Source organism: Hydractinia symbiolongicarpus, chromosome 5, assembly GCF_029227915.1.
Source record: "Hydractinia symbiolongicarpus strain clone_291-10 chromosome 5, HSymV2.1, whole genome shotgun sequence".
Taxonomy (NCBI): Eukaryota; Metazoa; Cnidaria; class Hydrozoa; order Anthoathecata; family Hydractiniidae; genus Hydractinia; species Hydractinia symbiolongicarpus.
In genome coordinates, this window is record NC_079879.1 from 26,722,902 (window position 1) to 26,867,080 (window position 144,179).

The window sequence follows — 144,179 nt, forward strand, 5'->3', positions numbered from 1 at the left end:
AGGTTTAAAGGTTTTTTGATGACGTCATCAAACCGTCCATTCCGAAACGGATTCGGGGACCCAGGTTTGAAAAACTTACCCAAATTGGTCCCAGGTTGTCCCTAGTTACCCACGCGGTGAAAAAACATTGACGTCACCACCTCGTTTCCAAGTTATTTGGCCTCAAAGTTTTAAGTGCACTGTAACGGCTTCATTAATTTAATATAGGATATTGACGTTAAAGTGGTGTTATTGACGTCGCGCCGTGCCGTCAGAAAATTTAGCATATTAGACATGCATTTTTCGGTTACTTCAAAGAAAATGTCGGTAAGATTAAAGGAAAATGAACATATCCACTTTGCCTGTTACAGACACACGGAACTGGCGTATTATTATAGAGACTAGTCAATAAGGCCCGTGGAAAAATCCACTAAGGCGCAGAAGAACAATGGAAAATTAGGTTGCTTTAGATTTTTTGCTGACGTCAGCAGTGCATATACAAAAAGAAAATTGGTGAAATTTAATCATTTGTTGTCTGTAATGTGCAGAGGTTAAAACGCTGATCAAAATAATGTATAGTATCGTATGTTTTTGAAAAGAGCCTAAGGAGATATAGGGTATAAAAAATTTTGCTGACGTCGGCAAAGTTCCTACCAAAAGTTCCAAAGAAAAATTTCTTCACAAATTCGTACACCCGTTGCATTCATCATATAGATCTTGAAATGCTGATCAAGAAAATGTATAGGAACATGAACTTTTGACAAACGGTTGCAGAGATATTGGGGTTTGTAGGTTTTGTGATGACGCCATCAACCCGTCCATTCCGAAACGGATTCAAGGACCCAGGTTTGGGAAACTTACCCAAATTGGTCCCAGGTGGTCCCTAGTTACCCACGCGGTGAAAAATCATTGACGTCACCACCTCGTTTCCAAGTTATTTGGCCTCAAAGTTTTAAGTGCACTGTAACGGCTTCAATAATTTAATATAGGATATTGACGTTAAAGTAATATTATTGACGTCGCGCCGTAACGTCAGAAAATTTAACATATTGGATATGCATTTTTCGGCAACATCAAAGGAAAATGACGATATCCACTTTGCCTGTTACAGACACACGGAACTGGCGTATTATTATATAGACTAGTCGATAAAGCCCGTGGAAAAATCCACTGCGGCAGGATAAAAATGGAAAAATAGGTTGCTTTAGATTTTTTGCTGACGTCAGCAGTGCATATACAAAAAGAAGATTGGTGAAATTTAGTCATTCGTTGTCTGTAATGTGTAAAGGTTGAAACGCTGATAAAAATAATGTATAGTATCGTATGTTTTTGACAAACGCCTAAGGAGATATAAGGGTTTAAAAATTTTGCTGACGTCATCAAAGTCCCTACTAAAAAATCCAAAAAAATTTCTTCATAAATTCGTACACCCGTTTCATCCATCGTAAAGATCTTGAAATGCTGATCAAGAAAATGTATAGGAACATGAACTTTTGACAAACGGTTGCAGAGATATTGGGGTTTGAAGGTTTTGTGATGACGTCAACAACCCGTCCATTCCGAAACGGATTCAAGGACCCAGGTTTGGGAAACTTACCCAAATTGGTCCCAGGTGGTCCCTAGTTACCCACGCGGTGAAAAATCATTGACGTCAGCACCTCGTTTCCAAGTTATTTGGCCTCAAAATTTTAATTGCACTGTAACGGCTTCATTAATTTAATATAGGATATTGACGTTAAAGTAGTGTTATTGACCTCGCGCCGTAACGTCAGAAATTTAACATATTAGACATGCATTTTTCGGTTGCTTCAAAGAAAATTTCGGTAAGATCAAAGAAAAATGAACATATCCACTTTGCCTGTTACAGACACACGGAACTGGCGTATTATTATATAGATATATATATATATATATATATATATATATATATATATATATATTTCTATAAAAGATGAGAGGTGAACGACAAAATCAAAGTTTGCAGAATTTAATTATTTTGGTATATATATGTCTATTGATATATGCCCTTTATAACAATATTTCAATCCAAAATTTGTAAAAGAAAAACAGTTTGCAACAAAATCAGTTATTCTGATGATATTGCATACACTTTTTCTCCACAAAAGTGTAAAAAAAGAATGGTTGTAGGAAATACTTCTGATTCAACAAAAATCAGTATTTGCATCTTGTACTCATTAAATATTACCCAAAATTTCAAAAAACTGTGATTTGGACCGCATCAAATTTATAAATAGAGAGGGATCAGTCATTTCGGTATGTTGTACAGAGTCCTGCCTGGTAAGAATTTAAACAAAATATAAAAAAAACACAAGTTTTTTCGGTGTTGTACTCCCTCAAAAAAGTTGAAACTTTTCTTAATTGAGACAAAATGCCATAAACAAAAACATTTTAGTCAGAACATCTAGAACAACAAAAATCACTACACTTAAGGTACCAGAATTACTACACGTTAAATAAAAATCGTTTCGTCATATTGCATGTAACCGATGTATATAAGTTTAGTTACACAAAATGTGAAAAATACATTATTTGCATACACAAATTGTGAAAAATACATTATTTGCTTAAAAACAGTCCTTAAACTCTTCTTAAATATTATGTAATACTTTTTTAAAAGTTGTTGTGGCTTGTTAATTTAAGCTTAAAATGTCAATTAAAATAAGTTACAGTCACATTCTTAGCAAAGACCACTAAGATTAGCTTACATGTAAAAAGCAAATAAAACTAAAGCTAACATAAGGTAGCTACAGCAGCTAATAGCTGGTCACTTAAATATAAACTGGAGACTTAGCTAGGTATAAAGAACATGGCTACATATTTATAAATTCCTAGCTACCTAGCTAGTTGTTGTTGGTGTGGTTGATGCTAGCTAACAAACATGTCTCGCATCAATAATATCATCAAAACTTTAAAAAACATAAACAAACCTTACAGAAACCTTTCTATACTTCATTTATATACCATGCCCCTTTTTAAATGCTTTTGTAAAGATTTATTTTGAAGGCAAGAGAAGACAAATGCTTAAAAAGGACAGCCATCTTTTTTGCAAACGTTTCCGTTACTTTGTGCTAGAACTTCATTTAACAAACCACACAAAACTCGCGGCTTTTCTCGACAAAGAAGACATATTTTTTTCGGCAACATCAAAGATTTTTTTCGGCGACATCAAAGGAAAATGACGATATCAACTTTGCCTGTTACAGACACACGGAACTGGCTTATTAATATATAGATTATACTTTCTGATATGAAAACAGGAAACTAAGATTTCCGTTCACGCCAAACTTAGCTTCCGTAAGTTTCATCTTGTTTCATCAACTAGGAAAAATAATTCTTTGAAACCGCAAGTATCAAGCGCTTTAAAGGATGATAAAATAGAACACAAAGCATAAACATGAGCAATAAATCATACGAACCGATCAATTCAAAGAGATATCATGTTTAAAAATCACGCAGATCAACCATTTCGTTAGATACAAAAAATATAAAAACACCAGGTACATAATATATGAAAACTGTCAGATATTAATAAATCTTAACTTTCTGGTCAATTGGGAAAACATTTGGTCCAATAATGCTCAACCTGACTAGGATTATAGAAACCTTTATCCAGCAAACAGTTCATTTCACTGGTAGATTGATAAAACAGTCGACCATAATTCTTCACTTGCAAGGATAGTGTGACTTCGTACACATACCTCCTGCCACTGGTGCACGAAACTGGAATTCTTCCTTGAACATGTGTTTCGTTGAATCGATATCGCTTCACAAGACCCAAGATTGAAGCACCTCCTGGGGTATCATAGGTCACAGTAATTCCAGAGTTTTTAGCGCTGGTTACTCTTGACTCGCTCATTTTATATAACAATGTCTCGCTGCTTTTACTGCTTTGAAAGATAGTCAAAAATGGAGGATTGTCGAACCTACCAAGAATGCTTGCATCGTCTTTCAATTGAACTTGACTTTTTAATGACAATTCGCTACCATATGGCACGCGTATTTGCATTTTAACTTCAACATCGACGTTCTCTGTTGATTTTAAACTAATTTTATGGTTAGTACCAACCGAACAACTTGTAGCTGTTTCAATGCCAACAACTTTAAAACCATCAAAACGTATGGAATGGTTTGAATTGATTTGAATTTCTTCTCCCAGGCAAGAATCTTTTTTTATCCAAAAAGTATCCGTAATGGTTTTATTACATTTAAATATAACGCCATCTTTAAAGAACAGGGGACATCCCTGGTAACCCAGTGCAAAGAAACCATCACTTTGAAGACGTATCCAAAATTTATCACGCCGAGAATAGCCTAACTGTACATATGATTTCCCCATACTTCTGACAGATTTGGTGAGATATGAAGATCCAATTTTTAACTGGTACATTCCATCGTTTGTTTTAAGAATCTGTAGCTTCCTACCCTCACCTTTCGCGAAATATGGTACTTTCTCATGTCTGTAATTACTTCTCACCATCAGCATATTGTCATGGCCATACCCAATGTATACATTTTTGCCAAGGAATTCTTCTAAAGGATCTTTCGCCTCCAGATTTGCAGTGTAGAGCGCAAAAAATATAAAACATATGAGACGTGACATCATGAATTAACTAAAGATAAATAAGAACGGAATTTTAAAGAAAGTTTTGTGAGAAGAATAAAAAAGTAAGTCATAGAATTTGTAATTTATTATTTGGAGATAACTTATATTTTCTTGTTGTTTACTTAGGATAGCCTCTTCAGTTCCTAATAGTACTGTTATCAATGAGGGCACTGCAAAAAGGGTTGTTTCCGCTGCATTTAAAACACCCAGTTAAGCGACGAAAGCTGTGCAAGCACAACAAAACTGTATTCCCGTACTGGAAGCAAACGCTCTACCACAAGCCTGCCAATCGGTTAATGTTTAGGACCGTACAATTATTACTGTTGCTACTAAACAATATATTTATCTGTATTCTTACTTTTTTATAGGGACAAATAAATAAAACTCACTTTTGATACTCGTGTCACCTTTTCGCCCCACTTAAACGAATCCACAAAATGGAACTTGTTATAGTATATTTATAAGTTTACAGTGTTATTATAGAAAACACATGTCTCCCTCGTTTTTTTATGATAGAAATCACATTTTTCTTGGTCTGCAGTAAACGACTTTGCTACGAATATATGCAGAAGGTTTTTCTCAACATACGTGGGTGGAAAGATTAAATTAGTATAAAAAAAATATACGTACAAAATAAAAAGGTGGATCATGAATTTTAAAATTGTGGAGAAGTTTCAAACTTGTTTTTATTTTAATTGATGTCATATATTGATAAGTTTTTGCTTACCGTGTTAAAAAAAAATCAGCATTTTACGCTCGAGAGAAAGCAGAGATAATATTTTTGTAACAACTGATAGTGATTCCAATAAACAACTAATACTGTGAAAAGTTGTTTAATATTTTCTTTGTGTTTCTTCTTTACGTCTGATGTTTAAGACCGAAGCCAGTTCGATAAACATTAATTGCCCTGGCCGACCAAGATCACAATTTTCTTATCTGCCCCTTCTATATATCACAGTCGCTTGTAATCGGCAAAGAAATACACTAATAAAGAAAACTTTCGGACGGAGAAACTTTCGGATTGTTTTTGTTCGAAATATTTTTTGTCTGAAATGTTTGCTAAAAAAATTTGGTTTTTTTTAATTTTTTTTTAAAAAAGATTCAGTGCATAGAAATTATATATAGGGTAATCAGAAAGTCAATAAAAACTGCAGTTTTTGAACTTATTTTTTTCGTTATTTTCACATTTGGCTGAGGCTCTATCTATAAAGTTGGATCCTAAAGATCCTTTTTAAGATGTTGAAAGACTTACCCATACATTTTTTGACTTTATAAAACTTGTCCAAAAATTTTTCCGTTAAAATAAAAAAATTTTTCCGAAAGTTTTTTCGCTAAAAATTTTAGTACTTAATGTAGGTGTCGATTTACGAAACGGCCTGAAATGAGCCACGATTTTAACGAAACCACTCGGAACTACGTGAAAGCAACACAATGCCTTTAAAACAATCCGAATCAACTGCTTTTATATAAAATCGGTTGAAGATCAACTTAGTTAAGAAACTAAACATTACTCAAGGACTTAAAAGTGAAGTTAAAAAAGGGCGAAAATAATTTACCCGAAAATCATCCGTACCCTTCAAGCAAGTAGGTTTTACATTCCCAAAGTATAGGTTTTGGTCGCAGCTCCTAGGCGTTTGGTAAATAGGCATGCGTATTAGAAATCTTTCTGGCCACAGCGACAGGATTTTGGCAGCTTTGAAAGTTAACACGAGTCAACTACAAAGCGTTTACTGACACACAGTTTTCATCAACCTATTTATCTATTTTTAATGTAACACAGATTAAGATAAGGAGAACCAACATTAAAACGCTGAGAGCTGCCACCATAAAAGGCTTTAATCAAAAGTCCTTCATTAATCTGGCAAAATCAAAGACGTAAACACAAAAAATTAAAAAAATACAACTGAATAAAGTTATCGTGTATTTATTGATTTTAAGAATATGTCTGAGGTCATTCAATTTATAACAACCTCTATACCAGTCTTTTATAGCGATCAATTTGTAATCAGCTGTTTTGAATATCAATATGTACAATATTTAAAATATGCAATAAACTGTGCAGGTAAAAAGACGTTAAAATAATTTTTTAAAACAACAACAAAACAGAAATAAAAATAATCCTTAAACGTCAACACATTACTTTAAGAAATTGCTATCAGCAACTTGATTTTCTTAACGTTTCACTGGATTTAAATTTCAAAAAAATTGCAGTCAATTTAGAAATACGCTTCTTATAATCGTGAATTCAATTCTTTCAAACCATGAACAAAAAGCTGATGAACTCAAAAATAAATGACTCATAAAAAAAACGCAAACTTTTCTACAACGAAAATGTATAATTAGAACATCCTGCGTTTGCATTAAAATCTCCAGAAAATTTTTTTGGAAACACATGATCGTTTTTTGATCTATTAATTGACTCTCATAAAAGAGTCTATTAATTGACTCTTATAAAAGATGAACGTTTCTAAAATTAATATTAAATCATCTGGGCACCTCAAGTTAAAACAAGCAGCGTATTGGTCAACGCGTTTTACCCTTGTCACAGCCAGAGTATAAAAACTCAGGAAGCCTTTACATTTGATTTCGGTCTCTTGTCTAATCTTCAAAACGTTTACATGCATTCGCGAATTTGGTTTACATAATTGCGCATGTGCACAAAGTTACAGCGCATGTGCAGTATGCACAACGGTGATATGAAAAACGTCATGTAAACACGATGGAATTTCATTGCGGTTTGAAATTTTATTTCGGATCCATGTAAAGGCTACCTTAAACGAACAGAGCAAATGCGAACATAATTAATCGAACTACTTAAACATTACTCAACCCTACCAAGTGAACGCGAGTGCTAAGTGATAATTTGTCAGCGCATATCCCTTCCAGTCTGACAGTTAACTTCTTCACATAATTTTTCATGTCATTTAAAATTTCGTGCTCTATTTTCAACAAACTCAAATCAATCTTCCTTCTTGTCACATAAAGTTCGGTTAAATTGCGCATAACGTTAACAAAATGATACACTTCCTCGCTAGAAAATATTCTCTCTTTGCTGCTCTCCATCTTAGTGTAGGTAAACCGAGGTGGTAGTCTTTGAAAATCTTGCTCAACCAAACGACATAAATTTAATTTTGTACGGTCAGACTGCACTGTATTTTCAAAGTGTTGCTGTACAATCGAGTTAAGTACGTTAAACTTCAACTCAACATCTGGTATAGTTGACAAGAAAATTTCTTTCTGAGTTAAATCAAATAAATCTGAGTATAAATCACTATACAAAACACAAACACTCTCAAGAAAACATGAAGAACAACATTTAACGTACAGGTCCAACATCGTCTGCAACAATACAATTAAATCTCTGTATTCGACAACAATTTCTGTTTCAGTGCCAACATTAGCCACAAATCTCACATCATTAGACCATAACAATATCAAATCATTCAAATAAGAAAACAATCCTTTGAAAAAATTGTATTGATTGCTTGGAGAGCAAAGAAATTTTGTCACTAAACACAAACGTTTGTTATTTTGATATCTGCGAAAGTCCCTTGAAAATAATTCTGTTAAAAATTTAAATAAAAAATACCGACTTGCAAATATTTGCGGTTCCTGCTCCCTTTTATTTCTGCACAACAGCTCCAGCGTTTTTATGACATCATCAGCTATTAATGGATAATTTTTGTATGTTATTTGACCACGTACTCTCAAAATATGTAAACAATTATAAACAGCCAGTATTTCTTCAATAGATTCGCTCTGCAGCAAAATATTTCTGATCATATAGTCTAGACTCTCCTTTGGAGGCATTTTGTGACCGTCAGCTGTTTGCACCAATACTTTAACATACGTTAAATGAAAATCTTTATTTTGATGAGCCTCCAAAGCATTTTTGTCATTACTATAAAACCGTTTCCTAACATACTTGAAAGAAACGTTATTCAATGTGATATGATATGGATTAACCAGCTGCGGAGTCATGACAACTACTTGGTTTCCTTTATTTATGTGTTTTGAACGTGCGGCGCTGTTTTGACCATCACATACATCAGTATACATTGCATCACTTTCATCACTACTACTTACAATGATTTGATTGGGAAAATTAGGAGCAGTATCAATTGCCAGCGATGAAACAGGATCAAATTGTATTGGACTATCAATTACATTTACATCATCATTGAGAGTACATATACCTTTCAATTTATCTTCTTGTTTATCGTCAGTACCTTGAGAATCTTCTTTGAAATAAGATGAAGAAGGTCCACAATTAATGTTTTCATCAAGTGATAAAACAGGATCCAATTTTATTGGACTTTCAATTACATTAATAGAATCATTTAAAGTACTTGTAGCACCGAATTTATCTTCATTCTTAATGTCGGCATTTTGAAGAGCATCTTTGGAATAAGATAGGAAAGAAGGATGTCCACTTTTAATCTTTTTATCATCTTTATATTCACATTCATCATTGTGATCTTTCTTTTCAATATCAAATACACAGGGTAATTTCCCTGTGAATAATTCTACTTTTTCTTCATCCGTGTTGCAATCATCACCCATAAAACTCCAATTAGTTATTTCGAATATGCTATGTCTTATGGTGCTTTTTGATATATTTATAAAACTGCTTGCGTCTTTAGAAACTTTTTTCTGTTTTATTCGACAATGTGAACAAGGATCTTGTACAGTTTGTCGTACAATGTTGTCATTTTTGCTTGTCTTGACTTTCTGCCTCTCTGATAATCGTTGCTTTAATTTGGACACTTTCCCGCTATCCAATTTTATTTCAATCTTGTTTTCTTTCAGAATGGCATTTAATGGAAGGTCCTAAGAATTTCAATAAAATTTAATAATCAAAATTAATGGTAGTAATTGTATTGGACATAAGAAAGTCTTAAAAATGACAAGGCATAGATAAACTTAACCATGTATGCAACCTGCTACTCCCGCTACACTTATGTAGAGTGCCATTTAGTTAAATATCATATGAATCAACGAAGACGAATCAGTTCTTTCAACCTGAACACAATCAATATCAAAACCAAGGAAAAAATATTTATTTATTTTTCATTATTTTGCTATTTTTATTCGTTTTTATGTTTATAATGACTACATTATGTCCCATGCAATAATATTACAGGGGCAGATACAAAGATTTAAGCAAGTTAGTCAATATGTTTATAAAGTCACTAAGAATTGGACGTGAAATGGACGTGAAAACTACGCAAGGCATTAAGGGGCTTTTTTCTAATTAGGCGCATAAAATTGCGTTTTTAAAATGCATAAAAAACAAGATTAAAAAACCAAGTAGAGACATGTCTTATATTAAACTTTTATATTGAGATTTAGACGCGGGTTTACTTAAAATTACACGTTTCATAAAGTGACCGGTTAACACACTCTGTGTTGAGGTGAAATTTTCACCTCGACACAGAGTGTGTGCACCCTTTAAAAAAAATCTCCAGAAGGATTAAAAATTTTGTATACCACATTTAACTTTGCGCTGGAGAACATATTTCAATATATTTCTGGTGCCCAGCCGAATAAGGGTACTGCATTATGAAAGCGTGTGTGAGAAGGAAAGCAGAATGAAATTCAGCAAAAAACAAAATGAAATTGCATCATAAAATATAAATTACATTAAGTTTCCGTTTTTATATAACTAACAAACATTTCATAGTATAGTGATATCTTAGTACGAAAGTTCACCTGCACAATTAATCTACATTCTAACTAACTAAAAAACAAACTACGAACACCAAAGTTTTATATTCAGTTCAGCATGGAAATCTCTTCACAAGTCAGTCGCAATAAATTTATCAGGGGGTAGTTGTACAATTTTTTGTCAAGCTCTTGTTCTGATAGGTGTTCATGATTTTAATAATAAATCTTTAAAAGTAAATATGTTGTTTATTATTTAATTTTTGTTGTGAAATATTATGGTACGATAAAATAAAGCATCATTTGTTTTTTAGCGTTTTTTAACGGTTTGGGGCACTGGGCACAACCCCTTAATGAAAAATTTTCAACGTACTTATGTAAGAATTACGGGGGTTGTCTTATGCTTTTTACGGTCAGATGCTACCTTTATTTATGTTTTTTACCCCCTAATGCAACAGAAAGTATGTCGCGAATAAATTAGGGGGTATATCCTACTATGTTACGGTAAATTAAAGCAAATAACTGAATTTTGAAGTTGCAGGATAACTAGGCAGTTTCTTAAGTTCAATCCGGCGTAGTGTAAGAAAGCCAGTCTGAAAGATTTTTGTGTGTAAGGGAAAAACCATTTTGAAATTGTAACAACAAAGCTTTTGGCGAAAAATTAAGTACGTCCACCCGACTAGCTTGCCATACCCTAAATCCGCCACTTATTCCCAGTAGTTTCACTGAATTAATTGGTGCACTAACAAGTTAAGCAGATTCACCTTAACTAAATCCTTTTCAGACCATCAGCATTGACTGTGGCTGGGTAACCAGAATAAAATGTGTCTACCTTATTTTTCGGTGACATTGCAATAAAATTTCGCAGAAGCGTTTAGAATTTACAGCAAATCTGTGAAGCATATCATGTTGTCCATAAATGTTGCCCATAGTTTGTAACACGTCTAGCTTAAACGTTGTTTAGTGAACTTACAAAGCCTGCTGTGTTGAAATTTGTTTTATCAAACAAACAGTATGAAAACCTTCTATTTGCTAGGGTAATGTCTAGATCTAGGAATAATGGCTTATTAGCACCATGCTTCTGTTTTAACTCAAGTTCAGGAGGATAAATCTCATAAAAATATCTCTTAAACGAAGAGTCATTATTATAGCAATTACGTCATCAATAAATCTAAAGGTGCTGTCACATCTTTTTTTGCTGAGATCTGATCCATTTTCATAGAAACAGGTTTGCCATAAAAGGTGCAGGATCAGATCTACCTTATAGTATTTTCACATGTGAAAGGCAATTATTCATAAGATATTTTAGAATTGTTTTAATTTTAGCTTTGTCAAAGATGATATAGAACGAAATTTGTGGAATTTTTTAAGAAAAAAAAATTGCTGGAAATTTCAAAAATATAAAACACTTGATCATAGTTTTTTATAACCAACCGCCTACTTGGGGAATAAAAGGGAAAGCATCAAGTATGTGCTGTACCATTTAAAATTTCTTGTTGATCAATAAAACATGATACTTTCTTAGAATTGTAGTCATTCTGTTCTAAAATAAACACCAAAATGATGGGGAAAACTTTAAGATGAATTGACAATGAAAAAAGGTTTGTGATAATGTTTTAAGAATTTTGGTCATTCGGGCTCTAGCGATGCGAGTGGACAAGCAACTATTAAATCTCCAAATGCCATTGGGAATAAAGATGAGCGATAAAAGTTTAACTTAAAAACATGGATTTTATTTTTATTCTTCTACAGAAAAGTATTTTAGCACATTTTTTTGAGCATAATGTTTATAATTTTGATTTTGATTGGCTCACAAATATTTTTGACGTTAAAAATCGCCAACGATCGCTAAAAAAATTAAAAAAAATTAAAAAATACGTAAAGAAACCTTATGTGCATACTCACATTCCAATCGCTAGAGCTCGAGCAGCCAAAATTTGCCTAATGGAGAACAGCCTTTACAGAACAATTGAATTTTAAAAACCTTCTATTTAAAGTGAGTTTCATATTTTAAAATAATAATGACATTCAAAGTAATAAGTTAAGTCGTAGTTACGTGTCTGCAATATTAATTAGGGGCTTTATTTTATTACACTTTTACATATTGAAGAATAACTACTTTGTTAATCACTAACATAATAGGATTCTTTCCACAGTCCCTAAAACTGGGAGCCGCAGAGGAACCAACTACACGTGTGGCAATATGTTAATAATGAACTCAAATAGCTTATCTGGATGGTGTGTATACATATAGACACCTTTACATGTCCTTAAATTACAGCAATGTGTCACTTTCTCCTTTACTTTAGCTTTGCTGATGATTTTTTTGTTGATATTAATATGTTGTCTCCATAATATAGACTATAAACAATAGTGAATGTTCTTGGTGGGGCCTCAAGTGGTTGTGTTGATATCCAGTTGTGTTGTTGTGTTACGGATCAAGTTGTGTTGTTGTGTTCCTGCTGGTTGTGTTTGTGATACCGCTGAGTAATCAAGTGAGACAATCAAAGTAAGTCATTATTGTTACTTAACAAATGGTAGCAGAGGAATAATAGCTTCAAGAAAAGATTACAAGGCCCCGCCAACGTTAAGTGAGGACATTTCATATGAAAACTGGAAAAAGGAGATAAAAATTTGGCAAATTTTTACAAATGTTGATAAAAAGAAACAGGCTGCTGCTATTTTTCTTACACTTGAAGGTAAAGCTAGAGATGCAGTGCTTGAAATGAACATGAGACTCTTAATGCAGATAATGGTGTTGATAAAGTAATAGAAACTCTTGACAGCTTATTTAAAAAAGACACGTTACAATTAGCCTTTACTAACTATAATAATTTTGAAAAATTTTGCAAGACTGAAGAAATGACAATGAAACAATGTGTAATTGAGTTTGAACGCTTACACAACAAAGCTAAACAATATGGCATGGAATTACCGGATGGAATTTTAGCATATAAACGTTTGGTAAACGCAAGACTACCTGAGCAACAAGAACGACTGGTGAAAGCAACTATTACTGAACTCACATTTTCTGGAATGAAAAATCAACTGAAGAGGATCTTTGGAGATATAGCTCAACAAGATAGATTCAATGTAAATGATATTAAGTTAGAACCGACTTATCATGGCGTCATCAGTATTTTAGAGGAAGAGGAAGATACTTTAGAGGTGCGACCAACTACACAAAACCTACTGCTGACAGAAATAGTAAAGATAATCGTCAAAAAATCCTGTGCATATGAATGGAGAAGTATCGAGTACTTTTGTGTTGTAACATTTGTGGATCTGTGTTTCATTGGCAAAGAGATTGCCCAGACTCATACGAAAATAGAAAGAAAAAGAAAGAGGAAGTGAATGTAACATTGTATACAGAGGAAATGAATGTATTTATGGGTGAAACATTGAGCGCTGTTGTTCTGGATTCAGGCTGTTCAAAAACTGTTTGTGGAGAAAGTTGGCTAGAAGAATATTTAGAGACATTGAGTGATAATGAATTAATCATGTCACAGAGTCACAAAGTAATACAATATTTAAGTTTGGAGATGGAAATGAAATGAGATCAATTAAACAAATGAAATTACCAGCCAGAATCGGAGATACTAATAACAATATTGTAACAGATGTTGTGAAAGGAGATTTGCCACTACTTTTTAGTAAAGATGCCATGAAGAAAGCAGACACAAAAATTGATTTTTCAAAGGACACGATAGAAATTCTGGGAATGAAGCTAAAGGTGTTTTTAACATCCTCAGGACACTATTGTATCCCTTTAGGCAAAAGAAAATTTGAATTTGATGATATTTCAAGTGTGGATGCAGAAGAAATAGTTCTGTATTCAAAGAGTTTCGCCATAAAAAATGAAACCGAAAGATTAAAAGACATTGTTAAACTTCATAAACAATTTAGTCATCCGCCACCAGAACGTTTAAAGAAGTTACTTCAGGATGCAGGTGTTGAGGATAAGAAGTTACATACATTGATTGACCATATATTACAGAAATGCGAGACATGTTTCAAGTACAAGAAACTATCCCCGAGACCTGTGGTGGGTTTGCGTATGTCCAATGACTTTAATGACTGTGTAGCAATGGACATAAAAGAGTGGACAGATGGCAATACAAAAACATGGTTCTTACATTTAATTGATACTTTTACGAAGTATAGTGCTGCTACTGTCATACATAGCAAACGAAAAGAACTGATTGTCAAGAAGACATTTAAAATCTGGATAGAAACATTTGGCTGTGTAGGAAGGTTCATGGTTGACAATGGGGGGAAGTTCGATAACAGTGAATTCATTGATTTCTGTGAAAAATTTAACATTAGGGTTGTAACCACTGCTGCAGAGAGTCCAGGGAATAACGGAATAGTTGAAAGGCATAATGAAAGGTTATCATTGGAGAGACTGTTCGAAAAATTATGAATGATCAAAACTGTAAGTTAGAAGTGGCTTTAAGTTGGGCAATTAGTGCAAAGAACTCACTGGCGAATTACAATGGCTACAGTCCAAACCAATTACTTTTTGGCAAGAACCCCAATATACCATGCATATTGACAAATAAGCCACCTGCAATGGAAAGTAAAACTGCTAGTCAAGTAGTAGCGAAAAATTTAAATTCTATGCATGCAGCAAGACGGGCATATATCGAAAACGAGTCATCAGAAAAGATACGACGAGCTTTGAGACATCAAATTAGACCTTCTGGAAATTTGAAATACATAAATGGCAATAAAGTCTATTATCGGAGAAAAGACGACAAACATTGGCATGGCCCAGGTACAGTTATAGGTTTTCAAAGTTGGTAAAACATGGAAGTCAATACATTCGTGTGCATCCATGTAATTTAATGCATGAGAAAGGTCAAGAGAGAATAGCTTCTGATGACACATCGAAACCTGAAACAAACACAGAACAGTTTATGAAACATCTTGCACTAGAAGATGATCTATACAGTGAAAATGATGAAGATGATGTAGATGCTTACACTAGAAGAGGACAATGTATACTTTGAAGATACTGAAAATACTATTAAAGAAGAAGAAATGAGGAGAAATGATGATCACTTTGATAGTATAAATCCTATCGATGAAGGAAGCAAATTAGAAAATGTGGAAAACAATAAAGATGTAAGCGAACAGCGGAATGTTAATGCTAACAATAAAAATGATGATGCTGAAATGATGTTGTTAAGTTAAAACCAAAGATGAAAATACGTATTGCAACAAATGAAGATTTGCAATTAAAAGAAGTTGAAGTAATTTCGAGAGCTGGAAAAGTTGGGAAGGCTCAAGGAGGAAAATATAAAGATTTTTGGAATGTTCGCCATAAAGATGGCTCTACAGAATGTATTGATATGAAAAAGGGAATATCAAAAATAGAAAGAATAAATGAAGAAATTAGTCCATCAAATAGTGAAGAGATACTGTTAGTTGACAGCACAGAGATTGAATTAATTAAGCAAGCAAAAACGAAGAAGCTGGAAAATTGGATCAAAAACAATGTTTATGAAGAGGTTCCAATGTCTAAGAAATCATTGATATTGACAAGACGGGTGATTACCAAGAAATGTGACCAGTCTGGTTTGGTCAAATTTAAAACAAGGTTAGTAGCAAGAGGATTTGAAGATAAAGCAGATGTACAAACAGATTCTCCGACCTGCTGTAAAGAGTCACTTAGGATTATGTTTGCTATTATGTCTGTCATGAATTGGACATGCCATTCCATCGACATTAAAGCAGCATTTCTTCAAGGAAAGCTTATTGACAGAGAATTATATATACGTCCACCCAAGGAAGCCTACAAAGAAGGAACAGTATGGAAATTAAGGACATGTGTTTATGGATTAAACGATGCTTCAATGACTTAATATGTTAAGGTTTATGAAGAACTTACCAAATTGAATGCTAAAGTGTGTAAATATGACCCTGGTTTATTTTATTGGCACCACAATGGTAAACTAGCAGGTAATATTTCTACACATGTTGATGATTTTTGTTGGGGAGGGAGCGAATATTTTGAGAGAGAGGTTATTGAAGAGATAAGAAAAATTCTTTCAAGTTGGTGTAGAAAAATCAGTTGCGTTCAAATACCTTGGTATAAACCTCAGTTTTAAAGATAACGAGATAATGTTAGATCAGATATCATACGTAAATAGTATCCAATAAATTTACCTACTTAAAAAGAGATTATTGTCCAAATCAGACAGTTTAAGTGATGAGGAAACCACAAAGATGAGGCAATTAATTGGTCAATTAAATTGCGTAGCTACTCAGACAAGACCAGAAATATTGTTTGATTGTTGTCAGCTGATGGGAATTGTAAGCAAAGCTACTGTTGGTGACCTGACATATTTAAACAAAGATTTAAGGTGAAGAAAAATGATGTTGCACTCCACTTTCCAAGCGTAGGCAATATTGAAGAAGCCAAACTTATTTTTTATAGTGATGCTTTGTATGGGAATTTGAGTGATGGAGGTTCACAAGGAGGTTATGTTAACTTCCTAAGTAACAAAGATAAGTCCATTACCATCGCCTTAGCTTGGCAGACAAAAAGAGTTAGACGAGTTGTCAAAAGTACACTATCAGCAGAAATGTTAGCTCTTATAGAAGCTGCAGAATCGTCATACTGGTTATCGAGTATTATTCAATGTGCTGTCTTTGATGGCAAAGGACTCCAGATTGCAATGGAATGTTATACGGATTGCAAGTCTTTGGTAGATGCTGCACATTCCAGTAAAGGTATTTTGGACAGAAGATTAAGAGTCAATAGAGCCATCTTGAAAGAAATTATAGAAAAAAAAAAGAAATTTCAAAACTTAGTTGGATAGCAACAAAAGACCAAATGGCAGATCGAATGACAGAGAATGGAGCTTCTTCAAGTCGACTTTTGCAAGCAATTGCAATTGCTGGAATGTGCAGCATCTACCAAAGACTTGCAATCCGTATAACATTCCATTGCAATCTGGAGTCCTTTGCCATCAAAGACAACATCTCGAATAATACTCGATAACCAGTATGACGATTCTGCAGCTTCTATAAGAGCTAACATTTCTGCTGATAGTGTACTTTTGTAAGCTGTAAGCTGAGAAAGTGAAGAAGTTTGTAAATACTGTACATATGATTGAGTTGATTTACAGAAAATGAAAAAGACTAATAAAAATGAGAAGACACAGATTCTCACCAACATTCACTAATTGAAGAAAGAGAAGGGAGATTGTTAATACTAATATGTTGTCTCCATAATATAGACTATAAACAATAGTGAATGTTCTTGGTGGGCCTTCAAGTGGTTGTGCAGTTGTGTTGATATCCAGTTGTGTTGCTGTGTTACGGATCAAGTTGTGTTCCTGCTGGTTGTGTTTGTGATACCACTGAGTAATCAAGTGAGACAATCAAAGTAAGCCATTATTGTTACTTAACATTTTTTATTTCCATTTTTTCTTTAATTAAGGTGCCAAACTCCAATATCAACAATCATATAACTCATATACCATGGATCAGGATTTAAATCACATATCAGGATTTGCAATCAATTCAAGCAAACCCGTAATATTTAAATGCCTTAATATATACAAAATTACAAAATTACAATCGAATTACATTAAATTTCAAATTATGTGCTCATTCTTGAATAAAAACAAGCGGAACTTCAATGGACCTACCCGGATTTAATACAACAAAAAAAACAACCAATTCCCAGAAAAATCCGAAAATCCATTTGTTTTTTTAATCGTTTTGACTCATTTCGCCCATGTATCTGCCATTATAGGGTCGGAAATTTTTTTTTTATCACATTCAAAAATAGAGAAGAATTGTGTTCTCCATCTTTGCACAAAAAATCAGAATAAACTAATGATCTAATCCTGAGAAATGTCTAGAAAAAATAAATCCATCAACATCATTAAGATTCAGAGTCAGAAATCTGACTTCTTCACATTTGAGTGTTTATTGTTCCCTGTCATTGTGCAAAACATTAGAAAAAAATATATGAATTCAACAAATCAAATTCGATAAAAGGATTATAAGGAATCATTAAAAGTGTTTTTGGACTAATGTTTTATTGACAAGAAAGTAAAGGAAAAAGTCCTACATCGCCATTTTTCGCATCCTTGCCCAGCTGTTAGCATGACGTAATGAAATTGGCTGGGACAATGTTATCACTATAATTATAGGTGCAAAACTTCGTAGCAACACAAGATTGCAAAGTATTTTCATAAAAATTACGACACGTTTTATTTTTAACATGTTTCGACTTTACCAAAGTCATCTTCAGAATATTATACAAAAGTTGATACATACACTCTTTATACAAAAATTTTTTCGAAAGTTATTTAAATATTTCCCAAAAGTACAATTTTATATGAATTATACAAGCTAATCCATATTGACAAAATAATATTAGATAAACTAACAAAAGTTAGTTAAATAAAAGGAGGACAGGACAGTTACAACGTTTTCTTAGGAATTTAAAGAAAAAAGGTTTTTTTAGTGACAAAGTGTACAACGATATATATCCCAGTGGTTCTCAACCAGCCAGAATATACGGCCTTCCTAAAATGCATAAATCTTTTGAAAATTTACCTAAATTTAGGCCTATTATATCTTCTATAGGCACATGTAACTATCAACTTGCCAAGTTTTTAGGTGGTTTATTATCTGCTGTAATTCCCAAGGATTACTGTACTGCAGATACTTTCACTTTCGTTGAGGAATTAAAAAAGGTGAGTAAATTCGACAAGTTTATGGTTTCTTTTGATGTTTGTAGTCTTTTCACGAACATACCATTGAATGAAACATTAGATCTTGCAGTTCAACTTGTAATTGCCGGAAATCGTAAACTCAAAATCACAAAATCTGAACTAAAACAATTATTCGTTTTTGCAACGTCATCCTCGATTTTTTTGTTCAATAATGAAATGTATGAACAGGTCGATGGTGTTGCCATGGGCTCGCCGCTAGCACCTATTTTAGCGAATCTTTTCATGGGCGTTAAAGAAAAGGAATGGATAAAAAATTACTGGGGTTGTGGCCCAACATACTACCGTAGATATGTGGATGACATCTTTGCTTTATTTAATGATGAAAGTGAAGCGTTGGCCTTTTTTGAATACTTGAATCAGAGACACCCTAATATAAAATTTACCTTAAAAAAACAAGTTGATGGTAAACTTCCTTTTCTTGACATTTTAATTGAGAACACCAGTGACAAATTTTATACTTCTGTGTTCCATAAGTCAACCTATACTGGCCTTTTAACTAATTATTTTAGTTTCACTCCCAAAATCTATAAAATAGCTCTCACTAAAACACTAATTGACAGGACTTTCAAAATTAACAACAGTTGGAAACACTTTGACATTAATATTAACGCTCTGACTGAAATTTTGAGAAAAAACTTTTTTCCTACAAAACTGGTAAACCGCCATATTTCAAATTACCTTGATAAGAATTTTTCTACAGCTGTCAGTACAGAGACAACTAATGTATTAGAAAAGAGGTATTTTAAATTGCCTTTTATTGGCAAGTACTCTAATACTGCCAAAGAAAAAGTCAATCAACTTGTCAATAAGATGTGTAAAGAAATCAATGTGTGCCTCGTTTTTAAGTCGTGTAAAATTAAAGATTATTTTTCTTGCAAGGACAGAGTTCCTGAATCTTTTAAATCTGGACTTGTGTATAAATTTGTTTGTGCTAGTTGTAATGCTAGCTATGTGGGTGAAACCACCAGGCACATTTCTAGTAGAGTTAAAGAACATTTGAAAACTGATAAAAACTCACAAATATTTAAGCATATGCAGTCAAATCTTAACTGTAAATTACTATGTAACGAAAAATTTTTTTCTATTTTGGATCATGCAGACACTGATTGGCAGAGGAAACTCAAAAAGGGTATGCATATTTCTTGGTTGAAACCAGACCTCAATAAACAAGTTAAGCATTGCATCATCAATTTATCCGTTTAATTTTATGTTTTGTATTAGCCGCTTGTTCAATATCGTTTTTGTTACTTAGATATTGATTTAGCATGTGTAAATTCATTTAATAAAATTAAAAAATTGTACTTTTGGGAAATATTTAATCGTCTTAAACAAATTGTGTATATAAATTTTATTTAACTAACTTTTGTTAGTTTATCTAATATTATTTTGCCAATATGGATTAGCTTGTATAATTCATATAAAATTGTACTTTTGGGAAATATTTAAATAACTTTCGAAAAAAATTTTGTATAAAGAGTGTATGTATCAACTTTTGTATAATATTCTGAAGATGACTTTGGTCAATTATAGGTGCAATTATACTGGCATTTTTGATAACAAAGCCCTGGCTTTTAAATCTGCTCACAGAAATACAGGGAGTATTATAATATTAGCTGGTGAAAAATCCACACCAGTAAAAAAATATGGTATTTATTATTCTCGATTAAGATTATCGATTAAGATAAGAAACATAGATTTATAAGGTACACAGATCGAAACACATTGGCCACTAATGAGTTATGTTTTTTGTACTTACAGAGGACAATATCTTTGTATCAGAAGCTTTTATCTCAGGTTTAGTGTGTTCTGTGTTTTTAGGTGTCAAGTGTAATGGCACTGAAGCTTTCATTCCCGATTTTAAAGTTAATTTGGATTCCAAATAATCACTGGGTTCAGCATTGCTGTCACAGTCCTTATTTTCAGACTTGATGTTCATAGATATGCTGCAAGTCGTAGGAATGTTCTTTCTCTGTGTGTGTTGTATGGTTTGGACAGACTTCTTATGATTAAAATTTTTACACAAATCATTCCAATCAACAAACTTGAAGTGGTTTTCTGTTAAAACTAAAATATAAAAGAAAATATATAATTAAGTAATTTATCTAATACAAACATAAATCCAATATTGCTTTGTCACAAAAAATGTTTACAGGTACTGCTAAACTGCATGGAACATTCAGCATTACTGGCGTCACTCGCACAGCAAACCACCACATGGCATGAAATAAAACAAGAAAACCGTCCGGTTTGATCACACATTCGTATTGTACACATCCTTTATACTTAAATATTGTATTGATTATCTTGTATCTATGGTAACGTTCTTGTTTATATAGACATGTTGTATAATTTTTATTTTACATGAAAATGGGTGTATGACACTTGGAAATGGATATATGACACCCGAAACGTCGTAAAATGTTGTTTTAATTTGAACACATGGATGTCCAAGTTTTAACATAAATATTGTCAATTGAATTTCTAATGTCTCATGTAAAAACAACAAGAACTGAAGCGATTTGAACACTCACACAACACTATGATGAAAAATAATTAAAATGTATTTATTAAAATATAAAGTATACAATGATAAAATTTGGTATAAAATATTAAACCACAGACTTAAAGAAAGAGATGATGATAAATTAAATCATATTAAAAGTTGTGACTATTTTTCGATAACTGAGATATGGCTGGAGAGCACACAACTCGAGTCAATTTCGAACATTATAACATTGTTAACATACAGTAAATCAAAAATCATTTCAAGATAATGAACACCCTTATTTGATGCGAGACTTCCCACTGGTTTCATTATTTTGGGTATACTATGTAAAGCTACACGATAATAAGAAAATAACAAAAAAATGCTGCTATACGAAAAAAAAAAAAAAATACATAAACAAAAACTTTTTTGGTCAATATAGCGCGCTATTTGTGGTGGCTTTGATTTTGATACTATTCGCGCCCCTTTCAACTTTTCGTTACCACCATGACAGACCGCACCCCATACCAAATCACACATTTCTACAAATGTGTGAAATTAGCAGCTGTAGTAGCTCTTAGCTGGCTAATCCAACTTTAAAATCGAAACAAGGAAGTTTAAATATATTGTGCAGCTATGCATGTTTACCTTTTATGTTATCTTGACCATCATCATCATCATCAGAACTTTCAGGAGAATCGCTGCTAATTACGATAACGTTTTTCATGGGCATTTCCTAATGTTTTCTTTTCAGCAATCTGAAAAAAAAAACATGGACATCGTTGTCGGTAAAAATTCGCAGAATTCCAATTCGCTCTCCACCAGTGATAAAAGTTTAAAAACTTTAGTAGGACAAAACGTAATTTGTTTAGTGATTCGTTCCAGAAACTTTATATAGAGTAATAAGGGTAGAGAAAATTTAATTGTGGTACTATAAGTGCACTAGCTAGTTAAAGATATGATTTTTAGATTATTTTTACAAGGAGGAGAACGCAAGTTTTTGAATTTGTGCATATTTTACATAAATACAAAGTTACAAAATTGAAAGTAATAATGGCGCGTGAATAAAGTAATGTCCGTTTTTTGTTTCGTGTAAAAATAAATGGGCATCCATAAAGTACGTACGCACCAAATTGCTCATTTTTGGACCCACCAACCCTTTCCTCTAGCCTAAAGCACGTGCATCCCAACAGTTTTTATCACTTTGATTTATAGACCTCAAGGGAGAAAGGATTGAAATGGAACTAGCTAGAAGAAGACTCCTGAAGATACACTGTATTTTATTTGCAATCTATGTTTTTTGTGGTAATCTTTCCTTTATTATTGAAAATACGTTTGGTTATGGAATCCTGGAAAAAATTACTTTTACTTTTTTATAAAAATTTTTTTTAAGGCAATTAGCTAGAAATGCAAAGGGGCTAAAAGCAGTTCTCAATATTTTTCCGTATCAAAAAAACTTGTGAATTTTCTATTTACTTAAATCTATTTAACTTAAATCGGTCACACCATCACTGATAATTTAGGTGGAGTTTAGGCCACAATCAAAAATATGTTATGTTCGCGTCCTGAAAACCCTGCAAAAGTGAGTCAGTTGGTTGGTTGGGTGTATTTTGCCAGGAACTTTCAGATTAGAACAAATAAATTCATTCCCAGGGCCAAAAAACAGTATAGTGCTACTCGACATCATTTGCAGACCCTTAGCCGCCCTGTAAACTGTCAGTAGACACAGGAGTACCCTAAGGTAAATAATTTTTAACGGGAATTAATTTTTGCGAGTTTTTGTCAATTTTGCGAAAATTAGCTCTCACTAATATTCCTTTTTCTTTTTAAATATCTTGCGAAAAAAATTTTAGGTTTTTTTCCGACTTACCAATGCGGGTTTTTATTACCCAAAGTGGTTCAGTCGGAGGACGCGAGCATAACATATTTTTGATGGCAGCCTTACAAGCCACCTGGAGGTGGTGATTTGCAGAATACTGTAAACTCATTTTAAAAATTGTTTCGATACACTTCCCTCCCTCCCGTTAAAATTATTATGTACATTTTTAAAATATGTTCTTTTCTCTATAATAAGAATTATGTTCCACTCATTTCCTAAAATAACTTATTATCTGTAAACTCTATATGGTTGAATTTTCTGGAAGATTAGGTTTGTGCATTTAAAGGGTTAACTTCATAAATAGCGTGTTTTTCTTATGGATATTGTACGGATGTGATGTATATATTTATTTTTTATCACTTTTTTTTAACTTTTGAGGAGAAATTAAAAATCTTAATTCTTGCTTTGCATTTTTGCTTTTTAATAAGCACGCTTTTTAATAACACGTTGCAGACGATTTGCAGGACTGCCTCTTTTTCTTTACCTATATAATCTTTACACAAATTCTTTTTTTTGATGTCTCTAAAACGATCAAACATATCCTTCACCTTTAACTTATATTAAAGACATTTTCAATTTCACTACTTTTTGTGCTCCTTGTTTCTTTGTATTTCCCCTTATGCTTCATTGTGTGGAAATATTCTTATTCCTATTTATAGAAAATAAACTTTTAATGCAAATGTTTTTAGTATCGAAATAAAAGTTTCAACACACATTGATGAGGAAGTCAAAACTGCAACAAAAAATTTTTCATGGGTCCAAAAGAAGGATGTTCATTTTTTAAGGTATTTTATGCTTAAAAAATATTGAACAGTTTGGATATTATACTATTAGAGCTTACCTCGAGGAAAAAGCAAGTAGATTTCATTTGAAAGAGCTCAAAAAGTATTCCGAGATGTAAATTTTGAACGTTTAGCCAATTATGTGGCATTATGACATCATCAATTAGTTGCTCAGAAACAATTGCTAATAATCAGGGTAACTAAGTATTATTATTCATGTAAATATTCGAAATGTCAAATTGGATAGGTGAAAATATATTTTGTCACCACATTCTCTGATAAACCCTTTAAGCAGCACCAATTATTTCAAATGTGTGACGTCATGCATTAATTATCATATCAAAACTAATAAGTCAAAAATCTTGAGAACCAATCAAGAAAGATTTATGGACAACTTTTTAAGCCCTTTCATTATGAAGCCAATTTGTTTTTCCGCAGAAGATAAGCTTTTAATAAAGATAACTAAAACAGAAACTCTCGAGCATGGTGACTACAGTCCTGGAAATTCCTGAAAAATCCTGGAAAAATTAACTTGTCCTGGAAATTCTTGAGAAATCCTGGAATTTTGACAAAAAGTTGAAGATGTCCTGGAATTGTCCTGGAAAGTTATCATGTTAAGAAAAATGTTTGCAATTCTAAATATTTGAATCTTTTCACAAACGTTACAGAAGAGATTTTTTCAAGTAGTAGTTAAAACTTTTTAGCTAGAGGTTTCTTAAACTTTAATTTTACATCATTAAGCATAATTTTTGATTAATTTTTCATTCGTTTCCAATAAGCAATAAATGCGATGCTGTTAAGATTCTAAGTGTTTAGAGACCGATACCTTTTAGGGAAGCTTCCCGAACATGCTTTTTTAGCTTTGCTTATGGAGAAAAAATACGAATTTTATTTTTCTATTGAATTCAATTTTTTTTTTTAGTCCTAAAATTTCTTAAAATTAACATACCGCTTTAAGTTTGTTAGCATTAATGAAAGGTATCAGAAATTAATACTTTCCAACATGGTCAGAAGTTTGTTTACAAGACCAAAATGATAGAAAAACTACTTTAGGTGCAAATGCTCTGCACCTAATTTACTAAATGAATTTTCTTCTAAAGATATAAATAAAGCGTTAATTCCTTAAAATTTAATACATGAAAACTAATCCTCCAAATGAAGAGTAAAATATTTTATTGAGTTTTACAAGTTCATCATATGGAGGTTTCTCCATAGATCTTATAGATCTTGGTGAGGTAAGGTTATATACTTTACTCACTATAACCTCGAGAATAAATTGGCTATATTCCCAGAACGAAAAATGATAATTTTTGACGTTGCTGCTTCAAGGTAACATAGCAAGAAAACTACTACACTATCTTTTGAAACGTGCTCCTTTGTGTCAAAAATCACTGATGATTTCAGTGTATATTTTTCAAAATGTCAGCCTCAAAATGTCACACACATGATCTTTTATGTTCCCCAATAACCGTTGTAAAATACTGCAACATATTTAACTTCCAGTGGTCCACAAATACTTCTATAGATTGCACTGCTTCAAGGTTTTATTGAGCTTGTGATTTTTAAAGTTAGCAATTTCTTACGGAATTGTCCTGGAATATTGAACCAAAATGTTTTGGGTCACCATGTAAAAGCTTGTACTGCAACATTAAAACCAGTCAGCATTCGTTTTATTACCTGACTGCATGTGGCCTGAAAAATAAACATAATTGTAGGTATATAAAAGCAAAAGAATTGGAAATATTTTCTGAAGGTCTTCAGTGTGCAAAAGAAAGAGATTTGTATTTTTGATAGTTTTTGAATTAGAAATTGTTTGACTTTTTAGGCTTTTTTAGCAAACTTTAGTGGAAAATCTTGTTTTATACATCGCTTTAAGCTGCATGTTTAAAAATAACTTTAAGAAATGATTGTATGGCACTACAGTTTGCTCAATGAAAACAAGTCAATCACATCATAATAACTTTTATTAGGGTAAAAACGTAATGTAATTATTTCAAATGTTGCAGATGTATAATTTTAGAGTCCAAGAAGAGTTCCGCAAAGAAAGCTACCTGCTTGGTTAAGTGATGTAAGTATTTTTTTCGAGATTTTAAATTATAATCAACCAACTCGAAACTTAAGTGTGTCACAAGACCTGCGGTATATTCTTAAGAACAGCTAAATATCAATCTTTAAAGTTAAAGTTTGACGTTTTTTAGGAGATAAAATATCACAGGGACTAAATATCGCAAATGTTGTAGTGTTTTTTTCTCTCTATATTTTGAGGAATTTATTTGTGAAATCCGCGAACTGATTTTAGCTTTACGCGCACACGACATTAATAATGATGCACAAAATTTGTCAAAATAAGCCTCGAAAAAGTTTATTCACTTAATAAATGAGTTGCTAAGAGTCAAATTTAGTAGCGTTTCTATAGACTTTTTTGAATAATGAAATCATAAAAATTTGGTCCAAAAATGTGGAACCATATTTTTCCGTGTCAACGTAGCTATGTAGGAAATAAAAAGAACGTTATGACGCTTCTTAAGAAATAGTCAATTCTAATTTTTATATTTTTAGTCTGCAAAAAAGAAGTCATCCCCAGGCCACCATAAAACACGGTTAAAGTAAGTACTTGAAATTTCCTAAAAATTATATTTTTAGCATTTTATACTCGTGTTTACACAGCACATCACATTCCTGTACCACATGTATTTATTTTGCAGAATTTTTTATTCCATTCTCAGTTGATTCTGGCCCAGATCTCAGTGTCATTATTTAGTAACGCGGTGACTCACAAAAACGTTTATAACACGGTAAAAGTATTTGACGGCACAATTTAGTGAAATTTTGTAGTTGTTTTTCAGGAAAAAAGATGTTCAAGATAATCCCATCAAGCGAACCATATATTGTATGTCACCTGAAGAATTTTTTGCGTATGCGAAAAAACTTGATAGTAGTGCGGTAGGTTTGATAAAAAATGTGTTTGGAAATAAAGTTGCATTTTTTTACAGAAGTTCACTTTATTTTTTGTATTAATATGTTTAGAATCAACAGTCACCTAATAAAATCAGTATGAATGAAAAAAATCATAACGAAAGGTAAGTTGATTAATTTTCGCTAATTTCTTGAATTTTGTTCAATATTTGCGAAAATTTGTCTGCGTAAACATCTCTGGAAAGATCAATTCGCAAAAAAATCTTCACAGAATCACTTATTCCCTGAAAAACACTGTTTCTAAATTAAAAATTGCTGGTCCCTGACATGAGGGAGCTCGAAAGTAACCTTACCTTAGACCTAAAATAAATAAAAGTTGCGGAATGCATTACTAGTGATTTTGCGAGTATAATTAAACCATAAGAAACCATTATTAAACCATGAACCATTCACGAAAATTAACCTTTTTAAATGTTTTTTTAACCTCGTAAAATGAAGTTTTCGCGCTGAAAATAATATGTTGCAGTCAGGCATTGTTAGTACAGACACTCTTATACTTTCAATACATTTATATTACTACATTAATAATTGTCGCCATCGACGGTCCCAAAACTTCTAAATTTGCAGTGCGAATTCGCAGAATAAATTTTAGCAATCGGCAAATTCGAAGTTTTTGTGGGAGGTAAACAAATGTCATTTTTTATCGTTTTCTTCCAGCATGCTAAAAATATTATAATTGCATGACTGTTGCCATAACAACCTACTTTCTTGAATTAAAAATTTCTCCGTTAAGATATATCTTTCACAAAAACGAATGCGACGAAAATTTTTTTGGCATTATAAAGTGGTAAGGAATTAAAAAAATTGAAAATAAGGAAAAATACTGGAGAAATAGGATATTCATAGGGACTGTGTCGAATGGAGGGGAAACCGTGGATTACAGAATCAAAAAAGTTTCTGCTGTGAAATCTACGAGCATTCGCGAAAAAAAAACATTTAGCTATAGATAGTTTTTTTTTATTATTATTCTTTATGTTTTAAGGTTTAACCCTTGATATTTTAAAGGTTAACTTTTGACGATTTGTAAAAGTTGTTGCTTGCGAAACTCTTGTAAAGAATCAAGTTTTTCTTGCCAAAATCTTATACTATGGCTCATTAGCGACAGTTCCTGCACTTAAATTATGTTTCATATTTTTCTCGTAGAACAACGCGTCCTTGTGAGGCAATTACACGAAGCACTGACAACAGAGAAATCAACGTTATCGCTGGCGAAACAGACGACGTGCCGTCATTATCATTAAACCACGCTGTCCAGTCGCGATCTATCGTGTCCGATATTGTCGTAGAAGAAACAAAATCTGTAATACCTGAAACACAGCCTGCAAACGATTTCAACTCAATTATTGATGATTTAATATAGAAAGTGAAAAACAATTATTTTGATTCTCACGATACCGAGACATTTAGTTGCGTACTGAAGTGTATGTTCTCTGGACTTGTTTGATGGACATAGAATTTTGGATTGTCATGTTGAACACTGGAGTAGAAAGAACAATTTTTCTGCTGTGAGCAATACTTTTTTGCTTTTATAGATTAAAAAGTACCAATGATATCTTAAGTATGAAAGTTATATTTTATAGCTGCTAAACATACACTTATAGTTTCTCGCAAAATGACATTTTTAATTTGATTTTTTTTTCTGTGATCATCCAAATCGAATTTCAATTAAGTATACGATTAATGACAAAATCAGAGCTAAAAAATGCTTAAAATAAATTATGCAAAAAAGCTCTAAGATTGCTTTCATTAAATTTTAACAACCCACGTGTCTGACGTCCCCCTGTTTTTTAGTTGAAACTTTAACATTATACACGTCATAATGATGCTTGTTAGGGGGTGTATGATGTTATAAATCAAGAAACAGTTAATGAACAGTCAAATGTCAATATAAAATACGCATGTATTGAAAGGGAGGGTTAGGATGTATTAATTTGAAATCTTGAATTATTCATCAGCTTCTTTTCATATCATCAAAAAGATAAATTTAAAGTTCATATGATTTTCATTTACGTATTCAAATTTTCTCACATAATCGATAGCTTTTTCACAGAGAAGTTAAAGTTACATTTTTTTTGACATCAGTTTTAATTGGCCAATCTATTGTTAACGTCAACAGACAGACAGCATAGTACTTTTTGGTGGTTGGGTTGTAATCTACTGAAATGAACAGTGCTAGGAAAGCCTCAAAAAAGAAGGGGTGAGTGTCAGTATTTTATAAATTCTGAGTTGTACCGTTCATTTTATGAAATGATAATTATTGATAGGTGACGCACGCGTTTTCAATAGAAGCTCCTATTTCTCTTAATATTTCCAGAGTACCTTATGTGAATTAATTTTCCCGAAAACTGAATTTTGCGAAAAGGAAATTTAATGATTTTTTTGCTTTAAATTTATACTTTTTTACAAGTGCGTTTACGTAGATGACATAAAAATTGCTGAAGTAAAGTTTTCATACCAGTTGTGTAGAGTGGTGGATAAATGTGGTAGATAAATGTGAAAAAAGAAGCATAAAATCGTTTCAAAGAAGGTATAAAAGATCTAAATAACGAATTACTTTATAATTTAACGGGGAGAAATTTTTGCGAAATTGACAAAAACTCTCGAAATGTGCGAAAATTAATTCGCTCAAGGTGTTATTTTTCTCAAATGAGTAAGTCAGCAAGAAAGATTGTAAAAGTAAATTTAGCTAGAGTATCGTAGAGTAGAGTATCGTAGAGGAGAGGAGAGCTAGATCGTACTTTCAACTTCCTAAAAGTGACCTAAATTGGTTTTAAAATCAAAAACGAAATTTACGCGGCAAGATATTGAATGAAACTATGCGAAAACCGAAAACATTGTGTTTTGAAAATCAGTTCCAGTTGAATGCATACAAGCAGTTTAGCATAGCAGCATCAAAAAAATTATGCTGCAAGAGCTAACATGATGCATGTTTCTGCAGCGAAAGTGGTGATGAGAGGTTTTGCAAACATTTTGTTCTGCTTCAGCTAAACGAAAAGATGCAAAATAGAAAGAATGCTTAGTAGAAAGAAAAATTTAACAGCGAAGACATCTGTCAGAAGAAGGTAGCTAGTTTATTCATATGTCTAGGCCATTCTGCTCAAAATGTGACCTGCATTTTCTGTGCCTTTTCCCAATACGTTAATATTAGTTTTGGCAGGACGTTGATATTTAAATCAACACCTGTCACCGATTTTATGCATGTGTACATTTTAACAGCGTTGCACGCCTATTACATTTTTCGAGTTCTTTTTGTATATCAAAACTGATTGATATTTTGAACAGGTACTGTTTAAAATATGTTGGAGAAAATTGAATAGCATTAGCGATTTCTCATTCACACAATTTGATCCCATAATATGTTAGTTTTGCGTCGATTTCATATTTTAATGTTAAATTCAAAATATTTGAATGGTTAATCAATCTCTTTTTGGCTAGGAAATTTTTGCATGCGAAAACAGGATTCCTAACCAAATCTTTTTTGCTCTCTTTAAAAGACAACGTGCATACCAACTGATTTAATCAAACAATGAATATTATGTGAAATGTTACTGCCATAACGTGGATGTCAGGACTACTTAATTAAAATATTTTGTGTTACATTGACCACGCAGTAACACGCAGCTTAATAACTCTTCCTGAGCTGAACTTGAAGAGTGTTATTTTTGCGACCTTCAACCAACATTTTATTGAAGTGAAGTTTTCAAGTAGATTCCAATTAGGACCTCCGTAAAAAGAACTTGAATTTTTTTAATCAGGAAATTTAAGGAAGTCTAATTTCGCCTTCACATTGGTTAATTAGTTAACCAGTCTGAAATCCACTGAAAGTATTTGCTACGTCTTCAATTTCTACTACAGCTATTAAGTGTATGGATAAGGAATTTTAGAAATATAAGATGATACAAATAAGTATCAAATCAGTCGCTTTAGTTTTAAATTAAGTGAGCAAGCTATCTGTCTTATACAAGTGGTGCCATAAATAGATGTATCGAATCCCTTAATTGACATTAAGTATTTATAATTTATTAAGTAATTAGGCTAATTAAAATTAATTTTTTAAATAAATGTAATTAGGAACACGTTATATCTATGGGAACAAGAGAATATGGTAATATATATAAAGTAACAAAACAAAACAAAATATTTGACATTTGGATCATATTTTTTATTCTGTTGACTGAATGCATCATAAGAGAGAAAGATCTATTTCAACTCAGCAATAGGGATTAAGGGAGAAAAAATCCTTTTATGTTTAATATATCAAAAAAATGGCAGCATCATACAAAAAGCCTACAAGCTTGTTACAATGGGAAAGTAATCGCTGTTCATAGAAATCAACATAAGGTTTGTAATAGATCAACTGGTCGTCCTTGTTCTGTTTTGTGAGTACATTTCAATGCATGTTTTACGAGTTGATAAAGATAGTACATGTGACCTTATAATGGCAAACACTAATATATTTAAGCTGAATGATTTCGATTTTTTGTCTGTATGTAAAATTTTAATGGTTAAAAATGTTTGGAGATGAAAGCTGGCTTGAAACTGAATGGTACAATACTTTAAACATTTGTGGATTATAATTATTACTATTATTATTAAAATTTTTACCCAAGATGACCTCTTTAGTTCCTATTGGTACTGCTATCAACGAGGGTCCTGCTTCTATTTGACCTACGAAAGTCGTGCAAGCACAACAATCGCTCAACTAGACAGCCGCCTAATATTAATCTTATCCTCATGCTAAGCGCTAAGCAGAAAAGATAGATGCAGACTTTTATAGTCTCTGGCATGACTTGGCTGTGGTTTGAACCCAAGAGACCGCTCTACCACAAGACTAACCTTAAACCAAAATGTTGTTTTGATTTTCTTATTTTTTGTCGCGTTAAATTGATACTTCAAATGTTTTGACCGACTGATAGCCTTGTGGTAGAGCGTTCGCTTTCAGTGCGGGAGGTCTTGGGTTCAAACCCTGGCCGAGTCATGCCAGAGACTATAAAAGTGTGAATCTATCCTTTCTGCTTAGCGTTCAGCATGAGAATAGGATTGATATCTTAGGCGGTTGTCTAGTTGAGCGATTGCTGTGCTTCCACGACTTTCGTAGCTTAAATGGGAGCTTTAAATGCGCTAGGACCCCCTTCGCAGGACCCTCGTTGATAGCAGTACCAATAGGAACTGAAGAGGCTATCCTGGGTAAATAATAGTAATAATAATAATAATAAATTGAATCAATACGAACAGAGCAAGAACTTGACTTCTAAGGATTAAAAAAGAGGGAACAGAAGTTTTTATCTGAAACATCGAACTGATATTAATATATAACATGTTTTAAGCACTCTTTTTTCGTTTATACTGCACCGAGTCAGTAAGAAATTGTTAACATTTTAAGGTGATACCAATTTGTTTATATATAGGGGCGTGACACCACGTGAGAAGAATGGAACGTCTAAAGATCTCAAAGTAGGAAAAGGTTAGAGACTTCATCTGTTTTTGATCTACTATTTTGTTTCGTGTTATAAAAACGTCTCAAATTCAAGAAGAGTTTCCGCCTATGCGTTTGCAACAATAGCCTTCTTAATTCAACGGATGTGAAGATTATGAGCAGTTAGTTACTTTTGAAGCTTTTTAGACTTTCCTAATTTTTTTATCGAATTGTTTTAGATTCAGGTCGTGTGAAAGTGTTTGTGAGAGTTCGCCCGTTCTCAAAGGAAGAAAAATCAAGAAAGGATGCTTATCCATACGAAATATCTGAGAACGAAGGCCAGGTACTGCTTTAATATGATCAAAAAATAAAAACGTAGAAAAATAATTAAAAATAAGAAGCGCGTCACACTACAACAATCCCATTTAAAGTAGATGCTACAAAGCTATGAAGAACACTTAAGAAACAATGACATGGAGTATCAAACAATAATGTCTTTGTGGATGTAACGGTGTAGGTAATAAGAATTTCCCGAACTATTGCCTTTATAGCCGTTATCCGATCTGGTCGAAAATCACATATTTTCAATTATTTGAAAAACAGTTCTATTCAATCACACATAAGACTTAACTTACGAGCCTAGAACACCTTTTATTCACACAAGAAACGCTATAGCGTGTCTTGTGGCGTTAGTACTTACGCCCTTTGTGGGTGTGTTACACACAATATGTATTTGAAATTGCTTAAGTTAAAGATACCACAAACTTCACGGAGGATTCATGATGGTGATGGCTTCGCCTTTTCCAGGAAAACTAAACAAGTGGCATAGCACACGGTCACCACCGCTAGATCCACCCGCATAACCGACCTTAACCCTATTCGGTCCGGGGTCTTTCAAACATATTATGACAGTTGCCCCCCCCCCCTCCCCCGTCCTTAATAACTTTTCATAGACTTGTCCAAACATAATCAAACTTTGCACACATATAGCACGCCACAAAAGGAACAAAGTAGTACCTTGTTTTTTTTTGCTTGTTTGTTTTCTGTAAGGTCATCAAAAGTTTGAAATTTGTTTAAATTACCACTATCCACTTAAAATTTAATTACTTTAGTTCTAGAGCGAATTTTTAAATTCTGTTTAAAGTTTCTGAAAGCTAAATAAAAGTTATTAAACATATATTCCGGTTTTTACATATTTCGCTTAACAAAGTCGCCAAAATTGTGGTTTTTCCCGATTTTTGGGTAAAATCCTAAAAAGTCGGGATATCCGATTATCCACGTGTCCAGAAAATATAGAACGATTCTACTTGAAGAAACAAAGTTGTGTTGCAAGTTTCAGGTTTTAGGGACAATCCTAACAAGAGTTATAATACTTCCCTGGTTATAAGGATTTCATAGAGATGTTTAGGTGTAGTTTCGAGTAATAGCCAATATCAAAGCCTCTAAGAGGCATTGGGCCAAAAAATTAAGCACGCAAATAAATATTGAAACTCAGTAAGAGTCATAGCCATACAGCATAGCATAAAGAAGTTATTCAAAAAAACCAGAAGGGGTGGGAGGGGCTATAATACAAATCTAAAAAACTGTAGAAATTACCAACGTAATGAAAGAGCAGCGTTCAATCTTTGCCCAAACACTAAGAAAACCAAGAAACCCTTTTTCGTTTGTTCTCTCGGTTCTCTTATGCCTTGTGCGAATTATTATCTGTTTCGTTAAGTATGATCTATGCAACAACCGTTTTTATCGCTGTTGATAAATATATTTTTGTTGTTGAAAAGCACCCTTTGCATAAGAATCCGTGATTTAACAATTAGACACCAAATTATGACTTCCATTATATTATGAATTTGTTCCCATTTGTATCTTGTGTGTTTGCACTGATTATACCCTGTTCGAAATTTCAGGTCTGAATTTATATTTGTTTTTATAGTTCAAAGTTCTATCTGACGAAAAAGGACATGCTGAAAAGACGTACGCATTCGATCACGTGTTTCCACCAGATAAAACGAATGCTGAGGTGAAACTTATTTGTTTCGTTTGTATAGTCGATCTAAAACAATTCGTAAATGAGCATGCCTATTGAACAAAAATAGAAATCCTAAGTCGTTGTTGTTTTTTTTTAGTGGGATCTTATTTTTATGATTTTTAAGGGCTGGTATTTATTTGTGGTTTTTACTCAGGTTTGCAAGACGCTTACTAGACCACTAGTTCAATCTGCTTTAAATGGATTCAATGGAACATTGATGGCTTATGGTCAGACAGGAGCTGGTGAGAATAAAAACAATCTTAGGATTTATGAGTTCTTTAGATTAAAAATAAACTCTGAAAGTTATTCAGAGTTACTGACAACCTTCATCCATACAGCTAGCCTCCAAACATCTAGCATTCTACAAAGTATTTTTGTGTTTTCAGGGAAAACTTACACGTTGATGTCTGATACTGGTATCACAAAGAGTATGATCGATAGTTGCTTTAACCATATTCAAGATGATTTGAAACATAATTATAAGGTATTTACAACTAAGTATGTGTTAAGTCCTTTAAAGAAGATCAGATGTGGTAGCAGTAGTGATTATATAATATACATTTGTTTTAGGTGACTGTTTCTTATTTGCAAATATATCAAGAGAAAATTTATGATTTATTGGATAACAATAATCATAAAATGGAATTGACAATACGAGAAAATCCCAGAACAGGTAAATAATAACTATACGCAGATTAAAAAATATAAAAAATAAATTTTAAAGGTATACTTTTATAAATCCAAAATGCGGACCATTTGCAGGATCTTTCAAATAAATTTTGAATACGAAAATATTTAACTTATAATATAACTTATAATATTTTATTATAGGAGTTTACGTGGAGAATTTATCTGATTATGTTGTCCGCACACCAACTGAAGTTTTGCAATTCCTAAACGCGGGAAAAAAACGACTAGTTTTTGCTGAAACGAAAATGAATCGAACATCCAGTCGGTAAGCTAAAAAATTATAGAATCAATACATTCTGTGTAACTGACATGTGATTGGTTAAATGTCACTGGTCACATTTTAAGTGACAATCCTACCATGGCATGTTTGAGCCACCTCAGCTAATATTACATTTTAATTTGTTATAACTTCTTAAAAACTGTTAAGTCCAGTTTTACTAATAACTTGAGTTATAAGTTTTCACTCGAGTTATAACTTATAACTTGAGTTATAACCTAAAGGCATCAACTAATCTGGGCATGTCAATTTGTGTCCATATCATGGACCTACGTCACCTCTTTGTTTGTATATCCGAAAGCATGTTAAACCTGCGTTTAGTTAAGTTGAGAAAAGGTTTTTCGAATACAAAATTAATAATACGGTTCGCGAACAAAGCATTTAAGACAGATGAAAAGATAAGGCCTACTTCCTCGATCATTATTAAGCATTCAAACGAAGAATTCACTACAAATCCTGCTAGCTAATTCAAAAGTTAGAACTTGCTACTAAGTTATAATTTATAATTTCAGTTACAAGCTATAAATAAAGTTATAAGTTATTATTGAAGTTATAAGCCGGGAAATAAGTAACAATTTAATATAAGTTGAGGTGGCAAAAATATGCCACCTTAAAATCACGTGTTGATATAGTATGAATCACGTTGCGTCTTTCTAATTGTATTAAAAATGAAATGTGTCTTCTTCTCAGATCTCATGCTGTGTTGCAAATGTTGATTGAACGGACATTGAAAGAGGAGTATGAAGGCATAACAGAAGGTATGTATGTTGTCCGGAAAAAGTTTTTGTGCATCTTTTTTTATCCATAAAACTTATCTTAAATCTTGTTTCCTTTTTTAGAGGAAAAGAAGACGACGAATCCAGATTCATCAATGGTAGCTATTTATAATTATTTTTCTCGAAAATAAATCTGCGATTTTAAGCTATCTTTCTAGTGCCATTATGATAACTGACCTTCAAGGTTAAAGTTTTTCGGATTTCTATCATACTGAGAGAAACATGAGATATGTGGGAATTTTTTTAACAAGTTTTTCATCTGATTAAAAGCTTAACTAGTTGAATTATTATTTTATAACGTTTTTCTGCTGGTAGTTTAACTTATTTCCAACTTGAAAATTATTTTAAAAACATTTTTTGTTGACATTACTTAGGATGAGGAATTTTCATTGGATTTAAATTCTTTTGGTAAAGATGTCATTATCAGAGGGAAACTTTACATGTAAGTATTCTGAAATGGTGTTAGCTGCATGTCAAACTGAAAAGAGATTACCTTGCTTTTACCATTTTTTCAAATATATATTTTTTTAATTTTTGGACGAATATTATGATCATGTTTATACTTCGGATTAATGTAAACACCAAGAGATAAGTGAACCGGATTGTTGTGGTACTAGATGTGCGTACTAACACCTTTACTCTATAACGAAGATTTGAATAAGATACGTTCACTCCACACTAGAGATCCGGATAAGCGGCGACCGCTTGTGAATACTTATAAATTCAAAATTGTAAATTTGCTGGAACTGTACCTTAAAAGTTGATTATAAAAATATATAGAAAAATAATATTATTTTAATAAGATTTGCTTACTGAGCAAATATTTTGAAAAAAATATCTGCACTTAAATTGTGTTTATATCTTTTTACAGATGTGACTTGGCTGGCAGTGAACGAATAAAACGTACTGGTGCATCAGGCGACCGATTAAGCGAGGCACAACATATTAACTCTTCTCTACTGGAGCTAGGGCAAGTTTCCTTATTTTTATTGCTTGGTGGTTTTGAAAATGTTTTCAGGCTACTAGTCGCTATAAGATTCTCGTCGTATGTGAGAGATGAATTATATCCAATTTTTTGATTTAATTTATATTTAGAAATGTTATACAAGCGTTAGCCGATAAAAAGACGAAACATGTTCCATTTCGAAATTCTGTGCTGACGCGATTATTGCAAGAAAGTTTAGGTGGCAATTGTAAAACTAGCCTTATTGTAAGTTAATTCCTGAAATTTTGCCAAAAAATATGCCAACTTGAGAATCTGGGACATTGTTTTCTAATTTTATAGGTTTGTGTATCACCATCAATTCGAGATTCACAAGAAACAAAATGTACGTTGAATTTTGGATCACGAGCAATGAAAGTGACCAACACAGCATATGTTAACATGGAAGTTGATTACAAAAGTTTGTCTGACCAACTATTGAAACAGCTGGAAGCTAAAGGTAATGGTATCAATTATTCATTGCAGTTGTGCTTTTTTTTACCTTATGCAAAAATTTAACTTCCTGCGACAATAAAAAAGGTCTTTCTTACAATACACATATATATTTTAGTAACAGACATACAAAAACTGCACAAAGAAAAAGCACTTTGGAAAGTGCTGCTATAACATATGATTCTTGGAATAGCAAACATTTCTACAGATAGTATCTTAACAATTTTAACCACGCAAGATTAAATTTTTCCAAAAAATTAGCATCAAACTAAGCTAAATATTTCATTGGAATTTTCAGAAGATGTTAAAGCGTTCTTAAAACCGTGTTACACACAGTTCCTACCTTTACTGTGTCTGTGAGCAACTGTTTCTAAAAATTACTTTCTCATGGTCCCCTTCAGCTTTATCTTTTGTAACTAATAATATGGACATTTACATCAACAGCATGTTGCAACATAATGTCCGTGATAAAGAGCATTTACTGGACTATCATTTAAAAAATAGTTCCCTTATGTAGACATAGTTCTATTTTGACTAATTTCGCCCAACTTCAAAAATAAAATGTATTTGATGATCTTGCTATTTCCACAGAATCGCAAATTCACAAGATGAAACAAACATGCGACGAAACTGTCCAGAGAGAATGTGCTGACCTGGTTAAAAAATTGGAACATGCGCAGAATGAATCTGAATCTTTACAGAATATGTTAAACCAAACACATGTGGATGAGGTAAGATGGCGACTGTAAATATTAAATCAAATGTTTTTGGTTATGGTATTTGTAATACATATATTTATTCATAGTTGCAAGCGCTACAAGATCAAATTTATCTCCTTAATAACGAAGTCACAATAAAGAGTGAACAATTGAAGCGAATGGAAGAATCCTTATGTGTTATTGATGACGATATCAAGAGAGATAAAAAAGTTGCAAAATTGTTTATCCAAACGCGAGAAGAACTTGCAAAGAAATTAGAAAACAAAACTGATATTTCCATTCTGTCAAATACATTGAACACATATGTTGACGATTTGCAGAACAAAGTTACGTTGACCGAACATGGTGTTGTGGAGTACCTTCTTAAACTGCAGGAAGATATATCAAAATTGTCGCATACCAGCAATAACATCAAGGACATGGACCAATTATTAGCTGAGTTAAAAGCCCGCCTCGATGCAATGGCGCAACAGATTGGTATGGACAGCCTTGATGGGTTAACTGATAATGGTAAATATAGTTTTTTTTGTAAAAAACATTTCATAAGTAAAATGAAGCGAAAATTCTTTTAAAAGGGCGCTAGTAGGGAACAGCCTGAAGTGGGTAAAAATGAAGAGCGGAATTACGGATTATAAAACAAGTTACTGAAAGGTGCGTAAGTTGTATAAAAAAGAACGATAAAGTCTTACATCAACCTAACTAAACAAGCAAGCAGTGAATTTGTTTTCCAATAACAATCAACAAGTTGTAAGTAAGCAACAGTTGAGCTTGTAAAAGCCAGTAACATTGATATAAACATTAAAAACAAAAGTGTGTATGTTATGATATATATTAAAGTTCTTTTATTTGGTCTGCAGTGAAGCTTTTACACCATATCCTTTTGCGGTGGTGTCTTGTATAACAGAATGTAACTTTGTGTCACATTGTTGTCGTCTATACTATGACTTGATTCTTCAAAGTTATTTCATGACAGGCAATACTGTTGCATTTAGAGGCCTGAAATTGATAAAGTTACTATTTATTTTCAGATTTTCAGATGGTGAGGTACAAACATTTCTTAAAAATCATTTTACAGCAGCTTCATATGACAACACAAAACTGTTTGTTAAAACAAGAAATGCAAAAAATAACAAATGAAAATCATGATTTGATAACACAAATACAAAATAATGAAAAGATAGAGAAAGAGAAGAAACTTATCGTCAAGGACCTCGATGTCGTCGATTCAGTGAAACTTACAGCTTCGAGGGCTGTTCAAACGGAGAGCGAAAACGTTGTCTCAAAAGCAGGTGGACGAAAGCTGGTAGGAACCACGGTCGAAGACGAGGAAAAGGTGGTGACTGAGATTCAAACTGAAAATGTGGTGGAGAATCCTGACATTATGAAAGCACGCGATGTATTTTCTGGTTTTAGTCACACCCTGGATAGAATTGAAACACTGGTTAAAAACGATCGGAAATCGAAAAACTTTGACTCAATAGCTTCGCGATTTGGTTTAACCTCCTATTTACGCGATGATGATCCGATAATGAAAAGAAGTGTCTCTACTTACGAGTACAAATCCGATGATTCGTTTAGTCCATTAAAATTTGGTGCTTCATCATACAAGTCGTTCTCTGGTAGCTCCAATAAGTTGAATACTATCGATAGTTTCGAATCAAAGTATTCTTCAACTGCTCGTGCAGCGAGTCCACTATATCGATCGAGCAAATACGATTTCAATCGTAGCTATGGAGGATCTTCTTTTGAATACAATAGCCCAATTAAAAGTGCAACATCCTTTGATAATATTGCTACTGACACACATTTCAGCAGTAGTTTGTCTGTTATGGGTGATCGACCATGTCTATCGTGTGGTACCAAATCATCCCAACACAATGAAGAGAAATTGAAAACCATTGAATCCGATAAGAAGAATCTTGAAAAAAAATGTCTCACACTTAAAAGTACAATCGACAAGTTGAAGCAGGAGAACGAAGAATACACTTTGTTAATCGAACAATTAACACGCGTTTATCCTAACGATAACAAAGTGCACGAAATAAAACGCAAGTTGCGCACGAAACCAGTAAGAATCGATGGTGCGACACAAACGTTTGATTACGAAAGTAACGGGAAGAAGGCGAAAGATTATAACGGCGTCAAAGTAGCTCATATAAAACCATTGCCGTCGGATACAAGTCGTCCATATTCGTCGATGCTTTCAGAGAGAAGTCACACTTATTCGCCGACGAATATCAACGTCACCTACGACATGAATGAAAATAGTGTTGTGCAACAAATCGACAGTACACAGGGCAGTTACTCTTCACACAACCCGTACAAGTCGCCGTCAACAACTGGGTATAGATCAAACTCCAACCCAAGTAGTCCATACAACCGAAGAAGATATGAGATTCCGACGAGTCCTCTGTCATACCGTAAAAATGACAGTGTTGCATCACGTGGTTCAAACCTTATTGAATTTAGTCCAGTGGAGGACAAAAGCGCAGATAAAACGTACGCCCAACGAAATGTTGGCTCGCCCACAAATTACAGCTCTTCTGTTTTCGACAGGCTAAGAAAGAGTGATAAATACAGTGAACAGACAACTAACAGAAGCAGACCCCAGACGTGGTATGGGTTCTCTCCTGATGCAAAAGAAGCTTCGTATACATCTCAATATTCAGGAGACGGAAGCAGCAGAGGAAAACAAAGTGAGAAATGTTTAAACCTCCCGTCTCGAGATCATAACACTGCTGGTGATGTCATATTTTCGTCGAACACGAGAAGAAGTTCATGGTCTATACCTGACTGGATGAAAACAAAAAAGAAACAACAAGGACATGTCCGACAGTTTATTCAATGAAGAGAAAAACAAACATTAGATTATTGTTGATCTGTTTAATTCGAATATCTCCGTAATCGGAACAAATTTAAGGTTACCGTTTTCTCTTTCATAATTTGAACTAATTTCCCTTCAGTCCCTTCTGAAAAATTATCGGCTTCTTTTTAAAAGAAAAGAAAAGAAAAATCTTTTTTGTAGATTTTCAAAAAGTTTATTTATTTCTTATAGTTAAATAATATTGTAGCAGTTGTAGTATAAATTTATAAATTTGATAGATTTCCATAGAACGAATCTTGTCCTATTTCAATTTCAAGCTGACGCGCTATTAACTTTTAACCAATCAGATTTACTTAACACAATGCAGCAGACGGTTAATAATCTGGAGTTACTCATTTACGGGTTTTATGTTCTTTCTGACATTAAATAAATTACTATTCTCTGCATATTAAAATACAAATTCAAGAAAACTTTTTTATATAATTTACATAAAATATTCCTAATCTACGGTTGACAATCTTTCGTTTTGTAGAGAATGTTCGAAATAGCTCGTCTAAATCACCCTTAAAAAGGGTCAAAGAACGAAATAATACCAGTTTTTTCAAATTATTTGAAAATTAAAGTCGCAAAAACAAGCATTTCATATCAACTAATGGAAAAAAAGCTCAAATGAGCAGGGAGAAGAAGTGCAATCAAAGTATTCCGTATTCGAAAAAATGATTCCAAGATGAGACATTTTCTCAAACGTTTTAACACTTCTTCGTTGATGAAAACTGACTCTTCTCCAGCTCTTTCAGCCGTTTCTTTATCTGTCTTTTGCGAAAAAACGAAAGGCAAGAGATTGAGAATTTCTCTTTTTTCCGATATTGCAAAAGCATATTATCCAGATTCTCCATATCCATTGAGAAGTCTAAAAAAATAATCGAAATAATCGGTGTTATGGATATGCGGATATAAGAAGTTTGATGTGTTCTGGAAACTTATTTTGCAACTTCTCTTTCAATAATGACTGCAAACAACCTTGTGAATTGTCTATTTTAGGAAATATCACTTTTCCATTTCACCCCAGGCAACCCACGTAAATGAATTGGCAGATATAATTTTAATTGGCTGATAGCCGAAATAAAATATTGGCCTTCTACCATCTTGATGTTGTCTCAAGTAACAAAACTTATTTCGAATTTCACTTCAAGAAAATTTATTAATTATGCATGGACCATTTAATTCTATACCGTACTTTCTTATTAAAAAAACAAAACAGGGATGCTATTTCAAAGGAGCGTTTATTTAAGAGAGGGCGTTATTAAAAAAGTTTATTTGAGGCGGGCATTACTTAAGGAAATACGGTATATTGTCAAAAATCAAGTTTTCTTGCTACGCCCAATTAATAAAGAAAGTCAACAATTGTCAACAATAACTTGCCAATATTGTTGAGGTCGTCGTTAGCTTGACCACATGGACTCATTCGTCTCATCAAACCCGGGCTACTGATATCAGACATGGAAGATATGTCAAACTCTGAACTTGTTGCGTCTGTGGTTGATTCACCGTCATTCATCAACCAGTGTGCAACGGTATCCGTTTGCACTGATCTGAAATGCAACGAATTAATTTTTCATACTTTTTCTTTCCTTAAACACAATTGCAGCATTCTGTTTAAGGGTTTCATTATAGTAAGCTTAAAAAATAAAAAATAAATAAGATTTTTCTCGAATAAATGAGTATATTTCAGCCACTCATTCAGCAAATATACTTGGCTTCATTTTTTTGCATTCGCATTAGCAAGCTATTGGAATAGTTTACAATATTTGAATGTTACTAAAATCACTTTTGTTACTTACTTCGTGATCGATGCAGTACTTTTTTTCTTTCTTACTGTGGGCGTTGAGGTAGATGGCGTTAAACCTGAAGGCGTAAACACTGATGTTGTCTCAGATCCATAAGAAGAATTATTAGAAATTGCTAGAAGAAAATAACTTTTTGTTTAGTCATTTATGACAACACAAAACATTAATACAATGTAGACAATTGAAATTGAAATCATACCTGGAAACCTGTCAGCATAACTGTATTTTTTAAATGGACTGGTGTAACTCTATAACACAAAGTCAATAGGTCTTATGGATAAGAAGATACAGAAGAAGATACAATATAAGGCGAGTCAGTTAGACTGTGAATTTCTTAGGTAAAGTTAAATTCGTTAAGTCAATATTTATTTAGACATTGCTTTTTTTGAGTTAAGAAAGGATTATAAAAGGAGTTTTTATTTATGTATAAAAATGTTGATGATCTAAATGCAATGAACCTAATTGTTTTTTTAGTGTTAAAGTCATTCATAAGCTCTAAAATTGGTAAATACTTTCAACTCTATTTGATACTTTGACCATTTATTACTTTAAGCAAATATGCGAATCAAATGTGCACTGTGTTAAAATTTATAATTGTGTGTTCTTTAAACCTAACATAGAAACTCATTCGCCCTGTCTCAATAAATTTAAAAATTATGTACAAGTCTTACCTGATGGACTGCTCCACTGGAACTGGTTGGCAATTGCGCACAACTTGCTGAAGATGACAAGGTTGATCTTGACGTTGTCAATCTCTTCATGGAATTTTGTGACAGCTGTTTAAATTCTTTTGTCATGTCAACTGACTCGTTGTTCATCATGACACATGATAACACTGCTTCCAATCGGATCTTCTCTAATTTCGTTAGTAGTAACTCTTTCTTAATTTCAGCATTTTCGATTGCAGCCAATGTTATATTTTCTCTTCGTTTCTCTTTCTTTCTTTCTCTTTTTTTATCTTCAAATATTATTTCTTCTTGATTTGTATTTTGCCGAACCTCAATTTTTGTTTTTATTTCACCTTCTTGCACGATTGATGGTGTGTTCTGTTCTCTATCACTACTGCTATTCATCACACCTTGATTAGAGTCAGTACTTACTTCACCTAACGTTTTAACTTCGTTTGGAAAACTTCTAACAGAGGTTAAAAATTCATTACGTAGGTCAATCTTTACGTCATTGTTATTTTTATCTTCCGCTTGTATACACTGCTTCTCATACAGTTCTTCGGGTTTCGTTGTAAGTGAGATGGTCGTAGATTCTAAATCTAGGGCACCAGCTATAGCTTTAGCGTCTTCCCTGTTAATCATTCCTTTGGAATCATCCATAAACAGTACTGGTGTCAAGCAATCTCTTTCTTGCGTTTCATCTTCATCTCCAATTTCTACATTTAATTGTTCTCTTGCTGTCAACAGATCGTCTTCTAACTCCCTCTTAAATTGTAATATGAGATCGTAACATGTTTTTGTACTTGAGAACTCCTCATTAATATCCGCTTGTTCATTACTTGCTAGCTCTTCAAACTGACGAAGTAAAGCCTCGTATTTAGTCTTCACTTTTCGTAATGATTTTTTGGCATACTTAGTATCCTTTTGGAAAAAATGTTCATATTCGGAGTCCAGACTCGAAGTGGAGACTCTATTACGCATCTTACCGGTGCCACTTGATGATCTTCTGGAAAAACTATCAATCTGAGCGTGACTTGTGTCATACAACCTTCGTTTTGTTCCACACAAACCATTATATTCTTCTGATGGTGATTGAAGTATTTTAGCTACTTTAGTTTTACCATCATTACCAACTGTAGCAGAACAGAATTCAAACGAACATGTGTTATTTGACAGTGTCTGTTCACTGTGTCCCTGCGTATATTTTTCATCCATTTTATCCTTTATATCTTCATTATCTTTATTATCCTCATTATTTTTTGTTATCTTAGATGTTCCATCAATATAATCCATATTCGAGCCTATCGTTATTGGTTTGATGTTATCAACTTGCATAATCTTCTTACTTTCTAAGTGCACGTTTCCAGTTGTATCTGTATTTGTCATGGCAACCTTTGCATTGCCTTTTGCATCATCTAATGTAATGTCTCTCGCATCATCCATCGTAATAGGGAACAATCCATCCATCGTAACTTTTGTCGCCTCTTTTATTGTACCGTACCTTGCATTATCCATCGTATCGTCTGTTGCATTATCTAACGTGCACTTCCTCGCATCATCCATTGTGAAATTTGTTCTATCATTTATCATACCGTCTGTTGCATCATCCGTCGTAACTTCTGCAACGCATGTTGTATCATCTACTATACTATATTTTATATCATCTTTCGTGCAGTCTGTCAGATTCTTCATTGCACTGTCTGTTTCTTTATCCATCGTAGGACCTGCCATATCGTTAATTGTACCAAATGTCGCATCATCTATCGTAGCACTTTTCGTATCATTTATCGTACCCCTTGTCGCATCATCCATCGTAACATTTGTTGTATAATTTTTCGTACCCCCTGTCGCATCATCCATCGTAACATTTGTTGTAAATTTTATCGTACCCACTGTCGCATCATCTGTCGTATCTTTTATTGCACCCTCTGTCGCATCATCTGTCGTATCTTTTATCGCACCCTCTGTCGCATCATCTACTATAACGCATGTTGTTCTATCTACCATGCTATATTTCATATCATCTTTCGTACAGTCTTTCATATTCTCGATTGCACCGTCTGTTTGTTCATCCATCGTAGGACCTGTCATATCGTTTATCATACTGACTGTCGCAACATCCACTGTGACATCTTTCGTATCATTTATCGTACAGCCTGTCATATTCTCTATTGCGCCGTCTGTTTCTTTATCCATCGCAGTGTCTTTGGTATCATTTATCGTACTGTATATAATATGATCTTTGGCCTTATCGATTGTAATGTCATTTTCGTAACTTATCACGGTTGTTAGTCCATCTATGGTAGAGCAATCTTCTGTCTTTAGTGAAATTATTTCTAGAATGTGATCATTATTTACTGTCTGAGTGCTATTATCAAACGTGTTTTGTCTGGAAAGATTAGCAATATTGACAAATGTCCCTGTTTGTGGCTTAGTTCCTCTTTCATCGTTGTCCATGTCATCTTTTGAGTCGAGTAAGTCAGTCTGCAATGAGATTTCCATTGTTTGTCTGAAGTCAGTCTGCAATCCTGGAGATGATGTATCTGTCATTTTAACCACATAGTCTTCGATTTCTGCAACAATACTGATGTCCGTGGTGTCAATATTTGAAATGTTAGTATCTATGACGTCATCTTCTTTTTCATATATATTTTTTGCATTAAAAGAGTTACTTTGCTTAACTAAGTTACTATTTTCTTCGGAATATCCTTCAGTTTTATTTAAGTCATCAATTATTGCAATATTGTCTAACGATTGATTTAGTAATACGTCTGTATCACTTTGAGAATTTTCTTCGGTCAATACGCTTAATCTTCTTGCTTGATGCTCTTTCTTTGGTGTACTTTCTTCTGAACTTGTTTCTTGCTCCAAATGGTGTGCAAGTTGTTTTCTCATTATTTTGTCTCTTAAATGACGAAGATTTTCCTTTTCTTGCTTATATGCAGATTCTAAGGGGAAAGATGAAAATATACAGGAAAATAACAGTTAGAACAAAGATACTAAATATTTGCGTGGTAAGTTTGAATTTATGTTTGTAAAAAAGGATCCTGTTAAAAGCACTTTGAAGGGAGTTTGAATAGATACAATATTGCAATAAACACAACCAACCTAGTTCTTTTAGTTTTGTTGTAAGATACTCAGACAAAGATTTGTAGTCAATCTAAATTATTAAATGGAAGAATTTGCAGCATCAGAAATGTATTGTCAACCATCGAATGCTGGTTAAAACGTTTATGTATACGTTGTTATACCCTATTACAAAAAGCCTGTAATTGTACACTATATACTGTTGTACTAACAACAAAATTATCAAAATGTGATAACTTCACTTTAATATTATTACGCTATACCTTTTGTGATTTTCGTCTCTTGGACAACGGATTCTTAAACCAATGAGAATCTGTGCGTGACTATAAAATAAAAAATATATCTGAAGCTACATCAGCGCTTGTCGTCCAGTGAAAAGTGCTTTTTAAAGCTTATGTTGTGCGAAGAACAAGTTGATTTCATACAAAGGAGCTTACAAATTTGTCTAGGAAATTGTAGCTATATTTCGTTTTGAAAAATCTTGATTGGTTCTTAAGAATTAGACCTACAAATTTCACAAGTTATGCAAGAAATCATTAACTATTTCGAAGTGAGGTATTGGATTTGACAGTTTTTAAAAGGCACATATGGTTAAAAACTTTTTAGGCTATTCATTTTGGCGTTTTGAGAATTTTACAGTAATTTCAATTTTTATTTACTATAATTACGCTCAAGAACAGAAGTTACATGTTTTAGAAATAAGTTCATACTGCGCATAATTAGCGAAACTTTAAAGAAGTACATCCTGAGAATCCATTAGGGTTTTGGCGGGAAGTAAATTTTAACTTGCTTTTAGGATTTCATTTTACTTTCATTCAAAAGAAAGCTGTTCTTACCTTCACATTTAGTCTGGATGACTTCATCACCAACATTGCTCGCTGTCCAAAATTCAACGAACATTTTGTTTCTTTGAGATCCTCTTGTAATGGTGAAACGCAAATCTGAAGAAAAAATGAAAAATAAAGATTAATTTAAAAAAAGTAAAAACAATTAAAAAGAAAAGAAAATATTTGGCATTTTTAATGTTTTTTGTAAAGGGTAGATGACATTTCAACACAAAAGCATAGAAATTATAGTATCATTAAAACATTAACGCTGATCATTTTTACCATCATGTTTGCCTTACAATTACCACCAAAACTTTCTTTCAATATCCGAGTTAATGTCGAGTTGCGAAAGGGAATGTGAGGAGTATCTGGCGCAGCCAATGCGTGAATTACATTTCTAAATATTGAAGTAAAAAAAAGAATCATAAACAAATAATAATAATGAATAAAGCTCATAGGGATGTAGCTGTTTTATGAAGATAGTTTTTGTGGCTAAAAATGTAGTGTAATTTTACGTAAAGTTTACATTTTCAGCAAAAATCACTAGAGATTTACTTATGTTGGTAAGTCTAAAAAGTAGAAGTAAACTCACCCTAACTCTAGTAATGAGGTGTTTATATACTTTGCCTCGTCTAATGTTTTTCCTGATACCATTGTTTTCTTTAAACGTTCTGAACCAGCAAGATCACATCTATAAATAAATAAAGTTGGTAGAATGTAAGTGCAAATTAAGATTAATCAAGAGTTTAGTCACAGTAATATATTTATTGGCACGAAGTTAAAAGCAATTCTATGAAACAAAAATATTTATTACAAGTATAATTTTCCTTTAGTTTCTGCGTTGACAGTTGAAGATGGATCGAATGGCTGAAAAGAAAAACCTTAAGTTATTTTTTGTACAGCCGTTTAAAAATAACATTCTTGCGCGCAGATTATTTAGTCTTAAAACTGGTATGAATAACTAGTTTATTAAAAATAAAAAATAAAACTTTCAAATCGGATATGTTTGGTATACCTCATAAGAATTTGTTTGTGATGGCTTCTTGGTTTTATACACAGTTATTATACACAAAGCATGTGACCTGTCAAAAAAAACATGATAAAAATTAGCTACAACGAAAGTTGAGAGAATGGAAGCCATCTTTCGGCCGTCATGCTTGAAAAGAGGATTGAGGTTTATATTTTATGTTGTTAGCTTAATAATTTGAGGAATATGCAATGTTAGCTTAATAATTTGAGGAATATACAATGTTTCTAGGAGAGTCCAAAAGAACGCTCCTGAGGTGATCTCAAATTTAAGCTGCAAAAATCAATTACATTTCTGCCCAAATAGACAGCGATCTTTTGTTGGGATCGAACCATGTTCTTTTGGGCTCAAGTCAATGATCTAACGACTGAGTTACCAAATTCTAGGCATGATAATAATCAATAATAATACCCCAGACATTTTAACGATTTACCAATACATTTTCCATCTGAAAAAACATTCTTTGTTAATTCTATAATATGATGTTGAAAACTCATTAAAATACAAAATGTCTAGGGAAGGTATCCCGCAAACCTGCTTGAAAAGCGAACCATTTTTGTTTCCGCAACGATTAATTTTCTTCTTCCAATTTGTAGCAGGTTTTTCACTTCCTGAAAGTTTTCTATTTCTTCAACTGTTAAACCTTCCACAATTATGCCTAAACAAACAACAAATGAAAATAAACAAAAAGAAAAACAAACAAAAAGTAAGACTGTTATTTATGTTAGAATGTCACATCACGTCGCCTAATACTGTTTCTATACTAGGTTCACGTAATTTGAACTTAATAAAAGTTACTTGCTGATTTTACAGAGTCATAATTTATATATTTACATCCAAACTCATAAAATTTGCTAATTGTTGCTGTCGTCAGCATGGTCATTCTTTTTGTATTTTGGAAGTTATTGCCTACAATTACCATCAGATCATACAGTTATTTACATTACAGTGAAAAGAAACTTGGGGGTGACAAATTGACTAAAAATCTCTGCCTTTAAAAAATGTAGAATTTACTCAGCACCAGCACAATAACGTCATACATACCTTCCTGGGGATGTTCGCGTAAAATCAACGCTCCAGCTTGGTTGTTAAAAAGTAGGTCGTATATTCGATCTTGATATATTTGCAAGTATGAAAACGTCACTCTGTAGGAGAACTCTGTGCACTTGGCGATGTTGTTTAGCAACTTTTCTATTGTTTGAGGAATCAATCCATCATCTGAGAGAACTGTGTATGTTTTCCCTTTAAACAAACAAATGACAAGAATAAAAAAATTCATCTTCAAACAGAGGTTACAATAAGTTTGTTCAAAAACACGTCCATTGTCTGACAAACAAGACAATAAGAATATACCAAATTTTTGTAATTGAACTTTCTGGCAAGTGGAATTTGCCTTTGCTTATTGATGCAGAGTCTGTGGTTTAGACTAGGAGTTGACAGTACTAATGATTTATAAAATGAGAAAGTAATAACAAAAAATGACAATGTAATGTCACGCTGTAAAAAGTAAAAGAAAAGGTCTACAATAATTACAAATCTGAAGCTATCAATGTTACCTGTTCCTGTTTGTCCATACACCATGAAACTTCCATTACCTCCTGACAGAGCTGTTGATATCAATGGTTCACAAATGACATCACAAACCTAACATAAGAAATTATACGGATACTTATCATTATGTTTTTGATTGGTAATCAAGACAAAATGTTTTGTAAAAAATACATCTTTGTTGAAGTGTTTTTTGGCAACACCACTACAAAAAAAAGTAACCTTGACTAATTAAGGTTTAAGGCTTTCTTGGTTTATTTTTGTCCTTGATTGCCATTCCCACTCATTATCAATTAGTTAACCCTGTTTGTTTGCCAAGGAAATCCCAGTCTTTTTTTCCAGCAAACAGTTTGAGTGCTGAAGGTTAATGACTATCGATGAAAAAGTGGAAAATTATTTGGCGAGACATAATAGTTTTCACGAGGCCCCAAAAATGAAAATTTTAAAATTGAAATAGTACAATAGACAGGTATAATTTAACAGCGAACAAGAAAACCAAAATTTAGTCTCGGGGTAATTAAAAATGGGTACAATTTAGCACTTGCTACCAACGTAAGAACAAAACAAAAAACAAAAGAACGTAAAAAGATTTGCTTACGTCTGCATTATTTGCATTTTCATCAAACACGTGATCAAATATGTATCTTGTTTCATTCTTCTCATCCTTCACAATTAACTGTGATAAAAATGATGTCAGTGGGTGGGTCATAGTGGGTTGTAATTTTTATACGCCTAAAACACTTTGAAATAGACCCTAACCTCTTTGTCCTTAGTCGAAGATAATGTAGATGACGTCACTGTTTCACTTTTTGATGGAAATGGTCTAACACGAACATACACGTTAACGCGAGATTTGTCTAGAAATTGTTAAATTATTTAAAAACAACAAGCAAGCAATCTCGACCCCAGCACCTTTTACTAGAACTATCAGAAAGCGCAGCGCCGTTGAGAAGCAAATAGTCCTGGGGACGAGGTTGACAAACAAGCTAAAAAATTGGAATCTCTTTTAAGAGAAAATTAACTTAACGCTAATAGCGTACCTGTTTTTGTTGCTTCTGTATCCATTTGAATTCGACTTTAGCTGTGGACAAGATGTCTTTCACAGTTAAAAGCTTCTATCTACCAAAATAAAATTATTTTAATACGTAATTTGCTATTGAAATGTGCAAACGTAATTATAATTAATATAATGTATAAGTCGCCTTTAGTAGTTTATTTAATAAGAATAGACGGAGTTTTTAAAACATGTCGAAAAGGTTGCTTCCTTCTCTTAATTCAACCACGTTAAACGACATTATACATACGTAAAAATATTATCTAAACGCTAAAAGATTTAGCATATCTACCGTTTTATTGACACCGATGTTAAGCTATGTTTACACTAGATTATATTACGACAGACATGTTTACATTGCAAGCGTTTTTATATATATAACAATAACTGACGTAAAAAGTAAACAGATGAAGTCGGTTTATCAAGTAAATGAAGTAAACAAACAAGATATTGGAGTGTCTGGATTGTCATATGCTTTTAAAAATTTGTCAACAAAGGTTAACGCCCCTTTTCAACATTTTTTGATGTCGTTACGCCCTTTTTGAAGTTCTTTCGGAATAAGAACTTTTTAATATAATTATTAAGTAATTTCTTTTTAATTTTTTATTTCAATGTTTTGTTTCAACTAGTTAAACCAATTAAAAGTATATTTTGTTTTGATTAGCGCGAGCTTTCATGATACCAGAACGTTAGTACGAAATAATTCGTCTATAATTTGTTGTCATCCCAACATGTGGTCAAAACTGTCCCCTTGTTGTGTTATGTACAAACAAAAATAATCTTTGGTTATTTACTATTTAAAAGATTTAATATGATCATTTAGTTTGTTGGTCCATACTTTTTTTACTCTTAGACATTGTAACTTAGATAATCCTTTATTACACACTTGTGCAAAGTCTGTGTTTTTACTCACTTTGGCAAATGGTGTAAAGATACCATTTTTAATTATAAGATACTAATAGATGCTGTGGACATGTAGCTTAGTTTCAAACATTTATTTGTAGAGCAAAGATGGTAGCTTCGATTGGCGCGAATTTCTTTAAAATACAGTTGATAAAAAGCGTATTGGTTTTCACTAAATGTGAATTTCTTAACTTGTGACTGATTCTGAGCTTTAACATTTTTAACAACTTGTATTCAATAAAAAAATGTGTATTTCTTTAAGCGAGTGATATTTGTTTAACAAAACAAACTTTAACAGCAAGCAGAATAGCATGAAATCGCAAACTAAATCCTGCACTGGTGTGAAATAAAATCAAAATAACAAAGTCTTGCGATAGAAAAACCCGTTTTTACCTTGTCATGTTCCTTACTAACATTCATAAAAGAAATTACGTAGACAGCAACAACAACAGCGACATTATTTCGACATATTCTGTAAACTTTTTCTTCTGTTATATTCTTTTATTTTTTTCAAACACATTTCGAAGAAACAATTTGCACCTGCCTCGCAAGAAAAAAGATAAAACTTATTATTTCCGATGAAAAAATGTTTTGTTAGCAGCTAATAATAATAATAATAACTGATAACCAGCCAGATGTTTAGATTTTTAATTAATACACTTTCTTGCATAAAATTTACCACTAATCGATAGATATAATAGACTTCCAGATACAGTGCGTGACTGTCAACAGGTTTTTTATTGACATATTTTTTTCAGCTGGAAAATAAGATTTGGGTAACGATCTTTTTGTTGAAGGTTTAATGTCTTCCCCCACTTGAAAGCCTTTCTCTGAAACAACAAAACCGGTGAAATCTTCTTTTCATAATTTTTGTATTATTTAAAGTTAAAATAGGAAAAAATAATATTTGCAGATATTAAAATCCACACTGTTTGTTTTTTTAAAAAATGTTCTTATGGATTTCAAAGCCAAGTAAATTTGAAACAAGGGAGAGTTAGCGACATGCTACCGATGTCTGCGCATGCGCTTCTATAGTAACTAGTCCATCGGGAAACCAAAAGGGTAAATTTGTAAGAATATCAAAGTAAAACAACATCTTATTATAAGTGGATATATATTCTCCAATTCAAACTAATGATTTACTTTTTGTAGGTCCAACTTTGTTACAGTTGATCTAAAAATAAAAAAGGCGAGTAAAAGAAAAATTAGAAGGTAATTATAAGAATTAAAAAACAAACATAAAAAATAACAACTTTTAATATAAAACCAACTCAATTTCGGACGTACAACATCATGAAATTTCAAATTTCATCTTATCATGTTATTTTAGAGAGATTAACTATAGCCACAAGGAAGCTAACATGTAACTCACCTGGCAGAACACACTGGTGACGAACTTGTAAATATTTTAAGGTACCCGGACATGGATCGCCATAAATAGACGTGGACGACCTTATTTTGCAGCTTTGCTTTCCCTCGCATAACTTTTTAGTTACCTCCAATGAATTTTCAGCTTTGCAGTTAAAGTTATACGCGAGAATTGTCTTACAGGTATGTTTTGATTGACGTCCATACATAGCGCTGAGAATTTTTAACACTTGACCTTCAGGACAGGATATGGTTTTACCAGATAGAAAGCACATCGTATCTAAAAGGATAAGTTAGAGGTAACGAGAGTTATACTTGAAGATTTTTCTATAAATCAATTTTCTGTTTGTTTGACAATCTTGTCAAACATGGATCAGTTAGCTACAGTCCTTTATCTTGAAAAACTTATCAATACCATGCAACAAAAGAAACAGAAAAACTTATCTTTGGTCTTATCAAAGGCAAAACAAAACAAAAAATGCAAATTTTTTGTGCATCCTCACCTATTGTGACACATCGATATTTCACTTCTAGATATTTGAATGTTCCCTTACAAGGTTCTCCGAATTCTCTGTTGTAAGCAAACAAGCGACATTCCATCTTATCGTGACATTTGTCAGATACCTTTTGAAATACTCCTGGTGCTGAACAATTTGTATCTGTAGTTCTTCCATAACTACATACTTGATCATTTTGACGACCGTACATTGCATCCTCAATCCACATGACATAACCAAATGGACATTTGATGTCATCCTTGAGATGACCACAGATATGCTCTATTAAGTTAAAATTGTAGAATTGTGGTAAGGAGATAAAATTTGCAAATTTTGCCAACAGCAATATTGATTAAAACGTACTAGTTTGTTGGTGTGGCTTTAGCTCTGGTTGAGGTGCATCCGTTTGATCGGGCGGAATTGTGCTAGGTGGTTTGGTTGTACCTGAAATGTGAAGCAAATAAATAACGAACCAAGCTAAGAGTAAAAACGGATAGACGTAAAGTGCTCCAATAAAGTTGTTAACCCTATTTGGTATGGGGGGCATAAAGCGCCCGCGGCATCTTCAAAGACTAATAATTTTTTAAATACTGGATGAAATTACCTGAAATTTTGTAACTTTTCCTAAATTTTATTGGACTTTCGGAATATAAAAAATATTTTAAAAAATTGTCCTGTCAATGTCACTTTGTCCTTTTTGACAGGTGGTCATATCAAGTTTTTTATTGTAGTGCTAAAAATAAATGCTTTCTAAACTAACCAGTTGTGTAATTTGCAGACCGGAATATTGGTAATTTACAGACCAGAATGTTTGTAATTTCCTATTTCTCTATTTCTATTGTCATATGATAACGTCATAGGTCATTTTGTCCCATGTCAATCCAAATTGTCTTTATTGAGTAGCTACTGACGTAAGTGCTAATAGATATACAAAGTTTTATTCCATGACAGATACTAACACTAATGTTCTCAAATATATGTTTTTCAAAAAAATTCATAAAGATTTTGATCGATTTCCATTTTCTCCTTAGAGAAATCCTTTGTCTTCGTAACACCTGTTAATGTTCCTATTAATATCTTACATTCTTATATTACTTTTTTAATGACTAGTACTGTAAATAGTTTTAAAAAAGATAAAAAAGAGAATTTCCAAGAAAGACATATTTTCTTCAACCATTGTCTCATTATGACGTCATCACTTCCTGTGATGACATGTCAACCTAAATATTTTGTCACAAATTAATTCACAACATATTGATGCTTCTTTCTGCCAAGTTTCGTCACTTAAAACCAAAGCGAACAGAAGTTACAGCCCGCGGGCACTTTATGACCCCCCATACTTACAAGGGTCAAAAAAGCCCATACCAAATAGGGTTAAATAATATACAGTGTTCCCTTCACATTGTATTCAGATGGTCAAAAAAATTCTACGCAGCAGGTGGCTGATTGCCATCTACTAAAGGATTAAGCAAACCTGGGCATCTGTATAAAAGATTGATAGATAAAGCATCTAAAGAACTAAGACCACGTCGTTGACCAATGGCATGTCGTTTGTAGTAATCTTTTGTGATGAGAGTAACAGAATAATTTCCCATCCAGTATCTTGACGGATGTGTAATACTGTCATAATCATAGGGTATGTTGAAATAACGTGCATTGCTTGCGTAGGCGTCACGACGTTTAAAATATCGGCGATTTTCTGTAAAAAAATGGATTTGCATTTACAAGAAAAAGATGAGACAAATTTTTCATTCTCTATTGCTCCAATTCCTTATTATGAACTTACCAAGAGCTATGTTGTCCCAAACTACTTTAACAAAAGCATCACGATCTGGTCTATTGCTTTCGTGCATAAAACCAAGCACGTGCATCATGTGATGCAACACCCATCCCTTTGCGGCACACCATGACTTCAACGAAATTTCCCGAGGATAAGACTTCACGTATCCAGTTGAGCTGTAACATCTGTAAAAATAAGTTTGTTTGTTTACCGGTTGGTATATTCTACTACAAAAGTTTCAGAATCTTAAAGTAAACGTTTAAATCTACGTATTTCGTGTAAGTCTTCAGCCATAAATAAGTATCAATGCATAAATAAAACACTCAAGTAATATCAAGTGATATGTAACTTAGATTACGAAAAGCTTCGTGAAAATAAATTGTTTTTTAACCAAGTGTTTTATTGATTTTTGATATCTACGTACTTGTTTTTGGTGCTTTTGGTGAAGTTCAAGTATGCAACCTCAGTTGTTCTTCTTTTAAATCTTAGGCAAGTCTTGTTTTCCAACTCCTCAATTGCTAATTTTATACCCTCTAACGTCCGTGTATCTTTGTCTAGACAGCCAGCAAAATTAATCATAACACGTTAGCATAATTATTTTTCTAAAGGGAAATTGTTAAGGGATAGCCGTGTAGAATTGTGAAAAGAATGCTACTCTTAGTAACCTTACTATAGGAGGAGAAGTAAATATAAAACAGGGGGCGACAATGACTGGCGGCGTTGGAGGCAGGCGCACTTGTAATTTCTTTAGTAACCTAACTATGGGAGGAGGGGTATTTTTTCAAATCAGTAGTTGAGCAGGGTGTTAATGAATATAAGTGGGTGAATTTTCATTCTAAAATATAAAATATAAAAAGTTTTTTGGCTTACATTGTGTATCAGACGGAGAGGGTGGTCGAGTGCAATGTTTTTATGACTCCTTAGGGCAAGATTGTGTTTGACTATAATGTTATTTATTTGTTTCTACTATGGAGCAGTGATAAAAAACTGAAGTGGTTACCAAGAGTAATAAGCCCGTCATACTAACCTAAAGATGTATCGATCTCGTAAGGTAAAGGGTTTGGCCATCTTCCAGATTTTAATACGCCAGCATATGCTTCCGTTGATGCACTTTCAATGATCTTTTTTTGATCAGGAGTGAGCAGAATGTCTCCTTCAAATAATTCCCCTAAAAATACAAAAAAATATTTCTCGAAAAATATTATTCCTGTGAAATATTTAGTGTGAACACGGTTATGTTAGGTTAGTTTGTGTGAACAGGTATGTTTTTCCATGTGATCTTTCTGTATATATTTTGAGTTAGTCTAGTAATTGATTTTAAAGAGTTAACACCGTTCTTGCATTTATAATTATACTTTCAATTTTTTTTTGCTTTCCTAAATAAAGATAGTACATTTATATTGCTTCTTTGCAATTTCTGTTCCCTTAGTTTGGTTGATTTCACTTTACCTTGACACTCCAGAGCAAGTTCTTGAACCAATTTAATTCAATTTTTGAATGAACCTCTATGTTACGGACACCTCTTTATAGCGGACACTTTTTTAGGTCGCAATGGTGTCCTAGGTTCTACTGTATTTAGATTTATTTAAATTATTTTTCGACCTAACTTTTTTGCCGGCCTTAACAAAGTTTACGCGCAAAAACTTTCACGGTAGCGTCAAAAATGTCACTCTTTTTCTTCAAGGATTGATCCTTGATTAGAGGAGTAAAATTCCACAAAATATCACAAAAACGTCTATTGAAACGGAAAGGAGCAGCATGATATCACGTCATTAGTAAAGAGAAGAGTAAAGAGAACAAGTAACAACAAAAACTTATAATAAACTAAGAGCAAGCTATGTCCAGCTGTTTCAAAGTCCTTCACACTTACCCAGAGAAAATGAGATGAATATTGATAGTACCACCGGAAACAACATGTCGTCCAGGTGTTTTTACGAAACACCTTTAAAGCCTCGTGCTTATGTGTTTAAATCATATGTTTTTATACAACTCACGCTTTAAAAGTCGATTCAGCTGGGTAAAGATACAATATTTATAACATGTGAGTAAATAATATCATTAATAGCTCCATGGAAACGTAAGTGTTGCCATAGAGATATTGATGCTCTGTTACATCACAAAAAAATTATTGTGAAAGTTGATAGTGAAATGATGTTGTAAGGTACCAAATTGCATAATCTATCACGGGCAAGTTTTTGTGCCCAAAATAGACTTTAGAAGATACAACTCTATCAAGAGAAGACAACCTGCGACAAAGCATACAGTTTTGCAGGCCTATGGAGTTCAAACAGGATGTTTTTTTCTACGCCTAATATTTTATTATCGAAGAAACGATGTTTTAAGCTCAAAACGGCATTGTCTTTAACCAGATACTTTTAACCAGATAGTCTTTATAGTTTCATCGTCCTATCTAGCATTTCTAGCATCACTGCTTGTCTATTATTCCAAAAATAAAACAGATAAGCTAACAGAATTATCAATTGAATTTTTTGCGGAAATTCTTTGCGTTTTCCTTTTAATTTCGGACAATTGCGGACAAAATCAATGAAACGACTACCAAATTCCTTTAGTTATAGTTTCAATTAAAATCACATAGCATAGGTCGTCGTAAAAATATTAACATTCCTTTTTCTGGAAGAATACAAAGCTTCGGTGTAGATGTGTCAAGGGTCTGACTACAAGCTAATAAACAGGACCTATTATTGAACCATCCAATATCACGACATCATGAAACTGCAATAATAAAGAAATGTAAATAAAAATGTAAATAAAAAGCATTTACAATTTACTCACATTTATTTCGTCCATCGTGGTCCTGGTCACTGCCACTAAGTAGGTGTGTATGTGAGTGAGTAAGTAGGTAAATAAGGCACGTAAGTAAAAGGGATATATTAGTATTTAAGAAACGTCACCACAGTATTTCAATGTCTCTAAGAGCATTGTTGTTGCGGAAGTTTATCTACCATGACTGCTAAGCGTATCAACTTTTGTTATCACCTGTTTTATAACTATTAAATAAACCAAGTTGTTGTTTTTCTAATTAAAATGGAAGACAATTATTAAAGCATCTTAAAGCGAACTTTTAGTGTTTTTCCTTAAAATATGAGATGTTTACCTTTCGTAACCAATCATCTCTTTCATTGTGAAATTGATGAATGATTGTTAAAGCTACACGTAAACACGCCTGTTAGCTGTGTTTTTATCTCTACTGAAGTTGTAAATAACTAATACCATTTAAAGTGTGTATCTGTACTAAAGCGCTTATCGTTGATATGCAGTTTACCTGCACTTAAACACTTAACTCTCCGGTTAATTCCGGGTTACTCATTTAGTCTCTATAACAATAGTCTTAATTTGTCTGTCGGCCAAAGGCGGGTCGTGCTAACCACTCACGGAACTTTCAAGCTACAATTAGAAAGTATGATAGATTTTTATGGACTTTGCTGTGACGACCGAATTTTCAGGGATGTGCCATATTTTTTTTGTCTGTTTAAAATTCTGGCTTTATAATCCTGTGATCTTTCCGTACATTTTTAGAAACCAATGGGTTATTGATCGAAACCTTCTATATAACCGCATGATAACAATCTCCGTCCAAATAAATCTTATTATTTCGTAGTAACAGACACGAAATAGCGATGCGATAATATGTACGAAAAGCAAAAAAATTGAGGACGGGGGGAACCCGTGTACAAAATAAACGCGGGATATGAACAATAATACCCGAGTTGGGCTACAGCATGTACCAACTTTATTAAAGTTGATCGAAATATTAACGCGGGGAATAATTACGACTGAAGAGGATTGCTGAGGATTTTTTCACGGGCAAACAAGTCTCTTTGATAATAATAATTTATCTGTAGTGATACTTAGATTACCGGAACTATGAAAAGGGACAAATCGTGGATATTGCTGGTGTTTCACCGTAAATGAATTTTCTCGATCATACATATCTTTGTTTTTAAAAAAAGTTCCAAGGCCGGTTCCGTATAAGGCAATACGATATTTTTCGTACCAATAATAACTGTCTATTGCCTACTTGTTTTTCTTTTCTAAAAAAGTTAATTTAATCTGCAACAGATATTGTATATTTACCGTGGAAGCTGTGTCAAATATAGTTGGTAAATAACCAACCTAAGTAATTTAAATTATGAGCAGGTTGAAAAATGCTCAAATGTGGAACATTTTCTGCTCAAAAGATCAATTTTTTGATACGCTATCCGAGTTTATTTCAGTTCAGCCACTTATTTCACCTTCCATTCCGCTAGGACTCTTTCTTTCTTGCTTTTTTGTACTTTAAAGCTGGCTCTAATTCCAGTATCCTCTTACTTGATGAATTACACTGGTCGATGAAAAGATAAACATCCATGCAGATTTTGACATTACAGGTGTGTATGTAAAACTTGGACATCATAAGGTAGCTAGCATCATTACTCGATCTCCGCATGGTAGTGACATAAGATATTGATATGAATTTTGTTTTGTAGAATCTTATAATTATTATTTTAGGATTGTTTTACAAAAGAGAGAACGTCAGTCTAAAAGAATATGCTAAAATAGTCAACAGTTTTCTAAAGCTAAAAATTGAGAAGACTGGCAGGCTATAAGTGAACCACTTTCTAGGCTAGGGTGGATTTCAACGATGTAACAATGCTAAAGGCGTACTGCATGAATTATAGAGAAAAAAAAATCAAAGTATAACATCATATATTCTCCCATGTAAATATCTTCTCATAAACCTTTCTCTTCTGCATTGTATTATTTATACCAGCTAAGCATGCGACCTCCTCAAACTTCATCTAAAACAGAAAATAAAGTGAGAGATAAACAAAGTTAAAATATACTGACAACACAATAAAAATATTTAATAGTCAAAAGTCAATGCTCTTTACCTGGTAAGACACATTGATGATGGACCTGCAAATATTTTATTGTTCCAAGGCATGGATCGCCATAAATATTCCTGGCTGATTGAATTTTGCAACTCTGTTTTCCATTGCACAATGCTTTAGTGATTTCGAACGACTTTACTGCTTTGCAGTTGAAATTTTTAGCATAAATTGTCGGACATGTATATTTCGATTGACGTCCATACATAGCGTTGAGAATTTTTAACACTTGACCTTCAGGACAGGATATGGTTTTTCCGCTTGTACCGCACATTATATCTAGAGAATTACATAGTTCAAATATGGCATATATATTTGTTTATACGCTCAAGGTGATTTTGATATTTTAATTTCTACAGTCAAATTCATGCAAACCCATGACTCAAAGTTATATGGTTATCTACCTTTTTTCACACATCGGTATTTCACTTCTAGATATTTGAATGTTCCTTTACAAGGTTCTCCGAATTCTCTGTTGTAAGCGAACAACCGACATTCCATCTTATCGTGACATTTGTCAGATACCTTTTGAAATACCCCTGGTGCCGAACAATTTGTATCTGTAGTTCTTCCATAACTACATACTTGATCATTCTGACGACCGTACATTGCATCCTCAATCCACATGACATAACCAAATGGACATTTGATATCATCCTTCAAGAAACCGCATATGTGTTCTGAAAATAGAAAAAGATAAAATTTAAACTTTTAGTTGAATCTTTAAAAAATAACGCTGCATTTAAAATCTCACTAGTTTGTAGGTATGGCTTTAGCTCTGGTTGAGGTGCATCAGTGGGATCGGGCGGAATTGTACTAGGTGGTTTCGTTGTACCTGAAATGTCACATAAAAGCATAAGAAATTAAACGTGATTTTTCCATGGTATATGTATAAAAAAATGACGTGCTTGACAAACCTGGACACTTATACATCAAATTGACAGACAACGCGTCTAACTGGCTAAGATTTTTTCTTTGTCCAATTCTGTATCTTTTGTAGTAATCTTTTGTGATGAGAGTAACAGAATAATTTCCCATCCAGTATCTTGACGGATGTGTAATACTGTCATAATCATAAGGTATGTTGAAATAACGTGCATTGCTTGAATAAGCGTCACGACGTTTAAAATGTTTGCGATTGGCTATAAGAAGAATCGTCATTGGAATTACAGGAAAAGGGAAAGACATTTTCGATCTCTATTACTCCAATTCCTTATTATGAACTTACCAAGAGCTATGTTGTCCCAAACTACTTTAACAAAAGCATCACGATCTGGTCTATTGCTTTCGTGCATGAAACCAAGTGTAAGCATTATATAATGCAACACCCATCCCTTTGTTCTGCATTTGGTAGATAGTGACAGTTGCAGGGGATATGCACTGACGTAGCCTGTTGGACTGAAACACCTGTCATGAAATATGAAATGAATTACAGAAGCTAAAAAAGTATTAGCTTCCTACCAAATGCGTAAAAACAGCCAAAAACTGAAGACAGTTAAATATACTGACTTACTTTCCAGCAGCCGTGAAATTTAAATACGCCTTTTCTTTTGTTCTTCTTTTAAACTGTAGGCATGTTCTATTTTCGAGTTCTTCTATTGCTGAATTTATAGATTTTAAAATCTTTCTTTCTTTAACTAAAAGTGGAAATAGTGATAAAAAACGGACATATTTTATTTGTAAATTCCATCTTTTCTCTCATTATAACTGTTGCTTTGCTATTAGGTATAAAGTCAACCTACCTAAGGATTGGTCAATTTCATATGGCAACGGATTTGGCCAGTAGGAGGTTTTGAGTGCTCCAGCATATGCTTCAGTTGATCCAGTACCAACCATCTCTCTTTGCTCTGGAGTAAGCATAATATCTCCTTCAAACAGCTCCCCTAAAACATTTAAATTGTGAATTATTTTACATTAGAGATATTTTTTATATGATTGATGTAAATACAAGTTTGGGTTTCAACTGTTTGAATACGTACTGACTTACCTGAGGACAGCAAAACACCTGCGAAAAGCAGAAGCAGTATACGAAACATGACTGTCATGCGCCACTGCACAAATTAAAAAGAATATTCAAAAAAAGAACATTCTAAAACACAGTCACAGTGTGTACGAATTTCTCTTTCAGCTGTACAAAGAGACAATATTTGTAGCAGATGAATAAACAAACAAACAACTTTTGTTAGTAGGGGATAAAAAAATGTTTTCGGGTCAAAAATATTTTTAAAAAATTTTAAAGTTACCTATTTTCTTTTATTTTTTGGAGACACCACTGTTGGACAGAAGGAGGAAATTCAGCGGTAAATTTTAGACACTTAGTTCGTCAGATTGTCGGAAAATGGCTTTCCTAGCCTTTCTCACATATTTTATGTCAGTTCTCAGTTTCGTGCGTTGGAGATTCTGTAAAATATAGAGAAATTTGGAAAATTAAAGCCGCAACTTTTAATGGAGCAGGGGGCAGGGGGAGGGGATGGGATGGGGAAAGGGACAAGGAAATGGGGCAGCCCCCTGGAAAAGATACGAAGAGTTCCATAGACATCCCTTTATTCAACTCTTAAATAAAGTCCTTTTTATGTCGATAGTGGGACAAGACTAGGGAAAACCGGGTGTAAGGCTCGGTAAAATAAAAAAAGCTCCGGGATTCTTATAAAAGGTAATGCATATTAAGGATCATTTTGAACGTCATTATTCTTCATTTTTCAAACGTAAACATTGATTGTCATTTTTCTGTTTAATTATAAATTGTATTATTTCCGAGCTATTCATAGTTTTGACGCAGCATATTTTTTTTACGACAAAGATCTCAAATTTATCTACAAAATTGGTAGATATATGTTCGTCACGGTTACGATGGGTCTATGTTTGGTTCCAGTGTTTCCCGACATATTGATTTGGTTTTAATGTGTTCTAGTTGACTTTAGTTTGGTTTTTGGTTTGTAGAAATCGATTTTTAACATCATTTAAATTATTCTGCTTATAATAGAGGTCATAAAAAATCGTTTGTGATGCTATAAAGTTCATTGTGTATGGAGATGAATTCCCTAGTGATTCAATTTTTAGAATTATCGTTGTGTTGTAAAACAAGGCTTGAAAAACACATCATAATGTTATTAGCAATACACTCTAAACAATTATGTTTGATGTTATTCAGAAAAAAGGTAATTTTATTCTCAAATTATTTCAGTTCATTTTTTGGTTGTTGTCTGCTGCTTTTGCATTTCTATTGGAACTTCTTTTAACATTATGCAGTCTGCTACGGGAAAGCATGAACTATTTCTTTCCGGAATTTTTAGCAATTCAGGTTATAAAAGACTGGTAGCCTTGTGGTAGAGCATTCGCTTCCAGTGCGGGAGAACTTGGGTTTAAACCCCGGCCGAATCATCCCAGGGACTATAAAAGTGTGAACCTATCCTTTCTGCTTGGCGCTTAGCATGAGAATAGGATTGATATCTTAGGCGGCCGTCTAGTTGAGCGATTTCTGTGCTTGCACAACCTTTGTAGCTTAAATGGGAGCGTTAAATAGGACCCCCATAGCAATACCAATAGGAAATGAAGAGGCTCTCCTGGGTAAATAATTTCAATAATTATAATAATATTAATTTTCCTTTTGAAAAATTTTGATACTTTCTTTTATAAACCTTGCTATCCCGTATAATAATTTTAGAATAAATTTTATACTAAAAACATATTTTATTATACCTATATGGTTATTCTAACTACCGTCATCATATCAAGAGGGTTTTGTATTTCAATAAATAATTTTCTGTTCTTTAACAGACATACATTAACTGTATTTTGGCCAAAAGTGTGCAATGAACTTTGTGCATCCCCTTTATCAGTGGGAGGAGACTCAATTACACCTGCATTTAACTGTCATTGTCACGTGATGACCAAAAAATAAAAACTGAGCTTTTTTCTAAGTGACTATGGCTAATTTGTAAATTCATAAATCAGGACATATACTTTATGTTTTACAAAACAACAATAAAAATACCTGCTTGATTGAATGTTTAGACATAGCTAAGTCATAAGATAAAATAATTTAAACGGGTGCAAAAACGTTAACGTCCAAATTAACACCTTTCTGATTTCAACATTTCAAAATGGAGGTATTCAGATGAAAAATTTCCTTCTGTGTGAATTAAAGAAGAAAATAAAGATTCTTTTTGTTTCCGGGGAAGGGAGTCTCGTATCTGCAAGGAAGGTGTTTTCACGCATGCAAATACCAACAAATCCTGAAAAACCGATGTTATATTGTGTCCTTTATAATGAATACGAAAGAGTAGCTCTTACTTTTTTGTCTTGTGAGTGGTAAGGCAAAGCGTATGTCGCAAAGTCTCATTTCAACGTTATTTTGGTTAAAATCCTGTTGAATATTAAAATTCTATTAAATGCAGGTGCTATTGAGCCTAAGTTAAATTTCATGACGCTGAGAATAAGAAGTGTTCTGTATATATAATTTTTTTATGAAACGCATTATTTACATCTCATAGCTCACAACCTGCAACGTCAGCATAATGGCTGGCTTCTATGGTTTACATCCATTCTCTTCATTTTGGCAACATCGTTTGTTGTCATTGAACTCTACAAAAAGTGTTGCTGTAAATTGTCCAGACAAAGATCTTGCAGCCAAGATTCGAGTAGTAAGTATTTTGTAGAAAACCTGAAAGTGAGTTGCATTAAAAGCTGATGTTTTATTTCATAAAATTTTGTTTATTATCTTTATATATATATATACGACATAGGAACACCAACTCCGAAGAGAATGCAAGTTTTTTCCTGTCGATCATTTCGTGAACGAAGTTTATCGACAATTACGCGGGAATTGTCCGACGACTTAGACGAATCATACGTTGTATAATTGTAAATAAATAATATGAAAAACATTTTGTAAAATAAAATAACCTTTGTAAAATATTTAGTAAATTTAGTAAATATTTACCTAATTTTTCTCACTTGAATTGAATAGGTTAGAAAGATTTTGATCGCACATTGTGAGAAATTTAAAAACAATTGCTTTTTGATTGATAAAAGTTCAGTACAGCCAATCCGCGTATCCATATTCTACTGAGAATGGTTCACCTCAATCATGTCGGGCGATTATAATCGGTGTAATCAAAGCAAAATAGAATTACTACTTTCTGCATTGCTAACTCGATTGGATTGAAAGCCACAGGTATGTTACCGCAAATATTGATGTGGATTCGTCTGACACTCCCTATCACTGGATGGAAATTAGGGAAGTGAAAACACAAATTTTGAACCTTTTTCAATATATAATCCAATTGAACATTTTATACAGTTTCTCATAAAGTTTTGACAAGAATAATAGTCTCCGTGTTGTATAACAATTATAAAATACACGACAGACACACTACCCAAAAATTACAACAAGTTTTTTGCATCGTTGAATGTGTGACAGCCAACTTTCTGGTTTTCCGATTCAGGCGAAAAAGGTAGTACTATATATTCAACGAAGCAAGGTATATTCCTAGCCATTTATGTCCTTCAAAATCTAAAAAACTCTAGGATTGTCCGGCATGTTTAAGAAATAAAAAAGCATCTAAGAAAAGTAACTAACATTATCGTTTCAAGATTCTGTATTAACACCTTCTAATGGTGTTTTGGAAATACTATGACTGTTTTTAAATAAAGCCAACAAAAAAAAAAAAAACCCTGAAAAAATTTCAATTCCAGACTTCTATCAAACGCGGCCATTGTTCACGACTTCTTTGTTTTCTCTGTTTACTTTCGATACTATTTTGTTTGGATAGGTTTGTACTCATTTTACTGTTGGTATTTATAATCATTTACAACTTGATTAAATTATTCTCTCGGTTAAATTTGGCGCCAGCAATTTCCGTCAAGCCTTGTCATGTATTTATAATCAATTTCTGCAACTTCCCTTACATCCACAGCTCACTATCTCTTTTAAACTCTCCAAAACGCAATCGAGTTAATCGAGTCAATGGAGATCGTGTGCTTAGCTATTCTCCATCCATGGCTACTAATAGGAGGATCGTCTATTGAACAATCTCTTTGGAATTAACGGTTGATATTTCGATCGCGTTGTATGCGTTGTAAGGGCGTCAAGCTTCCGCGTATTTCCTTTGTTGAAATAATCGCGCATCATTAACTTTGTTGGATTTGCTGCCATACAGCGAAGATACATATTCCTCAGCTGACAAAGCTTCGAAATTTTCGTATTCAACAACGAGACTCAATTAATACTTACATATACTTAAAGCATCCAGAAAGCGAGAGCATACCTCTGAATATATGGAACCCGATAACTAGATGGAGAAATTTTTTCTGATAATTCCAATGCCATAACTTTGACATCTTGAATACGCTTTTGTTTACCAGCTCCAGTATTAACATACACGTCAGCAGGAATGATTTTTTGTGTTCACGCCATTAGCACAATAACACCAGTATCTGGCGTCTTCACTAAAATTCTGTTGAAGGATTATGCGGCGTGATTGGTGTGAAGTACCAATCTGGTGTCTACTTCATCGTGATCACAAGACAACTCTTTAAAAAGACCTGAAGTTATGGTGCCGTTCGGAGACTGTGACGGACATAGTGTAGAGATTATTGGTGTTTACAAATATAGTTTTTTTCCTTTCAGTTTTCCGATTATTATCCGCTTTTTATCTTAATATTGCTTTTTTCGACGTTAAACTGGTTTCATAGAGATGGAGCTATCTGATTTGCGTGCAGGATGAATAAATTCTGACGCTTTTTAAAATACTGCTTCGTTCTTTCGCATTTTTTGAAGTGGTGCCAAGTATCGATCACCAAATCCATACTGCATTAATTCGTTTAGCAATCCTCAAAAGCAAATCAAAGATTTGTTGGGCCAATTTGTCGAATATTAACGGGGCTTTTACCTTCTTGATATCGAGGGTCAAGCAAGCGCTAGCAGCTTTAATGGATGAATAAAGAAGTTTTCAGCATGTGTATCATAGCCATGTTATTAATGATTACAACCTCTCTCTTGATAGTCTCCAGAAAATGGCTCCTCATGCTCGAGAATTCTCAACAATTTTGACTTCACGTTTTTACGCAAATTGCCGTCTGGTGTAGCCAAACTAATTGGGAACAAGGATAAGGTGAGGCAGCGCATTTTTGTGAGATTGATGTCACTGTTCTCTGCCAACAAAAGAAAACGTGCAGTTTTTAAAAGATCAAGTGTTTCTCTGATCAGATTTTCCTCGATTTATTTCAAAAGTATGTTACCAACCTCCCCTGTCTAGCAAAGTCACTCACCAGCTCTGGATTTAACATACGACCTGTAGAAACATCTACAAACGTCGGATTGAAATACTCGAACGGATTCACTATTGATTCTATGGTCCCATAATATTCTCAAATTTCAGTTCCTGTCTTTTTTCGCGATAACGTGAGTCAAGGTCCTTTCAGTTTCTGAAAATGAGATACATATAAAACCCCTTAAATACTCTCAAAATTTAGAAATTGACGGATTTTATTAACTTTCAGAATATTTCAGAGTCAACCTCGCCCCTTAAGTTAGACAAACATACGTCCAAAACCATATTCAAACGGCCATCTTCACACCTTCGTTAAAAAGCTGATTGTCGGAGCAGTGGACGATAATCCATGAAAATCAGCATCCTCAAAATTATCAAAGTAAGTGTTACATATTTGCCCCGAGATATAAGGAAACAACCCCCGAAACGCTCGTGGCCCCACGCGGCCTCTTATTATAAACATAGTTGATAGACAAATACATAGTTTTTGTCTATGAACCATGTTATAAACAGGCCGTGGACCATCCAAAAATCGGATTAAAATCGGAGAAATACATTTGCACAACCATGTAATGGCGGCGAAGAAGTGCTTAAATTAAAAAAAAACTTGGGTGGAATTTAAGATTGGTACAAAATCAAACTCCTGATTCTGAAAATAAAGATACCTAGCTAACAGACAGCCTTTACTTCTCGTGTTGCTTGCTGCATGATGGTTTGCTTGCCTGTGTGGTTGGTTCATGTCCAAAAAAACCAAGCTAATTTGTGGCGTTTTTACATGTGGTTAAATAAACAACATTAAAGACCATTAAAAAGTAGCTATAGTTTATTCTTCTGGTACTTTTTTAAACCAATTACAGGTCCGTATTTTTTTTCTGATATAGTGACATTGGTAGAGCGATGTGGACTCAGGTCTTTATAATTAATTGTGGCTGCGTAGATTAGTGGTTATAGCTCTTGTACTCTGTGTGAGAGACCGGGTTTCGAACCTCTTGACGGCGATTCAACATGGGCAAGTGAATGTTACCATAGTCTCGGGTTATCCCAAGCCATGTGAGGGAAATTGGGGAGATGGCACACTGTGTGGTGGGCTGTTTTGGATGTTGATGATTCAACATGGGAAGTGAATGTTACCATAGTCTCGGGTTATCCCAAGCCATGTGAGGGAAATTGGGGAGATGGCACACTGTGTGGGCTGTTTGGATGTTGCCGGGAGTTGTCTAGTAGAGCGCTGGCCCTAATTAGGTCTTTATACCTCAAAATGAGCATTAAATACTCTAGGACTCTCCATCTAAGCCATGGGCTCTCCTGGAAATAATGATGATAGATGTGCATATTTTACATGGCTAGCCTCACAAATATCGAGGGATATACCCTGTCTATTATTTCCAGGAGGGGCCATGGCGTAGATGGAGAGTCCTAGAGTATTTAATGCTCATTTTGAGCTACGCAGACCCAATTAGAGCCCGCGCTCTACTAGACAACTCCTGGCAACATCCAACGGCCCACACAGTGTGCCATCTTCCCAATTTCCCTCACATGGCTTGGGTTAACCCGGGGCTATGGTAACATTCACTCGCCCATGTTGAATCGCCGTCAAGAGGAATCGAACCCAGGTCTCCCGCACAGAGTACGAGAGCTATAACCACTAATCTACGGCGCCACTATAATAGATGGGGTATATCCCTCAATATTTGTGAGGCTAGTCATGTAAAATATGCACATCTATCTAACTATCTAATTAAGCTAGCTAAAGATCAACATGTTCCCCTTAACTTTTTTAATAGACACTGATAATAGGAATTCAAAAAACACATGTTTTAAAAAACTTTTTTCTTAAAGTGAAAAAAGTACAAAATATGTGCACAGCTAGCTAAGAAACAGGAGAGTTAAGAGTTGATTTTATATCACATAGAACAAAGCGAATTTGAAAGTTGACCTCATGCCCGGTAAAGAAGGTATATATATATTTTTTCACCAGCGATTAAATTTGAGAATAATCATTCAGACTTTAAGACAAGGTTAAAAAGGTTAAAAAAATGAAACAAAAGAAATAATAAAGACAATAAATACTAAAGATACAAAATACCAATAAAATTTACAAGTTATTGTAGAACTTTTTTACACAACTTTTTTGAATGTGGAAGTTAGTGTTTTCCTGTGTTACCAATTTTTAAGACAGTGCTAGCTGCAGGTGAAAAAACTCAATATTCTCTATCAACCGAAAGGATATTAAATGGTACTGGTGGTGCATGCTCCTCACCCATCCCAAATTTTTGCTTGACCTTTCCCAACTGACAATTTCGCTTTCACAGCCCTTAAAATAATTTTTCGAGACTTGTTAGACAAAATGTCTGCCACATTTCCAGATTGGTTGGACATGTGCGTAGCTTGTTTCGAACTTTCATCGGACAAAATGTCTAAGATTTCCGTCTTGGTTGGACACTTTTGTTTGTTTAGATCTCAGAGCTATTGAATAGTCCTGATCCTTTTAATCTACGAGCAAGCATATGTATAGCCAATCTGACCATCCTAGCTAATTCACCGACTCCTAAATTGGTTAAAAGAACCACCTAGATAGATAGATGTGCATATTTTACATGGCTAGCCTCACAAATATCGAGGGATATACCCTGTCTATTATTTCCAGGAGGGGCCATGGCGTAGATGGAGAGTCCTAGAGTATTTAATGCTCATTTTGAGCTACGCAGACCCAATTAGAGCCCGCGCTCTACTAGACAACTCCCGGCAACATCCAACGGCCCACACAGTGTGCCATCTTCCCAATTTCCCTCACATGGCTTGGGTTAACCCGGGGCTATGGTAACATTCACTCGCCCATGTTAAATCACCGTCAAGAGGAATCGAACCCCGGTCTCCCGCACAGAGTACGAGAGCTATAACCACTAATCTACGGCGCCACCTAGACATAATCTCTATTGCCTGGCCCCTTTGTCATTGGTAATCAGGTCTTAAACAAGAAATTTAACCATGCAGTTCTTAACTAATGCAGAGGTGAATGCCGACAGAGCATGGATGAAGCAAGTCTGCAAAATGTGGCTAAACTTTCTGAATGACTTTTGAAGTTTTATTTGAGCTATAATTTGAAAACAAAGCATATTTTTTTCTATTTGCTTGTGATGACTCTACAAATAATAATGATAATACAATTCTAAAAACTTATTTTGTTTTATATGTTTTAAGTTTTCTTTAGCAATAGCATTTTATTGCCATTTAATTGGCTTATTAAAATGTACATGACTCCTAACACATTTATTATTTGTGGTATGTATTATCATGGTTAAGAAACTTTCATCATGGCACATGGCAGATGAAAACAAAACGAAAGAAAGCTGAACCAAGTTTGTTTAAAAGCAACAGATTATATTTGAATTATCTCGTTATTTTGCATGTCCAATTTTTATTTTTGAAGTTGTAATAGGGGAGATGTTGCTACAGAAACGTGCCCGACAGAATGACATGCCAGAACTGATTTTTGTCTCACATATTTGCGTCTGAGTCAGACAATATCTTTTTTATGCTTCACATATCCTTTACCCACTCTTTCTTAGCTACGCATCTATGTCACTATTAATACCTATCACTGTGAATAAAAATCTCTCATATTGGCAACACTGGATTAACAGCTGTTGTTGTTGGTAAACATATATTATCAAACACCGTCAAACATTGGTTTTGCAAGTACAACATAAGTGTGAAAAATATCTGATAAACTAACAATTGTTCTTGATTCATTTTCTCATATCATCTGTGCTTTAGATAATTTTGAAAATTAAATACCAACCTTGTGCCAGGGCTTTTTAGTCTAAGGTAAGTACAAGTCGTATTTATGTGTTTATGGTGCTGCATCACTGAAAAGGGCTACCAAAATGATTGATTGTCCAAGTTAAATGTTGAAAAATATAGAAGGCAAGCTAAAAATATATGATATACATATATATTTTGACCTTTGACCTATGTGGCCTGTGGAATACACCAGCTGGTCTCAGGCGTCTATATTACACATCTTAAAATAAAAGTAAAAAATCCATATATACTGTCAAAACCTGCCCCACTCTCACAGAAATTGGCTCTTAACATTGAAAGGCATTTATATAACTTTACCTTAAAATTAATCCTATTTGCACAATACCTATATGTTATTGCGCAAAACTGCTTAAAATTACATAATAATATAGCTTTTAGAAGTACTATACTTCACTGGATAGATCCTTGCTAACTCCTTGTTGTTTAAATAAGGACTTTTAAGTTTCTAGAAGTTTTGTCACTCAGTTTTTCAGGCTGCACCGGATTATAATAACGATTACAATAAAGTTAATGTGCTCTTGAACCAAAACTTGTACTCAAGTCATCTTGAGGTGATAGGTCCTCAGAATGAGATTAGCCTGCAAAAAAGCATTGCCCCTCATATTGATGTGGTTTCTACTTGCTTTAATTTTATATTTCGCAGAATACAAAACTTCAAAAAACAGTGTTTTATGCATGCAACATTTTGACTCAATTTTAGTTGTTTTTTGTCTTTTTAGGAAAATAAAATATATAAAGGAAATGCATTTATCAAGACTGAAGATTTATCAATCAATTCTTTCACAAAGCCTAAGGAGGTATGGATATCAGAAGGTTAGAGGGTATAAAATGTCATCCATTTGTCTTGTCACGGACAAAAGAAACACCGCACCTCTGACTCAAGATGCTGGTGAATTTATGGCAAAAGTTCTAGAGTATTCCAAAACTGGAGCATTTTTTGCAGGAACTGGTCAATATTATCAAGTGAAAGATCAAGACCGCATTGTTGTTTTGAACTTTGCGGAAGATTTTATAGCAGATACACAAGTGAATTTATTTGATACTGTAACATTACTTGATTGCTCCTTAAAGTTAACTGATGTTGATTTATTTATGCAAAACATTAAAGGTGTTTCCAACTTACCTATTTACAATGGTGAAGTTGATTTTTTGCATACTGCACCATGGCAATATGGATTTACTCTGAAACCATTCAGCATTTTTTCTGGTGATGAGCGAATTTGTTTTCTTAAAGATGATAAAATTTACTTAAGTAACCTTGGACATACTGAAGTTTTTGATATCGCAGATGTTGATCATGTTTCATTGTGGGTGTCTGATGAACCGTATAATGAAAAAAAATTAGCTCTAAATCTAAAAGGCAACATCAATAAAACACTGATCAGTGTGGAGCAGAACAATGTTTATTGCGATCTTGCTACGTTAACTGTAAACACTGAATGGATGATGAAAGCTGCAGCATTACTCTGTGTAAATTTGACACGAAAGGGAAATGAGAGTGCACATTTGAGACTGTCACCAGTTTTACAACCTGTCAATAATAGTTGGGTTGCCATACGTCAAAAGATTTGGATTGATATGATACAGAAAAATGCATTGCCTGAATGACAATCGTTGATACTTCCAACTAAGTTAGACGAGAAGAATATACAGTATAAAATTTGAATAATGTTTTATTTTGTTCATAAATATCTTAATAGTTGCAATTTAAATATCAAATTATCTATATATTTTGTTAGTAAACTGCAGTAAGTGGTAATGCTATAGACCTCTCTATTAGTCCAAATTATGGATATGTACTGTATTTTTGATGATATGATTTAAAATAGTTTTACATGAATCTCACCTTAACTAACCTATATATATATGTCTGAAAGTATGCAATGTATACAGTATGTGGCAATAAAATATGAATCTAAAACGTGTAAATAATTTTGGCAGAGTGTTATTACTGCTGACCAGCATTTATAGTGTAATTATATTCCTTTGCTGGATTAAGATTGCTTGTCTAAAATAGGTACAGCATAAGGACTAAATACTTTTAACAAATTTTTAAGTGAAGAAAATATATTAACATTGATATATTAACATTGTTTTAAATACTATATATTCTTAAGGCACGTTAACTTTTACAACTTAAAAATGAAAATTTTAAGAAACAGAGAAAGAAAGAAAAGTAGCAAATTTCTATATGTTATTAGATTTTGTCAATTCTCAACTTTCTTTCACGCTAGATTCTCTGTGCCAAGTATGCAAATTCAACACAAAATCTCAAGATTAAAATATATGCTAAAACTTGATCTGTTTGTGCTGACACGTTACTTGATGCAATCATTGTAATTTGCCATAAAGAACTCACAAAAACAACTTCTCTTTTACATTATGTTGACAGATGATAACTTTTACTCATATCCATTATAGATATATCTTACTTAAAAAATGGAGACTTACCAAAAGTGTTTACAAGTTTTAAAATCAAACCAATCAGATAGTGAGAAACTAGCAGCGCTCATGGTTGTTTCCAAGCTATCTTCAAGTTTAACTCTTGACGAGAAGAATGTGTGTGATTTATTTCAAGCTGTCACACCCACATTTTTGATGAGATTGATCAAATCAAAAGCAAATGAAAGTGATGATACAAGTAAAATGCTCAAAGATGTGGCAGTAAGCATAATTTCGCTTTTTGTTCAGCTTATTCCTGATGTAGTTTTGAAGGAGGAACTGATATTTGAAGAAATTTTTGCTACAATAAGTGAAGATCATCATGAATGTATCGATGCTTGGATTGATGTCATCGTTTCCATTTCTTATCATGACAAAGGAAGAAGCCTTTTACTTGACTACAAATTATTAACAGTTTTTCGAAATTTAATACTTCAAACGGAAAAACAAGAGAATGTTTTCACCCTCCTATCAAATCTATTAGTCAAAGGTCATCAACCGAATCCCACAGTTGTTGAATTTATCCTGAAACTTTCTAAAGAATTTAAGATCACTCAGGAGCTTGTAAAATTTCAATATGTCAATGTTTTAGATAAACTGTTTAGCTTGATATCAGCAAAAATGACAGTTGATTATAAAGATGATTATTATATGAAGATATTAAAAAATATTGCTGATGGATGCGGTGATATTATGCAGTCCCGTGTCAAAAGTGACCAAAAAAGATCTGTTATCATGTTGATATCCAAAACATTGGCAGTATTTGGGGTAGAATGGATTTTTGATGGAAAATGTGTTGAAAAGAATGCTAAATTTATAATACTAACTTTAACTGTTATAAGCATTGAGATGGCTTGTCTTTTCCAAGAAAATCCCCACAACATTGTATTAGTGGAACAAAAATGCCTTATCAACTCTTTCTTTGATATTTCTGTAAAAGTGTTACAGTTTCTTTGTGGTGATGCTTTTGAACAACACAACCTGTCTAATGATAGCAAATTCATTTTGAATGCTTTTAACTGCTTAAAAAATATTATGAAAACAACCTATGAAAATTTGGAACTAGTTAACGTGGAATCAGTAAAACCACTCGATGATCCTGTTTTAATGGATGCTCTTTCTATGGTTTGTGTTTGGGCAACTGAGGAGACTGAACATTTAAGGGAAGAACTGCAGAAAATAATACCACTTATCGTTAAAGTTGGAACAGTTGATCTTGAAGGTAAATTTTATTTATCTTAAGGCGGGGAAAAACAAGTCAAACATTTCATTCAACATTTTCGGCCAGATCAAAGGATTCTCTATCTGAGTTGCGTGAATTTTCATATTGGATTGGTTTGGTGGTACTTCTCATTTATTCATCCAATCTGTCAAGGATCTTTTATTCTTTAATGATATTACTAAAATATCCATTTTGCCCCTCTTTATCTATTCTCTTGTTTTTCCGCGGGTTGGTTTTTCATCGTCTGAATCGACGAGTTCACTCAGCAACATAAGCAGCACTGCAGAATTCCTTCCGTCCGCCATTTTGTGTTTCAGGAATGAATGAACTCTTTATCGTTCGAATATTTTTAAAAGCAGTCCCACAAACCTAAAATTTTGCTTCATTCAACATGCATTTCTTTATCCAACATTTCATCCAACACGAGAATAAAATGTTGGATGAAATGTTGGACTGGTTTGCCCCCGCCTTATTTTATTGTAGTATTTCCCAGCTAACGTTTTTACCACGAGCTTCTGCTTGTTAGTCATTTCTAAAATAAGTAGGATTTCAAAAATCCCGAATTGTAAACATTTGAAAGTCTCTTTCATGCATCAATCAAACTTTTTATATAATTGAATGTTTTTGTTGGAAAAATAAGGGAAAAGTTCAAGATAACGTGACAAAATGTGCTAAAGGGTCCGAAAAAAAGTTCGAGACAGCGAAAGTTCGAGGTAACGGGTATTCGAGAAATCCAGCGTCGACCGAACATGTTTCTACATTCGAAGATTATTTTTGTTTAACATCGTATACAACAAGCAATCCAAGACTTAATTTTAGGCTAGATTAAAACATATTAGCATAAAGCTTAAGAAAATCTTCTCAACATTTGTTGTTTAACATTTTTCGTCATGCTTTGTTTTACTATCCATGTTCCAATTAATTCACTAAAATTGTAACTTTGACTGTACAAATGTGGTATACCAAATTTATGTTTCATCGTTTAAAAATTTTAAATTAATTTTTAACTTTCTTCACAAAAGATGATTCCTTATCAATTTTATTACATCAACTCTACACATTAGGCGAGATTAACTTTACACATTAGACGAGATTAACTTGACACATTAGGGAGATTAACTTTATGCATTAAAGAGATAACTTTACACATTAGTGAAAGAATTTATCGTGCGAGAAAGAAGTAAAGTGATGATGTCATTTTAATGTTCGTTTTAATTTTAGAAAATGTCAGAAATGGTAAGCCCACGCATTTTCTACATGCGATGTCGCCATGTGTCGCACAACTGTTACCAGATGACGCGATGAGAAAAGTTTTAATCAGATGTAAATGTCAAGATTTGTACATAAGTTACTTTTGTTGAATGGTTCAATCCAAACAAACTGAGATAGTTTGTTTGAAGGCAGTTAACTCGACCATACATATCCTATATCAGTTACTTTTGCTTGAACCGAAGCATTGTTATGAAAGCAAGTTGTTCGATGAGTTGGTCACATCAACTCGAAACATCATCCATGATTTTCTTGCATCCAGTGCAGATAAAAGCGAGTATTATACCAGTTTTGAAATAATCGCACTTTTTTCACACTGCTGCGTTTAAAATCCTATGAAGTTGACTCAATTATTCAAACTCTTACAGAAGCTTCTATTAACTTTATTTTTAACGAAATTGATAGGAGTGTTGCGGGTGATTTGAAAGATATTTGGATCATTGCTGCTCAGAACATCATGGTCTATGTAACAGAACACGAAAAGTTATATCGTCATTTAAAAACACGATCTTCACAACTTTTTCAAAAGACAGGACCAGAATACGAAGACTATAAAAATGTTTTTAAGCAGGTGTTATGATTTGTAATGTCAAAAGAAGTTGATCAAGTCAAGGTAGCTTCTGTTTTTATTTCTCTCTCTTGATTTAGGCGCGATCGCGTCCGTTGTTTAAAAGTGCTCCCAAAATTGAGGATGCTTTTGGAATTTGATGACTAAGAAAACAAACTCTGAATCTGCAGAGGTTTTTCATTAATACCAGCCCTCTTACTTAGCATTTGCGTGGTGCGATGTTTTACAGGTTAATGAGGAAATATTTTGTTTTAGATACAAGTGCGCTTGCAAGAAGTACTTTATGCGAAAAATTGACAAAAATTGTCCATTATTTTCACGAATTAAATCTGGCTAAAAATTTTTTCTCTTCGAGAAATAAACGCATTTTTTTACCTTTTTGGACGAAACTGACGAATATCTTTTCAACGCGATGAAATATTGTTCACCGAGTACGTAGTCTAAAGTAGAGTAAACTGTAGTCTAGAGTTTGTTTAGAAATCCATGTGTGAACATCGTCGACATAAGCACAAGAACTCACAGATTTAATCACATGAGATATTTTTGATATTCTTATGTTTATGTCATGCTTGCAGCAGCACATTTGCTGCACTGGGAACTAAAAGAACATAAGCAAAAGCATATCCATTTTTTTTTTTTTTTATGAAATGATCAATAAATAAATCGTTAAATGATCCTAAATACACAGCCGTGTATTTAGGAATGAATTAAATCCGCGTGGGGATTAATCAGAAAGTGATTTTACGAAAAAGAAATACTAAATCCCCCGTAACCTTATGGAATATTTAACCGATTTTTTTTTAAATATTTTGCCGATTAATGTGTTTCTGTTTTTATTACTATTTATTTAAACCCAAAAGTCCTCTCTTTATCTAATTGTTATTCTTATGTTCCCAGTGGAAACCAGGCTTTTTCAATATATTCAGCATGTTTTCTTGTTCGCACTGCCGAATTGTGACCCAAACAAACTTTAGCAGTTAGTCAGTCAGAGCCAGAAATCACATAGGACACATGTCAGAACTAAAAAACGCAATTTAAAATAAAGCAAGATATAAATTCTCCATCACTGGAGGAGCCTCTTTTAAGAAATTCCTCTCCTCCAGACGTGATTTTAAAGCACTTAATAAGTAGGTTAGCGTACTTTTTTAACTTCCTTCGTATTTACAGATTTGTACCGTCCGACTGTAATGTTAGCTGATAAATATTTGTATAAATGTTTACAACAGACTCGTGTTGATGTTGTTGTGTTTTCCATTTTGATGATTGAGTTTCACTCTCATGTCTATCGTTTCGGTGCTTGGTCTTTTTAATTTATTTCGAGCTCCGTTCGAATCAAGCAGACTTCTTCTCAATTCTGTATTGCCGTCGCCGTATTCAGCGTCTTCGTAATCTGTGTGAAGTCGTGTTCGTGTTGTCGAAGAATTTAAACTTGATCTTAAGTGACTTTTTCTTTTAATACGTGCAATTTGTGCGACCACTTCAAAATAGTCTTTCTTTAGGCAAATGCATAACAATGGATTCACAACGCTATTAAAAAACAAAAAATAAAATCCGATTATTTCCAATTCTCTCGGAATGTATTCCGGTTTCCCCAGCAGGTCACAAAAGTTCATATAAAGTATGGGTAGATAAGCAGCAACAAAGAAAAACAACAGAAGGCCGAATAAATGCACTACACGAAGTTCTTTGTGAGCAAGCGATGCCATCTTTTCGCGTGACCGCTGCGCTATGGACTCCCGCTTATATCGTATCGTGCGTTTCGCTTTACGAGTAACAAACAAATAGAGTATCGTCATGACAACCACAAGTACCAACATAAATAACCACGTGATTGACAGATATATTTTGCTAGCGTATTGCTTGAACTCTGCAGGTTTAAACCACCAGGTTAAAGGGATGGACGTTAAGGCTAGCGGTATGACCCATATAAAAATGATGACTTTCACAGTGCGCCGTACGTCGATCATGCGATGGTGGAGAAGCGGTTTCGATAAAGCCAGGTATCGATCTGTTGACAACGCTAGCAGGTTAAATAGCGACAAAAATAAGATGTAACATGTCATGAATAAAATTCCGGTCATCTTTCCATGGTATGATTCAACTAAAAACACCGGAATGAACACAATCCCGGTCAATAAATCTGTCACGGCTTGACTGCATATTAGGACGTTTGCTGGACGTCGCCGTAATTTCTTTTCGATGCTGAATGCGACAATTAACAAACCGTTGACAACAACAATGAGGATGCTGATAAATATCAATATGATGACGTGTTTTTCGTACACCCCTGTTAAAGCTGTGACAAGGTTTGGTGACGCTGTTGTCATGTTGTAGCTGCTCTCGTTTCTATGGGTTGTGTTGCCGTCTGTTGTCATAGTGATTTCTTTATTTTTACTTATCTAGATAAAAAAAATACTTATTTGTTCAGGTAAGAATAGGAATATATTTGATCATGGAAAGAAAACATTATACCAGGGACTTCATGTTAATTGATTGTAACATATATACTTTAGAGAAGAAAGTGTTTCCGGTGTTTGAAAATTTGTAAATGTTTATCCTGCAAGAAATTAGTGTCAATGGTGAACCGCAAATTTTTTTTCCTGGGAAAACTTTATTTCTCTAAACCGCAAAGTTTGTTTCCGCAAAATGTTTCAATTTTATTGAACCTGCTTACAAAATTCCTAAACTAGTCGGAAAATGATGAAAAAAGAATCTGTAAGGATTGTTTAAATAAGTACAAAACAATAAAAACAGAGTACGAATGAATCGCGGAAAATATTTTTCCCGCAAAAGTTCTTTCTCAACCAGTTCCTTTCTTCAAAATTTGTCAGAACTTGTTCTACAGTATAAGGTAAGGAATTGTTTTTTGAAAATTGAAAAAAATATAAGATTTATCATTGCATTATACACAATAAGAGTCATTGTGGAACAAGAAATGCGATGTCTTTCCACATCGCTTTAATTTATTTTCTATAACAGCGACATAAATTCCAAAAAATCTTCCCTTAACACCTTACGAAGGTTTTTCTACCCTTTTTTTACATCTGTTATTGAAACAAGAACTCCTATTTCGTCTTTACTGCTTCAACACATTCTGCGGAAAAGCAAAAGTTCGAGTTAAAAGTTGGAGTTAAAACGTGTAAATGCTGGTGAGTACTAATAAAAAAATAAGTTCTTAAAGAGGGCCTGCTAATTTGTACAACAAATAAGATTCAATTTAAAGAATATTCTAGTCATCAAAAAATGTACTGCATCTTCCAATTCTATTGCATTTTACCGAGATCAATGTCGTCATTAATATTAAACTCAACAAAAGCACAACGTTCTACCATCCAAATGATGAATTCACATTCGATCATCGTACAATTAGTTTTTTTTCTACTGTCTGTCTCTGAGTTTCATGTATTTGTCTTTCAAGGTAATTATTATTGTTATTGGATATATGTGTATGTATCTGTAATAATTATTTTGTACAAAAAGCAAAAAAATCATTTACATTAAGCCATCTCTTTTCTCCTCCCCTTTTCTATACAACATTTATCGGTCTTTTATTAAAAATTAAAAAGTATTTTCTTCAATTAGAAGAACACGTTAAAGCAAAAAAAGAATTAAAAGAAGAGGAACTACCTGTGAACTTTTCAATTCGTTTAAAAGTTCTTTGCAATGAATATTTCAGATTTTCAACTATTTAATGTGGTAACTTTAATTGTTGAGAAAATATTTCACAATTTTGAAAAGTATTTAGTTATTTTTGTTATTTTATTTTTACTATTCATTTCGCGGTTATAATGTTAACGATTTTTTTTCTTTTAAGTAAAAAACTTAATATTCCAAATCAGTCATTATGACGATCCTCGTCCTTATGTTCTGGGAAGTGGAGACAATTAGTAGAGGCAATTGACTTGCTCACCGTAGTGAGGATGTATACTCCAGGCGTAAATTTAATGGGAATTTTCGCTTTTTGCTGGTTTTATCAGCATTTGACGCGTTCTTTAATCACCGATTGAGACCTACTGTAAGATTTCGTTGTTTTAGCACGCAGCAGGATTTGAAAGAAAACAAAATGTCAAATCTATACTACATGTTAGAAAAGTAAAAACAAAATAAAAATGGAATTGTTTTCAGATTACAATCTAAAAAATAAAAGTTATGTTGGTATATAATAAACTCTGTCAAAATCACACTGTCTATATCATCTACATCCTAAAATTCGTCATTAATATATAGACGAGTTTTCTCTCACAAAAGAGTTGTGAAACATGGCCTTAATGTGTTCTTTTTTCCACGCTTCTTAAGTGAAACTTGTCGACGTCATATGACCTACGTTTTGCTTGTTATATCAAGTAATTGTAGTAAGAAATCAACCTTTGTTTTATGTAGGAATACTTCATAAAAAAACAGCAAACTATGCACAAAAATGAATGTAAATATTGCATCACAGGGCCGACGGATTTGTTTTGAAAGTGGAGGTCTCAATATAGTGCCTGAGTGCCTAAGTAGAGCTCCACCATAATTTTTTTAAAAATTTGGAAGCTACATATTGACTAAAAAGCTATTCAGTTTATAACATTTTCCTGCGCTTAAGTGTTTTCTGGTTGCATCGGCCCTGTATCAACATTTTTTAAATTTTTTTTTGCTGACGTGGTCGCCATTATATCATTTTATCGCCATTTTTGTTGACGTGACACATTCCGACCAAAAAATACAAGCGATGACACTTGCAGTGTCATCTACCTACCCTCTTGCTTTTCTTTACTTTTCACGATCTACTGAAAGTCGTCTAAAACTAGTTTTTATTATATAAGCGTTTTTTAACGTGCTAACATATGTGTCATGTTTCACTACAAAAAAGCGAACTCCTTTTTTCTGTTTAGCGTTCAACTGCAAACCATCAACTAAAAGATGTTACTTATTTGCGTTACAGAGGTTAAAAGGTGTACGTTCTTCTGTATGTTTATCTTATAGATTGAAAAAACAGAGAAATGTGTACTGTAAACTTGAAATGAAAGGTTGTGTATTATTGTGAAGGGTTTTTGTACTCTTTATTGTGTTTGTTTTTATAATATGTTGTTCTTTTTATTCATTTCTACATATTGTTTTTATTTATTATTACAGATTTCAGTTTACTAAGCCTCGATCTGTTGGTGGGATTATTCTCTTCGATTTGTTTGTACCTTAATTACCGACCAATTCGCGATTGTTTGCCCCTTTTGAAACTGGTATCTGTAGTTTTTCGTTTTGTTTTGAAATCTTGTTTTCAACGAAGCAATAACATTACAAAATATTGAGCAAGGCTTTGATCAACTTGATTTTCTTTCAGCAAGAAAAATGAAGTAACATTTTAAATGTTTGAAAAAAAAAACTTAAAAGTTTTGATTTCAGGAGACATTTTTCATTTCACCTTATTTATTCTAACTCTGTTTCTGCAACAAAAATTGGAATGATAACGAAAAATAGTAAAGTGTTACGAAATGAATCAGTTGATCGCTCCTTTTTTTTAAATCAGTTTAATTTTATGGGATTATTACTACTTGTTTTACTGGCGCCATCTTTAAAAATGTTTTTATTTTCATTGAGTCTGCAAATGAGAATGTCTAACGTACGCCTATAAGAAATGGTGCTTTGATATAAAAGTGACAGAAAAAAAATTATGTTTTCATTCGAATATAAAAAAAAAAATGATTTTGAGTAACACTATATTAAAAAGATTTTGGTGACATCTCAATCGCGAAGTTAATTCTGACAAAACACATCAACCTGAAGCTAAATGTCCTGTATTTAGCAATTGAGTTGTAAATTATCATTCTTAAAAAGCTCGTTGTTTCCCAACCTTATGTAAATTCAATAATTTGTTGTTTTTTAAAAATTTTAACTTTTTCTCAGTAAACAAAAAAAGCATCTTCATGAGGATAAACTCCTGCTAAATATTAAGATTTGATCGATTCGCGAAATTAACCTTTCGCGAACTTTATAAAATATCGCGATTCTACTACGAAAATTTGTGACATTAAAGTAGTTGACATACCTTGAGAGACGTAATTACTTGCAGACTTGAAGTTTGCGAAGTGGTGGTTGAATTACATAGCTATAGGTCAGATGATACAGTGTCTACTAAGGGGCTACCACGGTTGGTCCGGAAATGTTATTTGTCCAATAAATAAATTTAATTAAAGAAATTTGAATTAATACATCCATCAAAATTAATCGCAATTGTTTTGATCACTTTGCAAACAACTCTTTTGCAAACAACTCTCAACAAGGTTTCGCAGTTACACGACTTTTTGCAGGGTCGAAGGTGGTAGGGCTTAGTGAAAGGTTGGACTTGTTTAACATAGTAACTTCAGTCTGTCGATTAGAAGTTTTCTTATCGTATTGCGAGACGAAAACTGAAAACAAAATTATCGAACTCTCCTAAACGTTAATATACTGAATGTGTTGGTGTTCTGTGTTTTTAAGCACTGTACTCAACTTAGTAGTCTAAGGAATTTTTTGATGAATCTCCTCAACAAGCAATCGGTTTATATATTTTACGTAAGGGTTTTATTTAGGCTCTGTATCAAGATCGTTCATCTTAACCCGGTCAAATTATCTTGCATTATTTATTCTTTTGTTCTTTTATTCTTTCGTTCTTTTATTCTTTAGTTTATTCATTCATTAATCTATTCCTTTATTTATTCATTCATCTACTAATTCATTCACCACTGTTGCTATTTTTATTCCAAGTAATGAAATTAACGTTATATTTTAGTTGAAATAAAAAAAAAGGATCAGGATTACTCTATGTTTATGAGATATCTCTTCATACGCATTGGTGAAAAGTGCATATGTCACCATCGAACGATCTTTGTTGATGTAAAGAAACATGGAAGGCAATATATTGCAGTAGCTTTTAAGTATATTTTGTTGCTTCTTTTTACTCATGCTGTGAATTTTAAGAGTACTTACTGTAAAGGGTTATGAGCACCCGTGTTTCATAGGCGCTCTACCCCTCAAACAAGCACCCTCTCGTTTTAAAATAGCCTTCTTGCCTTTAAAGGATTATTTTTTCTTTTACTTTTGTAAATAGTGGTGCAAATCAATTAAAAACGTTTAAGTTATTGTGCACATATCGATGTCACAGTCGATTCTAGGTAATAAGTGCCTTTGTCTAATTTGCGCCCCTCCTTAAAGTCCTAAAGTTAAATAAGCGCCCTGGCTGCTCACTGGAGTAAACACAGATGGCGATATTTTTACGACCTTTTACGCGGCGTGAACTAAAATTGTCATAACGTGGATGATGAAGTTTGGTTATTTCTTCAGCATGCTTTACGTAGATTGTGGAAAGTGTTAGAAAAGTAATTTGAAGTAGAACATTGATAACAAAATTTAGTGACTTAAATGATAAAAACGAAAAAACTTTAGCGTAGAATAAAAGTTGCTAAATTGAGAAAATATGAAAAAAAATCCTGGATGCCAGATTTTTTTTATCTTGCAATCGAAATACCCACTTTTCTTAAGGGTTACGAAGGTAATTTCTTGAAAGAATTCCAGGAATCAACGGTTGAAGATGTTCCACGAGATTTTATTTCGCGAATAGCATTTCTTTTTACGTTGAAACAGCCTTTTTTTCTTTTTAAACTCCTAAATTGTGTGAAGAAAAAAGAAAATGCAAAGTTGGCGACTTCCTTTTCTTTCGTCCAAACGCAGAGCAAAACGTCTTCAATTAACGCAAAAGTTTCTAAATTTGCGTATAGATTTTGTATGATATGTTCTAGTCCAAAGGTTGGACTAGCTACCTAAACTCGTGAAATGTTACGCGAAAAAAATTTGATGTGCGGTAAATGTTTCTTTTTCGAAGTGCGCGAAAATTAGATTAAGCGAAGTTAAAAAAAGGGAATAACGAGATATAACGTATTACAATACATAAAATATCATCGTTGATCATCCGTTTTGATTGTCGTAGATCTAAGACTTGTAAAGTTTGGAGCGCGAATTAGCCATAACAACGTCCCCTTTTTATAAAATTTTATTAATGCTTAAAAATGTGTAATAAATCGATGATCGTTCATAACGTTTATTTTTATATATATTACCTATTTTTATTTATATTATTTTATATTAGGAGTGTGCAAAACTTTAGTATGTGGTGAAGTGCGCGAAAATGAAAACTTTTAACTTTTCTTCCAGGAAAGAAAACATGACAATTGATAAACTATTCACTTTCGGCGTGATAGCGGATGTACAACATGCTAACGTTGATAATCGCATGAATCATCATAAAACACAAACGAGATATTATCGTGCAGCTATCGAACATTTAAAAGATGCGATTTCAGCTTGGAACGAAAAGAAAGTGGACTTCGTTGTTCAACTTGGTGATATTATTGACGGAATTAGCAGAAGGCAAGGCCATCGAGACAACGATATAAAGAATTTGATAGACGTTTTAAAGAGATTTAAGTCAACTGGTTTACCTATTTACAAGAATGACGAGGGTGTTTATGAAATGGTTAAAGAAGGACACGATAGTGCAACGGAAAAGGTACCATATATATGCAACTTGTGGGGAAATCATGAGTTTTATAATTTCCCCAGAGAGTGGCTATGGAACAGTCCTTTAAATACTTTTATTAATCATTCAAAAACAGATCTGTTGAAAGCAGGAAACTCCATAAAAGACATCGAAGAAAAACACGGTTACTATTACTCGTTTGTATATCATGGATATCGTGTAATAGCGCTCGATTCGTACGATCTATCCACGATATCAAGACCAGGAGCAACTGTGCTGTACGTTAAGGCAATGAGTTTTTTGAAATCCATAAACACAAACAGTGATTTAAACGAACCTCCTCGTAACAACGCAAATATTGTCGCTTGGAATGGTGGCCTTAGCAACACACAGTTGTCATGGTTGCATAACGAATTAGCTGTAGCAACAACAAATAAGGAAAAAGTGATAATACTTAGCCATATTTCCATCCATCCAAGAGCAGCTCACAAAACTGCTTTGTTGTGGAATCATAAGGAGGTGCTAGCAATGATTAACGCTTTTGATTGTGTGGTAGCATGTTTTACGGGACATGACCATGATGGCGGCTATTACCATGACACTGTAAACAACATTCATCACGTCACATTCGAAGGAGCTATAGAACGTCCTGCAGATACGAATGCATACGGAGTGGTAAATGTCTATGAGGATAGATTGGAGATCGAAGGTTATGGTGTCGTAAAGGACAGAGTTTTGCAATTTTGTTAAAACGGGAAAACTTTTTTATATGTAAAGAGGAAATAGGTAATATTAATCATTAGAGAATTATATCTAGTAAGTTAGAATCTTAGGATACTTAGAGAATGATTCTGCTCATGTGGACAAACACGTTTTGAGTCATTTATTTATTCTGTTACAATTTGCACATCTGTTCATGACCTGTTAAGCAACAACCTCGTGTTTTTAGTTTTTTGTTGTTGTTGAGTATTTATAAGTATAAATAGCAATATTTTTTAGAATTTTAGTAGTAGGATTAAAGGTGGCGTTTTACAACCATCTGGGGGGATTTTTTACCTAAGCAATTTGAAGGATATTTTACATTAAAAGCTACCTGTAAGCAGCTTTGAAAATTATTATCTAATCAAAGATTGTTTTTCTATGTTAATAAACCAATAAAGGCTATAATTGAGTCTTTAGAAACTTTTTCTCGTTGTAAACTTCATAAGCCCAAAATGTTCTATTTTGGTATCAATTTTATCGTTTGGTGATAAAGAATAAGTTTTTGAGAAACTTTATATTTTTTGTGAATGCTTACCGAGTTTTCAAAGATAATTGATTCGTGAAAGTTTCCGTCTCCAGAAGTTTCTGCACTTCAACTATTTGTTGAATATTTATAAGTATAAATAGTAATACTTTTAGAATTTTAGTAGTAGGATTAAAGGTGGCGTTTTACAACCATCTGGGGGGATTTTTTACCTAAGCAAATTAAAGGATATTTTACGTTAAAAGCTACCTGGAAGCGCCTCTAAAAATTATTTTCTAATCAAAGATTGTTTTTCTATGTTAATAAACCAATAAAGACTACTCTTTGCGAACAGTTTACTCGTTATAAACTTCGTTGTTTATTACGAATACGTTGTGTGCAGAAACTTTCCCAAATTTAGTAAATTTTCGTTAATTTGTGAAATTCTCTTTCGCTGGATTTTCATGAGTTAAGAATGGTCTATTTCGGTATCAATTTTATCGTTTGTGATAAAAGAATGTGTTTAGAATTTAAATTCTAAATTTATCGATACGAAAGTTTTTTAACCGCGAAAGCTTCTACATTTAAGTATGCTGTGTTGCATGTTGTCCTCATTTTATTATTTTTTTAAATTGTGGAGTTATTTAGGTGATTGGCAAAAAGGCGATGGTTAAGTTAAATTTACAAAACAAATATTTTTGCCAAACATATCCAGAATATATTTTGGTGTTTGAATATATATTAAGTGTCAAGGAAGGAGGTATGGAATTTTTCCGCTGAACAGACTAAACCAATCACATTCTGGAATCCTTGTTAAAGAGCAGCCGAACATGTTTTGATGAAAATTCACATAATTTATAATTTAGAGTTATCACTAGATTTTTATGTTTTTAATTTTACTGCAAATTGTATACCGTATTTACAAAGCACGCTATATAGCAAGCCATTGCTACGTAGTTTATTGTAATTACAAATTTGTACTTTTTAAATTTCCTTCCAAGAATAGATTCTCGTCAACCAAGGCAGGAAATTGAAGTAACTATGTATGACAGACCACAACAATCGGAAATGTAAGGATGTAATCAACTCGTGTATTTTACTAATTGAGTTGTTTCCCTTATACAAGAAGCTGTCAAAAAATGTCAGTTGTTACGATAGCAGCTGATAAATGTACGTACAATGTCACATTTCAAAGGTATAAAGTAACACAGACAGAAAATTTCACAACAAATTTTGGTTGACATGTAGCATTGTCGTTATAATTCATTTACATCTATTCTACAAATTTTTAATTTATTATATAATTATTATATGTTTTTTTAAGAATTTATTATAGAAATTTTAAAGCAGGCTAAAACTTTAATTCTTAAACTGAAATACACTTTTGGTATGTTTATTTTTAAGGAATTTTGTTCACAGCTTTGTTTGTTTTCTCTTAATGGAAGTAATATTTCTGAGATTTTAAGACATGCCTTTAAAAAATGAAAAATAAAATATCGGTTGACTTGAGCCATTTTGTTTAAGATTTTTCTCAAAGTCTGTAAATACAGTCTAAGTAGCGTTACAAGGCGAAGTTTATTAGTTGAATCTCCTCAAGTTTTTCCACTTAGCCAAGTTCATCCTGGATACTAAATTTCAATTAATCTAAAATGACAAGCCTTTTCAAAACTGCTTATTCATAACTCATACAGTCTTAAATTCAAAAAGATCATTTGCTGTTTACTGATTCACTTGAAATTTTCTGTCCAATAAAAATTTTTAGATTCTGTTCACAACATATTAAACTTGAAATCGAATAGTCTACAAAATACGCCCTCCCTCCCTCCCTATCTCCTCAAAGTGTGATAGTTGTAAAAGTTAAAAGTATCTTTACTTACTAGCAGCGTTTTATCTGAAGAAAAAAATTCTGACGAAAACAAAATTTGCGGTTTTGGCAAAAGTCCGCAAATTTAAATTCATGCCAAAATTAAGTTTTTTTAACAATCAATTAATTTTTTTTGGAATTTTAATTTGAAAATTTTGTCATTCTTAGCAAATTACTCTAATTTTTCCAAGATTGCATTTTTTTTTAAATTGGAAAATATTTTGATTTTTTTGCGATCAAGTCAAATTTCGTCCTTCTTCATAGCTGATTTTATCATATCAACCGTCATTAACGTAGTAGTATAAATCGTGAAGTAAAGTTAAATGCCTAAACCATATAGCCACTTCTATTTCCAGATTTTAATTGTATAATTAGTTTTTGTTATTAACATGTGGTCAGTTTGATTTCCTTTGATTGATCATCTGAGAAGAATTTGATGCTTGAAATCAATCGGAAACACTAGTCGTTAAAGACCTAATTTTAAATCATTTCGTATGTGACAGGAAAAACAAAAAATTGAACATTGTGTATTGACTAAGTGAGAAAGTGTAGAGTAAGAGAGTTCTTATGGGCAATAAAAGAAATATTTAGATTCTATAATTTGACAGTGGTTGCGACAATTCCTATCAGCCCTTATATCATTAACTATTAAATTTACTAATTGAAATAAGATATGCACGCCTTGATTCTCCTTTTGGAGCGTGGACTGTCCCACCACGTGTTTCACACGTTTGACTGTGTTCGGTAGCATGAAAGGCACAATTCTTTATAAATTCAGATGAGTAAACGTATTTTGTCTACACTTTTGTCCACACTCTGTGATAGAGACTATGAACTGTGCTTTTCATATATCTTTCATATATCTGGTCAGTAAAATACCACAAGGCAACCAAGTTAGCCTAAAAGCAACATGAATTCATAAATATACTTTGTATGTTAGGCCTACAAAATAAAAAGTGATACATCAATATTTGCGTGGCCTAAACTTTCTCCTTAAATCTTCCCAATTTTATTTACAAAACTGTTTGGTTTGTTGCGTATTTTCTACTTCAAAATGTTAAAAAATGCTATATTTATACATCAATAATTTCTACTACACCCATGGCTTCATCTTCATCATCTTAAAGAGCATCAATTTTTTCCTCAAATCTCACCAAAAACGTTGAAAATTCTCATCAAAAGCTCTCAAATAACTTTTTGTTAAACGCATACAATTAGAACTGTGGTCGTGTCGTAAGTAACACTTTAGCTACTTGTTACCAAGTTCAAAGTACCATATGGTCAAAATAACTTAATTGCGTAGTCGAAGTGTTTCTTTTTTTGGTGTTGACAACACCCCTACGTCACTGGTGACTATCTAGTGATTAAAAGCAATTGACATTGTTAATTACAGACGACCACTAATCAATCACAATAAATGGATATCTCGAGTGCGTCAAATTATAGAACATGATTTTATGCTAGAATGCTGGTGCCAGAATGAAGTCTCGCGTCTACCAGGTTAGTGCTATTACTCGTACAGTGAACCATAACCATTTAATTTCTACATATTTTTAATAACGATAAATTTAGTGGAAGTTTTCGTTTTTCAGTGAAATACTTTAAACAGTTTTTGTTTTGTTGAACGAACAAATATTTATTATTGGGCGAAAATTTGCGGGAACGCGGCAAAGCGTGATTTCTTTAAACAGTTTTTCTTTTGTTGAACAAACAAATATCTATTATTGGGCGAAAATTTGCGGAAACGCGGCAAAACGTGATTTCTTTAAACAGTTTTTCTTTTGTTGAACAAACAAATATCTATTATTGGGCGAAAATTTGCGGGAACGCGGCAAAGCGTGATTTCTTTAGTCAATATTATGCAAAACATCCAATTTAAAGAAAATCGAATAATGCATAAAATAACAAACTAACATATAGTTAATTTCTTATTAGAGACGTTTTCCATGCTTGGCGTAAATTTTTAGTTAAGGCTTTTGATTGGCTTCTCGTCTTACTTAAAAGACTACATGGTGTGTATTTCTTATGGAGATTTCAAAGTATAATTCTTTTTTTTTAATGATCATCATCAATATAGATATCATTATTAAGGAAGTATAACAAACGGAGGGGGTGTTTTTTATCTATGACTCATCGTTGAATTGAATGATCTGGGTGTTTGGCCAACACATTGCACAGTGTTTTTCTTGAGTTTTTAAGTTTAGATAGGTTGATCACTAAATTAGTTAACTTCTGTTCAAATGTTTTTAATTTGATTGTTTCACATCTAATTGGTTTAAAAAATCGCTTCCTGATTAAAATAACATTAGCGCCCAATTTTAAATATATTATGGGACCTAAATAGATTGAATAAAAAGAACAATCAAAAAATAAAGAATGCATGATTATAATTTAATCCACGACGTTGTTTTCGGTACGGTAGGCTTCTTCAGGGTGTATAGAACATCACTTAAATAAATTATTTTTATTTATTATGGATAATTATGACGTCAGAGTTGGCATGGTAACTAAACTCTACTAATCACTTAAAAGAAGCATCCAGTTTTTGTCTTAAAACTAAAAAAATTTGCCCTATGCGTGTTGTTTTTGGTATGCTTGGATAGAACTTGCTTATGGTTGAAATCCCGCAGCGACCAAGGAATTCTCAAATGTCATAACTCCATCAACAAATTTGCATGATACATTATTATTGTCATGCCTGATGATAGCCTGATGACTTGCACGTGACATATGTTGGTCGATTTACAATTTGAGACAATTTTGATCTTAAATATTCTGTTTAACATTGGCTCAATATTAAAAACTTCAACATTTGGTGAACATGACAGATTGCAATGAAATGTCCAGAGTGACATTTTATGCACTGCTTGTTAACATTTTCATCACTACAAATTTCACGAATGCCAGCCTGCATTTAATGGGCGTCAACCAACTTAAACAGACTTACAAAGTAGCCGAATTGTTGCATTGGTTAGCATTAATAATTTTAATGAATTAAACAAAGCATCAATTCGCGAAAGTTCCTTCTAGCGAAAGTTTTTAAGGGCTTTGACTTTTACGAAAGTTTATGTTCGAGAAATGCAAAAATTTCGCGAGTTTTCGTGATATTTTTTTTTTTTTTTGCAAAATTTTCTACACTTGAAGTAAAGAAATATTTAATTACCAATTTTACAACCACACAAAAAATCTTTTTTGGATCTTGGTGTTAAAAAAAATCACGCCAGGCTGTACAGACCTCCACTGGTTGTGATAGTAGGAGAAGAATTTGCATGAAAATACCTTTTTTAGGGAAATAATAATTTTAAAGAAACAGGGGATAAAACATTCGTCAGATATTAGCTACGGATTGCACTAGGCTCAATTTTAATCGTTTTTTGTGTATTTTTTTTTTACTTTTATGTTACGTATAATAGTGAAACTTATGAAATATTGTTTAACCTTCTCTCGTTTTGATAAAAGAAATATGCTACAATGTCTAAGTAACAATTTTTGACTTTATTTACGCGTAGCTAATCTGAAGAAAAAAAAGGAGCTGAAGTGAACTGAAGACAAGAATAAGTTTTAAAATTGCTTTAAATATCTCAGACAGGAAATAACTAATAGTGGCAGGTATGGTCATTTTTGCAGCAAAATTTAGGCCAAAATTGTTCGTCTTGATCAAAATGTTTTTCAACAATCGAAAGTTATTCTATTACTCAAGATTTAGTTAATTGTCCTGTCTGAAGTTGAATAGCAATTGCCTGCTCTGTCTATTTTCTTGCTGTTAAAACCTTGTTTTACTTACGTTTAGGTCTCCAATAGTGATTATTTTATCATTACCAACAATTAGTAAAAATAACTAGTTGTTAGCCCTTGGAAAAATCCACGGGTTCGAACGTAAGCAAACTCATGTGGGTCTCGAAATAAAGCTGTGCGTAGCCATTTTGAATATACAGGACACAAGTTTCATATAACAGAAGTAATCCCGATCCATGACCTTTCTATATCAAAGTCTCCATGTTTTTAATTTAAAGGCAACATCATTTAGTAAAAGCTTATTCTATTTCTACCATCCCTTGTCAGAAGTGACTAAACCTGGTAAGGACTTGCAGTCTTTTTATATTTCAATACAGCGAAACCAATCTATACCGGACATCATGGGTGCTTTAAAAAATAGTCCGCTGTAGAGAGGTATGTAGCTATCACTACTCATGAAGGTCATATCACAGTACCACATTACCTACACAATCCTATAAAGTTTCACCCGAACTAAAGTGAGGTTTTCGAGATAGCATGGCCAAGAACGTAGAAATGCGATCTTAAGAAAACTGCAAATAAACATATTTTCAGATCTCAATTTGCGCAAATGGAAAAGTCTAACGTTGTCTATTTGACTTCCGTAGCCCCTCTGCATAAGTTCCCTAGTTGTGCGAAATAGGCGAAACTGACGAGTTCACGTTTCAGACGTGGTAGTGTCCGCTTTGTGAGTACTCGTGTGTAGGTATTCCTAGATAAATTGTGCGTCCAGCGCAGGCTAAAATTAATTTGGAATATTCTAAGGGAGTTTTGACTTTAAGTCGAGAGACAGACAATCTAGGCTAAAAAGAACGCGAAAAGGGCGCACATTAGAAGCATTATTATATAAGAATCTTTCAGTAGTGAATTAACTTCTGTCAGTAGTAATCAATAAAACGAGCACTAGTTTAAAGTCAATTCTGTAATCCGATATTTCAGACCTTAAACACTAACGGTATATGGCGTCTCTTCCCAATCCTCCTCCTGCTTATAAATTGTGATTTAGTTCAGAATTTAGCGAACTTGTCGTCTTGTTTTGCATAGCTTTATTAGTAACAAAAATCTAACGAAAACAAAAATACATCTTTTGAATAAAAAATAAGTATAACCTGAACAGTCAAATCTTTGTGTATCAGCGTAACAGAGCTGAATTCATTAAAAGCACACGTTCCTATTTGCTTGGTTGCGTAACTTTCTAATTAAGCGCCTTAAGTTCTTTTCATCAGCAACATAAATCCCCAACTCGTCATTTATTGCATTACTACAAATTAAAATCATTAAATTACCATTTGACCTAATAACTAGCTTAAGATTCTTTCAGTTCTGGCTTCTATTTTCGTAGTTGCTAAAGAATATTTAAATGCTTGTAAGTAGAAATAGGGTAAAAACAGAAAATCATCAGTTTGTCACAAGATAGTCTTTCTTAATAATAACTTTTACTTGTCAGAATGTTTACATTTTTTGCAGCTAAGTGAAGTGAAGTCTTTTTGAGATCGTTTATTTGCACCAAGATATCGCTATGAGTTTAAGGATATATATGAATCAGAAGGTATCTATTCACACCTGTTTTCAGTTGCAAGGGGATTCCACAAAAAAATATTAGCAATTGAAAATGGCCAATGCAAAGTATCTAAAAAGCATTCATTGCTAAGAATTGACTGACTGATTTGACTTGCCGTTTTAAAAGCCATTAGTGGAAACTAATCACCCTGTGTGAGCTTATAACCTGATCTTGTGCGTTTTTACTCGGGACTCTTTGTTATATCCTTATCTCGTGGATTCTTCAGTAGTGCGGCCTTTCTAATAACAACAAAGTAGAATCATGTCCAGAGGTTTTGATGCATCTTAGAATTGAGCAGCAAACTTTGTGATGTAGAACAGAGGGTGATCATCTTGAACTAATCGGTATACAATTTAGTAAATCTATTTTTTAAATTTTAAAAACTCATAAAATGCTAACAGTTTTATGAAAGTTACTATTTTTCTGTGTTTATATCTTAGTTTAAGCTTGCAGAATTTTAATTTTCATCTTTTAAACAAACTTTATTGAATTTTCCTAATTTAAGTTTTTGTTATGTACCTTCTTTAATAACAATACTGCGCTCGTTTCTTTCACTGCTCAAAGCAGGGTAACGTTTCTTTCAAATATAAATAAGATATCCTACTTCCATTTGCGTACTGTCGTGGCCCAAGAGCGTCCAATCTTAGTGTACCTTCGTACATAGAAAATTTACAATTTGCAACAATCACAACTGAAAATATTTATTAATTTCATCCTCAAAGTTTACTCAAGGATTCACCAATAGCTTTGCAAAAAGATAACTTAAGTATATTTAGTAGTGTCATCAGTAGTTATATTTTAAAAAAATATTTAAAAAAGGATTGAAGACAGGATGGTAAAAATAAACATTAACATAAGAATGTGTAGGGAATGGAGTTATCAAATTACAAGAAATAATAAAGTCATTAAACAAGAAATAGCAAGTACAAAGTTATTCTTGAGAAAGAACAAAAATTTTTAAAACAGATACAATTGATCAACATAGCAAATTTACTTCTTTAAAATGACCGCCCTGATACGCCCAGTGTAAATGAAAAGAGTTGTAAATTTTTCATAATTTTAAGAACAATTAAAACACCATCTTATCTGCTTCAAACAAGGATCTTTTAAAAGAAAATTTTAGCTTCAAGATTCGCTGTACTTTTTATTGTAATAATATAATAACAGTTGAATTTGTTTAGTATTAGTCAATTACGTTATTGACCTAAAATTTGTCGACCCAAAGTGACAAAATTTTAGAGACAATAAAAAAAACTTTACCCAACAAAGTTTAAACCGATGATAAATATTATTTTAGCTGTATTATCACCCGTCCCTTTATAAACGTCTACAAAACGAGTTGTTGATTTTTGACTTTAATGCCTTCCACGGAGTTCAAGCTTTTGGCGGAAGGAAATTTTATGAGCAATGAGAACTATAACAACATCTTAACTTATTTTGGATATTGGTGTCGAAATATAAGTGAAAATGACACCTTATAAATATTCCATATTCATAACTTATTTTACATAAGCAATTACCTTGCTTTTAAAACATGTTTTTTGGAAAAATATACTTTGACTTTTTTTGAGCAAGCCAGTTAGCTGTTTTCTTCTAAATACTGCACAGAAACATACCATATTATTGCATATAAAACCAGTTAAAGCAACGACAATGACTTTAAAATCTTTTTAAAGATATTAATTACCTTCTTAAGATTATTTAGTATAGAATTTTTACCAAGTCCTTGTGTTGTCTTGCTTCCTCATCCACAACTTTCGATTTCACTGTTATGTATTTTATATTGCAGACTGTGTCTTATTTCAGCGCCAAAAAAAGAATACTGAAAGATAATGTATGTACTTTTGGAAAATAATATTAAAAAAAGTAGAAAATCTTAGAAGAGTAATTATTCGTTAACAGGTTGTCTATATTCTTGCAATAAAGTAGGTATATTTTTTGTTTTTTAACCTTCTAAGTGGTCTGGTTACACAACGTTTTAGTCAGAATGTGCGAGGATTATCAATAACGGAGATCTTATTTGAGCTGTTTTGAAGCCTCTTTTACAGCTGTATTCATTCTGTTTATGCGCGGTAAAAAAACCGTGCTACAAAAACACTAAATGTTTCCGTGGCACGACGAAGGACGTCAAGACGTCTTACGACAGGAGAAGCTATGGATTTTTTTACGATGTAATGATTAGTTAATGACAATACGCCTAATGTCTGGCGGACACAAGGTAGATGTGTTATATTTTTTAAAAGGAATATCTCGTTTGCATTCTAAAATTATTATAATTCTTTTATTCTTTTATTGTCTTCTGCGTTGTTTTGCAAAATTCTTTGTTAAATTAAAAAAAAGTATACAAAAGTCATGGTTAATTAACTTTTATTGTTCTCTCAGAACATTTATTTTGTTATAAATACGTATGCGTGCAATGCATTGTCTATTTCCAAAAAAAGTTCTAATTATTCGCGCTTTTAAAGAAATTAATAAAAAAGCAAATTAAAAGTAGAAGATAGAACGATGAATGTTAAGAAGTTTTTCTGAGTGGTATTTTTTTTGATTGTTGTTAAACCGGAATTTATTACGAAAACGAACTGAAAATTTATGTCACGTTATTTGGCTAGCGCACAGTACTTTTACGTCACATCAATTTATTAGCGCACGTTACGTTACGTCACGTTATTGAGTAGCGCACGGTACCTTTACGTCACGTCATTTAATTAGCGCACGTTACGTTACGTCACGTTATTTGAGTAGCGCACGGTACCTTTACGTCACGTCATTTAATTAGCGCACGTTACGTTACGTCACGTTATTTGAGTAGCACACGGTACCTTTACGTCACGTCATTTAATTAGCGCACGTTACGTTACGTCACGTTATTTGACTAGCGCACAGTACTCTTATGTCGCGTCATTTGACTGGGGTAGGTTGCGGTCACGTCACGTTATTTGACTATTTTCAGATTAAAAGTTTGTTGTGTTTTATGTGCCAAGTATTGTTTCATAGCGAATAGTAATATATAAAAACATCATGCGTATAAGAATAACAGCTGTTTGATGTTGTTTGAAATTAAATTTATTATATTTATTATAAGTTATTATCACCAGGTGTCCTAATTACGTGACAGTTTTACATGTTTCTTTTTTCCTATACTTTACACAAAGAAGCTCTGTTGCTTATTCTTATCAGAATTTTTCTGTAGCTTGCAGCACGCACATTCCAAGATGCCTTATTAAAAGTGGATATCGAAATTTTATTAAAGTTATCTGATGCTATCAATTTGATTTTCTGTTTTACAGTCTTTAATTTTCAAGGTTATCTTTGGCATGAAAAATTGGGTAAGATTTTTCAGTGTGTCTTAAGCGCTTTTTATGTCGTTGTAAATTATGATATTTAGCTAAACTTTAATATAATTGTGTTACGTATCAAAGTGATTAGGCTTTTGATGTTTTTAAGTTGTTCTGCGTTTTAATGTAGCATACTGCGCAATTTTTGACAAAAAAATCATTTGTTTTTTCCCATGAATTTTGACAAAAAGTCATGTAAAAACATTAAAATGTTAAATCAGCATTGCTCTTTTTGTTTACGTGTCATTTTGTTGTTGAAAAATAAGGAATCAGCACTAATGTGATCGATGCACACACTTTTTTAAATAGGAAAAAAAAAGTGAAGAAGTAACAGTCTTGATCAGCCACACCCAATATTATGAATAATATTTCATCAGTTATTTATTATAAAATAATTGATTGTTACCAGACCTTGTGAAACTAACTTCACCTTAACTATGGCATACTACTTTGTTGCCAGTGGCAAATTGCTTGCTTGGTTTTAATTAAACACACTTAACATATCACAATTTGTCCATACGAGGATATTAAGCAAAGCCAGCGTGACGTTATACTAACGCTGATTGGGCACATGAAGATAGAATTAATTTCAAACGAACTGATTTGAAGTTTCATCAAGCTTCTTGCTGTTCAATACGAAGGGGGAAAATATATTCAATTTTGTTACTTGAGTTTTAATTCTCGTCTTTCCATGAGAACACGTTTACTAATTGCGTAATAATCACCGTTTCAAATGTAACAAAAACCAATAAAATGTAATTAAAAATGAAGCCGGCAAAAAGTGTCAAATATTTTTACACTCTGTTTGCGACTTTTCGATTAACATTCTTGTCTTAGTTTTGATTCTTCTTAAACAATAATTTGTGGTAAATGTGGCATTCGTGCTACGTCAACAAAATCATTTCAGATCATTAAATCAACCCTCTAAACACTTTTATAATTTTTTTTGTTTCAGTTCCTTATTGTAACCAGCGATTAAAATCTTTTTTTACTTGACACGAACATTTAATGGAAATCCATCTCAATCAAAATGGTAGTCAAACTCCTGATTATGCGCACATTGCACAAATATGTACGAAATATATTTCGGACGATGTCTGTTTAAAAGCAGCGAGATAAAGTGCGGAAAGAAAATATACCCATCTTAAGGAAGAATATAAGTCAACCTGCCTGAAAAGCTTTCTACCTTTTTACTTTCCCGTTACCTATCCACGACGGTAACGGGCGTACAATCAGTGTCCGGAAAGAAAACTACGTTGTAATGAAGTAATAGTTTTCTGTTTGGTTCGGGTGCGAAAAACATACGCTTAAAAAATTCAAGAGTGGTGTCACTTAGTGGCATGCGGTACTTCGAAACCAACATCCCTAGAGCCTTAAAGCTTACCCCTCACTTAGATTTATGTTAATCCTTTACATTTGTCGAACACTGTTTTTTTTTCTGATGTTTATAACAATCACATCTTTATCTGATGTTAACAAAGCAAGAAATAGCTATGCGAGAATTATGTACGGAAGATTTTGCGGATTTAAAAACACAGTAGTGAAATTTTTATCATACGCCTGCCTTTTAGGCAGAATGCTATCTGCAAGTAGCGACAGGCAGATACTTGTGGATTTTTTAACGGAATAAAGACTAGGTTCGTTTAAAACAGCTTCTATTTTTTCCCGCCTTTTAAATCAACTTAACAACAATCTTTAAACACGTACTCAGGGCATCTTGCTTTTACGATGCATTTGATAAAAGCCGCTTGGTGATAACAGCTCAGAGTCGAACAAAACCCAGGGACGAGAATAATTAAAATTTGGACAAAAAGACTATACATTTTACAATTTATTTCGTTAACTCTGATTCATCTTTCAGTATCCATAAGTGATTTCCTTCAGCGGGAATTATTCTAGTCTTATATAACAATACGCTGACTGTGTGTGTACGCATCTGTCTGCAAAATGGATGTCTTATTTTTCCTTAGGAATAGCTGAGAAATGATTTTCTTTTTGTTCTTCTTTTGTTCGTTTCGTTTGTCCTTTTATTCCTGCCTTTTTATTAAAATTAAATTTGATGAATTTCTTCAAAAAATGTATTTACGAAATATTTAGTCTTGAATTTTGTTTGATCTGCAACCGTTTAATTGTTTCATTGGTTAAGCAAATGTTTTACGGGCCATTCGGCTAGTATTTAATTTTATTATGATGTGATGGAAAGCTAAACAAAGTGTTCACCTCTTTGCGAAAATTTGGTCGCAAAAATTTGGTGGCAGATTCTGAGCTTTAAATTAAAAATTTGACCTTGAATGATTAGAGTTAAGAAGTGAAGACAACATAGACTAAAAAATATAATGTTTTTACTATGGTAGATGAAAACACATTTTTTAATTTTCCACGTTCAAATACATGACTGATGGCAGAAGAACTATGACAGCTAAAATTTTGTCCTTTTAGGGGCTGATTACATGAGGCGAGATCTTGCTTTTGGTAAAGATTTCTCATAAAACAAATGCAAGCGCATGAGAAACGAGTCAGTCTGGTTTACCCTGCGAAACCGAGATCCAGGTTAGACGAATTAGTTCGTTTTCCATCTCATCACACCAGGCCAGCTTACCAGGCTGAGTTTTTAATTTTTTGAATGATCAAAGTTATTTAATTTGCAATAAAGGAATATGTTTTCTTAAAGAATATTAAATAAAAACAATTTTATTATCAATTTTTTGTCTTTCCATGAAAATAAGAATAGATGAAAAAAATTAATAAACACTGCAGGAACAAATAATTGCGCAATGAGGAAATTTTAAGTTTTATTGTGATAAATTTAGCAATTTTTTTCGACAAAATAAGCATGGAATTCTTTAACATGTTTCAGTTGGCCTGGTACGTTCACATGGAAGAATTCCATCCATCTTTGAAGAAAAAAATGACATCTCGGCAAGGCAGTATTGCTTGCTTCGCAAATGAAAACATCTTCTTTTAAAAGTTTTTTCTAAAGGCTAACTGACGCAACCCGGATACCCAGCCTATGACTTATTTTTATCAAGCTTTTTATATTTTTCTAAACTAACAAAACATCAACCTTCTTTAATTACAATGTCAATGTCTGTGATCTTTTAAAACGTTTTCGGTCACTTCATCCACATAAACAATACATATGAATAAAAATACGATAAGAATAATATCAGCCTGGAAATTAATAATTTAATTAGTAAATTTCACCGATGTCACCATTTTTTAAAAAATCTGTTATTCGGCATTTAATTTTCCAGGGTTAAACAAAAAATAAAAAAAAAGATGTAGGCCTGTGAAATGAACCTGTCTTCAATAACATATTAACGCCTTTGGCGTTAATTGTTGTTACCACCAAAGGGCGTTTTCATAACGTACGAACCCGCATTTATTAATTCAAAATAAGCATAAATACAGTTCGATGTTTGAAAGTTTGAAATTCTGCCTGTAAAAATGGGCGTGGCATACCACCTGCTTAAAATTTTTAAAAAAAATTGTTGACCAAACAGCTACCAGAAATTCCAGGAGGTTTGAGGTTACCGTTCTGATGTTATTAAAGAGACTATACCAGGTAGGGCATCCCTAGACTAACCAGGGTTAAAGTAATAACTGCATTGTTCAAGGCGTGTATATGTGACTTTTACGAATGAAAGAATATTTTAAATAAAGAATGAGACAGCTAATATAAACCGAGGGGATATATTATGTTCAAAACAACAACATTATTGACAACGCAAAATTTAGCTTAATGAACAAATGTATTTGTTCACATTTTTATGTATATGTATTTTCGCACTTTTTGGTACATTTAGCAAACTTTTACACAGAGTGTTTTTTTATTACTAGTCGGTGGCCCGTGGAATAATCCCCGGTTTCGCGCGTTCTTTTTATACCGCATTGTGTGCGTCTTGCTACTCATTGTGCGTTACAGAATTATACGGGTATTAAAATATAGATTTCAGATGTTTTTGATTCTTATTGTCTGGATTTTAATGCATGCTCACTCGCTTTTTCCTTTTTTCATTCAGTGCCTTACACGTCTTAATATTTCAAAACCTCCTTGCCGAATAAAAAGCTGGAAATTTCTACAAACAACATGTTTGTTTATCTTTGGTCATGGATTCCTTTTGAATTATAAAAATCCGCTTTATTGTTTGTTAAAAGTTTAGTTTTTTTGCCTAATGTGATATAATTGGATAAATTTTCGATAAAACTGAACTTCAAACTTCCTCTTTGCCCTTCGACGCGTAACAACGTACACTTTACAGACGTACCCGTCTACGTATATTTCTTTTAAGGTATACGGAACTAAGAATAGCCTTTTTTTAAAGACGTGCTAAAATTAATTCACAACAGAGTGGTATGATTGGTTACAATGACATTCTGTGGTTATCAAAGAGGAACTTGCAACAAGATTAAATATAATTATCAGCAAAAGGATAAGTTTGCAGCTGATTGCAGAAAATTATTAAGACAATCTCACATGGTAAAAAAGAGGTAAATGAAGAACGAAAATATAAATATTGGACAGAAAAATGGAACTTTTTATTTGGTAAGATTTCATTTTACTATAAATTTCAATAAATCTATGAAGACAATTTTAATTTAATGTTGAAAGCTTTCAGGGTTCAGATTTTGATCTTGTGAGAATTTTGCGGGATTTCATTCCAAGAAGGTTTTATAAACCCAAGTTTTTCTTTACCCGCAATGCAATAACTATCAAACGGAGGAAGTCAACTTTATTCGTGAAGGATGCCAAAGTAAACGTGCCACGTTTCATGAAAGCAATTACAAGAAAATTTAAATCAATTTTCACTTTCAAGACAGTAATCGAGGCTAATCATTGTTGCGAAATAGTTATCAATTTATGCATTATTAACTGACAAGGTGAAAGTGTTTTGTAACCTACGAGTGATGACGGCGCACCTATCTGTGCATTTAGTCGACAACGCTGAAATAATATCAAAAAATGCTAGTGAATCTTTGAGGAAAAAAATTAAAATTATAAACAAAATACTACAGTTGACTCTCCCTAATTCAAATTCCAGAGGGATTAAAAAAAAATTCAAATTTCGGGGAAAAACTTTTGTTCGAATTATAGAGAGATTCCAATTATAGAAAGTTTTTATAATTCAAAATTTCGGAAAATTTGAATTACAGTGCAACCATTTTGATTATATTATTGTAAAGACATACAACCGGAGACATAATATATTTGGAAAGAGGGCGGATATTCAAAGATCACAACCACCAGCGCCGTTTTTATCTAAATAACGCGCGCCCAAACTTGTTTAGGTTTACATTTCAAAATGTACACAGAGTTAGTATTTAGTAGCTTAGGATCTTAGGTTACTTAGTTAGATCACAATTTCTAACGTGTGCTAACAATTCCACGATATCTCAGATCTTTTTTAATTCTTGAAGCGGATTCTTTTATAATGCGGACATTGTAAATACTGCAGCTGGCGAATTTTGACGTTCGTTACTCGGCCTACACCCCCTGACAAATTAAAACGTTTGCAGAGCACTAGCCAAGGGATGGGTATTCATTTTAGCAGAAAAATGGTATTTATTGGAAGTTCCGAATAGCTGTGCAGAACGATGCCAGAAATATTAGCTTACTAACGATCGCTTAATATGTGTTAACTTACCGGGAAAAATACCCGGGGAATATTATTTCGGGAAATATTTATTGCTTTGTGAAAGATCAGTCACTTTTTTTCTAAATAAGTTTTTACTTTGACAAAATTGACAGTCCATTTGTTTATTGTATTTACACACGCAGTCTGGAAGCCACAGCGTACAGTATTTGCACACTTGTTTCTGTCCGGCAAAGCGCTCACTGTTTCCATCTAACACTTGTTTTGATTATAAACTTCGTTGGTAATCACGCAATGTTTTTTCATGTGTATTGAAGTAGCAAAATTTAGTAGTAAAAAAAATTTAATCACATGCAAAATTCTTAGTATGATGAATTATATAACCGTTTTCCCCCTTTTCAATCGAGTAAAACATTGTAGTGCAGTTTAATACAGTACTATTAAAATGTATCAGTTTTTTGAAGATTAGAATTTAATTGAATGAAGGTTCGTTATTATTTTTTTTTTTTTAATATGTTGAAAGTATAGTTGATAACACGTGGCAAATTCGACAGCAGGTTGACAGAGTATTATAACATGCATTGGTAGGTAGCCCGCAGACTAATCCACTGGTTCGCCCTTTCTTTATATATGTTTTTCAGAAACATGACTTTTTCAGACGCGTAAACAGTCAGACGGAATACGCCATTATTATAGAGATAAGATTTCCCCGTGTGACAGTTAATATTGGAGCTAAAAAATTATGCGAGGAAAAAATTGTACGAATAAACATCAAGAGAGGGGAGGGGTATATGAGACCAGCTAACTCCGTTGCCGGAGTACTGACGACCATGGCAATTCTGTTTAACATTTGTAAAATTACAACGCGGTTATATAAAAAGCAAGCAATTTGAAGTGAGCCAGCTCGGTCTGCTGAGTCCTTCTCTATGAAAACAGACCCTAAAATACTATATTTTGTGAAACAGTGCATTACAGCGTATTTATGTATTTTTGAAATGAGGGTGCACACCCTTTCTTTCTTGTGGTTGTCATGGAAACATAGACGTAGAGCGCTCAGAGTGCTACAAAATGCCAAAAAAGAGAAAGTAGCTAAATGAATTAGAATTTTCACTTAATTAATTAATTACCCATCCATCATTATAGACAAAAATAAACTAGCTTCCTTTTTGAAAGAGAAGTTAAAAATGGGCTCGCTTATGAATATCAAAATTCTAACCAAACTGGTCATTATTCTTATTTCTCTAATATTTCTTTCTTTTTTCTCTTTCGTTCTAAACAAGAGATCTATCGATTTGCACATGAAATCCGAGCCTGATATTCTTATAAAGCATATTCTTTTAAAAGAAAACGAAAGGTTTATATGTAACTGGATGTTAAAAGAGACCGTTGATGTTGCTATGTATCTTGCTGCAACAAAATGGTAATGTGTTCTTTAAGTTTAATACACCAAATAAGTCATTGAGTCACTTCTAAAAAAAATACAAAATCTTAACGATACTACGAACGAGGGGAGAATACAGAGTCTGTAGCATCTTTTTTAAAAATTTAAATCACTTGAACTTCTAGTCACGAAAATTGCTTTAACACAGTGTTTTGCCATTCCTTACCAGCTATAATTTGTCTCTTTACGTCAGAAATATTTTGAGGTTTTATGGGTAATTTAACATGCTGTTAAAAGACATTGCCTAAGATCTCACTAAGGCGTATATATATATATATATATATATATATATATATATATATATATATATATATATATATATATATATATATATATATATATATATATATATATATATATATATATATTTCATTAGATTTTCATTAAATTTTGTTAGATTTCATAGCATTTGTTTTATTAGTTTAAACGGGCTTTTAAAAAGTTTGCATTTGGGCTAACATTCTAATTTAACGTTTAAATGAATCAATAATGAGCTATCGATTGCATATATGGTTTTTGTATTATTGTTTTGTCGTTTCATTGTTGGTCAATTCTATTGGAAAACGTTATCTCATGGATATAATTAGATTCATAACGGTTTTTTTGAAAATTAGTTCATCCGTAGTTTTTTTCCGGTTCTTATCAATCCCTTTTACTAATTCGTGAGAACAGTTAGATTGCAGAATAATACGTATATATGCCCCCTGGTGGACTTTGGCTTTTAAAATAGTGTTTCAAAGTATACATATTTCCCCTGAATGACGATGCAATTTGTAGGACATTTCGCTATTGTAAACTGTGGAAAATTCTTTTATATGTTAATCTGATTCCCTTCTGTAGTCACCCTTGTTTATACATCCCAACTACTCATTTTAATGTATATCAAAGACACATTAATTACTTTTACTGTCAGTATTTCGTAAGAACATGGTTAATTCGTGTAGTACATTTAAAGCAGTTGCGTCTACTGTTATTTGCAGCCGATAAAGCCGTTTTATATATTGCCAAGTATTTCTATTAAATTTTTAAGGATATTGTTAGGAAAGTAATTTTATCAATGTGATTGTAGTTTTAATTAGAAGGAAATCAGAAAGTCATTCCTTCATGCTAATAACGCATCATTAATACTAAAAGAGCATTTTTTGATAGTTGCATGATGGAGTAAAGTCGTAGTAAGTAGAATTTGAATCTACATTTTTTTGTTTGCTTTTCACAGTGTATCTGTATTTTTAATTTATTGCGTCAGAAAAATGTTTATTTGAAGTGACGAATGTTTATAAATTATTCTGATAACAGATCTGTACTTATTTGCGTGGCTTATAACATGGTTTGCGAGAATATGATAGATATGTAGAAATTTGTTTTTGAACTAAACTGCAATAAAGTTCTACAAGAAATAAAGTTTCTTAAACTTTGTTTTTATCATAACAAATTTGCGTGAAAAAAGAGTTGTTTTTGTGATTAGTTGAGAACACGTGAGCTTATTCCATTCAATGGTAGTGTAGTCTGACCTGTTTGACATCGGATACTTTAGACTTGCTTTATTTACCAATTTATCCATTATTGAGTTGACAAAGCCGTCATATTTTGGCGTCATCCCCCCATCATCCATATTTTTTTTGTTTAACATTTTAGTAATATTTTGAAGTGTTGAATATCAGAGTGCGATCAGCTAGTTGTATTATCATGTTAGTTAGCTACTTTTCATCGTTTACATTTGGTGAAGCAATGTGCCGACGTTATAAAACAAAGACGATATGTCATAAACAAAGATGATATTTTTAAATTAAAATTTTGCATCATCGAGAAAAAATAGTTTCTTACTGGTATGGATGTCTGTCTAAGTTTCTCCTTAAGTTTAGACATTCCAAACCATAAAAAGAAATCTGTTATTTGATCAGATTAATTTCTCACTTACAAAAAAATAAGCATATTAAAATAACTACAGGTCAAAAAAAATTACTTTAGGTATGTCCTGGTCTTTCCAGTATAATCAGTCTCAGTAGTTTGCTATCCACAATATCAGTTGTGCTTAATAACACCACCGTTATTTTCCTTGTTTGTTTGTTTTTGAGGATTAATTTCTTATATCAGTAATATGCATGTCAAATAGCTCCTCCCTAAACTAATCAAACCATTTGTTGTTATCGGTTGTAGGAGGGACGATATTACAGTAAGTTTAAAGAGAATCAAGAGAACTTCTGTAGCAAATGCACAGTCAAAATTATAGCAGATTGAAGGAAATAACTAATAATTTATGTCCGGTGAGCTATTCTGCGGTAACTTTTAAATGTCGAATCTAATTTGACCTATTCATCTCAGAATTCTTGGATGGTCAAAAGGTCATTTAGGTAGATGCGGTTTTCTATTTTGATTAACATGCAGTTAATTCTCTTTAATACTACCACATCACCAGGTTGCTATCCGAAGCACGTAGCTATAATTGAGAATTATTACCTTGCAACGATTCATTCTTTTTTACTCAGTGCAATAAAAAGTAGTCTAGTATATTAACTCAATAATGGTAGCAATAATATGACATGTTTGATATGAACGATGTCTTGCTTCGTTAAAAAGGTTAGTTATACAATTTTATAAGTTTTTATTTTATGTTTAATATTTGATTTTTTGTTATTTGAAACTTCAACAAATACTTTTTTTTTTATTCTACTTTATAATATTAATTTATTCTATTATATAAGATTTATGTATAAGTTTCATTGTTATACCATTTTTCTTCATCTTTCGAATGTAAAATTACGAGGGAAAAAAATGGCGAGTGAATCTCCGAGTAATGTTACGAGTTAAATTTCAAGTGAAATTGTGCGTGAGTATATTTGTGATTACGGCTGTTATATTTATTCTCAACAATCTGATCATACTTGTCATTTTGTTAATATCATTCTCTTAATTAAAATGACGTCATTGAAATACTGATTATGTCAGCATATAAAAAGGTAAAAGATGATTCGAACATTTTAACAATAGTGATTACGCGAGATTGCGCATTAAAGGGATTGCGTTTGAAAGGGATTATGTACCAATGGAACTTTAAAAATGACAGTTTACTTTACCGAGTTCTACCCATTAGTTTTGTAATTTGTGTTGTCATACTCTACGAGACGGGAATCAGCATTACTAGTTATTTTAGTGTTGGACAAAAGACCAACTATTTAATTAGCATCAGCTTATTAAAGTTTAGGATGTGTTTAATTTAAAAAGGATGTAAAAGGTCTATTAAACTGTTTGACATTTCACATGGCGCGTATTTTTAAGCTAAGCATGTCAGTGACATTTGACAAGAAATGAAATTTTAACCCCATTTAACCCGTGTCGTACAAAAAAGCCGACATATTTGGTAGTTTTTTTATCATAATTCTTATTATATTTTTGTTTATTGGCCTAATTACTTTTCTAGTTTTCCATTGTCAAACTCTTTTTCGACGGTTGATGTAACAGGGTGTTAAAACCTGTGCAATTTTTTGTCGCGAAATCGAAAGGGCAAAAGTGCTGCAGGATAAAAAGTGCATCTTGTGGTTAGCCTAACCTTTTTGTTACTTTTTCGAGAAAAGTTCTAAGTGTACTTATTTTCACGAGTTTGGTAAGTCAATTTATCATAGATTTTTGTTTTTGTTTTTTCTCGTCTTTCTCCTGTTGTTACCAATTTAGTATTTTTATTATAATCTCTAACTAATTATTGGTTTCCAAAGGCGTTTTTGTTTGAAATTCAATTTTCTTTGTCTGGAAGTGCAGACTTCCCGTAGCAAATGTCTTTATCCAGTTACCTTTTTTTGCTTATTCTTATTACACTGATTATAATCGCTTTAAGGGCTTTTGCAAAAACAAAAACATGTTTTTTATGAGCAGGAAAACAGGATATATAAATGGTACTTTCTATTTTGTATTTTGGAAAGTTGTTTTTAATACTACATCGAGACAAAGCAGGGTGCAGGAACAATGCTTTTATTTGCACACAAGCATAGTAGACATGTGTTATTTTGGTGAGTTCAGCTGTGAAACGGTTATTTTAAGGTGTGTATCTCTCAATACACTACACGAGCTTAGTAAGATAACTTAGCTATATCATATTCATAGCATCCGTCAAAATAACTGTCTAAAAATATGCCGTAGCAGGTATGGGATTAACTTTATCTTTAATCAATAATTTGGTATGGCTTTTTTACGACTGTTGGATGCAATAAGATTCTAGCAGAGAGACAGGATGACTTTATCACCTGTTCAATGTTGATTATTTTTCTACGTCATATTGAAAGAGAATCCTACACGTCTCCTTTCTCTTTTCTTCTCTTTCCTGACCTTCCGTTTTTGTTTATCATTAATGAACCTGTCTTGAAAATCATTGAGTATTAAGAATAAAAATGCTAAAACCCCTGTGACGTTATCTATCAATGTTTTTCGTCTTAAAAATGACACGAAAGTGGTTCCCTCCTTCAAGCCATTTAATGCATAGAATATTCTTAATTTAGTTATTATTAAAGATCGCTGTAACTCTGTACACTCTTATTATAAAAGAGTGTACAGAGTTACAGCGCGTGAGGCAATCACTTGAGCCAAACATATAAGAGCGGAAATCTGAGGATCAAAACGCCCAACCGCAGTCCTTGTTTGTGTTCATTACTTAACAGAAACTAGTCGAATAATCTTTTTTTTTCACTAAAAATAAAATACTCGGAAGCCGATCAAAAAAGATGTTAGTAAGCCGAAATGTAAACTTGGACAGAAAATCCGGATGCAACAATTTCACGCGTGAATGTGAACAAATTCTTGCCCATTATTCAAACTAAGTTTTAAAGTTAACACGCTAATCTAAGAAGTAATGCTGGAAAATCCTGTTTAGTCAAATATTATAAATTTATTCACACTAATCCAACAAAGGTGCCCCACACTTGCTTTTGACATCAACATTAAAATAGGAGGAGGATGGAGTTAATAGACAGCTGTTAAAACGATGGTACACAGAAAAAGGCTAGGTTAAGGCTCGCAACCACTCAACGTATTTACATTGTTGCGGGTTGCTAATAAAAACAGGTTTTTAAAACTGCTAAATAAGTGATTTGTATTGTGCGGGATCTAATGATATTAAATTAGCTATTTTATATTAATTCTTTTTGTTTTTTATGTTTGTCTGTTTTTTTTAGTTTGTTTTTTTTAGTTCGATTTTGCTTTATTTTTCGTTATGTTTGTTTAACTTAGTCAGAATGTCTAAAAAAGTTTAACATTCCTGTTCCTCAATGGCTCCCTTTTCGTTACACCGCATTGTAGAAACGATTGCATGCATTGACCATCTTCTAATGATATGCAATAGGTGTTTTCACTGCACAAGTATTTTTAGTCTTTGGTAAAGCAGTCCAACACACAAATTCATGTTGCGCAAAATATATTTGAAGAAAAGAAATGACGCAAAAAAGTTATCTTTATTTATCTTTTTTGTTTTTCAACATGTTCAAAATATTTCTTTTAATATTTTAATATTTTATATTTTCATATCTTATTAATTATTTATTTAAATGCTTGAGAAATTTCCTAACTTTCAGATAACCATTTAAGCACCATTGCTCAATCTCTCAAAAATGTGTCTGGGTTGAGATAGCAGTTGAAATACTGTTAACGATAAATGTGAGATGAGCACATAAAATAGGTCTGAATGTTGTGCAGTTCAGTCTTGCCCTTTTCTTAAGTTTATGGTTGCCCATTTGTTTTGATTTCTCAAGTTTGTCTTTTGGATAACATCTCCTGTAATACGCCCCCACTTTTTTGTGAAAACTTCAAACAAGGTTATAATTTTTTCAATCTCGGCGTTGCGATCAACTATCAGCGATGTTGCAATAGCTTGAACAAAACGTTCACTAGATAAAATTTGTTAATTTTTAATGTACACTGGTTAAATTTCTTGAAAATATACAAAAAAGGTTTTCATTACTACATTTCAAGCTTTTAAAGTATTGCTATCAAATTTAATTTTTTGTGTATCTGGTAAATACAGCACAGGTAATGTCAAAATGTCTACATTATGGAACTTTTATGCCACTTGCAGTAATTTTAACAAAAAGGCAAGGCTAGTATTACTAAAAAAAGGAATAAATAAATATTTCCCACAACTTTAACTAGTGATTTCCCGAATGTAGTTATGCTTAATAAAATTGTATTCTTTAGTACAGACATATGCGGATGCTTCATTTTCTTGGCAAGCACAAGAAAAATTTGAGGTGAAGAAGCAGTACACATGTAGGATTGTCCATAATTCATCATCATCTTTCCAGTTATTCAAAAGACTGTATAATTACTTCTAATTTGTTGACATTTTGATGAAGTGTGGCGGTAATTAAAATTCCTACAATGGAGAAGTGGAACAATCTAGGAGGTCTGTTTTTGAATAACGCTCATTTTGAGAAAATGTCTATAAGAAAAAAGTTCCAAACTTCTTTACAAAAATCAGGATGTTTAATAAATTGTACAGCTAAGAGTTCTCTTGAACAATGATTTTTAGACGGGAACGTGTTATTGTTCTAGGATTTCTCACGCATGCGCAGAAACTAATAAAAGAAGACAATTCAACACAATCCTTAAACGCAATTAAGAAAACCATTGAAAATAATTAGTAACTTATAGTAAATAATTTGACGGTTGAGTAACACGCTAGGTATCATAGGATTCTCATGACGTCAATACTAACAGTGGAAAATACTTACACCTGGTGCGGTGACGCTACAAAAATAAGTATGTATTGGAAGTAGCTCTGTGAGTCGGACATCTGCACAGTTTTCTTATCTTTGAGAACTGCTCGTAAAAATGAATATCAAATAATTTAACTTGTCAAGCAACATGAAGCTGTTAGATTTCTTAATTAGGATTTATGGTCTCTGAGATAAATTTTCAAAGCATCAAAGCAGCGTGGAAGGATTTTGACAAAAACAAAAAGAAAAACCGCCTTTGTTTGAGCAGAAACACGATGCTTCAGAAACGTGTTACTGAAATCAATTTTCTAAGCTTTGCCTTTTCTCTACATACAATTAAAATGCAGTGTCATAAATGCGTGCGTGTGACATCAAACTTGAGCAAACTTCGTGCTGTTTTGTTTTTAATTTGAAATCAACATGCATTATTGGATTAGAAGACAATCCAAGTAGGTCACACTTGAAATATATTCAACGGAATTGAAAGGGACGAATTAGTGACGTGGCTTCATTCTATGCATGACAATTCAATCCTTCAAATATGGTTAGTTAAAAATCCTATTAGGTTAAAAAGAACATGTACACACCGTCAGTTTTATGTGACATATTCGACAGAAACATTAATTGACGAAAGGTTAACTCAAGGTTATTGAAAACAGACGAGTTTCATGCTTTTAAAGTAATTGCTACTTAACTCGCTTACATAGACGACAAATTCCGTTTTTGCTTTTAAATTTGTCGCTCGCGTAGACAGAGAATGGGGTAATAAATTCAGCAATATTGTAGCTATTAAAATGAAATCTCCCACAAAAAGTATAGACACATAAAAAACAATAAAACCGCGCGCTTTTTTTCTCTCGATTTTTTGTTGTGAAAAATAGAATGAAAATAAAACTGAGATGCTTATATTATAATCCAATTACAGATAACCACAAACCTATCAGGAAAGTAACGCTTGTAAAGACGGCGGCTCCATGTTATAAGAAACATCAGTACATTCCTTTTCTTTATATATATATAACCTTTTTTCCTAAACTTAATTTTAAACCTAAAAATATTCTTTATTTATTTTCAAATAGCAATGAGCGTTAGTTAATTTTAGGGCACGAAAAGTGTTTATTCAAGAAGTTTCGTTAATTCATCTCATAAGATTTATTAACGCGAACAGCATTTAAGATACATAAAATTGTGAAAAAGAGCTTGCATTAGGACACGAATTATTCATTATTTACTTTGAAACTAATTAGGTATGTCTTTTCAAACTGTTTATACTCTTATAGGAACTTATCTGCCTTGGTATTGAAATTACGCGATACCTTATTTCTTAATGATTCTTTCTTTAATATAATCCATCATAACTTTTCTGACAGTTGATAGATTTATTCCCAGACAACTCTTGAGAATAAAATGCGAAGGATAATCCGGTGCATATAGACTATCAGCTGGCGATATAAGACATTTCCCAGAGAACTTAATATTGTTGCAAGAAAACTGAGAAGGCTTTGTACGCGCATCAAATATATAATTATTCGATAAAGTAAACAATTATAAAATCAAAAAATGAAGTTAAATCCCCTAACAATGGTCCATTGATGACATCTTTGGTTTGTCAATACATATATACAACCAAAAATCTGATATCTCGCTATGTATGTCACGTGATTATGACAGTTTTAATTGGTTTAAAAGCTAATTTATTTCTTATCATGATTAATGAGTTTATCGACAGCAAGACTTTCGTTAGCATTGACACTTCCCATTAAAGAAATTATTTCTTCAACATTTGACTGATTGCGTATTTATTGATTTGTTTTTGTAATTGCTTGTTTGTTTTTCATTTATTTTATTTTTTTTTCTTTTTTTCTTCTTCTGAAAATGTGACATTGACAAACGAGTTGTAGGGTATGGAAGCAAAAAATTGTTTTATCTTTTCTTAACGACTAGAATTTCCATTTATCAGTAACTCGATAACGATTCATAATTTTCCGGTCATTAATTTGGACTTAGCTTGCGTTTCAATAAATAAATAAAAAAACAAAAACACAGCAACTTTATAAGAGCATGTTTTCAGACTATGAAAAAGAAGAAGTGTTTTGAAAGGAAAAAGAAATAAAAGATAAGGTGGATGGATGTTAATGAACTGTGGATGAGATCAAATGACGAATACAAAAGGTTGTGTATCTGTTATCCGATATAAAGATAACGGTGATTAACAAAGATAAGGGAAGGAATACATAAAAAGGCGAGCCATACAATGAATTTATTCTACTCTAGCAAGCATTAAGACAAGTACATACACGAGTGTGTAGAATTACAAGTAAGTTTTAGGACTTTCTTATCTTGATTTTAAAAATAGATTCATACTCTATAAATACATTTGTAGCTACGCGGTTTATAAATAACTGCATCGTTCACAGTTGTGAGTTATTGATAGTTTCTCATGGAAGAGGTTTTGCTATACAAAAGTTTAGTGTAGTATTTCTTATTAACATTTTAAAGACTAATTAAAATGGATTAGATGATTGAATAAAGAACGAGTATGTACAAAGAGGGAGGATATTTGTTCAAATTCTATTTTGCATGAATACGCGTGGTAGCTGCAAGCATAGATAGACTTATGTAAGTTTTTTAATTTCAACATTAGGCTTGTATAAACATAGAGTTAGCATGTTGACATAAGTAGTTAGGTAATATATTATTAATGGTGAATCAATACAGCGCAATTTTAATCGCCTTTAAGTTTTTTAATTATCTACTAAAGTGCACATGTAGTAATGGAATGATATACGAGCAAGAATCCAGATAGAGTGTGTGTGTGAGAAAATAAAGCAAAAATAATATGAGAAAATTTAATTACTTTTGAGAAGTGTGTAGTATGGAAAATTTGATTTTAATCTCGGCTATTAACTGATTCTCGAAGGTGATCAAAGTCTGTTGAAATCAGAACAGACTTGACGCAAAACGTCTTTTTAAAAACCGTTACGCTATACGGATAAGTAATTACGTGTAAATGAATATTTTTAACGAATTGAAGGAGAAATGCAGTACGCATGAACTTCCTGCCGATTGTGAGGAAATGTATTTCCGATGTTTTTTATTTCTAGATTTGTTCGTTGGTTTGTTTTCCGAAGAATGCAAGTTGAGTTACTAGCCAAAGTTATTTTGATTATTATGTTAGCAGTAATGTTTCTTTTCACGGTGAGGACTGAAAAAGTACGAAAATGTTGGAAGAGAAAATATCGAGCAGAAGTCAACATGCCAGGACTAAAAAGCGACCCTAACTGTCGTAAAACTATAATATTACACAAATGCGAGGGGTGGTGCTCAAGTGAGTCCGGACCTGTTGTAACTGAGAAAGGAGTTAGATGGGACTACAAATGCAAATGCTGTCAGCCTAAGAAATATAAAGAAAAAGTGGTGCATTTCGGAAAGGATTGTCCAGGTTCATTGACAATTTGGGATATCAGAAATTGTCATTGCAAGGAATGTTGACCTGGAGTAACTATTGTCGAAGAAAAAGCGTGTCATAAAACGCTGTTGTCGAAAAAATGATGTCAATGTTGTCCTTCTGGATGCTATTTGGTTACATCATACTCGCAAACATACCGAAATGATAAAAAAAGTTGTATCTTCTGGTCGGTAGGTGCATTATGGGATATTTATACGAAAATGCATCACCCAAGGCCCACCATCATGGCGGCTATTTTTAGAAATAATCGCCAAAATACAATTTTCATCACCAATGTCGCATAGACGATATTTTTAGCTAAATTAATATATCTCATGTCTAAAGGTCACAATCTTAACGAACATAGCGTGCGAACGAGCAGAGGTTATATGGGAGTTAATTTTTATAAGTTTCTCAATTAGGACAGACAGTTTAAGAGCACGAAATTTTAATTATAACGAACACTAAGATTAAGGTATTTTATTTCCTTTCATAGAAAACTTGTTTCACTAAACTTCAACTGTTTTTAAGTGTAGAGATATTTTAAGAATGCAAATTTTTTGTCGTTTATTAAAATATTAGATCGATTAAAAACAGCTAAAAACTTTCTTTAGCGCTAGAGATTATTTGCAGAGGTTATTTTCAGCGTAGAATTTTCGCATCCATGTTTTTGCATTGATGCTTAAGTTTTGCCGGTAACACTTGAAGAGGGGCGCCTTTCCTCCTTAATCTTCAAAGAACTTTTTCTATTACAGTAATTACCCACCTGGAATTAATAAAAAATGGGAGGTATATCACCAGGAAAGCGCGTGCTAGCAGGAGGCTTACTACAATAACGAGTTGATTAAATTCGGATAATATCGCAAATACGCTAATTAACTAACATGATTGTAAACCTTTAAAAGGATTAAAGACACTCCATCGTGATTATAATTTCATGATGTGATACATAAAGAATAACCGTTAATATATCCTCTGAAAGTATATTCTTTTGTTTTGCTTAGACCTACAGCCTTTGCATATGAATTTAAAAGATTAAAAAGATAAACTTAGTTGAACAATGAATTGCATATATCCTGACACGCTAGTTCGTGTGAAAATCAGTAAATTTGTCGATTTTTTTGAGACGTCATGGACCTATCTGTGACTTAGTGTGCAGCTCCCTACCGAGATCAGTTTATGAAGATTATACTTCTTTTAAAGGTACCATATCAAAACAAATAATGAATTGTTAAATATATCATACACAGCGGATTAGTTTTTTAATGGAAACATTTAAAGCTATGTGCAGTAATGTTTACGTACGCCTTATGAGAGATTTGTAAACATGTCACGCAACCTCTCACCCAGTCTTTTTCTTGTGGTTCATATTGAGTCTGCGAGCTTCCTCATTACCTTAAGCATGCTAACTTGTTTTTTGCTTTTTATATTTTTTATATTTAATTTAATTAATGCTCTATTTCATTTATTTATTTGTTATTTATTTATTTAAGCATAGGAGATTCGTGCTCTTGATTTATCACTCACTTCTTTTGGTGTTATCGCTCACAAAAAATAAATTGTGGTCCTTGTAATTATTTTTTATTATTATTATTTTTCTTTTTTTGTTTATGAATATTATTATTAATAAATTATCTGTTGTTTGATAATTATTTTTGTTTGTTAGTTTGTAAATATTATACGTAAACAGAATTCAGAAACTATTTATTCTTGGTAATTCATACTGTAAATTATATAATAATAACAGAAAATTTAAGATATACCTTTGTAATAAACCACAAACATGCTTCAACAATGTATTCTTTTTTCTTGTAATTTAAGTACTTCACCGCCTTCCCCTCTTAAGTGTAAAAGAGCTATGAAAAAGTCCAATGAATTAAACTTCCCGCCATAGTTTTTTACTTGTTGGAAAAAATTTGATATGTGTGAACTTTAGAATACCAAATAATCAGAGTGGGGGAGGGTAGTATTGAAAGTAGCTAAACAGTTGGGGAAGAGTTGCATTAATTAATGGGTTTTAAAATAGAAAACATTGATATTTCGAGAAAAGGTTTTTTTGGGGTTTTTTTTTTCGCTAAATTACATGCCAGATCATGAAACAATGTTTTTGACTTTTTTCTTTCATAATAGAATTTGATTACAACCAAAATACAATGGCTGGGTGTTTTAAATAAAATTAGTTCATCTTGACAAACTAAAAAGGATAACGTACAAGCTTGATTAAGACATCGGTTATTGGGATAATTTGCAGATGATAGTTTTTTTTTTGTATCTTCACAATGAATTACGATTTCTGTTACTTAGAAAGTTTGCACTGTGAATTTTTAAAAGTTTTTTCTTTGAAGTAAAACATCAAATCAATTTTTTAAATCTGAAATACATAACGTGTTATTCTCTTCCTGTTTGGCATAATATCAGTATGTAAAAGTTCTTATTGAGAATATCGGACAGAAGTTTATTTTGCAGTAAGATTTGTTTTGACTGTCGTCAAGCCAACACTTTATCTTCCACTATGACACCTCCACAGAGGGCTGGAGAGTTGTTTACGTTGTAAAAACTACAATGACTTCTTCTGCGTTATATAGCAACGCTTCAGCACGGAATTTTGAAAATGTTCGATTTGGAAATGTTTCTCATGTGAAAGCACTGCTTTTCTCACGGGGTGTTAACGAGAATTGTAGTACCTGTCATTTCCAGCAAAAGTAGGAAACACGAAGTTAAAAACAAGCGATAAAATATCTGCCAAGAAAGTGTTTGTTTACTGCTAATATATCAGTCCTATAAATCATTAAAGTATTTTCACACAGTCTAAGCATCAACTGTTTCATTAAAGAATACGAAGTAGTTGATGAGTCAGCAGAAATATCTGATTAAATGGTAAAATGACATTGCAACTAGAACTTCGTCAGATCTTTAAAATGTTACCTCTTTGTAGGAAACGTTTCTCATCAATTATTGTATGACATAATCTGTCACAAATCTTGCGTAAAAATTGAATAGCCTTGTGTCATTGGCATACATGTCTTAATTCAATCGGTTGCAAGAAAATCCTAATATTTCGGGTTAAATTTAATAAAAGCTGAATATATTTTTTTAGGAGGTGCGCTGAAATAAGATTGCGCGAAACAGAAAACAAACGAATAATGAAACTTAAAATTTCGTTACACTTTTTTTTCATTCACGGAAAATAAATTACAAACTTAAAGGGTATCAATACTCATAATATTATGAAGATTGGTGAAGTTTTCAAGCGCCAATCATTCATGAAAAAAATCTGTTAAAGCTCCTGAATTTGAAAAATATGCAATAAGTTGAGGTACACACTTTTGCATATCGTACATACATGTACGATATGCAAAATTGTGTATCTCAACTGTTTTTAAATAAAATATTTGCAGACAAATAACGCTGCGTCAAATGTACTGTTCGTGGTCTCGACAAATTTAAAACTTAAAAGTAAAAATAAAAACGTTATGTGTAATTTATAACACGCTATCAAAGAAATTAGGATATGTATGTAATTTAAGAAAAAAAACACGCAGTATTTATCCGCCCCACACTTATTACGCTCATACTACACCAGACATGACGTCAATTTATGCAAGAAAAAAACTAATGTTTTCTTTCAGGGGCGGCGCCACAATTTCCAAAGTGGGGGGCTTAGGCATAGTGGGAGATTTTGAAATTTTAGTGACAATCAACGAGCGAAGCAAGTTGCCGAAACACCTAGGGTCCAGGGGGCGCTGTATGCCCCCTGGTGGAATCAACGCATATTAGAGTCCTAAAACACGTAAACGGCTATATTTAGCGAGATAACCTGCAGATTCTCTGGTTGATTAACATCAATTTCCATGCAGTGATAGAGACACTTGTTTGCAGAAAAAAAATTATTACTTAGCAAAAAGAGTTAAGGCCCCCCCCCCCCCAACCCCCCTAGTGGCGCCGCTCCTGCCTTTTTCAATAAAAGTTTGCGGGAAAGAATTAAAGAAACGATATAAATTAGTACCTGTAAAAAACGGGCAACGTTGAGTGATGTTGCGTTCTAATTTGTGTTTTGTTCTGCTGGTACCGATGGGTTTTTATGTTTGTTGAAAAAGGAAAATACAAATTGAATTATAAGCTCATTCGTATTAGGCTGTACACAATATTTTGACTGACCCTCAATCTTGCTTAAGTTTCTGTACTTGGCTATTGCAAATTTGTTACTTGGACCAAATAAGTGTATCTTTAAGCATCGTTTCCATTTAGCTGCAGAGTTTAACAGTTGCAGTTTCCCCTTAAGAGAGAGCCAATAATGCTTAAGAAAACTCATTCGATTGTCAGTTACAAAAATTTAAAATAACATCATGGTAATTAAAAATTTTTAGGACATTGAATAATTTTTTTTCCAAAAACAAGACGTTATCTCTTTAGTAATATTCCGTCTTTAATAACATTCCGTCTTTCTGTCTGTCTGTCCGCGAACGCCGCGTTCTGTTACGGAAATGCGATATATGAAGGACATAATATAATATCCGCATACTTCTGTCTGTCTGTCGCGCAAAATGGCATTGCAAGTAGCTAGACGCACGCAATGCGGTATAAAAAAAGGACGGGCGAACCCGTGGATTTTTCCACGTGTCACCGACTAGTTCTTTTAAATGCCTTCAAACAGCATGAGTTACTTCGACAAAAGTTAAAAGCACTTTAGTCTGACTCTCATTGAACAACTTTTAAAGTATCTGAATATTCTATTTTTTAAATGCAATTCCCCTGAACTTTTCCCTTCTGAAATCTAGTTTATGGGTCAAAATAATCTTTTGTTAGCAGCTGCCATATTACCTTGTCAATTTTATTTCGCACGTAAAAATTAAATTATAATGGATATTAATTTCTTCTCGAGAGCAAAAACGTTTAACTCAGCCAATCGAAATCAAAAATTTAGTTTTAATCGCGTTTGTCGAATATAACTTTTAGAACTTTTAAAACAGTATTTTCTCAGAAATTATTGTTCTTATTTTTAAAAGATCGAATGCTCATATTGCTTATAATATGTTGTTTATAAGAACAAATACTAGCAAATCTAATTGGATGAACCTCCCTCGCACCGCTTTTATACCATTTGTTTACAAGGGAGCTTATCGCAAAGTAAACGTAATTTTTAATGCTATTATCTCTGCAATAATGCTATTATCTCTGCAATAAATCAACTTCCGCTCTTAACTTATCATTTCTTTCATAGATAATGTTTTATAATGACAGCTTTGGGTACTAACGAGTCACGTGACATGGTAGGTTGTTCATCCGGATACGTCACAAACATATATTTTGTATGAAATGAAAAGGATGTTATAAAATATAAAATATCAATATTGAGTGCGGATTACAAAGTAGGTTTAACGCTTCTTCCGGCGAATTTAACGACTATCATTTGTTGATATCAAGTTAAATCGACCAATACTGGATTTAAAGTATATTCTAGGATAAATTTTCAAAAGTGCTTCGTTTATACAACAGCCTCTATTCGGATATTAAGGCCGCTGTAGAACTCTTTTCTACCAGATCTTAAGGGCGCTATAAAGCAAACTTTATTTTTCCAGAAAATATCTAAAGATTGTTTCATATGACTATATGCTCTAAATAATCTTTTTTTCATAGACCTGGTGCTCATTGAACCGGTTTACATTCATTAGTATTTGGTTTTTTTCTTTATTTTTTTATTTGTTATGGCTACAACTTTTCCGAACACTGTTTAAAAACTAAATTACATCCTTTAAAAACTCGACCACTAGCTAATATTACTTCATTGAAGATATTACTCATTTGATAAATCAAGGCATTGGCGCAATCTTTAAGTGCATAAATAAAATAAAGTTGCTAATATAATTGAACTTAAATAACACAAAAATAACTGTTAAACGCTTATAACATCCGGAAAGGCGACCAATTATCTATTGCGGCAAGTCTTTATTTAATATAGCCCAATATAAACAACCGATTACAGGCATATATAAGTAATACACCAAACAACACAGCTATTAAGCTACCTTAAAAGGGAAACGGACTTTAAGACTTACATAACTTGTACATCATTGAATATATTGACAAACTTGACTTACGTAATCGACGAGACAAGGTAAGACATGAGATCCCCATTATAACCATAAGATAAGATTTTCAGAAGTGTGGTTTGTGTCATTAAAAAGCCAACTATTGGAAGAATTTATCAATATATACCGAAATATGTTAAACAGAAGTGACGTAATTTTTGCAAGGTGACGAAAATTTTGTATGAAGAATTATTTGTTAGAATCTCACTTAAGATTATACAAAACTTTAGGGGTTTTTTACCTTAAAAAAAATAGATAAAAATAACGTAAACGAGAATTATTATTAAGAAACTAGGTAAATTTCTAATTATCAACGTTATATTCACCATTGTAGCCTGTTTTCGGGTTCGAAAATAAAACATGACGTCATTTTGGTCCAAACAAATTCTGTTATCACAGGGTGTTATATTTTTTAAAGAAAATGATATTTTGATTGCGTTTGGTTAAATAAAGAAACGAATACCAAAAATCGTAATAAAATCTTAAAAAATGGATAATTCGTTGGGCGTTAATTGGCATAACATCAGGAAAGCATTAACACCCTTGGGCGTAAACAAGGGGCGTAAAGTTTTGAATTATTTACAACGTACGAACCTCAAATTTATATATGGGATTGAGCTTTTGGTAATAGTTGTGCCAAGTCACCAGCTTCAAATTTTTCCAAAAAATGTTTTTGGCCCTATTGTTTTAATAAGCTAGTTTTGAGCATGAATAGGGTTAATTGCACTAACTTTTGAGACAGGTAATTTTCGCAGGTAAAAAACGTATTAATTTTAGCGGGCGATTATCTGTGTAAAAAATATTTGAGGATATTTATTTTTTGCGATGAAGGTAAAAATGTTATCAAATATTTCTTTTCCAATGGAACAGTCACAGATGTACAATTTTAATAAACTTTGTTATGGCTTTCCCAACATTATTCGACAATTTTTTAGCGCGGGGATAAAATTGACTTTTTACCCCCTTGTGGATAAGAACTTCATAAAGTTTGATTACAACGTTTTGTAGGTATTTGCGATTTACCCTTGCGAATTTTTTCTCAAAAATATTTCATGGGTACTTATTTCTGGAATTTAGTTAAAAAGGTTAACATTAATACCTGCGAAAATTGTTACCATAAAGTTGAAATCAATATTTCTGTTAGAAGAATTTCAATTTTTTTAACCTAGCCAGTTAACTATATTCTTCAAAGTTTTGTAGAAACAAAAAAGAATATGACACGCTAAGCCGGTTAAGAGAGAGACAACAATGAAAAATATGGTATCTCGTGTCAATTCTACTGATATTCGTATAATTTTAGACTTAGCAGCTAAAAAGTTAAAGCGTGATAACAAAATAAGAAAATGCAGTATTGTCAGCCATTGCAATAACGTTGAAATTTGTAAATATCCTCTTTGTTCTTCAAGAAAAGAAAAGAGAATTTTGATTTCCTTGAATTACCAATTTTTTGTCTGCATTTATTGTAAGGGGATTGTTTTTGCAGCGTTAGATCCTCGGATTGTTTATCAGTAAATTAACAAGCACTGGAAAACATAAAAAGTGGGCAGAATGCAATTAGTGATGCAAGCGAGAGATAAAAACTTTCCCAGATACCTCATGTTATCAACTTATTTCATGTAAAAGATAAGAAAATGGGATTACAAATCGTCTAGCCTTGCAGCTCATGACAACAAATACAAATCTAAAACAACTTGTTTTATCCTTGGCTCGTGTATGTGAAAATTTTAGTAGTAATGAAGATCTTCTCACAACTGTTTAGAATTTTCAGTGTGAATTGAACTACATTAGTTTCTCTTTTTAACCCTTCCCAAAGAGTCCTAAAATGTTATTTACCCCCTCCACTTATTTAGCCCAGAAAATGAAATAAAATAAAGTAAAAAAATAATATTATTCGTTGATCTGTCGTCATCGAGAATGAATATTGAGATTTTCAATGTTGCGCTACATTGGAAGAAAATTTGCAGAAGACGTGGTTAAAGATTTTTTTTTTGAAATTCTTGACTTCTAGATCGATTAAAGGGGTACGGTACCAGTATTTCGACTTAAGTCTTAGTCTACCCCAGGTGACGAGTCAATGTTAAAGATTTTTCTTTTGATGGTAAACCGTTCAGAAAGCTTTCTGAATGCTTAAGAAACATAATACTTTGACCTGCAATATATATCACCCTATTGCGAAGCCTGAAAGTGAAAACTAGCCACAACAAAAAGATGAATTTGGCAAATTGGAGAAATTGCGAACCATCTTAAATTGACAAAATGCAAGCATTAAGAAATAACACGTCTAAAAATTTCTCTTCAATCGAGAAAAAATTACTTAAAATCATATAAATTTCGGGATTCGTATAAATAAGATGCTCCTTAAGCCTTGTAGGTTTAAAGCAGATTAAATTCAACAAGCACTAAAAAACTACACTGGATTATAAAAGTTTGCATCATAAAAACGCATCATCTAGACAACACGTGCTACTGTCTCGGAGGTGATTAGAAGACATTAGCAAAAAAAAATCCCACATGGCAACGAGAAATATCTTAAGCTTGTCCCTTAGTGCTTGCTAAATCAATTAGAAGCCATAACGATATTAATTAGTGCACGTGTATAATTAAAAATAAAATGGCTCAATTTAAAACATTCAGTAGTAAAATTTAACACCTGAATTCCATGATTTGCAGGCACATAAGTTTTCCCTTTTTTTTCTGAAAATTATCCCAAACAAATATCACATTTATTTAATTCTTAAAGCAAAGGAGACATTGTCACCCGTAGCAAAATAGACTTTGAATCCAACATCAAAATTCGACTTTCTGCGAAACTCAAAAATAACACTTTTTTAACCGTGAAAAAGCAAGTTAGTGTTATTACTGTGTATTTCGCACATAACCTAACGTTACCCAAAGTTTCGTGACGTCATCAGTTCTAACAGTCCATAAGTTTTATGTGCTGAAATTGCGGCTAACAAGTAAAAAAAGGTAAAAAAAATTGTAAATGTTTTCATGTTTGATTATTCAATTTCCGCTCACTAGGAAAATTATTTGATTTCCAAATCCTAACCGTCCAGCATTTCTTGCGATTATCGATAAAAAACACACTCGTCATTTTATTATAATCTTCTAACTTTATTTTTCAAAAAATATAATAGTTTTGTTTCTTAACCTGATTTTTATGACAACGTATTATTTTAGGATGGGGCACTTACATTTTTCTATCCCTCCTCCAACAATATAGCCATATACACTCGACCTAATAAAAATCTTTCAGTGTAGCATTGATCTTTAATGAATGACTAGTATTGATTAAATCTTGGTACCGTTAAAAATTAGATTAGTTAACGGAATCATGCCTAGTGCGATTCAACTAACGTACGCTGGCAAGCATAAATAAGCATCAAAAATGCAACTATATTGCACCATCCCTAATGGTCGATCCTATCGCGCAAGGTATAATTAATTATGACAATTAGCCACGACTTGTTTACCATTGTGTAGAAGTTTCCTGTGGCTGCCGTCAAGTCCATGGAAACTGAAAGGAAAGCTCTAGGAACTTTCTTTGGATAAGAAAATGTTCTAAATGAGCAGCTCTATAAATAATTGACGTCTACTATGTTGCCAGAATATCGTTGAAAATATCAACAACCTTAGATTAATTTTTACGGGTATTAATTTTTAATTTTCGAAAGTTTTTAATTTTTTCTCTCTCAAAATTGGCGAAAATTAATTCCCTCAAGTACCTTTTTACACAATAAATAGCCCCCCAACTGCTCTCTTATGGATAGAGATGCCATTTGTTCACATTATCGGCTAACAAGTAGAGTTTGTTTAGAATGCTGCTAATTTGAATACTTGCTATTCCTGACAAAATTTTAAGTCTCAACACTGAAACTTTATATGAATTTCTAACAAAAATATCTCATTAAAAAATATTGTGAAACCTTTTTAGTAACTATGAGAGACCTCTTCAGCAGCTTGGAAATCTTTTAAGGTATTTAGAAGCAAAATAAAATGATAATTAGAAAAGGACTGATAGTTATGTCAGGAAGTTATAAACTTCTTTTGCCATCATTCTTCCTCTCTGTAAACAAATATAGTTAATTTGCAACAATTTTATTTGACCTGATATTTACTCTAAATATATCTGGAATCGTTTTTTCCTACGGTGATCAAGTAGTATCGTGGCAATAATATAAACAACGATATAAGTAACAGCACAACATGTCTTACAAATATATTTTGGGCTGTCTTTAACTGACCTTAACCATTATGATCATGTTTATGTGCTTACACCAATCTTGTCTATGAAAAAAACATTGTATTTCTTTATATATCTTTGCTCACAGTGGCACCTATATGCACCGTTTTTACTATCATATGTATGTGTCCTCACACACGTTGCAGTATTTTTTGTTTGACATTTCCCTATCTCAATGTTTGGCCATGCCTTCTGCGTCCGAAAGAATTCGAAAGTGAATACAGTTAGGTTCCGGTAACTCGAACATCGGATAACTCGAAAAAAAAATGACACAAAAAAAAATGAAACTATTAACATTCGTTAATAGTTTCATTTAAAAACTCCAACTAATTCAAACCTCAGATAACTCGGATATTCGTTAACTTGACCCATTTCCCGTCCCCCCTGAGACTAATTTCTTACTCGCGAAAAGAAAGCCAAAGACTAGATAAATTTCAGATTTTAATTTTTTTTATTAACTCCTGATGTAATACAGATAAATAATGTTTTTTGTCAAGGAAAAATTCGATGGACTTGCATCTTTTTCATCGCCAGGATTGCACCTTTACCCTCTAACTGTTGCCCCACCTTATAAGAAAATCGCTAAATTCGACTTAACAGAATCTTCGTTTAACTTTAATATTTTTTAAGCCGAACTATTTTTATTGGTTGTTCGGTTTACCGGAAGTTAATTGTAATTGGAAGCGCTCGAACGATTCGAATAGCTGCTACTTGGCTTTTTGATTATAATGCAACTTTTCAAGTAAAAATAGCAGACCATAGCAGCATTGGCTACTCCAATGATTTCTTGCATTTAACATGTATTTGGCTTCATTTTATATATTTCATATAGCCGTGCGTTGGAGCATTCTTATGCTTACATTTATGTAGATCGTGAGGTTGTCTGAAAATACTAACGCATCTTCTCGAGTTCTTAGTTTAATGATTAAATTAAGAAAACTAAGGTAGATGTTGTAGTACACATTTGTTGCAAGAAAGCATCCAAAAAACTTAAGCCTCCAAATACACAAAGAGGAATTGTCGAGCTAACATTTAAGAGGCATAAATACTAGCAATAATAATCAATATTTCAATGTGATCAATATTTCCTGATATAGATGGGGCATTAAACTCCTCCAAATTGACAGCATTAGCGATATAGATGACGAAGTAATGTAATGGTAAGATGTCCTGTATTATCCTGAGCATTGAAGCTTCTCCGAAAAATTTATCTCTTATTTTTTTTACGAGTCGCAAGGCGGTTCAGATGAATTCTGTTTAAAGACAGAACGAAGCATCGAAATTTATTGAAATCTAAAATAAATTGATAAAAGGCCAAAATGTGACTCTGGAACTGTTAATGAGAACATTTGAAGATTTTGAACAGATTAATTCAAAAATCAGACTACCGTAATGCTTCGAATAAACGCTCGGGTCGTTATTAACTTTTATGATTTTCAGGGGCGTCCTTTCGAAAGGGTGTTTAAAGAATTATAGCATTTTTTTACCTTTTTTTGCCGATGGAATATAAATATTTTTTACATAATATCTACATTATTATAAATATCATTATCGTCAATTATATTAAAAGCAAGTGCAGCATAGAGCATAGAGAAAACCCAACATTTGCATCATGTTTTAAAAATGGGGTCTTTGACCCATTACGGAATTTTAGAAATATTAAATGAAAAAGTTGAATTGTTTGTACGACTATAAAGTATTCTCTCAAAATTTTATTTATGGTTATTACAGAACCATAAATAAAATTTTGGCAAACCATGTGCAATATTTATTTAATGTTTGGAGTCCGCGAGAATAGGGTTAAACAATACGTCTACAAGACTCAACGGGTGCTTTTCCATACAATATTAGCCCATATTTGGAAATTTCAAAAAGCAAATAAATGTTTTCTTACCGTAAAAATTATCTTATGATTCCACGTATTCAATTGATTTCAGGTTTGGTTTCGCAAAGAGTGACGTACCATAATGATCGTGTGAAATTTTATTGTTAAGATACGAAGCCAACAAAGCTTGTTTGTATGTCCGAAAGTTGTTATCGAAATATATATTTCAGTGATACCTAATTAAGTTTTTGTATTATCGAGAGATGATCCAGGTGACATATTTTTTAATCCAGACCTCATAAGCTACTTTTCTCACAATACACGCACATAAGATATCAAAAAACAAAGTAATAAAATCAATACAAACAACAAACCCTGCGGCTTGAAGATTTCTGTCATTAGCCTAAAAGATTCTGAAATTTGAAGTAGACCTTAAAAACAGAGAATTATGTATTAAGCATCCCAATTCTCAATTATTATTGTAACTAACCTGCAATGTTAAAATACAACTCAATAAACAAAAAATTAAAAATAAAATTTTACATAACAGCTATTTAAAAATCAAAAATTATTTAAAAATACAGCTAAAATTTTAACTGGATATTTTCAAAACTGAGCAGGAAAATTCCAGAATACAGTACTTGTTATGTATAAACTTGATAATTCGAATAAAATAACTTCTGAACCAGCTCAATTTGAGTGAATGAAGTAGTTCATTGTTAATTAATTCACCAATAAATACATATTAGCATTTGAATGTTTCAGTTCTTAGGCCTTCAAAAATTACTCTCTTCTAAAGATTTTTTGAAAATCCTGATGGTGCATGGTTTGATAACGGTGGTTTGATGTTTGATGTTGATGACAATTAGCCAGTAACAGAATAGTTAGCCGATGCAGAAAAATTATATATAATCGGTGGCCCGTGGAAAAATCCACGGGTTCGCCCGTTCTGTTTTTACCGCATTGCGTGCTCCTCACTACCTTCGGTACTATTTTGACGGACGGACGGACGGACGGACGGATTTCAAGAAAAGATATGGAATAGACTTAGTTAGCTGTAAAGAAAAGATATGGAATAGACTTAGCTGTAAAGTACACAAGGAAGCATTTAACGGCTTATACCGCGCGCAGCGTGTAATTATCCTGCATCGGCTAAATATATATTCTGTTACAGCTAAGTTCACCCTGACTGTTCGGTGCAAGCAAAAATAAACTTTTGTCACCTTTCGACAACTTTTCTGCAAAAAGTATAAAAAAACCTATATGAGTGTACACCTTTTCATCTAATAGAAGCCCCCACAAAGTGTCGTTTGGAAGTTATTTTTAACCCGTTTTTTCCCATAAGAAACAGGAAAAAGTTTTTTTGTTGCTGACTCTTTAAGAAAAAAAGGCGCTCTAATTAAAGCGCTATTTTGTGTAGCTATATAGCTAGCTCCATAGCTATATAGCTAGTAAGTAGCTAAGTAATTTCAGACTATTAAAAGGGGTATGTCCGTACCAATCAAAAGGAGACCCAAGTCAGCACAAGGAATTGAGAAAGCTAGCTAGCAAGCATTCTTTTCTCACTTTTATGTATAATTCTTACCTGATAAAATACACGAATTTAAAAAATAGTGCTTAGCTTCCCAGCTACATCAACCAGACCACCAAGAAGCAACCAACAAAATGTAAGCACTTTTAGTCATGGCCGTACACGGAATGTTCTGGCCACACGAAGAGTATCAATCTCTGATAAGATTGGTGATTAAATTGACAGACAATAATATGAAGCATCTTCATTGGCTCTCGAGAAGACGGAACTTTTCTGAGGTTTTAGCCTGGACAAAAACTTAGCAGCGTCCACGCTCTGTGCTGTCCAGCGTCCACGCTCTTAATATATATCTATCTTCCATCAGGCGATTTTAAAAATTCCGTCCCGCGTAGCACTGACGGGAATCAACAAAATGTGCACGCCATAATCAAAATATTGAGACTTTTTCTAAATATGCACAAAAGTGTAAACTAATCCACGTCAGGGACGACGAAGATTCCGAACTTAGTAAAAAGTTGGGCATGCTGACACCGGCAACAATTAGCATATTTTAGGTCCTAAGTCGGCTCTGAAAAAGACAAGTGAAAATTGAAAAGTTCAAATGTTTTAATGTAATATAAATATATCCTACGCAATTGCTTGTGGTGTAATAGTAGTTATAGTTTTTTTTTAATTTCGTTTTATTTTTATAAAACAGATTTTCAAAAGCTTTGATAGATAGTTAAACATCTGATTTATCATCTCTTGGATTTTTTGGTATAAAACAGTTTATAAATTTTGGAGTTCGCGATAGACCATGCCATATCTGTTTATTAATTAACGCTTCATAGATTAAAACTCTACTGGAAGTTTAAAATCAATACTGTAAGGCAATCCCTCCCCCCCCCAGCCTCGCATGGGCTATGAATCTGTCCGGGACTAATCAAACTGTCCGTCTGAAATGCATGTCTGGTTTAGAGGATGTATGTAGGATATGTTAATAAGATAATACCGTAGCATTCGTGTATCTTTTAACGACTTGACGCGGAGTGGTCGTTTGCTTTATGTGGACGCATATCCATATGTATATGAGGCCTTTTATTATTAAAAAAATTTTAAATGTTTATAAGCAGGAAATTTTTTCTCGTATTCTACTAAATGTCCCGTCTAAATGTTAACTTAAATCGGAGGACAATGAAAGAACAACAACAGAGAAACATTGGAGTATCTTACCAAAAGAGAAGAATTTTATAATGTAGGCTTAAACTCTGCAAAGTGACATTTTTCATGATTTTTGCAGCACATATGATTGGTTCACGTCTGATTTTTATATTTTTTTTATAAACTGCCAGAGGGATAAAAACAATAAATACGACAAAATAATAATTTCTACCAATTTTACCAAAACTAACATTTCCATTATTTTTTATTTTCTTGATTTTCTGTTTTTTAAACCAAATTTATATGCCTTATTCTTAGCATTATTCCAGAAAAAATTATTGGTCATTTTTTCTCTCTCCCGCTTAAAACGTATTGTAAACTCTAAAGCTGCCCAAATTCAGGCGTCAATGCACATGCCCAAGTACACATGCCCAGGTACACATGGCCAGGTACACATGCCCAGATAAAAGCGGGGCGGCGGACAAGAATGACTAAATGGAAAGCGTCCTTATTAATAAGCCTGTTACATATTCGTGCACTAGTTATGTGTAAATCGCGATTTATGGATCGGATTATGTGTTAAAAGGGACAGGTGTTCTAGTTCACTGTTGGATAACCAAATACTTGCTTAATTCCTGATATTTATTTTAATAAAAATAATTTCCAATTAAACCTGTCATAAGATAGCTCAGAGTACAGAATAATTAAAAAAATTAAATGAGTATCTTTACTCTCTCTTTCGTTTATTTGAATAGTATGCCATTAGGGCGTCGTCTTAGGCTCTCGGTATAACAAGCCACGAATTGAACAAAAAATAATTTTTTGTATCGACAGTTCGTTACCGAAAAAAATTTGGAATTTTGCCTCATTTTGCCAGGATTTTTTTTTAAGCCTACAAAAATTTATAGCGTTGAGTGCAACACATTGCCTTAAGTGTTCAAGTAGAACTCTACTCGAATACAATCCAAAATCAAAACAAATTCGAATTAAAACAGCATTTTTGAGTTTTTGTTTGTATTACACATGCAACGTCTCCATAAACCTAGCAAATTATCGATAAGTGGTTTTAACATTTGCTTTATTTCAAAAGCATTTTATAAAAGGAAATATGGCTGATGAAAATGTTATTGACAGATAATATAGGAAAGTTCAAACTTTAGTTTATTTTTGTTTCACTGCATGTTTTAAAAATGTTTCTATAACTTTTTAATTTGGATCACATTATACTCTTTTTTTGTGAAACATGTATTAAAACCACAAATGTACAAAACTTTGAAAATATTGCCGAGTTTCTGTCACACTTAATGCCTAAAGTTTGTTACATCACCTTTTTTAGTTTGGGGGACAAAAATTTGGTTCGTTAAATCGAGAGTTCACTGTATCGGGGGTTCATTATATAGAAAGATATATAATAGTTCCTTAAGGCTAAATCCAAGGGGGGTGGACCTTATTTCCTTACACAGATGTTCGCTATATCAAGGGGTTCGTTATATAAATAGTCCACTGTAACCAAGAAATTTTAATTTTTTTTGCTGACGTCGGCAATTAACCACGTGACCAAACATAAAAATAAGGCTGGCGTACTTGTTAATTTTTGACAGGTAACTTACAGAAAAAGAAAGTAGTTTATAAGTCAGAAATACGATGTAAATAGAATGTAAATGAAATAGGTTTTATTACTGTCTCAAAAACTTCCGCAAAATAAAATTGCTGAGTGATTGTTTTAGCTGGATGGCGCTCCACTTCCATGTGTTGCACACACTACGGTTCTTATTAAACGTGTTCAACTCCAGCAAACACATTCACTTGTGACTCAACCCGACGTTTCGACGTCGGCTCACTTTACACAACAGAAGTAAAAGTTTAAAAGGTTTTTTAAAAAACTATCTCAATTTACGCAGTTTATTACGAACAATAAAATTTTTCTTTTGTCTTATCCGGTTTTTTCAATGCGCCCCACAACAAGTCTTTGTAGCAACAGCCTCGTTGTTTTTTTTTAATACAAAATTTGGTAGAGCTATATCCTGGTCGAAATTTTTAAGTTAACAATAGCAAACGCAATATAATTTTGACGAATTTGCTGCAATAATCGCCCAAGAAAAGTTTTACAAAACAATTTGTGAAACAGTAATGCTGGAAATTTGTATGACGGGTTGACTACTATCTACATGATAAATCGTTGTTGCATTGTTTTACGTGTATAGTATTAGTAAATTGATGAAGTCGTTTGGATTTTAGTTTAGCTTACTCCGAGTTAAGTTAGATAATAGAGAAATGAGTGAAAAAAACGAGTACGTATGGTTAATGATATCATCAAAACCCTTTAAATTTAAATTTCTTTTGTGAAAAAGGACATGGTCCTATGTAACGTTTAATTCACAGTTTGAAGCTCTGCACAATACTGGCAATGGTTAAACGAATCCTTTAAAATATCATTTTGGATAATGGCTTACGGCTAGTACTTCAGAGCAATAGGCTTCTAATTCCTTTCTGCTTTAGGCTTCTAAGGAGCCAAAATAATATCTTTTTGTTCGCCTTTCTGACGTTACCTTATGAAATCTTTGAATTAAACTAATGCGTTAAACTGAATTGCAATTGCAGACATTGCCGCGTCTTGCATATTTCTACAGTCAATAAATTGCCAAAATCTATCGTTTGAATCGAATTGACATTTACTTAACGCAATTCAATCATAAATCGAACGTTTCGTGCCCTCATCATAACATTCTAAGCCTAACCTCCCCCACAATTTGCTGTGATTGAAATTGTCAGTTCCGTACGCACTTGTAAAAGCGTTAAAGAGTCAAATCGACATCCGTCTTTTCGCTTTTTTGGCCAGCGCAGACCTTCCAAAAGCTTCATTTTGTTTGGCAACGGGTAGCCATCATAGCGAAACAAGTAAATTCTTAAAAAAATTTTCCTAGCATTTTCAATATAAAAACGTTAGGAAAAGATAGCTATTCTTGATATTATTATACCTTTAAATTTTCTGAAAATACATTATCAGTAAAAAAAAATCGGTAAAAGGTGACTAAATTTTGGATAGATGACCAAACTTTTTTTTGCCGACCAAACTTTTTTTTGCCGACCAAACTTTTTTTTGCCGACCAAACTTCTTTTTGCCGACCAAACTTTTTTTTGCCGACCAAACTTTTTTTTGCCGACCAAACTTTTTTTGCCGACCAAACTTTTTTTTGCCGACCAAACTTTTTTTTGCCGACCAAACTTTTTTTGCCGACCAAACTTTTTTTTGCCGACCAAACTTTTTTTTGCCGACCAAACTTTTTTTTGCCGACCTAACTTTTTTTCCGACTTTTTTTTTCTGACCAACTTTTTTTGCTGATTTATTTTATTTCGTATTTTTTTGCCAAACACCACTTGATTTTTTCAGACGAAAATTTTTTGCCGACTACCAGTTGTATGCAATTATTCTTGAAATTGACTAAACTTAAACTTTTTTATATACCTATAACCATTTTTATTGTTGTTGTTTTTTTAAAAAAAATCTTTAAAATCTAAGCTTTCTTGATCATTTTTGTCTGGAAATTGGTCGGGAAAAAGTAACTAAATTCAGAATTTTAGGCGGCAAAAAGTGACTAAATTCAAAAATTTAGTCGGCAAAAATTGACTAAATTTTGGCCAAGTGACTAAGATTTTAGCCGATTTTTTTATTTTTGCCGACTAATTTTTTTGCATACTTTTTTTTTGATAAGGTATTATGAACTAAAGTGTTTCCCGTGTAAAGGTTGTTAAAACGCTTTGAGTTAAATTTTATTATAATAGCGTTTTTTGCTCGATCCCACAAGCATGCGCAATGAAGTAAAATGATTGTTGACTCTGCGCAAAAGTATGTTCCTGAGCTTCTCTTAAAAAGTCAAACTCATTTGATTTCTCTAACTTCTGGGACACGGCTGCTAATTTTATTTCATGGTTTTTTCACTAGCACTCCAGCTGTCAATATTACTCCAGCCAGCTATTTCCATTAAATGTCTGTTCAAATTCTTCTGTTTACGCGATTTTTTAATAGCAGAGCAAAATCATTTCATTTTCGTCAATCGGATAGGCTGGGATCTGTGTGAAAAGACACCATATCTGACACGGAATGGACTGGTGCACGATCTTTATCTGGAAAGTGTAAACATGATCCTTCAGGCGTCAATACACGAATTTTTAGCAGCCCCACGAGGCGTTATGGACTAAATTTGATGTTCAGAGCGCAACTTCAGTAGCCTTGTTCACTTATATATAAAAACTTGAATTAGAAATTATAATGTAAAATGCTTGCGTTTTACGAAATTTTTTAGCTTAAAACATAAATATTCAAAAAAGTCATTTTCGTTCTCAAAACTCTTTGAAATACACTTAAGGAACCGTCTGATCACGTAATGGTTTTTGATTAGTCTATTAATTTAAGAATTTTTTTTGCCACGAAAGTGTTTGATTAGCATTTTAACATAAGGAAACATGGCAGAGGAGACACAAAGAATTGGAGAATGTTTTTTTAAGAGCAGAAAAAAACTTTTAACTAGCTAGCTAAAAGTTTCCTGTATGTAATGTACCTTTTTCTTAGTCTGAAAAAACTGTGATCAGCGACCGAGTGCAATGCTTGCGTGTGGAATGAATTTGTAGCTCTACAAATTGTTGTAGTTTTTTCTATCACTTCTAAAACTTTAAAGAGACGACGATATGTATATATTTACTAGAGCTATTAGGTGAGCAACTGTGCGATGCTACTTTTCGCTATTAAAGATGGTTCTTTTTAGCTCTTTAGAATTGTTTTTATCAAAAATTATTACATATAAACAGTTGTGCTCTTTTTGGTTTGGGAGAAAGTCTTCTTATTGTCTTCTTAGTAAAACTAGTATAGAAAGTGTTGCGGAGAGGTTGCCAAGGCAAAGGCATTAAGCACGGCAAAGGCACGGCAAAGGCAGCCAAGGAAAGAGGAAGAGGAATCAGCAAGGCAGGAGTAGGCAAGGCATGGGAGGCACAGGTAAGGGCATAGTAGGCAGGCACCAGAAAAGGCATAGGAAGGGTAGGCAATGGCAAGGGGACGGCAAGGCAGGGGCAGGCACGTTAATAGAAACTCTCTCCCCCTACAACTCAAAGATATACTCAATGTAAAGTATTACATTTATATAAGGTCAATATACAGTGAATCATCTTAGCAGAATTATGTGCCAATATAATACAACCTGGTTGTTGTAGGTGCAAGATAATTGTTTTTCATGCCCTGTCCAGGATTCGAACCTGGATCTCTCGTTTGCAAGAGTGTCATAGCCATTAGACCAACAGGGCGTAATAATGATGTAATTTTGTTAATTACATATACTGAAATGTTTACGCTTATGTCTAATTAACTAAGCTTTTAAAAAAGATTGGTCATTATCCATCCATTATCCATTATCCAGGTTCACCTTTCGTTTTAAAGGATCGTGTATTTCAGGCTTAATCCCAAAACTTGTGGTGAAACTAAGTATGTTTATAGAAAATTTTCCCAATGTAAAGGAACGACTATTATCAGAACAAACTACCTTATTCCATGAAATTAACGAGTCAAGAAACTAACCCGAATTAAATAAACAATAAAATTACGGCAACAGTCGAATCCACGGTAGTGAAGCGGTCTCCTCTATTACAATGCGGTTTGGAAATCAAAATCAAAGTTTTTGTTGTTTGGAAAGACAATGTTAAAAATTTTTAAATTTTGGAAGAAGAAGTGGTTTTATCACTTGGATCAGAGTATGAAGATGATACAAAAGCTATTTAAAAAAGATCTCTGAAAAAAAAGAACACTGTTGAGCTATCGTCCAAGGAGGAGATAATAACAGAAAATTTGTATTTTTATGTTTTTTAGGATTTTATATATTGTAAAAAAGTCACTAATTAACAGTATTTTAATTAACGAGTCATAAAATTAACAGTCCTTAAATTAACACTGCATTTAATTAACGGTCATTAATTAAGGCGAATTTTGAAAAACGCGTTAATTTCATGACTCGGTAATTTCATGGAATAAGGTAGACCAAGAGAGTATAATTACGCACATTTTATGCAGAATCTTGGAACAAAACTGAAGCAACAAAAATAGTTTATAAATACAATACCAACGGAACCCTCTGCTCAATATTTTATTCGGTTAGCTAGCATATCTAGTTAATTAGCTAGCTACTAGCTGTTGATAGGGTGTAATGACAAAACGCACCAGTCTACCAGAATTTTATGTTAGCTAAATAACTCGTTTTATAATAGCTTAGTAAAGAAATTTATAACCTTAAGTTAGGCTTGCTAACTACGTTAAAATATTAAAACCGCATGCTGTTGTGCAAAAGAAAAATTTTATAAGAAGAAAGGTCTGGGGATGGGTAGAGAGGAATGAATTAAGAACAGCAAGTTTTAGCATTTTTTTATTTTTTCACCAGCGATACCCTCCTCCTCCTCCTCTTCCTCTTCCACTGCCCCTCTTTAGCTTCATCCGCTCAAAACGTTACGAAGGATTTTTCTAATGCGAATTGGATGGCAAATTTGCAGGCGAAATGTATCTGAGCATGCACATTTTTATTTGTGTTATTTTGCTTCGAAAAGTTTGCTTAACTGAAAAGTAGAAACAAGGTTCTTTTTTCATGTAAATATACATCCTAACAAAGTTTTATCCTAACATAGAAAAAATAACAAAAGAAGTCTTAATTCAAAAAAAAAAGATGTATATATATACTCAATAAAATGCATAACTATAAATTCAAATAAAAGCTCAATGCTGTTCAATGTTTATATATATTTGAAGATTTTCTATGTTTCTATGTTATTTTTTCTGTTATTATATAGATGTTTGAAGATTTTCAGGACATGTTAATGATTGCACAAGAACCACTCCTTAGAAATTAAAAAAAATTGTTACTAGAAATATGGATGTTGGTGTTAATCCTGATATATATATATAAAAATAATTTCAGTTTCTATAACATGACTCGCACTAGTGTATAAAATTAATTTGAAGACACATGATCCTGTTGCTGAATTAGCGAAAGAGTAGTCTGTTTCGAACGCCAAATAGTCTATGGGTTTACATTTTGTTTAGAATCCGACGACTACAAATTTGCATGTTAAACAAAAATTGCATCCAGCACCGTGATGCCCCAGCGGTAGCTAAATATTTACTCCTCTGGGTGTTTGGTGATGCCTCTTAATTTCTAGCTAGCTCCACAATCATATGACTCTCCTCCCCCCTGCCCTCTCCCCAACACTTCTCTGTCATCCAATCTTGAAAAAAATTACCTTTGGTGTCGGTAACATGTGACCATATCAATGTCATTGACAGGAAGTATTATATGTGGAAAAATTAGCGATGTTCTTTTGTTGATTTTGCTAAGTTTTTTTAGTCATTCTTTATATACATTTAAAAAATTTGTCAAGAGCCAACACATTTTGTGGAGCTGGATAAAACTACAAAGTAGTTATGTGATGGACATCACTCACTGTGTGCAGTAGCAGCTAGCTAGCTCAAAAATCCGTCCTAAAGTCTTAGGACGGATTTTTGAGAAGTCTCTTATGATGCTATCTTCTAATCATCTAGCATAAGAGAAAACTTAATAGGCATTTTTATGCTAGTTAAAATGGTAGTTTTATGCTAGCTTAGCTGCTACTGTTGTGCTAGATAGCTTTAGGTGTATGTAAGGGGTTTTCACAACCTTTAAAAAACAGTGATCATAACCTCCACTTCTTTCTTGAAAAATCTCATCATTTCGCTTCTAGCTGGCTGACTACGTTTAGCACCATCGCCGTGCTAAAAACACGTTGTCTCGCTCAATCAGATATTTACGAAAATTTACCAACAAATGACCAGATAAAATTACTGGGCAACACTGATAAAATGGCAGAATTTTTTATAAATTTGATGTATAGGGACGAAATCGTATAGAAATCCTATATACTCTTCACCGTCCTTACTTTTCACTTATATTTGGCTTATTTAATGAGGAAATGGGCTTCGCTACGCTCCGTAATAAACTCCGGTAACATATACAAAAACTTATCTGCAAAATTGTTAAAAAAGTCTAAGATTCGAGTTTGGTATATTTTAATGTTTTTAATAAGTTCATTCTTTTGTATATTTAGCTAGGTCCTGTTTGTAAATGTTTGTTCCTTCAATAATTTCATACTGCTGCATTTGTACAAGTTTATGTTCTATATTCTTGTTATACTTTAACTTTTACTTCATACTTTAAAACAATAAAAAAAAAAATTCTTTACATAGATGAGAGAATTTTTAACGCAATGAAAAGTTAGATTACCACACATTTTTCTGTCTATGTGTTAATGTTTTTTACTCCTTGGTTTTTAATAAATAACTTTTCTGCGACTTTTCGTTTAAGTCATATGCCATCAGGCCCTCACGTCACAAGGCTTTTGCTTATTTATTACGGCTTATCTTCAAGAAAAACCTGGGTTATCAAGTGAAATCCTAATCTTAATTATTACAATCCATACTCTGGGACAGTCGTGCGGAGGTTTGTTTCTGTAAATTCCATCCTTGAATACGACTATTTATACAATACGAACCATGATGTACAAAACCATTTTTCCATTTCTGAATGGACTATTTGTTACAACTACAATTCTATAGTTTGAAGCTGGTGAACGATGCAAGCATGAGGTATTTTCACAATTTTAAATTGTGTGCACTTTTCGTTTTAAACAGTTAAAAACATTTCTTTGCGTACCGATTGCATAAATTAATCATGTCACACCAATGTTTTTTTTTTGTAGAGTTTTAGCGCATGAAAGAAAAACATTATTGTTAAATCAGTCATGAATTGTTTTAGCTTTAGACAGTTTCAAAACGGTCTCAGAGACCAAAGAAACAGAAGCACGAATGCAGCAACTTTGACAGCTCTTCCAAATATGACTAACTCAGAAAGTGAGAAAGTAGTGCATGGAGGGATTTTTTAAACATTATCAGAAGATATTGAAACATTGTAAAAATATCATCTTCTTACGATTTATTTTCCATGGCGTTTTCTTTGAAAGCAAGTAACAATATCGTAGTCCTTTCGTTTGAATTTTCTTTTTATACTGGCAGCCATACTTGTTTTGATATCAATAAAACCCATTTTACTTTTTCAGGCTTTCGCCGTGAAGTTAAAATTGAAATTCGATTTCCATATTTCGTTTTTCTGCTTTCTGTATTCATTCATATTGAGAACGAGGAAATTTCAGCTCTACATATGTATCTTGATTCACTATAACTTTAATAACCAAACGTTGTATTCTAGAAATAGGGCAAGTAGATTTTTTGAAGATTTTTTGGATATAAGCTATCACTTGCGATAAATAATTAGCTTTGCAATTTCATTTGACATGCAGACACTTTAAACTTTGTTTTAAATTAATTAGACATTCATTGCTAACAAGTAGGACTAATTGATTTACGAGTAACACTTCGACAACGTCACACACATCTGCATTAAGAAATAATTGTCCACCATCTGATCAACAAAATACTAATTTCCCATAAGACATTTCTTTTATTTTGTGTGTTGGTTGGTATTTGTGTACGACAAACAAATACTTTTAAGCATATAACAGCTTGCAAGCTGAAAGAGTCTGAAGCCATTAAAAAATAAAAGAAAAGAGAACATCAAATATCAAACAGTGTTTATTTAACTTATTATTTACTGCAGAGTAGTTACTCTACGGTGTCTGTGTAAATAGATAATATTCGTACATAAGACATTCATGTATCAGTTTGTACAGATTACTCCATATTTACCGTGTGTACCCGTGTTTACAGAAAGACTTTAGAAATCCTAAATGGAATTTTAACTTTTGCAACATGAGAATTGGAAGAAAAGACGTTATAATCATATTGTGCGTTATCCTTGTCCTTCTTTGTGTCATTTTGTTTTGGTCACAATTGTACCGAAGAAAAAGCTCTACTAAAGTTTGTACCGAATGCACTCAGAAAACAGCAAGTTTATTAGAAAGAGAAATTTATAAAATAAATATAGATATCAAACGCATGGAAAGATATCTTCTATTTGAAAAACTTGAACAAAATAAAATGCAGAAGAAGTTATCAATACTAAGCACAAAATCAGGTTTAATACAAAATGATCAAGCAATATGGTGGAAAAAATGGTTATTAAAAAATACCTAAGAAGTTTGATCTAAATTTACAATTTTTCTGGTGCCAACTATTTGGAATCAAATTTATGAAGATTTATAGCTTAAAAAGGATTAAATGACTGCTGGTTTCTCAGACTAGTCAGCGAAGCAACATGTCAAGGACTGTTTAAATACATTAGACATAAACATTAATGGTGTAGTAACTACTTTTAACAGAAACATAATGATAAATGCTAGATGTTCCAAGCTGGATCTGTTTTCCCTAGCTACGAGAATATAGTCCAAATGACGCAGATAATGTTGTTAATAACGCACAATAATACCATCTTTGTGGATTTGTATGTTCGTAAACAGTTTTCAACTTTATTAGAATACAAATCAAAACAGAGTTCCGGGTTGTTTCAACGCCAAACGCCTAAAAATTGATAGCTTTCATTGAATTTTCATTTACTAAGACCACGTTTACACGCAGCCGGGATGAAAAAAAAGTGTTTACACGTGAGCCTCATCCCTGGATGAAATCAGCATAATTTCATCCAGGGACGGGTAATCTCATCTCATTGCGTAGAAGTGATATTTATTAATTTGTGAGTGAAAAGGTCAAACGAAAAACGTAGATTGCTGGCGCCTGAGAGAAGAAGTGTAATATTGTTAGTCATAATTATATCGACAAGTTTAAGTATAGCACCTCTTTTGTTACAGTTTAAAATGGCATAATTACTGGTCGAACTCGTATAAATTTAGGATGACATTTCGTTTTATTAAAATAAAATAAAAAACTCTGAAAACTAAAAAACTATATAAATTAACGAAAAAGTTACAACCAACATCTTCATATTTTTTTTTCAAATGCTTTTTTTACTTCATTGCGTCGGTTGCGCGAAAAGAAAGAATGAATTGATTTTATAGCTTTTATATTTAAAATCATGTTCAAAAAATGTGAAAAAGTGTACATTCAGCATTCTCATCCCGGGATGAAACGCCTCAAATACTTTAAATGTGTAAACAATGTGAAGACTTTCAGTAGACAATCATCCTAGGACGAAACTCATCCCGGGATAAGATTTCACGTGTAAACGGCCTCTAAGAAAGATCTTTTCTAGTTTTTCCACGGTTCAAAAATTCAAGCCTACACGAATATATTTACGATATTATTAATGGTTAAGAGGTTATCCATTGTCAATCCATTATCTCTGTAAAGTGTAACTTTTCCCTTGAGTTGTTCCAAGAATTGGTCTCCTCATAGCCATAATCACAGGTTATAAAATAGTCTAGAAAGTGCCACGATACCACAGCACTCCTGCTACAACGTGTTCTAACTGTTTCATTTTTTTCAGTATCCCGTCCAAAATAAAGTGCACAAAATCTATGATATAATTAATTATGATAGAATTCCAGAAGAAAATATTAATTAAAACTAACTTTGGTATAAAAATATCTTGAGTTAAACAAGATACACCTGCTAGGTAGCAGCTGATGTAATTTAATTTAGTGTAAATTAGTGGTATTCTGATTAATTTTGACTGTACCTAGTCTTCTCTAACTTTAGGAACAACTTTCCAACATACTAGCTAGCTGTACAAAATTTTAATTTAGGTTAAAGATTTTATTAAGATGAAGTATTTCCTTGGAGAAGAACAAAAAACATCAGTCTGAAACAAAAGATTGACACCTAAAAATGGTTATTTTGATAGCCTCATAAAAATAAAAAACGTTATATTTTGTCTATTACTATAAAATATTCAAGAATACCACCCGGAAGATCTGGCGTAAATTGTTTTGTGCACTTTTTGCATGTCATTTTTGTCTTTTTCAAATAATTAGTATCCACAAAATGTCTAAGAAGTTAATTATAGAATCTTCTAGTCTACAAATTGTTTACGTTAAGTCTAATATACTGGGTGTAATAACGTAGTGTATTATTTTAAAGAGTAGCCATTTTGATACATTGGTTGCAGAAAAGTTCCATGACGTTAAATATCTCAATTAAGCAAAAACGTTTGGTTGATAAGTAGTCAATATGCAATTTAGTGACCAAAAGTACAACAAATTTAGCAAAAAAGATTATTGACTTGAAACTTACTATTAGATGTTTTTAGACCAGTCAAGAAGAGTTAGCATGGAAAACAGTTTTTATTAGCTATACTTCATGCTAAGGCCACCATCAAAAATATGCTGTGTTTGCGTCCTGAAGACCCATCAAAAACGAGTCGATCGGGCGGTTGGGCATATTTTTCCCCGGGATTTTCAGATCGGAGCAACCAAATTCGTTCCCAGAGCCAAGACAGTATAGCGCCACTCGACATCGTTTGTAGATCATTTCTCGCCGCCCTGTAAACTGTCAGTAGCCACAGGAGTGCCCTAAAGGAATGAATTTTAACCGAAATTAATTTTCCCGAGTTTTGTCAATTTTGCATAAATTAGTTTTGGCGAAAAAAAAAAATTATTTTTAAAAATTATCTTGCGAAATTTTTTCCCGGTCTTTTTTCGACTTACCGAGTCGGGTTTTTATTACCAAAAGGGAGTCGGTCGGAGGACGCGAACACAACATATTCTTAATGACGGCCTAACTAATAACCAATAGGTACAATTTTTTTAGCCAGTGACGTAATTAAATTTTGGAATGACCTACAAACATCACCCTCGTCCCCAGGGTTTTTTTACTTTTTGATATGAAAGTCGAAAAATATTTTCATCGTTTTCTCTCATATCAAAAATTAAAAAACCCTGGGGACGAGGGTGCTACAAGGATGAAAATATAATTAGGTTTTCATGTTTCCCACGTGTAACTACGAAACCACGTGTAGCTACGAAACTATTTGTACCTACGAAACCACGTGTAACTACGAAACCACGTGTAACTACGAAACTATGTGTAACAGAAGTAATTTTGGCGAGTGAAAACTCTACAAATCGGCCATCCTTAAAACTTTTTCATTTCTTGTATACTCAGAATAAGAAATGACGTGCGCAAAAGGTTTTTGGAGATCGTGGTACTAAATCCTCATACTTATATATTACACTAAAATATTGACATTGTATTATAGATAAAAAGCAATCGGTCTGTTCATGATTAAGGTAGAACAAGTTTCTTTGTGTCAGCACAATACCCATGGAACATTTTTATTCACATCCTAGCAATTATGATTCTTGCCAAAAATGAAACCGTGACGAGTGGTATAATTTAAATGAAATCCATGCTGATCACCGATATATATTGCATATATAATATATAACCTCTTTGATCCATTCATTTAGCTTTAGCAGCAATAGCTGCGTCGCTCTGTAGAGTAAAATTGTCCTACCAAACCATTCCACAAATACTGGCTGTAAGCAATAATGTGTAAAATAAACTATTTCTTCTTTCTACTTTTTTAACTCCTTTGCATCATTTAGGCCCCAAATATGTCAAATTGTTTTATTTACTCAATTCTCCATTTGTGCGAGCACTATTCAACTTCATCACCAGGGAAAAAAGGTGTGCAAAAAAGTTTTGTATTCCTTTCGTAAAGCAAACGTGTTATAAAGTGCGACTTGCTAATTTTAGACTCTTAATCTTAGACTCTTAATCTTAGACTCTTAGAAATGTTCATAAAAAGTTGTTACAAAATACTAGTTTTAACTTTCATCCTTAAATGCCTGATCATTTTATATTTCAGTATTTTTACACAAATACATTAAACAAACATGTGTGGATATAACATTATTATATCTGTGATAAAACACTATGATAAAACTATTAGCAAAAATAAGAAAAAAGAAAAAGTTGTTGAAGATTAAAAAGCAAAAATGCTATTGGTTACATCAGATGACAAAAATATACAGTCTACTCTCGGTAAGTGGAACCTCCACGAGGCCGAAAAAATGGTTCCATTTATTGAATGTTCCACTTATCCGAATTGTTCGATAAGTGGAACCTCTATGAAACCGAAAAAAAGCTCCACTTGAAGTTCTCTCTTATCTGAAATCTGATCTGTTGTTAGCGAGACCGTATGTCCTTGCTGTAGATATACAGGTTTGACCTGCATCAATTTATTTTAATGTCTTGTACTTGTCGACTAAAGTGGTACATCTAGCTATCGCATCGAAGACTGCACAGCTGCCATCTTGATAGCAATCGAATGTTCGCATTCGAAAAAAAAAATTTGATTAAAATGATTCGAACGTACTGTAGATGATTTTTCTTTTGGAAAATTTCCACTTACATAAATAAATATTGCTCAAGGGACCAAGAAATGGTTCCACTTAACCCTATTCGGTCCGGGGGGGGGGGGGGCGGATTCCGCCCCCCCCGACGGGTTTTTTAATAACTCCTGATTGCTTTGTTATATGGCTATGATACTTACTGAGTTTCAACATTTATCTATTAGACACCTGCATGCTAATTTTTTAGTT

General features: G+C 32.9%; 11 protein-coding genes across 14 annotated transcripts; 6 read left to right on the top strand and 5 right to left on the bottom strand.

The window, feature by feature from the left end:
* Nucleotides 1-5,340: 5,340 nt before the first annotated feature.
* On the bottom strand, nt 5,341-22,422 carry LOC130645737 (uncharacterized). Its single transcript, XM_057451824.1, has 3 exons — nt 22,160-22,422; nt 20,783-21,090; nt 5,341-9,433 (listed from the first exon to the last, which is right to left on the bottom strand). Exons 1-3 carry the CDS (start codon nt 22,242-22,244, stop codon nt 7,418-7,420), a joined length of 2,409 nt encoding a protein of 802 aa, XP_057307807.1. The 5' UTR covers nt 22,245-22,422; the 3' UTR covers nt 5,341-7,417.
* A 1,651-nt stretch (nt 22,423-24,073) lies between these two features.
* LOC130645738 (uncharacterized) lies at nt 24,074-28,706 on the top strand. The gene is made up of 6 exons (XM_057451825.1): nt 24,074-24,175; nt 26,193-26,240; nt 26,732-26,778; nt 27,019-27,115; nt 27,200-27,252; nt 28,292-28,706. The coding sequence occupies exons 1-6, from the start codon at nt 24,143-24,145 to the stop codon at nt 28,506-28,508; spliced, it is 495 nt and encodes a 164-aa protein (XP_057307808.1). The 5' UTR covers nt 24,074-24,142; the 3' UTR covers nt 28,509-28,706.
* Nucleotides 28,707-29,164: 458 nt separating this feature from the next.
* LOC130645736 (kinesin-like protein KIF3B) lies at nt 29,165-41,406 on the top strand. Of its 2 annotated transcripts, none has more exons than XM_057451823.1 (17): nt 29,165-29,345; nt 32,557-32,612; nt 32,804-32,907; nt 34,495-34,581; nt 34,745-34,832; nt 34,977-35,074; nt 35,161-35,263; nt 35,422-35,545; nt 36,248-36,315; nt 36,397-36,431; nt 36,708-36,775; nt 37,205-37,303; nt 37,429-37,543; nt 37,619-37,775; nt 38,360-38,499; nt 38,574-38,997; nt 39,516-41,406. In XM_057451823.1, exons 1-17 carry the CDS (start codon nt 29,311-29,313, stop codon nt 41,333-41,335), a joined length of 3,621 nt encoding a protein of 1,206 aa, XP_057307806.1. In that variant the 5' UTR covers nt 29,165-29,310; the 3' UTR covers nt 41,336-41,406. The 2 variants fall into 2 exon arrangements, with proteins under 2 accessions (XP_057307806.1, XP_057307805.1); XM_057451822.1 differs by lacking the exon at nt 29,165-29,345 and adding an exon at nt 29,381-30,210.
* Nucleotides 41,310-52,924, bottom strand: LOC130645735 (kinesin-related protein 7-like). The gene is made up of 19 exons (XM_057451820.1): nt 52,666-52,924; nt 51,356-51,434; nt 51,075-51,172; nt 50,914-50,991; nt 50,324-50,411; nt 49,812-50,009; nt 49,302-49,425; nt 48,756-48,822; nt 48,555-48,607; nt 48,333-48,431; nt 48,023-48,137; nt 47,750-47,854; nt 47,177-47,236; nt 46,935-46,986; nt 43,830-46,774; nt 43,358-43,406; nt 43,153-43,273; nt 42,734-42,903; nt 41,310-42,221 (listed from the first exon to the last, which is right to left on the bottom strand). Exons 2-19 carry the CDS (start codon nt 51,378-51,380, stop codon nt 42,061-42,063), a joined length of 4,608 nt encoding a protein of 1,535 aa, XP_057307803.1. The 5' UTR covers nt 51,381-51,434; nt 52,666-52,924; the 3' UTR covers nt 41,310-42,060.
* A 445-nt stretch (nt 52,925-53,369) lies between these two features.
* On the bottom strand, nt 53,370-57,929 carry LOC130645739 (zinc metalloproteinase dpy-31-like). Its single transcript, XM_057451826.1, has 9 exons — nt 57,788-57,929; nt 56,945-57,085; nt 56,342-56,471; nt 55,924-56,102; nt 55,612-55,836; nt 54,501-54,581; nt 54,144-54,419; nt 53,645-53,920; nt 53,370-53,446 (listed from the first exon to the last, which is right to left on the bottom strand). The coding sequence occupies exons 1-9, from the start codon at nt 57,831-57,833 to the stop codon at nt 53,436-53,438; spliced, it is 1,365 nt and encodes a 454-aa protein (XP_057307809.1). The 5' UTR covers nt 57,834-57,929; the 3' UTR covers nt 53,370-53,435.
* A 2,678-nt stretch (nt 57,930-60,607) lies between these two features.
* On the bottom strand, nt 60,608-62,906 carry LOC130645740 (nematocyst expressed protein 6-like). The gene is made up of 9 exons (XM_057451827.1): nt 62,794-62,906; nt 62,549-62,689; nt 62,320-62,443; nt 62,035-62,213; nt 61,724-61,948; nt 61,561-61,641; nt 61,211-61,486; nt 60,810-61,085; nt 60,608-60,716 (listed from the first exon to the last, which is right to left on the bottom strand). Exons 1-9 carry the CDS (start codon nt 62,849-62,851, stop codon nt 60,706-60,708), a joined length of 1,371 nt encoding a protein of 456 aa, XP_057307810.1. The 5' UTR covers nt 62,852-62,906; the 3' UTR covers nt 60,608-60,705.
* A 356-nt stretch (nt 62,907-63,262) lies between these two features.
* LOC130645741 (uncharacterized) lies at nt 63,263-65,830 on the top strand. Its single transcript, XM_057451828.1, has 3 exons — nt 63,263-63,964; nt 65,300-65,449; nt 65,552-65,830. The coding sequence occupies exons 1-3, from the start codon at nt 63,833-63,835 to the stop codon at nt 65,645-65,647; spliced, it is 378 nt and encodes a 125-aa protein (XP_057307811.1). The 5' UTR covers nt 63,263-63,832; the 3' UTR covers nt 65,648-65,830.
* Nucleotides 65,831-71,166: 5,336 nt separating this feature from the next.
* Nucleotides 71,167-73,989, top strand: LOC130645746 (uncharacterized). The gene is made up of 2 exons (XM_057451835.1): nt 71,167-71,908; nt 72,625-73,989. Exon 2 carries the CDS (start codon nt 72,647-72,649, stop codon nt 73,511-73,513), a length of 867 nt encoding a protein of 288 aa, XP_057307818.1. The 5' UTR covers nt 71,167-71,908; nt 72,625-72,646; the 3' UTR covers nt 73,514-73,989.
* A 142-nt stretch (nt 73,990-74,131) lies between these two features.
* LOC130645743 (neurochondrin homolog) lies at nt 74,132-77,454 on the top strand. Its single transcript, XM_057451829.1, has 2 exons — nt 74,132-75,569; nt 76,791-77,454. Exons 1-2 carry the CDS (start codon nt 74,345-74,347, stop codon nt 76,928-76,930), a joined length of 1,365 nt encoding a protein of 454 aa, XP_057307812.1. The 5' UTR covers nt 74,132-74,344; the 3' UTR covers nt 76,931-77,454.
* Nucleotides 77,314-88,143, top strand: LOC130645744 (manganese-dependent ADP-ribose/CDP-alcohol diphosphatase-like). Of its 2 annotated transcripts, none has more exons than XM_057451831.1 (2): nt 77,314-77,451; nt 85,573-88,143. In XM_057451831.1, exon 2 carries the CDS (start codon nt 85,583-85,585, stop codon nt 86,645-86,647), a length of 1,065 nt encoding a protein of 354 aa, XP_057307814.1. In that variant the 5' UTR covers nt 77,314-77,451; nt 85,573-85,582; the 3' UTR covers nt 86,648-88,143. The 2 variants fall into 2 exon arrangements, with proteins under 2 accessions (XP_057307814.1, XP_057307813.1); XM_057451830.1 differs by lacking the exon at nt 77,314-77,451 and adding an exon at nt 82,774-84,299.
* On the bottom strand, nt 78,537-79,963 carry LOC130645745 (melanopsin-B-like). 2 transcript variants are annotated; one of them, XM_057451834.1, is made up of 2 exons: nt 79,083-79,963; nt 78,734-78,933 (listed from the first exon to the last, which is right to left on the bottom strand). In XM_057451834.1, exons 1-2 carry the CDS (start codon nt 79,779-79,781, stop codon nt 78,886-78,888), a joined length of 747 nt encoding a protein of 248 aa, XP_057307817.1. In that variant the 5' UTR covers nt 79,782-79,963; the 3' UTR covers nt 78,734-78,885. The 2 variants fall into 2 exon arrangements, with proteins under 2 accessions (XP_057307816.1, XP_057307817.1); XM_057451833.1 differs by having other exon boundaries at nt 78,537-79,951.
* Nucleotides 88,144-144,179: the final 56,036 nt, after the last annotated feature.

What these genes read in the sequence shown, in the direction of transcription:
- LOC130645740 (XM_057451827.1), bottom strand. Translation starts at nt 62,851, where the DNA reads ATGACAGTCATGTTTCGTATACTGCTTCTGCTTTTCGCAGGTGTTTTG. An exon ending in TTTGATGTATAAGTGTCCAG is followed by an intron (nt 61,642 to 61,723) that starts GTTTGTCAAGCA and finishes GTGACATTTCAG; the next exon opens with GTACAACGAAACCACCTAGT. An exon ending in ATACCGATGTGTGAAAAAAG is followed by an intron (nt 61,086 to 61,210) that starts GTAGATAACCAT and finishes GTAATTCTCTAG; the next exon opens with ATATAATGTGCGGTACAAGC.
- LOC130645737 (XM_057451824.1), bottom strand. Translation starts at nt 22,244, where the DNA reads ATGCCCATGAAAAACGTTATCGTAATTAGCAGCGATTCTCCTGAAAGT. An exon ending in TGGTCAAGATAACATAAAAG is followed by an intron (nt 21,091 to 22,159) that starts GTAAACATGCAT and finishes TTTATATTTTAG; the next exon opens with TTTTAACAGAAAACCACTTC. An exon ending in ATACAAAGATATTGTCCTCT is followed by an intron (nt 9,434 to 20,782) that starts GTAAGTACAAAA and finishes TGAAATTCTTAG; the next exon opens with GACCTTCCATTAAATGCCAT.
- LOC130645739 (XM_057451826.1), bottom strand. Translation starts at nt 57,833, where the DNA reads ATGTTGTTTCCGGTGGTACTATCAATATTCATCTCATTTTCTCTGG. An exon ending in ATTCATCTCATTTTCTCTGG is followed by an intron (nt 57,086 to 57,787) that starts GTAAGTGTGAAG and finishes TTGTATTTTTAG; the next exon opens with GGGAATTATTTGAAGGAGAC. An exon ending in CGAGATCGATACATCTTTAG is followed by an intron (nt 56,472 to 56,944) that starts GTTAGTATGACG and finishes CTGGCTGTCTAG; the next exon opens with ACAAAGATACACGGACGTTA.
- LOC130645735 (XM_057451820.1), bottom strand. Translation starts at nt 51,380, where the DNA reads ATGGATACAGAAGCAACAAAAACAG. An exon ending in AAAATGCAAATAATGCAGAC is followed by an intron (nt 50,412 to 50,913) that starts GTAAGCAAATCT and finishes TTCTTATGTTAG; the next exon opens with GTTTGTGATGTCATTTGTGA. An exon ending in TTATGCTGACAGGTTTCCAG is followed by an intron (nt 43,274 to 43,357) that starts GTATGATTTCAA and finishes ATTTTCTTCTAG; the next exon opens with CAATTTCTAATAATTCTTCT.
- LOC130645744 (XM_057451830.1), top strand. Translation starts at nt 84,187, where the DNA reads ATGTTTATGAGATATCTCTTCATACGCATTGGTGAAAAGTGCATATGT. An exon ending in TATATTGCAGTAGCTTTTAA is followed by an intron (nt 84,300 to 85,572) that starts GTATATTTTGTT and finishes CTTTTCTTCCAG; the next exon opens with GAAAGAAAACATGACAATTG.
- LOC130645743 (XM_057451829.1), top strand. Translation starts at nt 74,345, where the DNA reads ATGGAGACTTACCAAAAGTGTTTACAAGTTTTAAAATCAAACCAATCA. An exon ending in TGGAACAGTTGATCTTGAAG is followed by an intron (nt 75,570 to 76,790) that starts GTAAATTTTATT and finishes TTTTAATTTTAG; the next exon opens with AAAATGTCAGAAATGGTAAG.
- LOC130645746 (XM_057451835.1), top strand. Translation starts at nt 72,647, where the DNA reads ATGCATTTATCAAGACTGAAGATTTATCAATCAATTCTTTCACAAAGC.
- LOC130645738 (XM_057451825.1), top strand. Translation starts at nt 24,143, where the DNA reads ATGGGTCCAAAAGAAGGATGTTCATTTTTTAAG. An exon ending in AAGGATGTTCATTTTTTAAG is followed by an intron (nt 24,176 to 26,192) that starts GTATTTTATGCT and finishes GTATAATTTTAG; the next exon opens with AGTCCAAGAAGAGTTCCGCA. An exon ending in AAAAACTTGATAGTAGTGCG is followed by an intron (nt 27,116 to 27,199) that starts GTAGGTTTGATA and finishes TAATATGTTTAG; the next exon opens with AATCAACAGTCACCTAATAA.
- LOC130645741 (XM_057451828.1), top strand. Translation starts at nt 63,833, where the DNA reads ATGGAGATGAATTCCCTAGTGATTCAATTTTTAGAATTATCGTTGTGT. An exon ending in TGATGTTATTCAGAAAAAAG is followed by an intron (nt 63,965 to 65,299) that starts GTAATTTTATTC and finishes TACATCTCATAG; the next exon opens with CTCACAACCTGCAACGTCAG. An exon ending in TTGCAGCCAAGATTCGAGTA is followed by an intron (nt 65,450 to 65,551) that starts GTAAGTATTTTG and finishes TATACGACATAG; the next exon opens with GAACACCAACTCCGAAGAGA.
- LOC130645745 (XM_057451833.1), bottom strand. Translation starts at nt 79,781, where the DNA reads ATGACAACAGACGGCAACACAACCCATAGAAACGAGAGCAGCTACAAC.
- LOC130645736 (XM_057451822.1), top strand. Translation starts at nt 30,161, where the DNA reads ATGCTTAGTAGAAAGAAAAATTTAACAGCGAAGACATCTGTCAGAAGA. An exon ending in TATCTGAGAACGAAGGCCAG is followed by an intron (nt 32,908 to 34,494) that starts GTACTGCTTTAA and finishes TTGTTTTTATAG; the next exon opens with TTCAAAGTTCTATCTGACGA. An exon ending in TGATGGGTTAACTGATAATG is followed by an intron (nt 38,998 to 39,515) that starts GTAAATATAGTT and finishes ATTTATTTTCAG; the next exon opens with ATTTTCAGATGGTGAGGTAC.